This window comes from Sinohyriopsis cumingii, chromosome 2, assembly GCF_028554795.1.
Source record: "Sinohyriopsis cumingii isolate HCF-2022 chromosome 2, ASM2855479v2, whole genome shotgun sequence".
Taxonomy (NCBI): Eukaryota; Metazoa; Mollusca; class Bivalvia; order Unionida; family Unionidae; genus Sinohyriopsis; species Sinohyriopsis cumingii.
The window spans coordinates 60,307,211-60,433,174 of record NC_142962.1 but is presented as its reverse complement, the minus strand read 5'-3'; the positions used below and the strand labels follow the sequence as shown (position 1 = coordinate 60,433,174).

General features: G+C 34.6%; 1 protein-coding gene across 1 annotated transcript; it reads right to left on the bottom strand.

The window, feature by feature from the left end:
• Nucleotides 1–4,357: 4,357 nt before the first annotated feature.
• On the bottom strand, nucleotides 4,358–55,640 carry LOC149804998 (adipocyte plasma membrane-associated protein-like). Its single transcript, XM_089946426.1, has 10 exons — nucleotides 55,507–55,640; nucleotides 51,748–51,861; nucleotides 49,698–49,796; nucleotides 40,028–40,143; nucleotides 39,356–39,448; nucleotides 32,980–33,096; nucleotides 26,880–27,051; nucleotides 20,409–20,543; nucleotides 17,828–18,020; nucleotides 4,358–13,602 (listed from the first exon to the last, which is right to left on the bottom strand). The coding sequence occupies exons 2-10, from the start codon at nucleotides 51,834–51,836 to the stop codon at nucleotides 13,387–13,389; spliced, it is 1,230 nt and encodes a 409-aa protein (XP_089802552.1). The 5' UTR covers nucleotides 51,837–51,861; nucleotides 55,507–55,640; the 3' UTR covers nucleotides 4,358–13,386.
• Nucleotides 55,641–125,964: the final 70,324 nt, after the last annotated feature.

The window sequence follows — 125,964 nt, the reverse complement described above, 5'->3', positions numbered from 1 at the left end:
ACCAGACAACTTGATGCATCTTTTTAACTTTCCAATCCTATTGCAAAAGAAATATTGAAGTTTCTGTAATGTATCACATGTTTTTGTTTTTTAACCCACACATTTAATTTGTATTTTATATTTTATCATAACTTGGGAATACAAAAATATATAATTATGAACTTTGGCTGTCTTCACTATTTATAGATTATAGTGCCTGTACTGTTGAATATTGTGGTCGAGACCGAAGAACTTTAATTTGTAGGCCCCATGTAGTTTGAACAAGAAGACAGTATCCCAAACTACCAACACTATAATTTATTTATTATATATCCCTTTTTATTAAATAATACATTTGCCATAAATTGTTTTTCACAAAATTAAAAGTAATACAAATATATTTGATGAGAAACATATTTGTATTCAGATTATTTTTCTTACTGAATCGTGCTTATACATAAAATGACTTTGTGTGATTTTACATACCACTGCATCATTATAGATTCCTATAACATCATGTTACATAGCAACAAACTTATTGGGTTTTATGTGTGCTTAACAGTACCTAACAAGTGCTTGACAATGTCCAATATTTTAAAAATGTACCAGATCATTGTATACAATGCATTTGCATCGGAAGTCTCCAGTTAGATATATAATAATGTATGGAACAATTAAACAAAAGCCATTAATTGTTTGATTATTCTCATCCTGTAATCTAAAAATTGTCCCCATGCAAGTATAATGCATTGTTTTACAGAACTGAAATCACTGTGAGAAACCCCAATATGTTGTATTTCAGATTAGCAAATGTGACCTATATTCATCCAATCAGAATTTAGAATAGAATTTATGCCCATAAATTGTACCAATTTAAAAAAAAAATGTATTTGTATGCATGCATGATTTAGTTTGTTTAGAATGAAAGAATAATTATGCAAAATAGAATAATTATGTAAAATACTTTATATCTTTCAGTTCAAAGCCAAATAAACATCTAGCATGGAGATGGAGGCTGACCAAATAACCCCTGAAGTTGCTGCTGAATCTTGAAGACTAGAACTTTTGTTATGTGGAAAGACTACAGTGGAAAAATCAAATATAATTTTGCATCTGCCCTAACTCATATTTACAGTATTATTGTTTACACTGTGGAAAGAAATATGTATACATTTTAGTATTTTAATACACTAATGTAATATGCAAATGATTTCCAGTAGGATATTTCAGTGCACAGTCACTGCCTTATCTGTAGAGGGCAGTTTATAAGTTATATAAAATCTTTGGTATCTTGATTTGGAATGATTGTACATGTAGTCTGTAATTTGCTTTATTCTTTTTTTGCAGAATATATTTACATATACTTTCCCCATTCCTTTCAGAATTACCAACTGCACTCGTGTATCTATTGTGATGTGTGACTGTGTGTATGGTTTCAGTATTATATCCCTTTGCCACTTTATGCAATTTTTGCATTATTTCACATGTATATTTTTAAGTTGTTTCTGCCATTACATTTGAGATAAAATAATTCTTTTCCTGTTGTTTTTAAGGCCATACAAAATTGCATTTTTGATCTCATGAGAGCATGAGAGATTTATATCCATGCTCATTGGTTCCTATGGAACATTTTGTTCTCTTCCTCTTCTCTGTTGTCATCAATCACTCTGGTAACTCTAGTAATAGGGCCCAGATGATGGCCAGTCAAATTCATGCAATGGCATAGTGCCCTGCATAAGGCATAACATAGCACATGCTGTGTATGTATGTATGTATGTATGTATGTATGTATGTATGTATGTATATGTGTGTGTGTGTGTATGTATGTGTGTATGTATGTATGTTTGTATGTATGTATGCATGCATGTGTATGTATGTGTGTATGCATGTGTGTATTTATGTATGTATGTATGTGTGTGTATGTATGTATGCATACATATGTATGTATGTATGTATGCATGTATGTATGTATGTATGTATGTATGTATGTATGTATGCATGTATATATGTGTAGGGTTTAACAGCAAAGAAACAAAACACTGGCAATATAGTGTCAAGTAACAGGTTGGAAACAATAAAAGGGTCAAAAATTGCTAAATCCTTCATGAAAATAAATCCTTCCAAATATAAAGTGAACATACTCCCATCATGACAAAAATTAGGGGGTAAAGAAGTTAAAATGTTTTATTTTATAAAGGTCAAGGTAAAATGTTAAGCCCTTAAAATGTAGAATAAAATTATAACATCCTGAGTTAAAGAACCAGCACCCAAATATCAGAAACTAGATTGTTTATGACTAAATAACTTGAACTAATATCAACAGAACCTGAGCAAACACTGCATATTAATTAAGTATATTTTGTGATGTCTCAGATGAGTTTGAAAATCAGCATTGTGACCTTTGCATCAAAGGTCAAAGGTCATGACTTTTGTTTGCAAACTATGATGGCCTGAGTACACACATGAATTCAAACTAATACCAAAGGATTCTGATCAGATTTTTCAAGTGAATATACTTCTGTAATGTCTTATAAGAGTTTGAAGAAAAAAAACATTTTTAAGTTTGAGGTAGGTAAAAAAACTGATTTATATTACACTTCATACAGCTTGTGAATGCCCAAAAATGAAAACATATTTAACCAACATCTCTGCTATTCCTTTCAGAAAATTTAAAAATATTGAATAGTGTAGTGATTGATATACAGTAGTTTGGTCTTCACCCACTTTCTGTATTTTCCCCCAAACTTATGACTGTTATTAAATTTATGCAAATCATAGATACATTCTTACATTGTTTGGAAGCAGGGCAGAGTTTTCTGTTGTGGTGACCATAGTGAATGTGAGATCAGCATCAATTTCCGTCAGGAACAACTAGACACCATAGGAAGTCTTCTAGTGAAATCGTCACTCTGACATGACTTTCTGTTCTGGAGTGTTAAGAATTTCAAGTTCTTCCATGGTAGCCATATTTAAGGTCACCTTGGCACCATTTTTATTCATTACTAACTAGACATTGTAAGAAGCCTTCTTTTGAAAACATGTTAATTAACTTTCCATTCATGAGAAGTAGTAATAAAAAGAGTTTCAAGATGGTTGCCTTGGCAGCCATAATGGATGTCCAACTGAAACTATTTTAATTTAGCACCAACTTGTCATCATAAAAAGTCTTCTGGTGATAACTCCAAGTCAATATGACTTTTAATTCAAGAACAAGGTTTTCAAGATGGCTGTTGTTATGGCCATCTTGGACACCACATCATCATTTTCATTTAGAACCATCTAAACATCATGTCTTAAGTGCCCCCCCCCCCCCGGCAGACCATTAAGATTTTCAAAATAACCACACTGACAGCTATATTAGATGTCCTGGCAGAACCATTTTCATTTGGGACCAACTAAACATCATAAAAAGTCTTTTGGTGAAAACCTATGCTGATATGACTTTCTGTTCATCTGGAGAATAGATGACAAGATTTTCAAGCTAGCTGCCATGGCAGCTATACTGAATGTGAGACTGACACCATTTTCATTTAGGAGTATGAGATCAGGACAGTTTTCATTTAGGACCAACTAGGTATCACATACAATCTTCATGTGAGATGACTTTCCATCTAAACAGAGTAGCAATAAAAAGATTTTCATGATGGCTTCTCTGGTGGATACATCAGATCAGCACCATTTTCATTTCAACTAGCAAGATTAAAAGTCTTTTGTGAAAACACAATCTTGATATGATCATTTGGTGGAGTAGCAAGAAGATTTTCAAGATGGCCACCTTTACAGGTCATACATAATATCCAAGCAGAATAATTTTCATATAGGAAAAATTAGACATCATAAGAAACTAATTTTTCCTAGCATAATATATTCTTCAAGAATACTTACTCATTCATAATTCCTAAGGGGAATTACTACAATACTACCTAGTAAATCCAGCTCTCCCAGATACTACTTTTAGCTAAAGGGAGCAAAAAGTTGACTGCCAGCCTATGTGGTCAGGCAGAGTGATCTCCCCTTAGATATAAATCTTGGTCGCCTAGCCTAAAAATACCAGAGTTACTACTTCTACTTGTGCCAAGAAACATCCTCTTGTCACAAGAGACCTTGCAAAAGCTAGAAGCTACTTTAAATCATATTTACCGAGCACTTAGTTGCATGCACATATGACTTCACAAGTTAGGTTTGGGCTACATTATTTATATGTGTGCATGTCTTTATGCTCATAAGAAACTCCTTATATATGTATAATTCCATATATGTATAACTTTGTCTTTTTGGGTATATACAGGGCTTTCCTTGTAGTGTGTACTGATGATGCCATTGGAAAAGTGATACCTATGTCTTGCATGTGCTTTGCAGGTGATACAAAAACAAACAATGTCAATTACATTTTTTATTACATATAATACTGTATAAAAAAGATTGAATAGTATGGTATTAAACAAGGCTTGAATATTATACTTTATGATATACTCATTGATTTCTCCATTAATTGAATTGTTGGAACTGGATAATATTTCTCCATACTTTACTGCATCCTATTGCATAACAATCTATCATGTTCACCGTAATGTGCACATGAACATTCAGTTCTATTATTTGCAAACAAAATTAACAGAAATAAAATGTTTTCTTCAAGTAGTGTTTCCTTATTTAAAAAAGATGTTTAATTGACAATGGGTATCTGTTTCGATTTCAAAAAATAAAGTGAAACCCTTCAAAACAAAATCTCTAGAGTGAAATTCTCGTAAGATCACAAATTTGATCTGGCCACAAATTTTCCCCAGTAAAGTGATACCCCTCTTCTATGAAGAATGAAACAACTTTCCAGTCTAAAACAGTGATTTTACAATTAAAAAAACCATAAAACTGTAAATCACTTCCGTCATGTAACTGTATTTTAGCTGCAAAATTCCAAAAGATGTTGATATTTATGTTTTAGATAAAGCCTGTGTTCATGTGTTAAATGAAACATGTACCTTACACATACTGAGCCAGATTATTTACAGTTACTAAAATGAAAACCTTAAACCTAAAATTAAATTTGATTCCAACATTTATTGCTTTTGAGGAGCTTCAGGTCACTTATTTTTGACGTTGCAAATGTCAATAATGCCCTAGTGCATCAGTGATGAAGTAGGAATGAACAACACAAAAAAATCCAACTTCTGGTGACATGTGCAGGTCTCTAATAGAAGCATCTATTGTAAAAGATAAATTCCTGTTTTTCTCCCATGTGTCGAACAGTGAGATGAAACAGATTTTAGAAACACTCCAAGATAAGTAAAAAAAACTGACTATGATGTTACTTTATCTGAATGGGAAGATATAAATTTGTTTTATCTCTGAGTGATAAAACACTCCTTATGTTTCAGTCTTTTGCAAAGAGAAGCCAAATGTATTCTGTCTGAATAATATAATGCCTTTAAAGCAAGCTATTGGCAAGCATCAGTGCCATTTAAATCCTAAATTCAAGATTGGAAGACCAAGAATATCATTAGCAAAAAGAATCAAACTATCGTAGAAATGAATGTAAATGACAAATTGAACACTTTAAATCTTGAACCATATTACAGACCATTGTGAAGTAACAATAATTCTCTAGAAAATCACTTAAAACAATTTGGCCAGAATACTGTCCAGTATTAGTGAAAATGACAGAATTATTTCACCACGAATGCTACGAGAATGGAAGAAGGAAAAGTCCTATTGGGCAGTCAGTGAGCTGGCACACATGCAAGAGCCCTATCAACCATGATGATAGAAGACCCTCATGTGGGGAAATAACAATTACATATGTGGATATCTACCTAACAGGGATTCCAATAGAAATCTCTCTAGATGCGACAGTAAAAAGACTCCTCAAAAAAATTCAAACTAAAAATAAAAGCAGCAAAAATAGCTACCAATGCAACCTATCCAACGGTACAGACTGGAGTGAGGATATTTTAGATACAAACAGAATTAACAAAACAGATAAAAACTTTTCTATAGCCATGGTTTCCAGTAGATGAGAAAAACACATGGAAGTAAGTTAGTAAGGAAACACAATTGCAGAAAACAAACAAAAAAGATGCATGTAAAGAAACCATAATCAGAAACAATATAATAAGAAAAGAAAAAACCTGCTGGAGACAGAAATGAACTGGCAGTCACTCAGGGAACCTGTCCAGCCAAAGCGAAATAATGCAATACCACTTGAACATGCCATCTTTAAGAAATCAATAACCTGAACAAAATTGCATGATATTCAACAGGTCAGAACAGGAATGAAAAAGAAATACCATTCACATCAGAGAACCAAGACAGTACAATAAAGACTAACAACAATGACAAAAAACAGAAATACACAAATACATATATATATCATACTATAACAAAGGACAAGAAAAAAAATAAAGAGAAACAAAAACAAACAGACCTTAAAGATGAAAGGTCAACGATGACTCTAAACTCAGATATAGGGATGAAAGGAAAGGAAACCTGAGAAGCAGGAAATAACTGAAGGAGTACAAACCTATTACAACTAATCTTTGAAAAACATGAAATATTCAGAAACACCAAAATGTAGAAAAATCTCATTAAAAATCCTTTTGCAAAATTGAAAATATAAAAGCCTTTTTTATTTGGAAATTCAATGCCAGCTATATATGGTAGAATGAACTCCTAGTTGACTATAAATAACCCTCATTATGTTGTGCAGTATCGCTCAGAACCCCCCCCACCAGCTAAATTGGTGGAATGGACTCCTAGGTAACCATAAATAACCCTTGTTATGTCATGCAGTATCAGTCAGAAAAAAAATCCACTTTGTGCCATATAAACGGACTTATGAGGTAGCAGGCTACTATTCCTAATATAATGTGATTGGGGAACATATTCGAAGGAGAAACCTGTAAGTAAAGATGGGTTTAATATAATATTGTATTAAACAAGTCTAATATTAATCTTTATTAAAAGAGGGTTTCATATTATATAGTAATGTATTGAAGAAGGATTTAATATGACTGTATTAAACATGGGTTTCATATTATACCGTAATGTAATGAAGAAGGATTTAATATAAGACTGTATTAAACATGGGTTTCATATTATACCGTAATGTAATGAAGAAGGATTTAATATAAGACTGTATTAAACATGGGTTTCATATTATACTGTATTACAGAAGTTTAATATTAATATGTATTAAGCAAGGATTTCATATCGTATCATACATGGATTTCATATTATACTGTATTTAATAAGGTTTGATACAATACTGTATTACACATAAGCAATTAAATATATTATTATATACATTGCAGAGGTTTCTTTAAGAGTTTTATATAATACTTCATGTATGTTGATTATAATAAAATTTTGATACAACAGCATGATTTTTTGGTTTAATGGCTGTTGCCATATCCAGAAGAAAAATGTTAAAGTTAATTAATCATTGCATATTTTTCTGTCTAAAAATATTACCACATTTTAGTCATGTTGTGAATATGTGATTTTTTGCTGTGACAAAAACTAGTCTTGTTTTCATGTCTATATAGTAGATCAAGTTGTGCAACAAAACTAGTCAGTCTATTAAAGTCTTGTTATCTTATTTTGAACGATGTGACAAAATGATAATGAACAGAGCTCCATCAACATTCAGTCACATGTACATATTTCTGCAAATTTTCTTTAAGTAAAAATATATGATGACCAATATGTCAGTTACGCATAACTGTTTTAGCTTAAATCCATTTCAAGACTCCATTTTGTCATACTCAAGCAGCTGTATGTATCTGAGTAAATGATACAAAACAGTGGTCCCCCTCATGAACGGTCCCCCTGACCAGAGGCCACCTGCTTTTATGGTCAGAAACCCTTGGCATCGATTACACAAACTGACTTAAAATTATTAACTTACTTTATTTATGCATTAAATAAGATTAGATTTTCAATATAATAAAGAAAAGAAAAATGTATTATATGAAGTCGATTGTGGTAAAAATGTATTATTCAAAGTTGACTTTAGAATACAAACTCATGTAAGCAATATGACAGTGATAGTGGTTTAACAGATCTCACCAGGCAAGAAGCTTGTGTATTTAATGATATTTAACCAAAGAGTCTGTATTAAATGACCACACGCAAAGTAAAACTTTGGCAGCCACATGTACAATTACTTGGGACAGAAGCTAAATCCTGGACATTTAGTGTGGCCTGATCAAGATATGAAAATTTTTTTCTTTCAGCATGTTGAATAATACTGGGCAAAGTGTTGAAATGTATACAGTTTGTAAAAATATATGTTTGAGAGGTAAAGATTTTTTTCTTCTTTTTTAGTTGTGTATATATAGAATTGGATTTGTTCTGGAGTCTATTTTATTCATTACAATTCATTCTAATAGATTGTTTTTAACTACTTACATATTTATTATACACAAGTCATTGTTTATACCCTATAGACTATTACTTTATCAAATATATTGACTAATTCATATTCAAGTTGGTAATGCTAGTATGCTGAATATACTATGCAATTGTGTTGTAAAACTTTTTGTATAGATCAGCTTAAACGTAAATATTTCATATTGTTTTGCATTCATAAAATGTTAGGCTTTCTCTAATTTAGTGTAGTAAGAGACAAGAACATAACTGTAGATGTGACATAAAGAGAGCACTTGCATAAAACTGCAAGAAGCCACTGTACGTAACAGTAACTCAGTTGTAATGTAACTAAGTGTAATGTACACATATAGTGTAAATGATTTTATTCTATGACAAAAAAAACCTTCTGTTTTCTAGCCACTTCCAACCCTGGAGAGTTAAGGCCAGGTTGAGAGACTGCAAAAGGGAGTTTGTACTAGCAAGAGTCCTGCCACAAGGGTGGACAAACCTGGGACATCCTAAGAACATCAGGACATGGCAGCCCCAGTCACATGAAGTACCATATAATTAACTATACAGTGAAGAAGCCATTGGAGGGCATACCTATATGCTGAATAAGAAATCAGGGGCATACATATAGTGAGAAAGCCATTAGAGGGCATACATATAGAGAGGGAGAAAGCCACTTGAGGGAAATCTAGAGTGAGGGAGCCATCAGAGGGAAAATAATTCAGTCAACGAAGTATCAGTGAATCATAAAGTGCTTTTAAGAACTTCAAGAAAAGTGAATGTTTTAACTGCAAAGTTCTTTTTAACAATTTTGTGCAATAATTATTTTAAAATTTATCATAATCATATAATTAAATCATCTTACAATTATGTGAGAAATGTATCTATGTTCTTCGTAAGCAGCATTCCAACCATCCATTCATCCAGTCTGTGACAACTGATGAGTTTGTGCTTAAAAGTACACATCAAGAAATGCCATCCCTCTAACATGACCAGTGGCCAGCATATTAGTGCAAAATCTAAAATGTATCCCTCAATTTACTAATATGTGTCCAGAACCAATATTTAATGGTAAGGTAATTAGTTTAATTATCGATGTCAGGTTTTTGTTACTGAAAGAAGAGTTGTCTAAAGTACATGTAACACTAAGGTGAATATTATCTATTAACATCGACATTTACAGGAAATCGGGTCAACAGTGTTGTGACAGAGTTTTGGACTTCACACAGCAGTTGAGTTCCCTCAATGAAGACTACAGACATAATTGTCATGATCATAACATGGTCAGCATAGGTAAATAGAGAATCTGCAGCCAAATACATAGAGAGAAATTAACCGTGAACAAAACAGAGTACCAGACAAAGACTGAAAAATTATGTGACAATACATGTATCACTTCCTTAATAAACAAGGCATTTCATCTACATTACAAAAGTTTCATCTCCATTATTGAATTGCAGTACTATACAATTAGCAATATAGGAATAAATCACTACAAAACCTGAAGATGTCATCACATAAATGGAGAATGAATACTTTAGAAGAAAAAGTAAAAGTTATTTGACTCAATGATAGTGGGGAAAGTTCATGAGTTCCTGCCAAAAAGACTCAAATAAACAACACCATAATAGATAAGGAGAATATATGGCAGCAGTGGGAAAATGGAGTAAATGGAAAGAGATTTATTCTAAATGCCAAGCAATATATTTACCAGAATTTTAGTGATGTTTTTGAATGGTTTTGCAATGTGCATGCCAACACTAATACCCACATGCATTTCATGCTTATGAGTAGGAACTATGAATGTATGTTAACTTGAAATAAGTCCGCTCTTAAGACATGAAGAACTTCTCAACAATAAATTTTACTTTTAAATGAAGTTAGTAAATGCTTTGAAGTTGTATGTAGCTTTATTACTACATAAATATACATACACATACCTATACATCTCACAAATACAGTACCCCTCTGGAAAGGCCACCTGCTGTATACAGCCACTTAATCTGTGCTGAAGTGGTTGGTACTGTACTTAACACTTAAACATGTTACTAGTGAGTTACAAACATGGAAAAACTGAACGATAGAAAAAATGAATTTTCTTCTAAAAATGCCCTTCTTGAATATACAAAAATATTCTACTTGAATATACAAATATACCTGAATATACAAACAATATACTTAAATATACAAACAACATACTTAAATATACACCGCTCCGGTGGCCTAGTGGTTAGAGCGTCCACCTCGGATGCGGGAGGTCGTGGGTTCGATCCCCGGCCAAGTCATACCAAAGACTTACAACAATGGTACTAACAGCTGCCTCGCTTGGCGCTCATTATTAAGAGGTTAGTGTTAGGACTGGTCGGCCCGGTGTCAGGATAATGTGACTGGGTGGGACATCATGTTACATGTCTGCGGCATGATGCCCCAGTGCTAGACATCACTATAAACTGCCACACTGCAGACATCGTAGCGATATGACTGAAAAATTGTTAAAGCTACGTTAAAAATCAAAATCACATCACAAACTTAAATATACAAACAACATACTTAAATATACAAACAATATACTTAAGATTGCTATAAACATATTTAGTACTAAACTTTCACTGCCAAAAGTATGTAATACATTGTAAAGTCAATAAATTGACATAGATGGTGTCTACAAGATGTTGCGGAGACTTTTTTGCAAGTTATGGAAACATTTTTTCAAAAAGCAAGTACGTTCCATAAAATCTGATAAACTTTGGCAATTGAAAGTGCTAGTCAATCACAGTGAGAAGATTGAGCAAAAAAATCAACACAATTCTGTTACTGATTGTCATTACATATTACATTGATAACTAAAGCATGTCAAAACTAAATAAAGTCAATATTACATGTTGCACAGACACTTTACCAAGGGTCTATTCTTGAACTGAAAGTTTACTTGCATCTTCCTCCCTTCATTCAAATAATGGGGGTGATTCTCCATCTTGGGTGTGGTAGGGTGTTAACGAAGTAATTAAATATGAAACTGTTCTGGGTGATAGCATAACATATACAACAGTCCCTGCTTTACATGCTAGATGTCTAGAAAATACATAGCATATACAACAGACCCTGCCTTACATGCTTGGTGTCCATAGTAAATATACAGCATATCCAACAGACCCTGCTTTACATGCTAGGTGTCTACAGTAAATATACAGCATATACAACAGACCCTGCTTTACAGGCTAGATGTATAGAAAATACATAGCATATACAACAGACCCTGCTTTACATGCTAGGTGTCTACAGTAAATATACAGCATATACAACAGACCCTGCTTTACATGCTAGATGTCTAGAAAATACATAGCATATACAACAAACCCTGCCTTACATGCTAGGTGTCTACAGTAAATATACAGCATATATAACAGACCCTGCTTTACATGCTAGATGTATAGAAAATACATAGCATATACAACAGACCCTGCCTTACATGCTAGGTGTCTACAGTAAATATACAGCATATACAACAGACCCTGCTTTACATGCTAAGTATCTACAGTAAATATACAGCATATACAACAGACCCTGCTTTACACACTAGATTGTCTATAGAAAATATATAGCATATAACAGAGAACCTGTTTTACATGCTAGGTGTCTAAAGAAAATACATAGCATATACAATAGTCATTACTTTACATGCTAGGTGTCTATATAGCATATATAATAGTAATTGCTAATAGTAATTTATATTATGAAGCATATGCCAAAGTAATTTATATTATGAAGCATATGCCAAAGTAATTTATATTATGAAGCATATGCCAAAGTAATTTATATTATGAAGCATATGCCAAAGTAATTGATATTATAAAGCATATGCCAAAGTAATTTATATTATAAAGCATATGCCAAAGTAATTTATATTATGAAGCATATGCCAAAGTAATTTATATTATGAAGCATATGCCAAAGTAATTTTTATTATGAAGCATATGCCAAAGTAATTTATATTATGAAGCATATGCCAAAGTAATTTATATTATGAAGCATATGCCAAAGTAATTTATATTATAAAGCATATGCCAAAGTAATTTATATTATGAAGCATATGCCAAAGTAAGGTGGATTGAAAAATATAAAGTAGCACCATCTTCACCTGAACTTTTTTGGGACTTGAAAAGGATGAGATGAGCAAGAGTTCGAATAAAAGAGTTCAGGTTATATTAAATATGCTTGTTCTAGGAACCTACAAATGTTCTCAATGAAATGATAATCTGAATGAATCAAGTCCAGATAACAAAGTTACACAGTACTGAATTTATGTATACATCTAAGAGCAGAATAGCACCATGTACCATATTTATTTAACCAATATAACTATATATGTGATCAGGTGAGATGTAATGGCTCAGTGGTTAAAACATCGAACTTATGCTTAAAGTGTTTGAGTTTGATTTCTACAACTGGATCAGTCTGGATTGCCAAACATATTCTAACAGGCATTAATGTGTTTCTAGTACCATATATACTTACTGAAGATCCTGATCTGCTGTAACATAATGACCATACAGATCATGGTCTAAGATTTTCTGTTTTACTGATTAATCCTTACAAACTGCAGATCCAGTTCTGTTGGCACATTATGCGACAGCAGATATGGGTCTGTGCAGTCTACAGTTGGACTTGTCTCATAAGCTAGTACACACAGTATTATTTTTTTTCTAATTTTTCCAATACTGGTAATATATCTACAAAATTAATCCATTCAGCCAATTTTCCAGAAAGCTTGGCTATAGAAAGGAAATTACAGCTTTAATTCATTTTCATCTAAATCACAGGGTTCTTGATAGAAAACTCAGACCAATAAAACCTATAAAGTGTCCAACCTAAAAGCATTAACCCTAATCAACACCTCAGCACAATACAACTATTGAATTTATACAATTATTGCTGGTGTTTAACTTTCTCAATACTGTGTTCCAATGGTATTTCTTGAAGACTTCAAGGGAGCCAAAGTTTGAGTTATATATCTTTGACTGGATGTTCTTGCTAATTCTTGATTCCCTGAAGATGCAATTTACTTATATATGGCAGTCCATACGAACCAAGGTACATCACTCCATCATGATCCTCCACTTCACTTACTGCTGGGATTTTGGCACCAGTTGAATCGTGTAAACTTCTGACTATTTCACCCTTGTCATTTAATTCTGCAATCAGTCCATACTTGGGAATAAATCTCATCAACACCTCTTGTGATAACAACTGAAATATAAACATATAATTATATGCAATGCGAATTCATAAAAATGTTTTTGTGAATAACTTGAGTAACAGAAATTAATCTGCATTGAAATATACGACAAAAAAACAAACAATTACACACTATATATACTCAAGTACATGATGACCTGACTCTATGTTAGCACACCCTTTCCTGTTTTAAGGCAACAAACAACTAATTTCCCTCTGACCCTCCTATAAGTTGGGGAGTACTTTGCAAATAAAATCCATCTGTACAGGGTGACTTGTCATTATTAAGTCTGAACTGCACTTGGGGAAAAACAGACAAACCAGATTCAAGTTCAGTTGTGTAGTTTGTATATTTCTTTGCAAGGTCTGTAACTATTAACACCAATACGCCATCATAAACACTAAATTTTCATTTCTCCGAAGAAACAACCTAATTTCAGTAATTTCTGATGCACTATGTACCCGTGACAAAGTACATGGTAACAGACAGTACATTAATGACAATGGGTCATTATTTATGTAAAAAATTAACAAAATATTATTCATGGATCACCAAAATGGAATAGGTGCCAGATGTGCATCATGAGCACTAGGAGTTAAAAAAAACCCACACATTTAACTGAATAAATGACTCTCCCTGGAACTGAGTAATTATCAGATTTATGGCTCAATCAAAGGATTGTCAATTGAGAAAACAATGCAGGTGCTGCCATTACAAGCCAAGAGATAAGGTCAGATGCACATTTGTTAAATTGCTCAAAAGATGCACCCCCAGTTGGCCAAATATAGAATTCTACATGGACACTGAACATACATCATATCTGCAGCTCTATCAAAGGAGTTTTCAACTGGGAAAACAAAGTTTGTGCTGCCTTTAGAAGCTAAGGGCTTATCACCTCATGTGCACTGGCTGACAACAATAGGAAACCTCTTGAGGTAATTACCTCAAACTTATGAAAAAGGCAAATATAAATCAAACCAAAACTTTTGATGTTATTATTTATATTACAAACACAAAACACATATGGGTTGTTAAGACTTGCAGGAAAGCTGGAAGATGCAGACTACAAGTAACCATTAATACATCTATAATTACTTTGATAGCTGGTACTACTGCTGAAGTCTCAACTAAAAAGCATGGAGTCCATGCATGAACAGCGCTTGCAAAATATACACAAAATAAAAAATATGACTTAAGTCAGTAAAGCATGAAATATGGATCACACTGACCTACTTTGGGATGAGGGTATGTACTCATCAAGATACATTCTCTCACCAAGTCTGATGGTTCCACATATAACTGTATGTAAACAATGTGCAAAAAAATAGGGGGCTAAATGCAAAAACTTAACCAAGACTATACGATTAATATAAATGTATTTACAAAGTTAGCCCCCTATCTAAGGGGTAGGTGCTAAGAAACCCACTCAATACTATTGCCCAAGACCTTGAAAGCAAGAATACATATATTGTATATATTTTTATGTGTGGAAAACTATGCTGGCTAAGTATTCTACTACCTAATGGAGAAAGTGACAATTTTTGACATTTTTGACCTACTTATAATAAAGGCCACCAAATATTTTCTTTCAAATTGACTGCATTATGTATTGATATTTTATGAATGCAAAACCCTTCTTCTTGTGATTCCGACACAATGATCACTGCTAATGCAGTAACTGTAACAGTAGTAGTACAGTTGGTTGCTGTTGTTGTAGTAGTCATTGTCTACTATAATCAAATTTTGTTACAAGAACCAAATTTTCAGCCATTTTGTCATTTAAAGTATGTGAAACTGTCCCCATAAAACTCAAATACAGAAGGACATGCATAATAATTATATCACTGTCATTGGCAGTTTCCTTTGTGTGCTTGTGTTTGAGAGAGAGAGAGAGAGAGAGAGAGAGAGAAGTACATGGATTGGGATGCAATATATTAACATAAGTGGGAGAGAACAGAAGTGTGACTTGGATTTTTAACATAGCTTTAACAATTTTTCAGTCATATAGCTACGATGTCTGCAATGTGGCAGTTTATAGTGATATCTAGCACTGGGGCATCATGCCAAAGAAATGTAGCATCATGTCCCACCCAGCCACCCAGTCACATTATCCTGACACCAGGCCAACCAGTCCTAACACTAACCTTTTTATGCTGAGCGCCAAGCGAGGCAGCTGTTAGTACCATTTTTGTAAGTCTTTGATATGACTCAGCTGGGGATCGAACCCACGACCTCCCCAGGTGGATGCTCTAACCACTAAGCCACTGGAGCAGTTTACTGACTGGGAAGAAATTAACAAATACAACACACAAAAGAAATATGAAATATAAAAATGCGAAGAGACCTAAATGAGTAAAAGTGAACAAAGTCTACAGAAATGAAGGACAATACAGTAGTCCCCCTCTTATAAGGTCACCCCTATTGCAGCAGGGAAGTGGCCTTATAATGAGGGTGGCCTTTCTAGAGGGGGATGACAAATGCAAACAGTAAATACATATGAAGAAATTCACAAGTACATTTAATTCTAAAACATTTAATTATTTCATTAAAAAAATCACATGCATGTTGTGAAATAAATGTAAAACAAACTGTTTCATCATTTTCAAAAGAATGTTATGAATAACCATTGATATAGTTTTAAAACTGTCTTTATAATTATGTTACAGATCACATCATATGTCACTTTGTTGGTAACAGTCTAAAAAACAAACCAGTCTCGTCACAATTAAAAATATCCTTGCTGTCATATCCCCAGCATATATAGTTTAGTCTTTTGTTCCAATCTTCGACAACTTCATTATTAACATCAGTTGATTCTCCACTAAGGACAGAACACTTAATATTGTGTTGTACTTGAAATCTGTGCAACCATCCGTTACTTGCAGTAAAGTCGTCATATCCCAATTCAACTGACAAAATTGTTGCTTTTTCATGTCATTCAAATCAGGATACAAACATCTCCTGGCTCAAACAATCTTCCTTTCTCCATCCATTTCACCTTCCCACTTCTGCCGAATTGTTTCCTTATCTTTCACAATATTGTTTTTCCGAGACTGTCCAACATTAGTTTTCTGCAAGGATCCTTGACCCCCCCCCACTGCTCAGTCAGTTGAATTACTTTCACTTTCTCTTCTAAACTGAGAATGTTTCTTTCCCTCGATGACATGTTGATCTTTTTGCAGTAAGTTATTCATGTTGCTAACTACAATACTGATAAAACAATATTTTATGCATCTAAACAAATTGCTGTGTGTTTTTAAAGGAAGTGATCTTGTCATGTGATTCGTCCGTCACAGTCTGTTACCCTATTGTTTTTATACCCTATTGTTTTTATACATTTTTTTACACTAAGTGAGAGAAGCCAAAACAGCTTTGATATGTACCAGTAACATCACACTATTAAACCATTTTCCTGCTCTACATCGATACTGCTACTTTTCAGCTGTTACTACTGTTCAATAATTGTAATCTTAACAATTATCAGAGCGACTAAACCGGACATCTTATGATAACACAGCAGGATGGCTAATTGGACTACATGTACTTAGCCTTTTGTATGGATTAAAATTTGAGTCTTTCTCAGCTTTATGGAATAAATGTGCCTTCCCATGAGGTGTAAATGATATAATATTAACTGTAGTGGTACATGTACTTTAGTCAAGACTTCTTTCAGTAATGAAAATCTGACATCTGGAAACAGAAATCGGATTACTTAACACACGTTATGAATAAAATACTGGCTCTGGATACATATAAATAAAATGCAGCCGCTTGTGAGGGGTAAATTTTATATTATTGCACTAATATGCTGGCCGCTGGTCATATTAGCTGGGTGGCCTTTCGTGAGGGGTACTTTTGAACACAAACTCATCTGTGCCAACGAATTCTGGCCGTAAGGAGCAGATGGCCACTGGTCCGGGAGGGGGGGTCAAGAGGGGGACTACTGTATTTTGATCCTTATACCAGACTTGGATCATGGCTTTTTTTTGTGATTCTAGGAAGCAATAATCTCCCTGGATCAGTGCCTAGTGCCAGGAAAAGATGCAGTAATAATAGGTACTGTGTTACTGCTTTAAACAAATCAGATGTGTTCCAGCTAAGCAGATTCAGGACAATAGCATTCTACTGTATTCTACTGAAATGAATGTTGTTGTAAGGAGTTTAATAAACTCAGTGGTCCATACAAAACATAAATAAATCTGGGCTTGTGAGATATTTATTCCACTTAATAAATACCTTAGTGACTAGTTTCCTCAACCATGGTCTTGGGGCAGAAAAATCTACCAAAGAAAACTTATCCTTTCTTCTTATTCCTGCAAATCCAACCCAGTAGCCACCTGAACTGCTGCGGCGAATGTTATCTGGGAGACCTGGCAGATTGTCTGCAAAAACTTCCACCTGACCAGCATTTGGTCCTAGAAGATTATACCTGGAACAAACAGTAGATGGTTTTTGAACATTATTTTATTGTGTGTGTGGGTGTGGGTGTGATTGGGATTTTTAATGTAGCTTTAAAAAAATTACAATCATATCGCTATCATGTCTACAGTGTGGCATTGTGACATGTAGCATGATGTCCCACCCAGTCACATTATCCTGACACCTGGCAGACCAGTCATAACACTAACCTCTTAATGCTGAGTACCAAACGAGGCAGCTGTTAGTACTATTTTTATATGTAAAGAAAAACTTTTCCAAACATGTGCATGTATGAAATATTTCATTATTGTCAACGAAACTGTCTTTCAACTGTGCACATCATTTATAAGATTTGGCTGATATTTGAAGAATGGTTCAAACATTATGTATGCATTATTATTGTTTGATCGTAACTACAAGCAAATACAAGGGAGTGATTATAGCCTGATGGACAGATGATGACTTCCCATAAGATCTGATTCATATATATAACAAAATAAGGACAATCAAACTGTTATTTTACAACTGTACCAGAACAATAATCAATATGAAGAAATGGAATTTCCCATATTTACATAATACATACTTAAAACAATCCGTTTTCAATATTAAATGCAAGTTCAAAAAGCCTCCAGTTATATCAGCATAAAAAACATAAAGTTTAAGCACCAGCATCTGTTATTGGTGAGTCATGAAAAAGTATACACTCACTGGGACTGGTGTTTGTATGGGTAACAGCTATAATACTACATGTACTTTAATCAGATCATTTAATTTCAGCTTATCTAACCTGTCAATCATCCAATCCACCCAACACCAGCTTAAGGTGGTGTGATGCCCATGAGCAAATTCAAAAAGCACCTCCCTTATATAGTTATCACCAAGTCACTATTTTATTTCACTGCCTTGCAAAGCCCTGGAGCTTCCTGCACCTTTAATCTGGCCATGCCTCCATAAACCACTTGTTCATCTCCACAGGGCATCAAACTTCATATGTTTCCATGCTTATAGTGTTAATGGTACAGTGCAGTCATAGGGCATGTGGATCTAACAAACGTGTTGCAAGAGCTATTTCCCATTCACAACTTTGAGGTAAATTCTATGGATCACAGAATTAGCCTGGATGCTGTAGAATTCATTTTTACCCATGTGTTATCAGAGCTGATGCAAATGTCATGAGTTCAGTTTTATGTGCTTAAACAAAGTCATGAAAACAGCTGCCAACCGTCAAGACTTGCAATGAATGAAAAGAGGGATAAAAATTAGTGAATTTTGAACACAATTAGTTAAAAATTATACTGTGACGCTAGCTCCATCCATTGTGATGGTCAGTAATACATTATATGAAAATCCTGAAATAAAACTAAAACATTATTTACATTGATTACAAGTACATATTTATTTGCAGCCAAATTTACTGATATACACCAACTTCACACTATTTGTTATGATATGATACTGCGACAGACTTGAACTTCCTCAATGGGGCTATGGCAAATTTGTTTTCAAAACTGTTTAATCTTGGTGACTAAACTTGTTGCAAATTTTCAGCACCTAAGGAGGCACAAAGTTTGTCTTGTTTTTCCTTACAATAGGTTATGTTCAACAAGAAAACTCACAAACAATGCTTCAGCACTGGTAGCTTGCAGGACTTGAGTAGGTGGCTTAAAGTACTCAAAAGCTGAAATCTGCTGGGTGCTCTGCATTTGTCAATATTTACGTGCTTTTTGCAAGCTGTGTGCTTTCACCCATCATTGTGTCGCATGCCCACAGGGGCTCTAACTGTTGTTTACATTTTATTTGTCATACATGTACTATATAATATTATTATGTATCACATGTATGACAGGGAAATTGTAAGCAATGATATGATCTTCTGTGCACATTCCCAATTCAAATATTCATGGCATAACACTGTACGAAAAGCATAATGTACATCGATGTCTGATGGCAGAATGCAAGGCCAATTTTTGGCATACTCCAATCTATATTTCACTTTTTGTGGAATACATACCTTCTTCAATGGAGGTGAAAACATTTTAACTGTTGTGCAGCTTAATTTTGGAATGGTATTAATCCATAAGATGAAACTTTGAATGATTAACAATTAGTGGTGTCAGCACATTTGCATGTAAAGAATATAGAATTCTAGCAAATTTACATTATGTAAACCATTCACAGAATAAAATAATGAACTCATTGGTGAGAAAAATACTAAATTAATGAGTTACCACAGAGACAGTCTTGGGTTAACAATATATGTCTTCTGTTTGGTACAGTCTCACAGCAGACAAATAATTTAACCCATTGACTGCAATTTCCATTTTTGCATGAAACCCCAACACTGGTTCTATTAATCTCATTTTCTGATGATGCTGGTGAGATAACAAAATCTTACTTCATGATTCTAGCCTTGGTTGTCTCACAGATTAGGATGGCATCTCCGTTTCTTGTTAACTGGATTCCATTGGCAAATGCAAAGCCACTGGCCAACTCTGTAGTGATGTTAGTTTTTGGATTATAAGATAAGAGCCTGAAAACACAAAAATGGTTTACTGTAGTATCACCAATTTTCATGGATTTTGTTGTTACCCTGAGCCATACATTTAAAGACCAAACATTTAGCCACATATGATGAAGAAGCCCCGCCCTCTCCATTATCTTACTTTATTTAAATTCCTAGACTCTAGATTAACAAAGCTATTTGAGGCATCAACATCATTAGTGTAATCTGGTAATACATTTTTAGCTTTTACATATAATTTTTAATTTAAACCTTTGTAAATATAATTATATAGCATTTTATAGTGTCTCAATGCACTTGAATCTATACAGTATCCGGTAGCTATAATTTCCACTCACTGATTTAAATCAATATGTTGAGACAAGTATGGAATGAGAGCAAAAATCAATATTTTGTGAGACAAGTATGGATTGAGAGCAAAAATCAGTATGTTGAGACAAGTATGGGTTGAGAGCAAAAATCAATATGTTGTGAGACAAGTATGGATTGAGAGCAAAAATCAATATTTTGTGAGACAAGTATGGATTGAGAGCAAAAATCAGTATGTTGAGACAAGTATGGGTTGAGAGCAAAAATCAATATGTTGAGACAAGTATGTACTGGCAGCAAAAATCAATGTTGTGAGACAAATATGGATTGAAAAAAATGAACACGTTGTGAGACAAGTATGGACTGAGAGCAGCAAAAACCAATGTGTTGTGAGACAAGGATTGAGAGCAAGAATCAATATATTGTGAGACAAGTATGGCTTGAGAGCAAAAATCAATATGTTGAGACAAGTATGGATTGGCAGCAAAAATCAATGTTGTGAGAAAAGTAAGGATTGAAAAAAAAATCTATGTGTTGTGAGACAAGTATGGATTGAGAGCAGCAAAAACCAATGTGTTATGAGACAAGGATGGATTGAGAGAAAAATAAACATGTTGTGAGTGTGAGACAAGTATGGATTGAGAACAAAATTCAATATGTTGTGAGACAAGTATGGATTAAGAGCAAAAATTGTTGTGAGACAAGTATCGATTGAGAGCAAAAATCAATGTTGTCAGACAAGTGTAACAGTCACGAGTTTTATTGTCTTTACTGAAATTGATGAAAGTTCATGAAACACTATAGTCACTGACATTTAAGACCACCAGAATTGCTACATTACACAACTGATTTTTGTTATTCAGCAAGTGCATTTTTCAAATAGGAGGAAAATTAATTACTGATAAAAATATAATGGTTGCTGGAACTATCAGCAGATTACAGTACATACAATGTGTACATATATGTCTGACCTACTGACGATTTCGAAGGACGCATTTGCTTATTTGACATGACAAAGAGAAGTTTGAAGGATTTGGGATGTTTGGGGACATCATATTTGATTACCAGAGATGATATTCAATAGATGTCATCGATCCTTGTATAAAATACTGGGCTTCATTTGATCTATCACATGTAGCTTTCGTAGGTTGTTGCCATTGCTGTTTATAATTCACTAATCATGCACAAGATAGGTCAAGTATAGTACACCCGTATGGAGAGTGAAATGAGTTAACAAATTACAGTTCAGCAATGGATTTTGGATAAATTTTCAATAAAGTATTTTTTTCTGATGATGATTTCAACAAATATATCTTCTGGGTTGGAAATAATCATTATTTTTGCATAGATTTAAAGTCTCAAGACTAGTTAGGATCTTTCAACAATTATCCACCTTCTCCAACACTTATTCAACAGTATTCCAACTTTCAATGGTTTTCCAGCAAATTTCCAACTATACGGTATTTAAGGCTCAGGAAATTTTGAATCAGGACCCAGAATGCCATAATGTCGGTGTGCAAGCATGGAGGCAAGAGATCATCCAAAGCCCAAATTCATTGGGTATGACAGCAATATGTAACATCTAGGTTTAAGAGTCAATATAGCAAGACATGGGTGTTTACTTTAATTTTTTATTTTAGTTACTTACATAATTTATTTAATATTTATCTTGCAATTAATTTTAATGCATTAACAATTTTGTTAGTTAAAGATGCACATAGCTAATGCTGTAATTTCAGTATATAAAGACCTTAAATTTCTCTTATTATTCTAAAATAACAATTTCTTCACTTCCAATATTTCACCTAGGATCCATTTTCATGAGTTTGAGCTATTTATATATGTGAAAGTTAGTTCCTGTTTTTTGAGAATATTTGTTTGCAAGTCCCACTTGTATAAAAGTAAGAGTTCGCCTTGATGTCAGGATACACTGCAGTTAGAAAACTTTGTTTGGGCTATCATTGGTGACATTTTCTCACCACACATCACCCTGTTCTAATTAATCATGTGTGGTTATTGAATGTGTCCAACTTCTCTTCACATACCACACTTCTGCTAATAATAATTGTGTATGACCATTGAATGAGCTTATTTCCTCTTCACATACTACGATTTTACAGGAATACATTATGTGATTATTGGATGAAAATAATTATCTCCTCATATCACACCTATTCAATTCTATAAATGTGTGTTGTTGTTGTTGTTGTGGGGTTTAATGCCATTTTTCAGCACACGATAGGCTATACATGGCGGCCAGTATTAATGGTGGAGGAAAACCCGGGAAAACCCCGGAAAGAACCACCGACCCACGAGAAGCTACTGGCAAGCTTTCTCACATACCCACATTGGCTGAATCCTAGACTCGAACTGCCACAGACAGAGGTGAGATGGCAGTGATCCGTAACGGAGAGCACTTTAGACCACTCAGGGCCCCTATAGATGTGTGATCATTGAATATATATATTTATCTTCAAATATCACACTTTCTTAGACTGAAACTCTCGATCGTATGAACTTACATGCGTTCGTCGGGCAAACATAATCTCCTTACCCCACTACATCCTATTTCAAGTAGTTGTCAGTTAGGACGCTGTCTATGGGACACAACTCTTTCTGTCGAGACAGTTAAAGGACAAGTTGTCTCCTTTGATCTACTGCAGGTCCTGTTGACTCAAGGTTAACAACATTATCTACTAGAATCCTAAGTGATAAAAGTTGTTTTCTGCCCAGGATTATGTATTATATGAATAAAGACAATCTTCTCCTTAGTACACACACCCCCCAATCCTTTTTTTCACAGCCAGTAAGCAATAATAAGCTGAGTAGGAGTCAAATTACACAGATATAGGAAGTTGGCAATATTTTCCTTTGTATATCAGTGACTACAAGGAAGGATAATGGTCAACCATGTGAGAAGGATACCAGACATGATGCCAAAGTTTGCATCTTCATCATTGTGACATGTTTCCATGAATACAGGTGATTGCTGAATATTCAGCTTATTGCTGTATAATGTATTTGAATCTTGCGTCTTGAAAAATATGTTTAATATGCATACTTTTACAATCCTGATGTTCATTTGGATTAAACATGCATGGATTGTCTTCAATCTTGCCATGACTCTGTCATGCTTTTAATCAAGTTTATTGCCTAAGGTGTCTTTAGTCAATAAGGTATCAGACGTGTCTATGGTTGTCAGTGGTGTCTATGGATGTCATATAAAAAAGTGATAGAGAAATAAAGAGAAATAAAGTACCTAACAGCCAAAAATCATTACCCAAGTATGGATTGAGAGCAAAAATCAATATGTTGTGAGACAAGAATGGATTGAGAGCGAAAATCAATGTTGTGAGACAAGTATAAATTGAGAGCAAAAATCGATATGTTGTGAGACAATTATGGATCGAGAGCAAAAATCAATACGTTGTGAGACAAGTATGGAATCAAAAGCATAAATCAATATGTTGTGAGATTGAGATGGAGTATGGATTCAGAGCATAAAGGAAAAAAAAACTAGTCACACAATAATGTTACTGAAGATGAAAAACAGAATATTAAATGCTACTAGTAATGAAAAATTTAATTTAATTTAATTTAATAATTGTTCAACTTGATCTTTCATTCAAGTGAAACTGTTGCAGAAAAATTTAAATCCTTCTGAAAGCATATTTTATTTCATCCATGCATGTTTAATCCAAATGAACATCAAGATTGTAAAATAGTAGAACTACTTGTTTTCTTCAAAAGGCCTGGGAGTCAATACAAAAATCATTGTTAAGAGATGTAAACATATGTAAAAATAATTTTTGTATACATGCATCTGGAGATTTATACAGAGGAAATAACCTAACCAGGTTTCTGTAATGGATGTTAGGATATTTTCTAGGAGACCGGGAATCGAGTCTCAGACCTTTATACATGGGAATAAATAAACCATTTGAGAGCAATAGGTTAATGCTGACAGAATTCAAGATTCTGATTCTTTTTGTTGCGATAATTGCCCACATTCAGCCCATGTGGACCACTGTGAAAATCCCCCAATGGTGTTCATTATGAGAAATTATTAATTCATGGCAAGACTGAAGGTCATTATGCAATGAAAACTGACTGCACAGCTATATATATATATATTGTAATCTCATTTAAGCAGATTCTTGTGTTATTCCTAGTGATCTTTTCCATATGTGGGTCTGGTTAAAATTTTCCTCATAATGTCAGAATGATGCTTTCTCAAAAATTGGAAGAGGCAATTTCATTGACTGATGACACCGGGTGATACAACTGTGATGGTAAGATGACATGCACATGGACATATTTCACTGGTTGTCTGTAACACACTCTCACATTATTAGTCGTCTTAAATTATATTTTGGAGGGTTTCAACATTATTTTGGTTTGAAAGATTGCCAAAGATACATTATGTTATTTTGAGACTGGGAGAAATGTCTTTTAATTTCAGTTTTTCTTAACGGCCTTTTATTAATAAAAGAGATAAATAAAGAATTTGGTCAAACCCTTATAAGATGATGATTTAGAAACACTAAAAAGTCTGGTTGAAAGAGACTACACATACTTAGGACATTAAAAATTGAAAACAATCCAAATTTCTTACTTTTATAATTAAAAAGCAACTGCAATCTAATAAAAAGCACTTACATGAATAATAGGAAAAAAAATCGGACGTGAATTTTGTTTGGTTTTCAAAAGCATACTCATTTAACTAGACCCTATCTAACTTAACTAAGGTCAGTCAAATATATATCATCATGCTGACCATATTATTTCGCACTGCACATAAATTACACTAAAAATGAGTCATTAATTGTATTTGAATGAGAAAGATAGCAAAGCATGCAACTTACAGTACTTTCCTTAACAGCTGAGAGTGGGGTGATTTACCCAACTACTTTAACTTTACACTTGCCTATTTTTAAAAAGTACTGCTTTAAGAAATATTTGAATGAAATTCACACAAAAAATAAGCCATAAAGATGCCAGAAGAGACTATGCAGTGGTTTTTGAAAACCCTAAAATTGTTTTGCACCCTACCACCCCCCTGAACCACTGTATCTCCATTGGGGGATGTTCCCCCAACACTCCTGACTTTTTTTGGCAAGTCACCCTCCAGGATTATCTGGGGATTTTTATGTTTACACGTGACAGACACATGTCTGAGAGTGAAAGACATGCTGGGATATACATATGGTACAGATTCCACACAGCTGTGTTCAGGTATCAAGTCTAATGACTATATATAACTTGGCACTTGCACATACAATATAAATAAAAAGTGGGAGACTGCAGTCCAAAATGAGGAACTTACTGGCAAAGTGGGACAAGGTGACAATTTCACTAGATTACTGTAGTGCCTACAGGCTTGAAAAGGGAATACAGTGAATCTTCTTCAAACAGGCCAGTCTGTAACCCTGCTCTCAATTCAGACACAAATGAATGGCCTGAAAAGGGCAATACAGGGAATCTTCTTCAAACAGGCCAGTCAGACACAAATGAATGGCACCTCTGCCTAACTTCCAATCTGACATGCCACATATTTTGGTCTCAATATGGTAATTCTAATAATCAACCTCTGTATAACAGCCACCTCAAAAATTATCTCATTGTGTGTGTGTGTTTTGCATTTTTTATCAAAGCTTGAACAATTTTAGTCATATCATTATTATGTCTGTAGTGTCAGATTATAGTGATGTCTAACAATGGGGCATCATGCTGCATACATGAAGCATGATGTCCCACCCAGTTACATTATCCTGACACCAAGTTGACCTGTCATAGCACTAACCTCTTAATGCTGAGCGCCAAGTGAGGCAGCTGCTAGTACCATTTATATAAGTGTTTTGTATGACTCAGCCAGGGTTTGAACATGCAACCTCCCACATCCAAGGCCAACACTCTAACCATTTAGGCCACCAGAATGGTTGTATCTGGTTTAAGGATGATGTATATGTTTACATTTATGTATACTGCACATAATTATATTTTGGATCTAAAGAATTTCTTATCCTTTATTCTGACCTCCCTGAGGTTTCTCCCTCCATGACAAGATATCTGTTATGTCTCCTGTCCCATTTAGTGCTGGAATCTGTTATGTAGATCAGTCCATCAGGCATGATGTATAGGTCATTCAGGAATCTCGGAACCTTCCCATTGATAGGGGCAGAGGATGGCCATAGCAAATGGACATCACCTGTAAGAGTCACAGAATTTTTATCATTTTAAAAATAAAGGATCATGAATGGTTCAGGAAGTTCTTAGTTTTGCTGACACATGAGGAACACTGTTGAAATTCACAGCAAAACATGGTTTCATACATACTTTTCCATGCATTAAAGCACCTTGTGTGGTTGATTTAATGACACCTTAAATATATTACCAGCTATATCATGCATAGAAATGGAAGCTAAATGCCTTTTCCAAGGACACATTGAGGCTACCAACCCGGGCTAGACTGGGTAGGTGAGGAACTGGAGACCCTTGGATTATGAGTCTGATATTCTATGAAATGATCTACATCAGCCCCCCAGCACCAAATGTATCTGAAATTTTCAAGCTATGTATAATCATAACATTTTGTCTGTTGATCCTGTGACACTATCTACAATAAGCATGTGGTCAGCAACAAAAGACTCAAGCCCATCTGGCTGATATCTAAAAGTCAACATCATTTAGCCAAGAAATATGAGCTATCAGGATGCTTTCAGTCCAAATTTCTTCAAACTGTCGAATTTTATTTTTTGAAATGTGATCTACTATCTTTAGCTGTATTTAAAGGCAGAGTAGTATGATCTGTATTAAGTTAAAAGACATTTAAACCAGGCTATCTTCCTATAAATTTGGTCCAATTCTGTCATTCATTTTTTTCATTTTACACTTTTTCTTTATTTGGTAATTGCAGTCAAAATGTCTGCAGATCTGCATAATCATTACTAACTTTCAAGGCCGATGTAAAAGAACAGTTCCAATCCAATTCAATAAAATTCTGTGTTAAATTTGTTTCCATCTTTAGTAATGGAGGCAATATTTGATGGCAAATATGACAGTATTTGTACATAGCTGAAAGATCTTCATGCAAAGCCATCATTCTGTTAATTCATTCGGCCCCAATCCCACATGTAGGCATGATGAGGCTGTACCCGACTTCCAAGCTCTGCAGCAACAAGGTCATTTAACATACACCAAAGTGGGTGGTATTACAAAAATGCAGACATATATAGCTCTACAATGATACCAAATAATCTGGCCGTTCTAGCTGCACTACAAAATACAGAGGGAAAAATCTAATTTTTTGGACCTGCTTTTCCCACCCAAATTTCGCTTGTGCTCGAAATCTGATTTTGTGTCCAGATTTTAGGGCTTTTGGCCTCAGACCGGTCTGAACTGCACACAGACAGGTGAACCTTTGCAAAAACTATGATAAGGTAGGCATTTGGAATAAAAAGAACTCCAACTTTTACCCTTTTGTTCATGCGCAAGCAAATAACCAATGGAAAACGATGTTTCTATTACAACTAGGCATTAGTCTAATGGAAAATCTGTTGAAAGTCTATGTATTATGATGCATTCAGAAATAGCGCCCAAAAATTTCTTTCCTACTCGCATTTCAGGCAAAAACGACAAAAAATTCCAGGGCCGAATGAGTTAAACAGTTTTAAATTAAGTCCAGTGGTGATCCAAATAGGTTCCAATATAGAATGTGTTGATGTGCCTGTAGTCATGAATGTGCTAATGTGCCTATGGCCTAGAATGTAGCAATGTGTTGACAGTCTTGATGTAACACAATAATATAATCCAAAAGGTCCTTAAATGACTTCACATTAATTCCAAAATTCCTGTGAATAATGATTTGAATGAATAAATCCACCCAAGTTAAAAAGTGAACACAACAATAGGACTGATTACTTTTTGGATGTTAAGCTAAGGATGAGTAATATTCAAGTAAACAATACTGATATAAATGGCTAAGACACAATAACAAAGCCAGGTAGCAGGTCAGTTTCCTTTCCAAAACATTCAAAGTTGTCAAAGTTTAGGAATTCAAATTGAGAAGAAAAAAAACCCTCATATTCCAGACTCAAATTCAACTAAACATTTTTAATTCTATCAATAATGATCTGATTATTTAATCTATAATCATAGAAAAATATTAGCTATGCATTATGCTTTTTTACATAAACAGTAAATGTCATTAGTCAGGTTGACCATTAACTGGATGAAGATCAGTTGCAAAATACAGATATACATATATACAATCATAGAGAAAAGACAAGATACAATACAAATTAAATATACATAAAAACAGTGACTTATTTTGCCCAAATATGCAGAGAAAGAAAAGCTGAAACCATCATGTTTAAAATTAAAATCTTCAACCCACCCCATTCAGCTTTCAGGCCGCTGAATGCTTTCAAAAGAGCACAATATCATCTCCTTTTTCTGTTCAATGTAAAACAGTCTAAACATAGCATTTTTGCTTTCTGATCAAATTTTGTGCCAAATGAATGATTATGTCTGCAAGCGCATTTGAAACCATGGAATTATGTTCAAAATTCAGAGTCAATGTTTCAAGTTCTATGGATATGTAGGCTGGTCAATAACAAAAGAAAACAAATTTATTTTGTATCTCATCCTGCAAAAGCAGGAATAAAGGACTAATGCTTTGAAATCTGTCACATGTTTTTGGTAGTAACTTATTTTCCTATAGATGGAATGTCAGTCTAGGTTTGTTGAGCCAAGAATGACTGGGAATTGAAAGTTTCCTATAGATGGGATGCCAGTTCAAGTTGGTATGGATGGGTATTACTGGGTATTCAAGGTTACCTATAGATGGGATGTCAGTCCCAAGTTTGTATGGATGGGTATTACTGGGTATTCTGGGTTACCTATATATGGGATGCCAGTCCAAGTATGTATGGATGGGTATTACTGGTTATTCAAGGTTACCTATAGATGAGATGCCAGTCCAAGTATGTATGCATGGGTATTACTGGGTATTCAAGGTTACCTATAGATGAGATGCCAGTCCAAGTATGTATGGATGGGTATTACAGGGTATTCTGGGTTACCTGTATATGAGATGCCAGTCCAAGTTTGTATGGATGGGTATTACTGGGTATTCAAGGTTATCTATAGATGAGATGCCAGTCCAAGTTTGTATGGATGGGTATTACTGGGTATTCTGGGTTATCTATATATGAGATGCCAGTCCAAGTTTGTATGGATGGGTATTACTGGGTATTCAAGGTTATCTAAGGATGTGATGCCAGTCCAAGTTTGTATGGATGGGTTTTACTGGGTATTCAAGGTTATCTATAGATGGGATGCCAGTCCAAGAATGTATGGATGGGTATTACTGGGTATTCAAGGTTACCTATAGATGAGATGCCAGTCCAAGTTTGTATGGATGGGTTTTACTGGGTATTCAAGGTTATCTATAGATGTGATGCCAGTCCAAATTTGTATAGATGGGTATTAATGGGTATTCAAGGTTATCTATACATGGGATGCCAGTCCAAGTATGTATGGATGGGTATTACTGGTTATTCTAGGTTATCTATAGATGAGATGCCAGTCCAAGTATGTATGAATGGGTATTACTGGGTATTCAAGGTTATCTATATATGAGATGCCAGTCCAAGTTTGTATGGATGGGTATTACTGGGTATTCAAGGTTATCTATAGATGAGATGCCAGTCCAAGTTTGTATGGATGGGTATTACTGGGTATTTAAGGTTACCTATAGATGGGATGCCAGTCCAAGTTTGTATGGATGGGTATTACTGGGTATTCAAGGTTATCTATAGATGTGAAGCCAGTCCAAGTTTGTATGGATGGGTATTCTGGGTTACCTATTTATGAGATGCCAGTCCAAGTTTGTATGGATGGGTTTTACTGGGTATTCAAGGTTACCTATAGATGGGATGCCAGTCCAAGTATGTATGGATGGGTATTAGTGGCTATTCAAGGTTATCTGTAGATGAGTTGCCAGTAAAAGTTAGTATGGATGTGTTTTACTGGGTATTCTGGGTTACCTATATATGTTATGCCAGTCCAAGTTTGTATGGATGGGTATTACAGGTTACCTATAGATGGGATGCCAGTTCAAGTCTGTATGGCCAGAAAAGACTGGGAATTTAAGGTTTCCTGTAAATGGGATGTCAATCCAAGTCTGTATGGCCAACAATGACTGGGAATTTAAGGTTTCCTGTAGATGGGATTTCAATCCAAGTCTGTATGGCCATCAATGACTGGGAATTTAAGGTTTCCTGTAAATGGGATGCCAGTCCAAGTCTGTATGGCCAACAATGACTGGGAATTTAAGGTTTCCTGCAGATGGGATGACAGTCCAAGTCTGTATGGCCAACAATGACTGGGAATTTAAGGTTTCCTGTAGATGGGATGCCAGTCCAAGTCTGTATGGCCAACAATGACTGGGAATTTAAGGTTTCCTGTAGATGGGATGCCAGTCCAAGTCTGTATGGCCAACAATGACTGGGAATTTAAGGTTTCCTGTAGATGGGATTTCAATCCAAGTCTGTATGGCCATCAATGACTGGGAATTTAAGGTTTCCTGTAGATGGGATGTCAATCCTAGTCCGTATGGCCATCAATGACTGGGAATTTAAGGTTTCCTGTAGATGGGATTTCAATCCAAGTCTGTATGGTCATCAATGACTGGGAATTTAAGGTTTCCTGTAGATGGGATGTCAATCCTAGTCTGTATGGCCATCAATGACTGGGAATTTAAGGTTTCCTGTAAATGGGATGCCAGTCCAAGTCTGTATGGCCAACAATGACTGGGAATTTAAGGTTTCCTGTAGATGGGATGCCAGTCCAAGTCTGTATGGCCAACAATGACTGGGAATTTAAGGTTTCCTGTAGATGGGATGCCAGTCCAAGTCTGTATGGCCAACAATGACTGGGAATTTAAGGTTTCCTGTAGATGGGATGCCAGTCCAAGTCTGTATGGCCAACAATGACTGGGAATTTAAGGTTTCCTGTAGATGGGATTTCAATCCAAGTCTGTATGGTCATCAATGACTGGGAATTTAAGGTTTCCTGTAGATGGGATGTCAATCCTAGTCTGTATGGCCATCAATGACTGGGAATTTAAGGTTTCCTGTAGATGGGATGTCAATCCATCATAGGATTAATCCCTTACCTGAAGCTGATGACCATACAAATTTGGGTCAATGTTGGAAATGGGAAATAAATGTTTTGATCAGCATAACAATACATTAGTTTGTTACAATGAGCTTCCTAATGCTCTGACATTAAATTACCAGGTTGAATTAATAAAGGGCATTAATATTGCTGATATGCGGCAAGCAAGAGTCTCTCATACTTATATTTAAACATGATCCATTACTTGCCCTGGTTTGTTGTAAGTCAAAGTTGCATCTGTTCATTGTTTCATGAATTATTTAATGTTGCTGACTGTAACTCTGAAGTACATTCAGTTTTTATTCTTCGTGAAACCTATGTGTGACATTTAGATACTGACCCATAGAAGCACTAAGCTGGATCATGACAAAAATAATACTGCAAAATCTTCTGCTTAAAACTGCAGACTTCTTCATTACCACATAGTGAAGTGCATTTTAGCAAAGACTGGACCCTATGCATCTGAGTTAACTGTACACAGTCATTCCTTCTATTAATGTAAATCTGGACAAGCTAAAGTAAATAACTGTTGCCACATTGACTTTAATCTGGATAATTTAGAATAAATACCTGTTGTCATAATGGCTTTAAAATCAGACAATATAAAATAAAGACAATACAAAATGAATACCTGTTGTCATATTGGCTTTAAATAAAGACAATATAAAATAAATACTTGTCATAATGGCTTTAAAAAAGACAATATAAAACAAATACCTGTTGTCAAGACAATACAAAATAAACACTTCTTGTCATCATGGCATTAAATGAAGACAATATAAAATAAATACCTGTTGTCATAATGGTTTCAAACATAGACAATATAAAATAAAGACTATAAAATAAATACCTGTTGACATAATGACTTTAAATAAAGACAGTATAAAAAAAGACAATATAAAAAAAATACCCATCATCATAATGGCTTTAAATATGGATAATATAAAATAAATACCTGTTGCCACATTGACTTTAAATAATCCTAGGTAAGAATCTACAACTATCAAGTAGCCCTCATGGTCTAGCTTCATTCCCAAAGGTCGACCACAGGTTGGTTCATCTTCAAATCTACCTGAGAAAAAAAATAACCAAATGTGAAGTGCATAAAGACAAGAACAACATTCTGGCAAACAATTCTGCAACCAAATGTGACATAATCGAAAGTGGTAACAACTGCAAGTTGAAGTCTTTATTTAAAATCACCAAAACACAGCCATTGATGTCTACAGTAGTACAGCCAGATTCCAGCAGAAGGGATATAAATCAAATACAATTGTAAGAAAACAATCTGTGGCATCAGAAGTTGCTGATGCCTAAAATACAGGTCACAGGAACCTACTTTTGATCAGGGTGTTACTCACCAAGACACATCTACACACATAAATTTGTGCGACCCTGATGCCAAGTGTTTGGAAAACTGACTTGACTGTAAAACTTAATCAAAGTTATTTATACATGAAATACAGATGACACTGACCAACTTTTGTTATCAGGGATTCACACCCAGACACAACTTATAAGACCTCTAATCCAGTAGTGCAAAAGAAACTGAACCAAAGACTCTCTTCCCAAAGCAATACAGAAGGACAGATAGATGAATGCCTGGGCATGGCAACACTATTATGTCTGTCCCATATTCATGATGAGCCTCAAACCACAGACACAAAATTAATAAAATATTACTTTTTCAGAAACAAATTTGAACAAAATGTACAGAAAATTTACAGCTTTAGAGCAAAAAACCCAAACACAAGTACCATTAATAAACAGCATTTCACACATCTGCCTCATATTTAATATTCCTGTATGATGAAATTAGCAATACATCATACGTCTCCCTCATATTTAATATTTCTGTATGATGGCAATAGTTGCACATCATACATCTGCCGCACATTTAACATTTCTCTAGGATGGCACAAGTGACAACACATCATACACCTGCCTCACATTTAACATTTCTCTAGGATGGCAAAAGCGACAACACATCATACATCTGCATCACATTTAACATTTCTCTAGGATGGCACAAGTAACAGCACATCATACATCTGCCTCACATTTAACATTTCTCTAGGATGGCACAAGTAACAGCACATCATACATCTGCCTCACATTTAACATTTCTCTAGGATGGCACAAGTAACAGCACATCATACATCTGCCTCAAATTTAACATTTTTCTAGGATGGCACAAGTAACAGCACATCATACACCTTCCTCACATTTAACATTTCTCTAGGATGGCACAAGAAACAACACATCATACATCTGCCTCACATTTAACATTTCTCTAGGATGGCACAAGTAACAGCACATCATACACCTGCCTCACATTTAGCATTTCTCTAGGATGGCACAAGTAACAACACATCATACACCTTCCTCACATTTAACATTTCTCTAGAATGGCACAAGTGACAACACATCATACACCTTCCTCACATTTAACATTTCTCTAGAATGGCACAAGTGACAACACATCATACATCTGCCTCACATTTAACATTTCTCTAGGATGGCACAAGTAACAGCACATCATACACCTGCCTCACATTTAACATTTCTCTAAGATGACACAAGTAATAACACATCATACACCTGCCTCACATTTAGCATTTCTCTAGGATGACACAAGTAATAACACATCATACATCTGCCTCACATTTAACATTTCTCTAGAATGGCACAAGTGACAACACATCATACATCTGCCTCACATTTAACATTTCTCTAGGATGACACAAGTAATAACACATCATACACCTGCCTCACATTTAGCATTTCTCTAGGATGACACAAGTAATAACACATCATACATCTGCCTCACATTTAACATTTCTCTAGAATGGCACAAGTAACAGCACATCATACACCTGCCTCACATTTAACATTTCTCTAAGATGGCACAAGTGACAACACATCATACATCTGCCTCACATTTAGCATTTCCCTAGGATGGCACAGGTAACAACACATCATACACCTGCCTCACATTTAACATTTCTCTAGGATGGCACAAGTAGCACATCATATATCGTATTTACCACATGTTTTCGGACACCGTTTTTTTGTGGAAATTATAATATTTAAATGCCTTGTAAGTTTTTGGACATTGCTCTGACATAATTTTTTCTATAATTTATGTTTTTGGACACAATCTAGGAAGATCTGTTGCTTCGTTTTATTGTAAAAATTCACTTAATTTAAGTGATACAAAATTCGCTTCATTTGGTAGCCAATTATTTATTGTGATCATGAACTTCCATGAACTAATATAATTTAAATTTTTTAATCGTATGTATATATTTATGTATGTATGTATGTATGGAGATAGATAGATAAACAATGTTATATTAAGCCATACACAATAAGGAGCAATATCAAAGAATGAAAAGAAATATGATTTAATGCTGTAATATATTTAAATATATTATTCAATATCAAGTAGCTTGTCCATAGCCTTTTGTAGGTCCTCGGGCGAAAAGCTCTCAAATTCTGTATCACTATCATCATCCATATTGTTTAATTGTTTGTCATTTCTGATCAGTGCGTTTTCACTTCCGCTCAGATTGACACTCATGCCGCACACCTTGAAAGATTTAATTATCATTGTGCGCTTTTCCTTCAATGTGTCCATGGCATTTACAACCCAGTGCAATACAGTCTGTTTGCAGCTGTCTTGATCCGTCCATTGCTCCTTTCATTAGATGATATTAATGCATTCGTAGCATCCCTGATGTATTCCATCCAGCTGCGGCGGAGGTAGCTCTGGACAAGTTTATTAATGCTCATATCAAGAGGGTGCAATTTAGATGTGCAGCCTCCAGGTATTATTGCTGGCACAACGTTTCCGCACCGCAACTGTTTCTTCACGTCATCAGTGATGTGAGCCCGGAACGAGTCCATAACTAATAGTGATTGCTCTCTTCTGGTGAATGGCAAATAAATTTCTTCAATCCATCGCAGCATTAGCGTTTTGTCCATCCATGCTTTCTCTTGAACTGCGATAATCCACCCTTTTTAGTGCCTTCAGATCTAGCTGTCTCCTTCCCTTGAAAATAATCATTGGAGGTAATACATCGCCAGAACCTGCAATGGTTAAAACGACAGTAATGTGTCTCTTTTCCGCGCCAGTTATACAAATCAGAACGCTGTTGAGACAAGCTCCTTGGCATATATACATATTCCTTCAACACTGACTGGAATTTGTAAGTCACGCTCAGAGAGCATCCATTGAGCTATCTTATCATCCATAGCTTGTCATATGAAATGGGTCGTCCACACTTAGGCAAATGTCCGTTCAAGTTCAGATCGGCAGAAAAGTCAATTTTCATCCAGGTACTCACCATGGATTTCGGAATCTTGAATTTTTCTGCTCTAGGTCTAATTCCCAGACATTTTGCATTGTTAACGATATCCTGCTTTTGCTTTAATGTATAATGTTTATAGTGACCACGTACAGAACCGGGTAGAGCACTCTCGGGTTCAAGATAATCAGACTCGTCATCTAGAGCAGCTTTCTTCGTAGGCAGTTCTTTTTGTGATGCATCCTCAGAATCATTAATTCGAAGTCGCTTCTGTGGACGGCCTACTGGCCTCTTTGGAGACGATTTCGGCAAGGGAGAGTCCCTCCACGAACTAGGCAGTGTCTCCTCGCTTGCTGCATAATGTATGATAAACTTATCCATCAAAATTATTACAGTACTAACAATATTATGTTTCACAACGACAGCCTTCCAGTATATAAAATTTTGATAGTGGTGGGTATTTTATTTATACTTTATATTTTTATATTTTAATAGCTTGATTGGCTAACAAAAATATGATTGGTTGTCAGTGTAGACATTATTACACACGAAACCACTTCAAACTGGTGTGACAGTTATGGCTTTGATTAGAAACCATGACCTCTGCTTTATATCATTAAACAATACATCGGAGAGTCGGTATGGATTAGTAAAATTCATTGGCATTGTGCAACAAAACAAACCCCTTATCCCTGAGGCATTATTTACCAACGTTTAAACATAGTTATTGTTCTATTGGTAGTAAACCTCTTTGTAGACAATAAATATTGATTGTGGGTGCTAAATGTTCGGTACATCGTGTGCTCTTTTAAAGAAATCCAGATGGTTGAATTTATTTCCGAACACACATGTCATAGAAATCCCACAAGTTTTATTATTAACAATCATCACCTAAACACCTTGAAATCTCCAACATACTGGTACATCAAAACAATCTTTGAGCAGTCGATTTTTTGGAGTCAGCAAGCTCTACTCATTTTGAAGCTACCCTCGGCTAGGTGGGGAGAAAAAAAGGAGAGAACCACAACAAATAGACCACCTTTATTTTGTTTTAAAAATACCAACATATTAATCATGCCAACTCGTATATTGCAACTTGCTTGTTATTTTTACCCTTCCTATGCGTGCATACAACACCCACCCCATATGAAGCCTCTCACCTTTGGTGCTCTAAGATTAGCCATCATACATGTACCAGTATTTCTACTCTCGATACTAAAATGTTTCTGTCATAAATATCTTAAAAATTATAATTCCAAAATCTTTTTATTTAGTTTGCATTAATATCTTAATTACACAGAAATTAAGCTTGCGCACGTTGGTAACATAGATTTTAATGATCACCGATTAGCAGAGGGTTAAACTGCGGATTGCAAGATTATATAGTAATATGGCGGTTCTTTTGGAAAATACGCACACAATCGTGGCTCTAATATATGTATGGCTGTGTTTTCTGGTGGATGGACATGTATCGCATAGACAAAATAGGCAAGTAATGCCTGTTTTTCATTCATTATCCTTTCCGTGGTGCTTGACAAAATACTTGTTTTACTTCATGGCAGCACGTCATCATGTGAGCTAATGGTAACTTTGTTACAGACATGGGGGGGGGGAATAAATCTATCTTCAACTGTATGTTTTTGGACACCTAATTAAAGAATTTGATATGTATTCGGATGATAAAAAAAGTAATTATTTGTTCTAGTCTGAAAACATACGGTAAATACGGTATCTGCCACACATTTAACATTTCTCTATGATGGCACTAGTAGCACATCATACATCTGCCTCACATTTAATATTCATCTATGAAGGAACTATTAGGCATGTTTTATTCTTCAGATTATTAATCAGTGGGTCTCGGTGATTTGGGTCCATTGTCAAGGTATGCAGTCTTAAACCACACTTACTCTGCAGAAACTCTTCTTTAATTGTCAGAATTATCAAGATCATTCCCTCTAATCTGTAGACCACAAAGTTCATGTTTCATTGTTACATTAAATGCAAATTATCCACAAGGTTTGGTAAAAAACCTCAATCTGCAACAAAATCTATTTTTCTTTGAGCCATAATTATGACCAACTAACTAAAAAATGAAAAGACCACTGTTATTCGTAAAGTGCAAGCCATCCACAAAGTTTGGTCAGGGGCAATACTCAAGAATAAAAGTTATTCTGCACAACCCATTTTTCTTTCAGCCATGACGACATTTTGACCTCCAAAATCAACAGGCCTCTTCCATTCCTTAAGTGAAAGCCATCCATAAAATCTGAGCAAGGATCTTACTATCGAACAAGTTATTCTGCAAAACCTGTTTTTCTCTGAGATATAATGACTTTTTGACCCTACAATGGTCTCTTCAACACTTTATTTGCAAAGACTCCACAAAATTTAATCATGGAGTAATGATCCAGAACTTAAACTATTATACAGATACCATGTTTCTTCTTTTGGTCAGTAACCATCACCTTCACCTTTTGACCCAGAAATCAACAGACTTTTTCTCATACCAAATGCAAGCCATCCACCAAGTTTGTAGAGGTCTTCCATGAAGAACAAATGTTGCTGTGTGAAAACCATGTTTTTTTATTCAGTCACAGTGATCATGACCTTTGACCATTTTTACCCCAACCTTTGACCACTTTTACCCCAACACTGATAGGTTTCTTCTTAGCCCAAGTGCAAGGCATCTACAAAGATTGATCCTAATATGGGATGTGGAACAAATGTTATTATGCAGAAACTATTTTGCTCTTTCTGTCACAATGACATTGACTTTTGACCTCTTGACTCTGTTATCAATATGTTTATTTCTTACCACAATTAAAAACCATACACAAAGTCTGGTAACTGGATGGTAGAGAACTCAGATTATTGTATGGAAATTAAACTGATAACAGATGGACAAAAAAAAACATAATATGCTTTAGAGCAAATTATAAAAAACCCAAATGATTTGTCACAAAATATATTCCGTGATTTAACTGAACAAGGCTTTTACATCTTATACATCTTACTCACCACAAGGATCTTTCCCCAGCTTTGCTACAGTCCTAACGGTTCCTTTATGAATGTCCACAATCTTTCCATCTGCTGTTCCAGTGTACAAATGATCTGTGCAAAATAATAATATTATTTTAAAAAAATGGTATGTAACCTAACCTTAAACAACAACAACAACAATGCATTGCTGTATTCCATACCATCACTACTAGGTTTTTTTCTCAGAAAAATAATGATTCCTTACTCCAAAATATCTATTTGAGCAAGTAAACTATTAAACTACTACTATGTCAATCTGAGCATTGTTTTACAACATGTTTCAAGAAAAGGTAATGCTCGCTGAAACTTTTACTAGGAAGTAAACTTATGCAAGTGACAATTTCTTACATAACTTAAGTTCAACAGCAGCTGCAGATGATCCATTTTCAGGGTTGAAAACAAGTTGAGACAGTACCTCCATATTTATCCTTTAGTACCAAGTAGCTACCGGTAATGACAAGCAGCAAAGGATGGCTTCTGCAATCATAATTTTGGGGGAGGGTATTCGGAAACAACAAATTTTGAGGGAAATAATTGATCAACAAATGATGCAGCCTGATTTATTTTCATGTTTTTAAAAGGTCATGGTCTATTATTGGCCCTTGCTGACTTTTTAAAAAAATCCATGTGAAAACAACAAAAATGATCTACCTCCATCAACCACAAGGGATTCTGGTCCCAGTACTTTATTCTCATACAAACGGACTGCCTTCTGCAAATGATCATTGGGGGCCAATGGTCCTTCAAAGCTAGGGGGCTCAGGCATGCTGAAAGTAAAATACCATACGCATTAGTACAGGAAAATTCTTCTGAATCTTTAAATAAACCTTTTTTCTTACTAACCTGGTCCCATAGTAAAGAATCTTCATAAACAATAGAAAGCTGGATTGTACACTGAGCCTTCACATATATGAAAAACTTTAATCAAAGCCCTCCCAAAAGTAATAAACCTTATTACCTTGACCACAATTTAAACAAGGGGCAAATGCATGCATCACAGAATGAACTGACACACTGATTCACAATGGTTCATCCCAATAAGAACAGAAATACCAAATGATTAAGGAATTGAAAGCAACAAAAAAAAACTTTATCAAAACCTTAATGCAAATCTTCTACGACAGTTACTATTACAAGGTCACAGGGGAAAGTGAAATTGTCACAGAACAAACTGTCTTTGCTTCATAACGGTTCATCCCAATACGAATAGAATACATCAAAAGATTTAGAAAATATATGCAACTGAAAAATGAAGCTAATCATAATCAATAGTATTGAAGCTACTAACTCTAACGGGGCCACGAGTGGCAGAGTGGTCTAAAGCATTCTCCATTATGGATCACTGTCATCTCACCTCTGTCTGCGTGGGTTCGAGTCTAGGATTCAGCCAATGTGGGTATGTGAGAAAGCTTGCCAGTAGCTTCTCGTGGGTCGGTGGTTCTTCCCAGGGTTTTCCCGGGTTTTTCCTCCACTATTAATACTGACCGCCATGCATAGCCTATTGTGTGCTGAAAATGGCATTAAACCCAACAACAACAACTAACTCTACAACTGGAAAAGTTACTGCTATGTCTCGGTTTCCAATAAAACGGGTTTAACAGAAATCATCATTCTGACATGAGTTTGCCAAATACTATGTCCCACTTGCATATCAACACAATTATGTATGTCGTATCAACAAACAAGTGATGCTTACTTTTATTCTTATGTTCATTCTTAATTAAAATAAAAGACAGTGCAATCTCCCACAATGGTTATCTCCCTTAGATACATTTCATGTCCAATGAGGCCCTGATTTAGTTTTGTAATGAAAATTCTTATCTTTATACTTTACACACCCCAAAAAGCCAATTTTTATGAATTTAGAAGTCTGGAAGGAATAATAGGTCTGTTAAAACAAACAACCTTTTTATATGACCATGTTGCATCTTCCTAATCTATATATACATGGAAGCAGTAAAACAAATGGTCCAGTGAGAATAATGGTTTTATCTATTTTTGTAGTTCCAGAACCCTGAATTCCTTCAAAATTTTGTACAAAACAATGATGATAAACATTTGTTTTCCTCATGAAGTATTTGCATCTTCTTTTTCTCTTCATCTCTAATATTTGTCACCTATTACCAGCCTAACCAACTGGTTTATTGTTTTCTAGTATGTTTATTACATTGACAAACTTTCATACTGGCATAAAAGTATGTTTCTCACTATCTGTGTCCATATTAAAAAAATAGCTTTTCACAATATTCTACGAAAACAGAGTTTGATTTTCCAAAATTTCATCATGTAATTTGTATCTCTTCTCAAAGACAAATATTTTCTTCAGAGACAACTGTAATTTAATTCAGAGGCAAATAGATGAAGATATCAATCTATATCTGCCACACTGGCACAAAAGTCTATCTCCATTTCTTTTTTAATAACCTGACAGCCTTTCACAGATTTGAGCAAACTAATTGCTTGGATTCTTTAACCTATTTATAAAAACTGCCTGGCTTTTGAATCCGACATATTGACACCTTTGAGTTACACTGTCAACATTACTGGAGTATGGAGTACAAGCAAGATGAGAAATGTCTGCACAGTGATTCACACAATACAGTACAGCTCATGATTTTTTAAAAACCCACATCATGATGGGGGTGGAGAGAGTAAAAAGTATTAAGAATCACCCGCAGCCTGATGGAGTTGCCGTGATGGCTTGTGGATAATAGCTCTGCACATTATGCTTCTCAAGAAGTAGTCGCATATGATCAATGCAGTGGTTTCAATAAAATGGGCATGGTTGACTGTGTATAATCTCTGCATATATACTCTATGAGGTTAACAAGAGTGAGATAGGCACCAATTTATTTACATTGTTATCTCTTTTGGGAGAACTTTCCTTACTTTCTGATACTGAAAAAATGTAATAATATAGCTGATAATAAACATTTCCAAGTTCTAATGAAGCAAATATAATAGACATAATGCCAAATAAAATTTTAGATAATATTAACAGGATGAAAATGCCTTACAAACTGTATTAATACTACATTTTGCATAATGAATCTTGTTATTTGTTCCTCTGTACTACATTACCAGAATGTACAGATGAATTTATTTAATTATTTCTGTTGCAGTTCACACAATATACTTTGTTAATTATTATATTAAAGGCAGTGACATTCCACTAAATGAAGTGAAAAGAATGATAATGAAAGAGTGTGTGATTTGGATTTTTAACATCACTTCAAAAAAAGTTTGGTCATATCACTATGATGTCTGCAGTCTGACAGTTTATAGTGATGTCTAGAACTGGAGCATCATGCTGTAGACATGTAGCATCATGTCCCACCCAGTCACATTATCCCGACACCAGCCTGACCCATCCTAACACTAACCCCTTAATGCTGAGCGAGGCAGCTGTTAGTACAATTTTTATAAGTCTTTGGTATGACTAGGCCATGGTTTGAACATGCGACCTTCTGCATCTGAGGCAGACACTCTAACCACTAGGCCATTAGCTGTGTGATAATGAACGATAAACATCAACAAATTTTATAACAAAACTGCATTCATGATAGACTGAAGTGAAACAAAATTGCACAAGCTCGGATCATTACCCCATGCATGAGTTCTCACTGGCGTAATGTACGATTTCTTCTGATATCCATTCACAGGATTATAGTGAGGTTCTCATGGTCAGTGCATGAACATACAAAAACAAAAATCATTCCTAAGACTAATTGAAAATGTACTGTTCCGGCAATATAAAGATGATGACAAAGTCAAGTTCATTCTCAAACTGAATTTCTATATGTCATGAAGAAAAGAAGAAGCATTTACAGACCTAATAATTGATAATCTGGGTCACTACATAAAATGTATGCTAGTCCCAGGTGTGTGTGTGTAAGTTAAGATTTTGCATCTTCACTTTAAATTATACTGCACTATTTTTATTAACTTTTTTCAAAGAATACAAACAAAAAAAATCATTCTTGATAAGTGTAGTTTTTCAAGATAAATGCCCATGTGCAAACTAATAACCTAGTTCAACAAAAGCCATCAACCTGGTTTGTTTTCTTTGCAATAGACATGTTAATTTCACGTGTGAACTGATAACACTGGTCAACAGTGAAATCATTACTGACTTGAAAAGGCCCTAATCTGTAGTATTTTGGTGTGCCGAACACGAATATAACCGTGAAAAATTTGTATTGGCTCTCGTTTTGAAGATATTCATATACCTCATTTTCTATGTTTCACTGTGTAAATTTCTCCAGTAGGACTGCAGAAACATCCGGAATAATGATGTAACATTGCATAATACCATCATGCTCACATCATCCACAGTTGATTGCATCATTTTCTGATGCAATGCAATACTAATGCCATGCGGCTGCTGAAGTAAGTTGACGTCAGCAGTGTACTATACATGTGTAGGCCTATTATACTAATGCCAGGCGGCTGCTGAAGCTGACGTAAGCAGTGTACTATATAAAGCCCAATCAGATAGGTTCAGCATTTAAAATATTTTAGACGTTGTGCGAGACAGTTCAAGCTACTGTTACATAAAACTTATTATTTTATCCATTTACGTACAATAAAGAACAGTAATGCCTCGAAAGTGTGTTAATACCGCGGACAATTTTTGCTATATTTGTGGGGAAGTGACATTTGCCAACCAGAAGAAAAGTATCAATTCTCAAGTGAAGAAGGCATATCATCTTTACTTCGGATGCAAGGTTGGTGACCAAGACAAGCCTTGGGCTCCGCATATATGCTGTGCTACATGTACAACACAGCTTTCACAGTGGTTGAATTGCAAAAGGTCATCAATGCCGTTTGCAGTCCCAATGGTGTGGAGAGAGCCAAGCAACCACCTAAATGACTGTTACTTCTGCTTGGTTCCTCCTCTTTCCGGCGGAATAACGAAGCGAAAGAAGTCGAGAATAGTCTACCCAAACATTCTGTCTGCATTGAGACCAGTTCCACATGGTGAGGGACTTCCTATTCCAGAACCTCCAGCAGAATATTCTCTTGATTCATCTGACGAAGACAAAGGTGAGTCGACCTGTTCTTCTCCTGGTCCATCAGCATGCAGTGATCCAGATTTTCACTGTGGTGCATCATCAACCCCACACAGAATAACACAGGAAGAACTAAATGACCTGATTCGTGATTTGGACTTATCAAAGAACAAGGCAGAATTGCTAGGATCAAGACTCCAACAATGGAATCTTCTAGAAGAAGATGTCACAATTACTGCATATCGAAAGCGCCACCAGCAATTGGAGCCTTTCTTCAGAAAGGAAAGTAATCTGATATTCTGTTCCGATATTGAGGGCCTCATGAATGCTTTAAAAATCACTCATGACCCACAAGAATGGAGACTATTTGTGGACTCTTCGAAACTGAGTCTCAAGGCTGTGCTTTTGCACAATGGAAACATTCTTCCATCTATTCCAGTAGCGTATGCTGTCCACATGAAAGAGACATACGATAACTTAAGGCAGCTACTGAATTCCATTGAGTATAACAAGTACAGCTGGCACCTCTGTGGTGATTTGAAGGTAGTTGCCCTTTTAATGGGACTGCAGCAAGGATATACAAAATACATGTGTTTCTTATGCGAGTGGGATAGCCGAGCAAGGGAAATGCACTACATGAGGAAGGAATGGACTCACAGGCAGAATGTAGCCATTGGAGAGAAGAATATCCAACACCCAGCTCTGGTTGAGGCTCAGAAAATCTTGCTACCACCCCTTCACATCAAACTAGGTTTGATGAAGAACTTCGTGAAAGCCATTGACCGGACTTTGCCAGCATTCCGATACCTGCATGAAAAATTCCCTCGACTCAGCGAAGCAAAGATTAAAGAGGGAGTTTTTGTGGGTCCTCAGATTCGAGAGCTTTTCAAAGATGACCGGTTCAACAACTTGCTGGAAGGTGACGCGAAACAAGCATGGAATGCTTTTCGCCTAGTTTCTACAAACTTCCTCGGAAATGTTAGGGCAGAAAACTATAAGGAACTAGTAGAAGACATGTTGATGAAGTATAAGAAACTTGGCTGCAATATGTCTCTAAAGATTCACTTCCTTCATTCCCATTTGGATTTCTTTCCTAGCAACTGTGGTATTGTTAGTGATGAACACGGCGAACGTTTTCATCAAGATATCGCAACAATGGAACAAAGATACCAGGGAAAATGGTCCACTACAATGCTGGCTGACTACTGCTGGACACTCCTCAGAGATGCTCCCGAACAGCTGTACAAGAGACAGGCGAAGAAATCTAAGATGTAGTCAATGACTTGATTTTTTATAGGTAGGCTATTACAGTTGACCTTTTACTATTGGAATGCATTTCGTTATGTAAACATTAATTTCTTGCAGATTACAAAAAAACTAGAGCCAATTTTGCAATTTGACTGTCATATTCGTGTTCAGCACATAAAAATTGATAAGAATTGACTAATTTTATTTCAGTAACATGACTTTTGTAAAAATTTGTTGTCCAGTGTAACCTAAGCATAACAGCAGCTTTTCTGCAGGTTTGTTTTCTTTGCCGTTGCAATGACAATAAACAACAATCTTGGGGTAAAGTGAACAGTGATCAGTGTTCTTTTTACTGCATGAGTATTTTAGTGAATCAAACTGTATACCCCAAACACTACTCCAATGTTTGATTCTTGTAAAGAAAAACCAGTGACAGGAAGAACTTGGAAACTAATCAAAACAGCAGGTATAAAATTTTCATTTGTTGCGAGGAGACTCTTGCAGGATTCGTTTTGACTTATTCACATCTAATTAGTTGGCTGTATCCTGATTGTGCAATGACGAAACCTGCATCACAAAAGACTTGTTTCACAGTGACATTGTTCATATATTAAGTGCTAAATACAGTCAGTCCCTTTGACATCTGTATAGGAACTGGTAGCAGCAGTACACAGTACTGTAAATCTTTAATGGTTTGATGGTCATCAGCAGTATGCCAAATCACATGTGTACATTTGTAAGGTGTAGCAGTGTGTCAATATCTATCTGGTACTGGCTGATATGGTATATGACAGCTGTCCATGTGATACCAAGTTAACGGTCATTGAGAATTCAAACAATTTTACAAGCAGTCAGATTGTCTATAAAACTTGACAGTATCCAGTTTAGCTGGATGATTTATCAGAAACTAGTGTCATATTCTCTCCACTTGAAACTAGTGTTATATTCTCTCCACTTGAAACAAGTGTTATATTCTCTCCACTCAAAACTATTGTAATATTCTCTCCACTCAAAACTAGTGTTATATTCTCTCCATTTAAAATGTGATATTTCTCTCCATTTGAAACGTGTTATATTCTCTCCACTCGAAATAGATCTAGCGATTTCTTTCGATTTTGTTATGTCGAAATTGACGATTCTGCAGGATGCTGTAAAAACCACTAAACAAATCTGAGATAAATGTAGAGATCAAACTTCTTTTTATCAAATGTGTCATGGTATTACATACAAAACATGATAAATAATATCCATAAAATTGTTTCCACTCAGGTCGATTCATTGTTGTACCAAACTGTATATGTCAGTGATTTAAATACTCAGTGAAAATAGAACTTTATCACTTTATGGGTAAAGGATATGATAAAGAAAATAGCATTACTTTTATTGATAGGTCCTTTTTGTGTAAAGTTATTACATCATGTTAGAGAAATGTAAATTTAACATGCATCATTTTATCTACAGAGAGGGTAGGGGAAAGATAGCAATAAAAAACATCCAATTTTTGTGTACAGAGAATTTTACAGGTACATATAACCATTAAGGAGAGAGAAATTAGGAATCAATCCCCTGTCTTCCACTTTACTCACATTGAGTACAGAGGACAACCCTCATCTTTTTTATCTCTCATAAAATATGGAATCCAAATCACAACTGTGTTATCATAATAACTGCATTTAACATTAGAAAACAAAATTTTGTACATGCTTTGGTAATAGTTTAAGTAATCCTTGACTGCCAAGCTTTCTACAGTTAATGGTCTAATCGTTCACAACAAGAAAAAAATAAATTTCTGCTGTCAAAGTTTTTCATGATTCTGATGATGCTTTCAAGAATTTTTCACCAATGTTAGTTTTATAAATAACGCTAAAATGACTATTAAAGCTAACTAAAATGTACTTTTTCAATGCATCTCAAGTTTGATATTTACAGCCAATCTTCTAAATTAAAATATAAAAATTTGTTCATTTGTAAATCTACACATACATATACTGAAATCTGGAAATGTTCGTAAGTGGTAAGAAAATTAATACTGTACTAGACATTATATCCTCAAGGGAGAACAAGAACGAAAGAATATTCCTGCCAGTGGGTGCAAACTCTGTGTTCCAAAGTCAAGTATGTGTGTTTGTTTGTGTCACATTAACTAGCTGAAAATCAGTATACCACATACAGAAACACACCAAATACTACTGAAAGAAATTAATTTGCACATATCTTTCTTTTTTGTTGTGTTGGAAGAGCCAAACACCCTAACAGTCACAAACAGGAAACTGCATATTTTAATATCTGCATCAAAATAATTTTAAGAATTAGATCCATGTTATAGTTAGGTTACTGACAAATCTTTTCCAATAATTTATAATTTGTCCATGATGATAAAAATTTTGTTTTTATATTTTCCATAACAAAGACATGCAATTAATTGGATACATGGGGATATCCATGCAACATTCCTTCAATCTGGTGGAAATTATATTCTCTGAACATCTAAGATTTGACAAATTTTTATAATATTATTCATTACAATAATACAATGAGGACAGATTAATTAAGAACAATCATCAAAATTATGTTGTTCATGAAAGGACTATAACTGGAGCTGGCAAGTACAACGTGCCAAGTCAGATGGCTTTGTGTGATGGAAATACACCTTTCCCATGCTGAAATTAACATCTTCAAATGCATATATTTTACGACAGTATTGACAATTGTCAATGCATTGATTTCTGCAAAATATCTACTGGAGTAAAGCCTTTATTGGGTAGAGACCATTCAATTTTCTAAGGTGTGTGTGAGGGGTAATGCTTGAAATCATGTCTTGCTCTGACACTATGCAGTTTCTTTTTTAAACTGAAACAAATTTATCTTGTGATGAATGAAAGAAAATATATCCCCATCAGAAAGAATGATATTGCAAAATCAATTAAATGGCCAGTACCTTACAGTACAAATGTAGTCAGAACTGAACTCGTTCATAGTTGTGTACATGTATATCCAGCCTTGTGACTGGGCCATTACATGATTTACACTTAAGTTTAAATTCAGTGTTTTCTGGGATTTTTAAAATTAATTTTGTTAAATAGCTGCCATCTGGAATTGAAATGTACATACCCTCAGAGGATTTTTTTTCATGTTCAAACAGGGGAATAAATTTACACTGTACAAGAGAAGCTCAACAATGTGTGCTTCTCGTCAAGTCAATGCATACATCTGTTAAGATTTCTTTGAATATAGTAAGAGCATAAACTCACTGCAAAAGAACTTGATCAACCTTTTCTAAATGTACTGAGTATACAAGACTTTTTAAATATTTTTTCAGCGTCCAAAAATATGATCAAAATAAAGATCACTGATTCCTGAAATGGTATCGGATCGCAAATCACTCTTGATGTCTCAGTCTATACATGGGTGGTCTTCATTCATTGGCTGTTCAAATGTAAATTAGTAATGTTGATGAGCCCCTCCACAGTGCAATTGCCAATGACATTCCTGATGAGGTCTGGTGGTGATTTCTAGGTATATATCACTATATCATTGAGAGAAAGTGGAGTGTATTAAGTTCCTCACCATGACTGATGTTTGGTGTTTAAAAAAAATCATGTGAGCTGTACTGTATTTATCTAAACAATGCCTTCCTCATGAAGTAAAACTTAGTTTGCAAAGACTGAGCAGCCATTGTAGTCATTGGATACTTAAGGCAGAGAGAAACCATTGTTTGCTTAGAAAAAACCTGGCTGCTGACAATGAAAGGCAGACAACCACTACATACAGGAAATTTATATAGGAAATCTACCAGGAGACATCAGAATGGCCACTGTGAACAAATGACTGCTGAGTAAAAGTGACCATTAGTTTGACTGTAATTTTAAAAAAATCAGGATGGCTGGCACATCTGCAAAGATTCCTCTGCAAGCTAGCAACACATCTTGGTATCAATATGGCTATTCTTATACTGATCAAGCTGCTTCATACTAGTCACCTCAATACAAGACTGAATTGTTGGTGTTCCAAGTGAGACTAGATTAAAAAAGTTTTCATATATATATATATATATATTCTACCTGAATGCAACTGGTTCTATTGGTGATGGCAGCAGCCAAATGATGAGTGGAAGTGTGACTATGCAGGAAACAAAGCTGACACAGAGTGCTCTTTTCCAGCTGAAAATACAAACAAAATATGTTTACCCATTTTCTACATTCCCCAAATGTATGCCTCATGGCCAAGTCCCTAAGAGTGAGGATCTGATAAAAAGGCTTATGCTAGCTACATATGTGTAATTTCTCTTTCATATTCTGTATATGGTTTAAGGAGTGGGGATCTTGACAGTTTTCAAGTACTAACAAATGAACCAAATCTGGGGGGGAGGGTTGTTATAAGTGTATATGTGGTTACTGGGCAGGACTCTTGTTGGTATCCAGTTATAACCCTGAGGTTAAGTCCCTGTGGGTAAGGAAATACATACAGGCTCATGTCATCTGCATTTAACAACATATCAATACATCTTTCTGTATGTGTGTGAGAGACAGACCCTGACTGGAAAGAGCTATATCTGGAACCTTCAACTGGATGTGCGATATTATGAAGTGAATACTTAAATATACGGAAATAATAGTATTGTTACAAGCCAGGGTCTTTACTTGACCGAGCGGTATCAAACCCTCACGCGATTTCTGCTAGAAGTCATAAGTTTACCCCAAATTTCCAAAGACTTCCATACAACTTCAGTTGTAAATTAGAAAGCCTGACATGTCCATTCTATACATAAATTTTACTCTAATCATTTCAAGACCACAGATCTCACAACCTGCCAAATATCCACCAACCGCACAGCCTTTCTTCATTAGGTTTCCGTACTGCCAGCAGTCCTCGCCATAGAAACTATGCAACTGTCCCTTTACACAGGGAACTATTTTAACTATGCCATCTTAGGCCAGTCAAACTATGGTTTCCAGGCACTTTTCGACAGTATAACTGCACTACATTTGCCACCATGGCGACATAAATGGTATCTGCAGAGTCCCTTCTTTTAGATTTCATTGTGTAATTTACCGGTTTCCTACCATAAATACTGCCATTGCAGTCACACCACCAATGTACACCACTAGATTTTAGTAGGGACTTTATTATTCCATGGACACTCATTTGGTTTGGACCTGAATCCACTACTAGTGAACCATGGCATCATGGAAACTCACTAACACTTTACTCTATGACATTTGCTCCTAGTAACTGGCTAATTATTTCGGGCAAAGGAATATCTCTTTTGCACCGAATTCCAATAATCAGACAAGTAATCATAAAAATCTAAGAATTATTTAAAACGGGGCACTATCACCAAATGCACATACTCCAAATTTATTACAGCATCATACAGATTTGAGAATTTTTAATTTGTATTCTATGGAGATTTGAGCCAAGTTCATTAGGTAAATGCACCCATAATATGCCAACCCACATGACCATGCACACCTCCATAAAATGGATGCTGCAAAATCACTGACACAGGCATTCATATGGAGCAGACACACCTGCTTATCAACACAGTAAGTAATTTTCATCTGAGTACACAGTCATACCCGCTTCCTAAATCATGGTATTTAGAGGTTATTATAGTGAGTTACACTTATAAACCATACAGAGATCTATCCCTGGATTCTACAACAAGATGCATGATAATATGGAATGAAGTTTTAAATAAGGAGAAAAAGTATTATCATACAGGTTTGAGACTTTTTAACTCATACTCTATGCATGGTGATGCATGCCATAACCTGCAGACACTGGTTCAAATCTCAGCAATGTCTGATTTACAAATTTTCTAATAAAGAAAACAATGCATAATCCTATTTACACTTGAATGTTACTTTGCCAAGATGTTTATCTAATACTTTAATGGATGAACAAATAAAAAACAACTGATATATTCAGATTTCTGATGATCAACATCCAGTTCCTTCCAGTATGTGCCAGGCAAAACTTTAATCTGTTGGTCATGTCCAGCAAATTCAATGATCTTGGGATACCTGATACTTATGAGTGTCGTCTATCTATAAATAATGTGACAATGAGGTATTAATACACAACCAAATGCTAAAATATAAGGATTACTTCATTGACTTTGTTGGCCCCTTTGGACTATCATGTGCAGCAAATTGAACTGTCTGCACAGGATGTCTTTTACGCACGCCTTCAGACATTTTGCAAACTTCTCTAAAACCACTTCTGCAATGGAAACAAGAAAGTTATGTTATACAATTCCTACCAACAAACTACAGCAAACGGAAAGCATAAATATTTTCATGTCACATCTACTTTTCAAACATTATTTATTATAAAGATGAAGTCACAACAAATATAAAGTACAGTGCTCTCTGATTATAACAGTAGATAGCAGCAATAAAATCATATCACATTTAAAGTGGGGCAGAAACATGGTGTGAGTATACTATATACAAATCCACAAGAAACTGAATCTAACTTGCAGTCTGCAAATGACAGAAATATCCCAATAATTAATATCACCACCCCTCCCCTTAGCTCTGCAATACAGACATGGACCCAAATTCTATAACCGTGTATAACCTTTGATCATATCCCAAAGTTTTGAAGTCTTCATTTTAACAGTAGCATTGTGGAACAATAATGATCCACCTTGCATTGGTAGCAAAATTATTTGTATCATGTATTTTATTATAAGGCAATATACTCCATGGCAACCATGGAAAGTATAATGATTTAACAAGTACATGTGGGCAGTGGAACATTCAAATTCAATTATGCACCAGAATGACTGAATTTTGGACATTTTACAATGAAACATCTCATCTTGCCCCAAAAAAGAAAAAAGAATTAGCTTTCAAGGGTTTAGTTAGACCTACTTAAAATAAGCTTCTAATGCTTTGGACCCCCCATTCCCAGGTACTTTGGATGACATTAAGCAAATCCAATAGTAGGCAGCCATGTTTGTTAATCCAATTATGATTATACCACAAGGAGTATCACACAATATTGAATTAGTGATCTTGGAAACCATCAAAGCAATGCTGACTGGAAAAGAGATTAATAGTTGTTACAAATGTTAAAAAAGAAATGAAGTAGACATAATCTGCTACAATTTTATCAAACAAAAATTAACTAGTAGAAATCGACACGAATATACATGAAGAAACACTATGAAAAAACTGCAATAATTTATTTTCCTTCAAACAATAACCAAACAATGGAAATCTTTACCACAAATATTAATCATGTATGGTGCTGACTCTTCAACATTTGTTTTTAGTATGGTCACAAAAAAAGTCTTTTGCAAAGGTTGATGCTGCACACTGCATAGTCCTACAATGTAAGACCTCGACCCTGATATTCGTGTTTTGGATGTTGAGGTTTTACTGCCTAAATAATGGCACTGTGCGGAGTGTTTTGATGTTGACTAACATTGTGATGAAAGTCAAATTTTCAGGAATATCTCACACACTTGGCAGCCCATAACACTTTTCTACAAATTAAAGTAATAATGATTTAGTCAGACTTTACTTACTCTGATGTCTTTTCTTCTAATAAATTCAAATTCTCACACAAGCAAATGTGTCCGTTTTCAAGTTTCGTTGGCCTACATTTCAGGTGGCTGAAAACCCATACAGAAATTTCTCATGGATTCTGTATGGAATACTTCAGGAATCCATATGGAAGAGATATGGACTGAAAAACTTATGGAATCAGACAATTTATTCTATATCAATTCCATAAGTACTTCAAAGCAAGTGAAAATTCCATATGGAATAAAGTTGCAACTTTAATCCATAAGCACTTTTTTCCATATGGAAAGCAGGCTCATGTATTATAGCATCATGGAAAATACTCTCTGAAGAATTAATAACTTAAACTATCTGATTCAAATAGAAATACTGGTGAGAGAGTACAAGTATATATCAGTTTAGCTGATGTGGAAGGATGAATATATAATATATAATATGGTGTTTGTTTTTGTAATCATATTATTATATATGTTTTTTATCTTATAGGTGTTGTCTAATGTTGTAAAGCGCTTAAGCTTCTAAAGATTAGGCACTATACAAAGTCCTCATTATTATTATCATTAAGTCCCATATCTCTTGCTTTGGATGTTATATAACTACAACATCTGTATATATTTTTTTCATGCACACCTAATATCACTTTGGTTAATAAAGTCCTGTTTAATTCATATCCATTATTAATTTCAAACCACTGAAATGTGTGAAAAATTACTGAAACTTCAGTAAAATACTAAATAATGATCAAAATTTTAGTGAAATCTCACAAACATTTTAGTCAAATTTTTTTGAAACCTCACCATTATTTCAGTGAAATTTTAGTGAGATCTCACCACAATTTCAATGAAAGTTTTGGTCAAAATAGTGAAATCTCACCAAACTTTTCAGTGAAATGAAAAAGACTTAAGTCATGCCATCATGGATTAGATGCTGTATGCAAGAAAGAAAATGAGGACAAGGAAAACCTAAATCTTATTTGATAATGTCTTTCAAAATAATCCATGTTAAAAATTATTGTGAATATTTATCACTGATTCCCAATAATGTCTTAAGTGTGTGTGTGTCTGTGACTTGGATTTTTAACTTAGTTTTAACAATTTTCCAGTCATATTGCTACGATGTCTGCAGTGTGACAGTTTATAGTGATGTCTAGCACTGGGGCATCATACCGCAAACATGTAGCATGATGTCCCACCCAGTCACATTATCGTGACACCAGGCTGACCAGTTCTAACACTAACATCTTAATGCTGTGCGCCAAGCGAGGCAGCTGTTAGTACCATTTTTGTAAGTCTCTGGTATGACTCGGCCTGGGAATCCATCACATTTCCATATGGATACACTAAAAGTAAAATCCATAAGAACGGTTCAGCTATAGAATAAAAATGTCCATATGGATATTTCTGTAAAAATACATATGGATTCCATATCCAATCCATGTGGAAAATTTCGTATGGGCAGTGATGGAAGCTGGAAATGATCAAATTGGGTTAAGTTGAAGTTACTTCTTTAATGAAAGAAATAAAAAAATATTAGTACTGAAAAATTTAAGTGTTTAGTTAGCTTCTTTTTGTTCAAGATTCTTATCATCCTTTTAACAGATTTTGGTATTTCTGGCTTCCTTTGCATTCCAGCCAATAGGGGCTGCCAAGCTGAGATATTCCTGAAAATCTGACTTAATGTTCTGATGTTAATCGACACTGGAACATGCTACATAATACCAGTATTTGCGCAGTAAGACCTCGGCAACACCCAAAACATAAATATCTGGGTTGATGTGTTATGCACATTGTAGGACTACACACTGCAGTGTCATTATGAGGTAGCATGATCAAGAACCACATGCATTTTTATTTATTATATTGTTTAGCTCTCACAATTTTATATATATATATTGTTACAGTAATTTTGTATTATAGTAGACAGTTTATAACACGCATTCAGGTTTCTACTAAATCCCGAATCAGCTTCCCATTATAAATATCGGGGTTGACATATCACATAATGGGGCTACTAAATCCCCCAATAATGCACATAATTGTATGTGAATGTTTTCTTGAATTTTTATTTTCAGCATGGGATTTTTTAAATGTAGTGAGCAAGTCAACTACTCCCTTGCAGATTTCACACATTTTAAACAGCAACGTCAATTACAAATTCTTTACTGAACAAGACAAATGCGTCCTGTCGATCACGAGACCGTGAACTTTGGGTGCCCTTTACGGAGGATAATTTATGATCATATTGACAGCATATACAATAATAATTTGGCAACGTGACAATCAAATCTATGCAAACTGATATATTTTAAATTCCAAGAGAACACTGCACAAACCTTCCTTATTATAGACTTTGCTTTAGTTTTGTAGAAAATGTACAGACAGGGAACATGTACAGCTTCGATGTTACCAGCACTTTTCATACGACGCAGAAATAGCCGAAGATCTTAGAATGTTGTGTTAGACTATTCGAACCACTTCGGCTATATCATGCAATTGGAATATCCTCGGCATTATCCATCACATGCTTTGTAAATATTATTCGACACGCATATGAACTCAGAATTATATTTCCGATATAGTCTCAATTTTTGTTTCTCATTGCTGAACTTTAAATCAATACCAAGAATGCCTAAATCAACAGGGGTTCGTTACACAGAAAATTTGGGGTATCCTTCCTTGAATCAAGGGATGGGGGTTCTAACCTGTAACAATATAGCACTATTGTTACAGGTTAGAACCCTCATCCCTTGATTCAAGGACGGATACTCCAGATTTTCTTTGTAACGAACCCCTGTGCCTAAATCTAACTCTTGAATCACACTAAAGTATACATTTATTTGGTAAAGTAAAACTTAGAACAACAAAAAAAACGTGCTCACAATGCAATCTTTCTTGAAGTTTGGATGCATTGTTAGCCCGACAATGTAAGACAGCACATGTTGGATTTGTTAAGTGCCTGACGCCCAAAACATCATGGTCTTACCAGTAGGACTAGATGCACTGTATATTCATATTATGTTCCAATAAGTAATAAAATCTAAATGCGTCATTGACAGCTTGTTCCCCTCCCCCCTTTTTTATAATCCATTGATGCAGTTTAAACATCTTCACAATTAAAAATGCCCTTCCCACAATAACATTTTTTAATCAAAATTCATAAATATTTATATTTATCATAATTGGTATGATTGGAATAATTGCAGATAGTGTATTTCATGTACTGAAAATAAAACTCTTCTCAGATAAGGGTCCTTTAAAAAAAATATGAACATTTACTACAGTAAGTGTAAATCGTACACCCCGTTATTTTTGGGTAGGAACATAAATGTTATTTATCACATCTGCTTTCATTCCAAGGCTATGCCGGTAACAAATATGGACATTTTGGATAAAAAAAGTACTCGCAGATATGCACATCATGTAGATGTGTTCAACTATCTATAGTCAAAAGTAGCAACTGTTACAGGAAGGAAAAATCTTACAGGAGAGATACATTTTGTTACAGGAAGGACAGTTTAGACATTTCATTCAGCTTTCATAAAATTATTCAAATACAAATTCAGCCAATGTGTATCATTATGAAATTCTTTATATTTATATTGATATTTCTGTATTACTATTCTGAAATGTTAACTTGTTTTATACAATTACAGTATGGTATTTTAAAAAACTGTTACAGGATGGACAGATTGTTATGGGAATGATTTAACATATCAATATAGATTGCCATTCTGTAAATTAGTTCATATTGTAAAGTTTATTATTAGTATACATATTTCTACTGATTAAAAGGATGTAGGGTGAAAATTACAAATGTGCCATCACAGGGGAAAACAGCATTTACATTGTCTCTAACCAATGTAAGCCTAGATCACCCAAAACACCTTGACAATACTCTTGTAAGATCCCATATATGATATATCCATGCAGCATATAAACTGTTTTTGCAAGTTTTATTTTAATTTTAATACATTTATGGACTGCCATATTTCATTGTCAAATTCATGATGTGATGATGAACCATTCTATTAGTTGGGGTTCATGTCTAATGGCCAAAATATCTTCATAATTGTACCAGCATTTATCTTTAATTTTTCTTGGCCAAAACAAAGGAATCTTTTTTTTCTCTCGTCCTGGTGCATGCACTCAACACAGAGATTTTCCTCCTCAACATCCTCAACATAGCCTGGATAACCTCTTTTACAGTATTTAACAATGACATATTTACTAGAACTGCCAACTCTTATGATTTTGGCATAATTGTTACAAAAATTACCATTAAAATATGGACTTACAGCATAAAAGCAAAAACGACAGAAAAATTACCATTGATGAAAAGTCCAGAAAAAAATTTCATTTCATTTGGATCTGGGTTTCATATTCAGAGTAGTGAAATTGGTCAGGGAACCAGACTAACTTTACAGCAATACATCAGACTCTTTAAACTGCACCTGTTTTGTCATGTGAAGCATCTGCATCATCAAACTGTTTATCATATAATTTATTTTAAATGGCATCCAAGCAAGTAATGCATGTTCAAGACGAAAGGGAAAATAAGCCTCTTGAAAAGTGTAAATAATCAGCACAGGAAAAATAAAAAGGAATTTTTAGATTCTTGTGAATAAAAGCTGGAAGGGACACAATTATGTTTACTGGACATCACGTACCAGTTTGAGTATGACTTTTGGCAGGGAATATGATTGCCGTCATCATGTGTAATGGAAAAAGTATTTCCAGGAATTACGTCAAGTTGAGAGACAGCAACAACCTATTGAGCTGCATAGGGTTTGGAACTAAAATCTGTGCACTGTACTAGTGGTAAACAAAGTCTACGTGTACTTTACAAACTTTTCAGTTGAACATAATATTTATCGTCGCTGCACGTTGAACTTTTAATTACGTTTTCCAGCTTTACAATAGCAGTTTATGATATTCTGTTAAACCTTACTGAAAACTGGTAAAACTTATGGGTAAAAATCAACTGCCTTACTGAGACAGACTCATCAGGGTTGGCAGGTTTGATTTACCCACATATAAAGCAGGTTCAGTTATATGTTTCCATGTACCTACATTCTTACTGATCTTTCCTTCCACTTTCTTGCCTGTAATTTCCATCACATTATCACCTATCTGAGCCTCTTCCATCTTTCCATCACCTATCTTTCTATCCTCCATCCTTTGTTCACATGCTTTATCCTCCTCCATCTTTTTTTCTTCCTCTGTCTTAACTCTTCATCTTTTCAGTCCCCATCTGACTATTCTTCTCCATCTTTATTTCATCCACCTGAACCTCTAATCTTGTTTCAGCTATTTTACTCTGTCATCTTCTTTTCACATATCTTACCAGCCTCCATCCATCTTTGCATTACCTGTCATACTTTCCTCCTTTTCTTCACCTGTATTACCCTCCATCTTTTCTTCACCTGTATTACCCTCTTCCTTCTTTTCTTCACCTGTATCACTATCCTCCATTTTTTCTTCAACCACCTTTACCTTTTCCAGCTGGTTTATACATGTCTTGGTATCTTCTACCTTTTCTTTCATTTTGCCATCCTCCATATTTTCTTCACCTTTATTACACTCCACTTCACTTTCTTCAATTTTCATACATTTCTTTATCTGTTTTGCTTCTGGCTTAGTATCTTTCACTTTTTCTTCACCTGTCTTGTTTTTCTTGAACGTTTTTTCACCCATCTTACCTTTTTCCATCTTTTCATCATTTACTTTCCTTTCCTCTATCTTTTCATCATCTGTCTGACAGTCCTCCAGCATTTCTTGATCTATCTTGTCAATCTTTTCTTCCAGATAAGACATTTCTTCCATAGTCTTATCCTCCTTGAACTTTTCTTCACCCATCTTACCTTGCTTCACATTTTCTGCCTTATTTCCTCTTATTCTCCCTATATTCCTCCTCATGCTTTGTTTCCATGTCTGTTTTTACATGTAATGGGCAAAACAGGAATGAAATTATTGGGAATCCAATGTTCCTTTCTCAGTTCGTTATTTCTTGTACTGGTCCATTGTATATAAGTTGGATGTGATGACCGATAATATGTTTTTGGCATGATTAGTCTATTCAGATCCTTTCTAACATTAGGATTTCCTAACTTAGGATAAAATGAATGGATTGGTGTTTTCAGAACATTTGCTAGTGCATGCAACTGCCAAATGCCCATATAAGACTTGTCAGTTATTACTGATAAAACCTCCTCCTGAAAAATATTTCTCACACCTGTAGTATCTAATGGCATTCACAGAAAATGCATTGTTCAAAACAAGTTCACCACTATTAGTACTTGCATTTCTGTTGTCTTCTCCACTCTCCCATATGCATAAACACTTGCAGTAGAGGGAAGACACTTTCCATCTTCTCTAACCTGACAAGGATATAGAATCCTTTTATCAGGAACATCTTCAGGTATCACACCTAAAGCATCAACATCTACTTCCGTGTTGTACTGTGTAATATTTACTGAACCTGGATTAATCTGAAAGTCACTGAGATGTTTTGAAATTTCATTGCATTTCGTTTTCAAAGTTTTGAAGCTTCAACACACTTTCATTTTTCTCAAACATTTTTCATAATCAATCTCAGCTGATTTTGGCTCTTTTGGTTCTTTCTTGCTGTTATTTGTTTCATTTATTTCACTTCATCCCTTTTGTTTGCAGTATTTGCATTTAATTAGACTTCTTGGTACCTTTTTCATCAGTGAATATAAACATATTCAGTTCATGGCCAATGCATTCATTTCTGTCTTTAAAATTCAGCTGACTGTATAAAAATTACACCTGGAGAATGTGTAATGACTTGGTGGAGTTTCATTGTGCCCTTGATTGTTTTTAACGTAGCTTTGTCTACCGACATAATTTCTTCTTCTGTGATTACTTTGCAGTCTGTCTCACTATCTCTCATGCTGTCCACAAATATTTCTGCTGATGTTATATCATGTCCATATTTAACTTTTCTGTCTGCATTTCTTTTCAAGGCACCACCAACAGCCACCACGTATTCCTTTCCCATGACCAGCCTCAGAGAAATTCCAAGAAGAGTGACAAAAACCAAGCTTGTGCAATTCTTTTAAAAGCCTAAAAACGTTTGCTTTTTGTCTGTACTGTGCTGTTGGGTCATCACTGAAAATTGCAATGGTATTTACAGACATGATTTTTCTCTATTTTAAAGCAGAATTCCGCTTTTCTCCTGACTTGAATCTGATTTTTCTTGATATAGTCCATAGTTACATAGTTTGTCAACTGCTTGGTACAGAATGATAACATTATGTTTGTTGTAGAAACAGAACGATGGTACCTCTAAAAGTGATCCAATTAAAATCAGATCTTCGCTGTCCTAAGTGAAGATATGACAGTGACCACATAGGGATCACATTCTAGTGACCTATGTTATTACCATATGTGAAGTGTCAAATTTTGAATTACAGAAATTTTAAAGTTGAATGCATTTAGCAATTAAAGTCTTATCACAGTTAAGCAAGAGAAGTCTTTGTGAAAGGTCACTTTGAACTTTCATCGTTCATCTCCCCCCATGTCAGTGTAAACTTCAAAGGAACAATATTTCCAACCCAGTAAAATTGACTGGGGTATCTTAAAACGGTCTTTAGAAGTAAATATTTGAGCTACCAACCAGAATAAAGGGTCCAGGAAGTTCATGAAGGGGAGAACCTAGAGTTCAGGAAGGATGAACTAGGAGACGTTGATATACGGTCAAAGTGAATAAAGGGACATTGCGCTCTTTTACCTCTTGTTATGATGATGTAATAAATCCAAATTGGAAACACCTGTTAAGTTCTACATATGTAATCTAACTTGAATTTGAATTACCGTTTTAATTTGTCCTGATTAAATTTGTTATTTTCTTGTCAAAGGAGGCTCGTATTGTTTATTTCTTCCCAGTATTCTCGCTCAGTTCTCTGTTGAATTCCATTCTTCTTTCACTCCCGCCAGGCTATAATAACAAGGGAGGTCATCCTCTGGATAACGCACCCAAACCCAATTAACCACCCCTCTTTATAAGAGGGCGACATTACATCATAATTGCTAATTTTTACAGCCATTAAGATGAAGTCTTATATTGCCATGTTTGGAGACTGACCAGTGTGTCTGAAGAGCATCAATGTTTGACAAACACTTTGATTCACTTTCCCATTTTTGAAAGCTGCATCTCCTTTGGCTAATTCAAAGGTCACCAGAACATGATACCTAAGCAGTTGTCAGATCATCACATAGGAAAGCAGAGATCTGATTTTATGATTTCCGCCAAAAGTTTCTTGTATTGCCCATATGTTTTCCCTGAATATATTAAACAAAATTTACTTGTTTGTTGTTGATAAATATCTGCACCATTGCCAGTTAAGTTTTCTCCGGACAATGGTATCATTCCAGTTAAGGACACTAAACAAAACATGCAATAAATCAAGCACACGTATGATCTTAACAATTCATACAGTCATAATTTTTTATGTAAACATGGCCAAGAAAACCAAAAGAAACACCCTTTTTGATACTACACCTAATTTTTCCCAGGTACCAACTTTGGCAAATGAAAATACATCAGACTTTATTGTCAGAGATGGTGTAAAGGAAGTAAAGGTACCTTGACTGCAGGTCTTTGACATCAATACAGTTCATGACAACCACAAATGGTAACCTTTCATGAGGCCACCATCTTCTGTAATGAAAAGTTACCTTATTACATATACAAGAGCTGGCTCCTTGTAAGTGAAAAATGGCATCAGTGTGCTAGTTAAAAGTTCAGTGCAAAAATAGATATATTATTAGGAGAGGGAACTCTTTAAGGCAGGGCATTAAAAAAAGAGAGAACACTATTATATATAAAGAAATGGTAAAACTGTTCACTTTTATATACAGCAATTTTCGTATTGTTACACAATACCAATAGAATTAGCACAGATGAAACGTTTCATTCGAACAATTCACAATTTACAAACTTTAAGCATGCCAAGGATTTTACAGTATCCATGAATTTACTGTTGTCACATTTTCAGATATAATCACTTAAGTTACATTTGCCTGTGAAAATCTTGATCACAGTTAAACATGTTATAGAAGAGCAATCAATTCAATCACATAACATTTTTTAGAATGCAATGAAACACTGATTATTCAACTTTTAATCACATTTCACTAAAATATCACAAATATATATTTCAGTGTATGTATTACACATAATGAAAGTAAAAACTGTACATTAGTGACTGGATGTATTTTTACATTTTCAAAAAAATGCAGATTCTTCTTGCAGACAGCACTATTATGACTCTTCTGACATTGGATTTTTATTCAAATGAGAAATTCCACTTTTAAAAATACTTGGAAGATTTACTTCCCTTAGGTAATGTTCCTATCAGTATATTGAAAACATAGATTGGAGGGTTATGATACAACTCCACAGTTTCTTATTTTGTACAGAAGTGAATTTATGAATAAACGGTTAATTCAGACATTTGAACAGTACAAAATGTTACTAATTATAACCCAAGAATACTTATGTTTGCATCAATTTTATTTAAGTTTTCAATATTTCCCAGAGGCTGTAGATATCAAACTCGGTATTACTACCACATGTTAAATGTGAAACTATTTGTTTATAGCAAACACCTGGTTTTAAAAAAAAATCACAAATGTGTATCAAAAATGTTTGAGATAAAATTATAAAAGTTTAGCCAGTCATATTTTCTTCCAGTTTTGACAACAGAAAGGCAAATTCAGGAACTTAAATCTCCATATGAATGCATTTGTTTGCTTCGCAGATTAAGGACAGGGAAGAGATAAAGAAATTCCGCAACTAGTGAATCAATTGCAATATCACAAATTGAATTTTGAACTGATACATCATAATTTATGACTTAAATACAATAAAACCACAAGCCAAACAGAGACTTTTATTTCAGCTCACAAGAGATGAAAAGGATACTCAAATCTGGCACTTTTCCATTGCAAAGATTAAGCAGGTGACAAGCATGCAAGTAAATACTATTCTGTAAACTCGGGTATGACTAAGATTATAACTCAGAGATAATGCCACTAATGTATGGTGCTTTTTGCTATCATAAACAGATTGCTTTAATCTTTTTATAAGACTATTCTAAACCTTTCTGTGTTTGTCACTATTTGAGGAATTACTGTGGTTATTTCCTTATAAATGCATTTCTATAGTTTCAAGTACATGTACTAGCATCAATTATCCAAGGGAGAAAACTACTACAATTTTTAGTCAGTTAATAGCATTTAACATGCCTCCCTTTCTTCACATAAGTTTTAGCTTGAAAGAACAGTGAATATCCTTTTGAGACTAATTTTTGTAACATATTATTATTATTATTATTAGTGATGTAAGCTATATTTGGTAAAAGAGAAATTACTTTCTGATGTAAAAGCTGATGAAGTAATTGTAGAGTAATATTCATTATTTTGCTACTGATTAAATTATAATTACTTGTAATTAAAAATAATATGATTGCCAAATACTGCTGATTGCTTCAAAATAGGTAATTAATAACAGATCACCCCAGTAATAACCCATATACTAAACATACATTATACATTTCTACTGGGTTCTGCACATATTCAAAATTTACAAATTATAAAAAGTATCCGTCTGGCTATGCAGTATATCTCTATGCCCCACTTTCCTATTCTGCTTATACTGTTACTCCCTCATTACAATGCTATCAGTGGAAACCAGAGAATGTGACTCTTTATAGTGAGACTGCCTAATGTGAGACTATTTCTGGGTGGTGTTGTACTAAGCCGATTTTTCCCCAAAACGTGCCCTTTGTTTCTGCTGCAAAATTTACTTTTTATTTCTTTCAAAACAGCTCTTATGTGTTCAAATTAATTTCAAAATTTTTACTACCACAAGTGGCATAAACATGTGCACAAAGATTAGGCTTGTTGTGTAGCTGTTCTCCAATGATTATCACCATAAGGTAATGCATGAAGCAGGTCTTTGTTTATTGAACAGACCACTCACAGCAGTGTGTGTACTCACTAGCCAAATATAAATGAATAAAGGGCCACTTTTGTCTATCCTTATTTGTATTTTGATTAGTGTTCATTCATCTTCAAAGCAACATTTAATGAAGGATAGAAAGGCACTGAATATGCCTATCAGAAAAACAGTGGGGCTCCTTTTGATAGTTGTCAAGTAATAATTATTACAATCATGTAGCTCAGACATGTCCTACCTGCCTCCTGTGTGTCATATGTGGCCCAATCCTTGACAGTGTGCAGCCAGTGGCCATGTAGGAAGACCTTTTAAAAATACATTTTCATATTTAATTATTAAACTGTTCTTGTTCATGCAACTGGTGACCTAAAATATTTTTTGGTTTGTTTTTGGCCTCCAGCCAAAAAAGGATGGATGCCCAGGACGTAAATGAAAATCAAATAAGTAATACTTCATTCTCAAAAGAACAAAATCTTATACCAAATGCTACTTACTGGTTATAGCATTCTTTTTAAAATCACACCTAATTAACTAGTAAATACACTGATCCTGCCCTTCATAATAAAATCAGGAGCTTATTCAATTTTTGTAATATGTTACCTATTTTCGTAGTAAGGTTTGATCAAACAGCTCAAGTAAAAATGAATTACCTTCTAAAGAAAGCAACCTAATGTCATGAAACATTGCTGTCTATAATTGAAAATGTCCCAATTTAGGATGTGATGTCATATTTTTAAAAATGATGTCACAAACATATTGACACCATTTTCTTTATCCCATATGTTGATGTGGTAAAATGGCAGATGTTTCCATTTTCAGAGAGTGATTACACAATTTTTTGCAAAATTATAAAAATCATTTACACCAATAAAAATTGACTGTCTTGCTGTTTATGACCCTAAAGCACTGCTCATTTTAAATCTGTGACACATGAAATTTTTAGGGATGGTATATGTTTAAGATGATAAAAAAGGCAGTCCAAGGACGACTCTATAATAAAGAAATAATGGTTCATTCTGCGGCAGTGAATGAGACAAGACATGTTAATGTCTGAGAAGGAGAAAGCTGACATCTCATACAAAAGTCCAGAGGAAATTCTAAGGAATTGGACATACACATGGTTTGTGCCTGTGGGTGCCCAGGTTGCTTAATAAGGAACAAACTGTTTATGGTAAAGATCTGCAGAGATTTATTACACAGGTAAAAAGCAGAATGTTATAAATTTCCTAAATATGATTAGTGTATGTTCTACAACCTGCATAAAACTTGAACCTGAGAGTAAAGAACAAAGCAGTGTATGAAAGCACACAAGTTCGACATTGCCTATAAAAGTGTCTTTCTAAATCTTCTGGAAAAGTTATATGCATTATGTGTTCAGCATACAAGGAATCATTCGGATCCAAATGGTAGCAGAGAACACCTCAGTGAATGGGCTATACTATGCAATCTACATAAAGCTACCCACAAAAAGTACCCATATCAACTTGGTGTGCCTTTATTTTGCCTGAGCATAACACATACACACAAGTATGCAATGCAGAACTTACAAAATCTTTGGCAATCATCTATGATACAATCCAAATTTAGCTCGTTGCAACTTCTGGATGGAAAAACCATTATGAAAGCAAAGAAGAACTAAGGGATGCAATCACCGGGTTACTATGAAAGTTTTTATCAAAGTTCATTAAGATGAAAAGAAGATATTTTGAGAAGGATTATTAAAAATTACAGGGTTTGTTGCAGAACATTTTAATCAACTACATGTATTGTATGTAGATGTAAGATTTTTATTTTGGTCACGTAACCATAGCTATAACTATCATGCCCACCCACCTGGAGATGCTATTATTCCCTGCTTACTGATAATCACATTCCTACCCCACTTAGTTCCAGCTCGTGCCCACCCACCTGGAGATGCTTTTATTCCCTGCTTACTGATAACCACATTCCATCCACTATTTCTTATCCCACTCAGTTCCTACTCATGACCTCCCAGCTGGAGATGAGTATATTCCTTGCTTACTGATAATCACATTCCTACCCCACATAGTTCCTACTTATGCCCACCCACCTGGAGATGCCTTTATTCCTTGCTTACTGATAATTACGTTCCTACCCCACTTAGTTCCTACTTATGCCCACCCACCTGGAGATGCCTTTATTTCTTGCTTACTGATAATCACATTCCTACCCCACTTAGTTCCTACTTATGCCCACCCACCTGGAGATGCCTTTATTTCTTGCTTACTGATAATTACGTTCCTACCCTACATAGTTCCTACTTATGCCCACCCACCTGGAGATGCCTTTATTTCTTGCTTACTGATAATCACATTCCTACCCCACTTAGTTCCTACTTATGCCCACCCACCTGGAGATACCTTTATTCCTTGCTTACTGATAATTACGTTCCTACCCCACATAGTTCCTTCTTATGCCCACCCACTTGGATGTATTTGTTTCCCCTTGCTTAACCATATTCCATCCACAATTTCCAAACCCACTTAGTTCCTACTCATGTCCGTCCACCTGGATGTGTTTTTATTCCCTGCTTACTATTAACCGCATTCCATCCAAGATTTACTACTACAATTAGTTCCCACGAAGGTTTGTATGAAATTCCCAGAACTGTCCTCGATACATTCTATATTAAATTTCTCTACTTGATTTAAAGGTTAAAATCTCCATGATACTCTTAAAGTTTCACTCTGAACATAAATAAATTATTGACTAATTTTTCTAAACTTTTTGGGTTTGTTTCTTTCTGTTACTTAGTTTATGACCATAAATTGGTAACATTATGGATGTTTCATGTGTGCGGAATAAATTGTTAAAAAGATGCATGATCACATCGATGGATTAAGTCGCATCTGTTGCCTTCTTCTCCACGAGAATTCATGAGAAAATCAACTTGTCTGATGCAAGATGGCTGATTCTTTGTTTCAGAAAGATCTGCACATGAGTAAAATAAAAAAGTAACCAGAAAAAGCACAGATGACACAGGACTAAAGAAAGCTTTCCACTTACTGTTCTTTAAGGTCCGTGAACTGTCTCTCAAGATCCATCATGTCATCAAGACATTCATTTCATCTTTGTTGACATTCTTCTTCATCCAGATCAGAAAACCAAATTAAGAAAAGTAAATATATTTGGTTTGGTACTAGTCTGCACTGATTTTATAGTTGTTACTGATACTAAAAAAAAAATATGAAGACATGACAAACAACAATCCATCTAAGGAAATGATAGGATTCCTACCCCAATCCACAAATTTATATACTTTTTTATTGCATCTTTGACAAAAAACATGAAAATTTATTCCAATAATAAATACATGAATACATGGTACTTCATTATTCAGTCCTAAAGATCATCAGTATAATTAGTGTATCAGTTTTTCTTTATGCTTACATATCAGTACATCAATTCAATCAAGACTCAGTTACACTACAAGTGGGGTTTCAGTTTTCTTTCAACAAAAGAAGCAGTAGGTAACTTCGAAAGTGTTACTTTTGAAGGAAAACACAGGATGGAGATGAAGAAAATAATTCAAAATTTGTATCCACAAGGATGCTATAACCTGTGCAATCCTGGAAGAAGTTTACATGCAGAAAAAGTCCATTTTAATTAGAATAAAATGACAACAGAAAGACTACAATAATATTCATTCATTACTTATAACTAACATGTGGCTGGGCTAAGTTCAACTTCACCGCTGCTTTGGTGCTTAGACTGCCTTCACTAAGTGATGTTATTAATACCTCTCTCTCATCCGGGGAATTCCCATCATTTTTCAAAACTGCCATTGTAAAGCGTCTGCTGAAGAAACCAACACTCGACCATAACGATTTAAAGAACTTCTGCCCAGTTTCTAATCTCCCATTTGTATAAAAAATCTTAGAAAAGGTTGTTCTATCCCATCTTGTTCCTCATCTGAATTCAAACAGACTTTTTAGCAATGTACAATCTGCATATCGCCCTTGCCACAGTACTGAAACTACACTTCTAAAAGTAGTTAATGACATTCTCGCTGCTTTGGATGGCAGAAAGATTACAGTCCTCACCCTCCTTGACTTGTCTGCAGCATTTGACACAACAGACCATGATATATTACTTCACCTTCTCCAGCATGTATTTGGCATTCATGATACAGCCTTACTGTGGTTCAAGTCCTACTTGGTCAACAGGACACAAATTGTGTCCACAACTGGAATACACTCCAGCCCAGTTGCTCTATGTTGTGGTGTTCCACAGGGGTTTGTTCTTGGACCTGTTCTCTTCATTCTATACACTCAGCCACTCTCAAGTGTCATAGATCATCATCCAGTGTGTCACCAATTGTACGCTGACAACACGCAAATATACAAATCTAGCCACCCAGCTGAAGTTGATGCTACCATCCAAGGTATAGAGAGGTGCATTTCTGATGTGAAATCATGGATGACATGTAACAAGCTGCAGATGAATGATGATAAAACTGAGGCCATTCTGATCACAACACAAAGACTGTATCATCCACATCCTTTACCTCAAACAATAATATCAGCAACACCAACATTAAATTCACATAGTCGGTATGAAACCTAGGTATTACTCTGGACAGTACTCTCACATTGCACCAACATGTTGTGAACATATGCAAGGCTGCATACTTTAAGCTGAGACACATCAGCTCCATTCACAAATATCTTTCAGCTGATGCCACTAAAACATGTGGTCATTAGTACCTTCAAGACTGGACTATTGTAATTCAATTCTGTCTGGTTCATCTCAATATCTACTTCCGAAGCTTCAGAAAGTTCAAAACACAGCTGTTCAGATCATCATTAGAGTACCATGATCAGAGCACACCTCCCCACTGCTCTGTAACCTAGATTGGCTATCCATTCAATTCAGAATCAAACACAAAATTTGTTCTCTGTGAAACGTTTCACTGACGGACTCTAGTCCAACATACCTATCCGACATCACCCATGTGTACACAGTGCCAGCAGATACTTATGCTCCTCTTCTGACAATTATATACTCATTATTCCCACTATGAAAAGGAAGTCATATGAACAAAGTTCTTTTGCATACCAGGGCCCAGCAACATGGAATGAATTGCCCACTGAACTTAGACACAAATGCACAGTGATCCCATTCAAGAGTGCTCTTAAAACTAGCCTATTATGTTGCCTACCTTAAATATTTTCAGGATGTTTTTTGTTTTCTAATTTCATGGTGTTTGTTTTTTGTAATCATATCATTATGTATGTTTTGTTATAGGTGTTGTCTAATGTTGTAAAGTGTTTAGAGCTTCTAAAGATTAGACGCTATACAAAGTCCTCATTATTATTGTTATTATTATTATTATATGCAAAAAAATGTCCACAATGATTGAGAATATATATATTCTCAGCCATCATGGAATTTTTTTTGTATATAATGTAGCCCAGCCACATCTCAATTATAAGTAATAAATATATATATATCTTTACATCCAACTTGCTGAATGATACCAAACCATACCCTGGTGCAAATAATATGTATGGGGGGGGGGGCACACTACAGAGAGATATTATGTATTTATGAGACTTGGACATGTGTAAGGTGGAGCTGTTTGCATTTGCAACATGCACAATGAAAGGAATGTTGGCATACTTTTATGTCAGGTAAAAAAAAACAACATATTTCCTACTACACTATTTTTGGGGTGGGTTAACCATGGGGGAAAAAAAAGTGGTAAGGTTGGCAATGAGATAAGGGAAAAAGTGCTAAGGTTGGCAATGAGAAAAAAGGACAGTCTTCCATCCAGAAACACACATATTTTTTGTGCCTTAAATTCATGCACTGTTGCTGAAATTTCTTAGCTTGTTGTACTTGTAGAAACTGTAAATCATCAAAGACCACTGCTAACCAAAATTATTGCTCCTAAGTGCTCAAAAAATCAGCCTGAATTAGTGTAAACTACACTTTTTAGCAGTTATTGCTATAGGAAATTTTTTTTATCTCCCATATTAGTCAATACCAGCTTCTGAAAGTGTAATGAATGAATTACAACATATATAAAAGTACAAAAAGTTACCAGCTCTTTTCTTACAATTTACTTTTGAAATCCAGGAAGAGAAATGACCAAGTGGAGCAAGCAGTTTTTTAATAGGCCAACATATGAAGTAAGGCCAATCTGCATACTCTATAACTCAAATTACATTCATTAATCATACACCAATATAAAGGGAAGTAAAAGGTCTTTTAAAAATGCCTAAGATATACAATGTCTTCTTGAAAAATTTGCAGTAATTTTTTAATGAACATAACATTATAAACTATTTTGAAATATTTGCATTGAAATAGTGGTCTTCATGCTTTTAAGACGATAATATATTCCTCAAAATAAATTAATGACTGATAGTTCTATATTTTGACTCGACAACTTTAAAATGTCATTTGAAAAGTAGTCTATTCCAAAAATCTAAGTTAATACAATTTTCATTTTTATTATAATTAATACGAGGCCCACAAAATTAGTAATTGTCATTTAGAACTGTATTTAATTAAATCACAAGAATTTGAAAAGACAGTGTCATTTTTTTTCCTTATAAATTTTATCTACCACTATTATTTTTCTAACACTATAGGTACACAGTATCATACTATGTTACCCTGCAATAAGAAAGAATTGTATTACTCAGATTCATCGTGTAAATGTACACAAAACACTGTAGAGTACAGATGGCATTTGAAACAGCTAACATTATGTGAGAAATCTGTTGCTTGAAAACTACTAATACACTATAGCTGGTCAACTTGTCTGGACATAAAATGATTTTAAAAATTTGTTCAGAGTGACTAGTGGAAAATTTTCATTGTGTGATGATACAGGAATTTATATCCCACAAGATTCAGTAAAAATTTATTACAAATTTCTATTTCTAATGGAGCACTTGGTGCATAAAGTATATGTCAATGTGTTAATGTGTTAATGTAGGTGTATTTACTCAATTTAAATTAAATATTAATTGTTGCTATAAAAGATATTCAAATCTGATTGTTGATTCCTCTACACCTTTAACACCATCAAAAATCTTCCAGATGAAAAATGGTGACTGCTATGGACTTTTCAAACATGGCCAAATGCTAAACTTGCTCAAAGATAGAACATGTCAAGTTTATCAAAAATAACAGGGTAGATGGAATTGTTTTCAACAAACTCTACTTTAAATATGACATCACAGCGACATTAATCCAGTTTGTACTATCTTTTGTTTTCTTGTCATGAAATCTTTGCATTTCCATTTCTGCCATTTTGATTCCCTAGCCATGCAAAATGGCACCTAACAACAGTGTTCTATCCAGAAAATTATGAATGTATATCTCATTTTGTGTATAGGGATATCCTAATAAATCACATTCTGTTAGGCATGTCAACTGTACAATACCAAATTCATGGTTTTTCTCATTTTTCTTCAATTGAAACAACTTTGAAATCTTCAACCATCTTTGTTTGTTCTTATATAAACAAATTGATTAGCAATAAATAGATGCATAACCAAATGGATACACAAACCAGTAGAAACAGAGAATGACTTTCATTTTAGATGGGCTGAAATCAATCATTTAGTTATTGTTCAAATTAAAAGCAAATCATTAATATTTAATTTCATATGGCCAACAGCAAAGACATACAATGCAATGTCAGTGCATCTTCTACTGCCATTTTGCTTCCCTTATAAACCTTAAAACTTCTCCACCACATCGCAAGAACAAACTTAAAGACCTAATAATGTTTTCTACCTTAAATATTTTCAGCATGTTTTTTTATGTATTCTAATTTCATGGTGTTTGTGTTTGTAATCATACCATTATATATGTTTTTCATCTTGTAAGTGTTGTCTAATGTTGTAAAGTGCTTAGAGCTTCTAAAGATTAGGTGCTATACAAAGTCCTCATTATTAATGTTATTATTATATATTCAAGATAAAAACCTTGATTTAGCCATTGATAAGGATATTTACTTCATCAGTATGATACATAGATTATACTGGAAATTAATTGCAACATTAGCACGAAATACAAAATAAAACAGGAAGTATATATATATCGGAAGACAGAATAGTGAAATTGAACTGCAATCATGTATTATTAAATAGAAATGAAGTTATTTCTGACAGACAATATTGTGATTTTTTACAAATATTTTGTATGGTGTCCCCAAAATTGACATCTTGAAAGAGTATTTCCAGACATTGACATTAAAGATACAATATCAGTTAAGGAATTAAATTTTCATAGCATGTGTGGCCATGACTTTTAGGTACAAATACTTTTTGCAAAGGAGGTGCTTGTGCCAAAGACAGTTGACAAACCAATTTTAATTAGTATGGTCAAATATTGAAATATTGTTTTTGTAGTGGAGATAATGATAGATAGATAACAATATTATATCAAAGCGAAAACTGTTACACATTGTGATTCATTTTCCCATTATTAAAATTAAATGTGTGCCTAACAGAATATGACTTTGTGTTGATGTCAAAACAAAGTGTTCGTGAAATGTATTTAGAAATATGAAATTGTTTATTAATGAATGGCTTTTTAACTTGAATGATAACCAAAAAGTTGATTTCTGCCCATGTAAAATGACAGTCATACCATGATTACACTTGTTTGTGTATCCATTTGGTTATGCATCTCGTTACTGATGATCTATTTGTTAATGAAATAATAACGATGATGGTTGAAGATTTCAATGTTTCATTTGAAGACAAAAGGGAAAAATTCATGAATTCGAAATCTTGCTCTGAAAATCCTGTAGTAAATTGATTTTGGATGTGTTTGCCTTCAAGACTGATTACTTTAGTAATGGGTGTCATTTTTCAGAATTTGATTATACTAAATGCCCGTACATGGCCTCAGGGGGTCCTACTATAACAAAATGTGATGTCTTAAGATATCCTTATGCAAAAAATGAGACATGCCTTCATAATTTTCTGGTGCATAGATTTGGAATCAGAATGGTGGGCAAGATCAAATTATAGATTAATTTGTAAGTTATCATTTCAACTAATTCCAACAACTTTTATTACATTTGCTTTATGAGAAGGGTGCCAAAAAGGTTATTTCAATAAAGATGGTACTTTGGGGTCTTTGCACTTGTCTGAAATTGATAACTCCAACTTTTTTTCTTTTAATTTTACATGAACTATAAATTATTATGTTTCTTTAACAAGTCTTGTTTAGGTTATCTCAATGTACTGCCTCATTAAATGCACCTCCTGTAAACTAGATACTCCGGGAGGAGTTTATTCCAGCATTAAATGAATTCTAACCAACAGGGGACGCATCATTCCCATGTATCAATGTCTTGAGTCAACATCTTTTTCAAGTATCAATATGGGCACAGATATCTAGTTCATGTCCCACAGGCCATAATGTTAATATTTAGCCAAATTGATATGCATTAGTGGTACAATTGGCAAATCACACTTACCTCTTCTGAATGATTGTTTCAATAGAAATTCTTTAAACGATGATAATTATATGCTCGTTGCCCCCCTTTTGATAAATATTCCCTTGTATGTGGTCACTATAAAAATCCAGCCCGATAAAATCAACCCATTTACATCCACTGTACATTTGCACCAACAAAGATAAAATAGAAATGGTTTTAAGTTAGGTTTCTTCCTCAAAATTGGGTTAATTTTCTTCGGTAATTATTTTTAGGCAATCAGCGATTCTCATTCCTTTACATATGGTATTTAATGTACCACCACACATATGCTGGCTATATAGCTCATACCATTAATTATCAACTGACTGACCCAAAATAAAATTACACTTTCATACTAATTATTCACGGCCAACTGCACTTGTCCTTGAAACCGTTTTGAAGATATCGAGGAATTTCTTTTAATTTGGGAACTTGACAAAATCATTAAATCATTACATTTTCCACAAAAGAATGAAAGTTTCCCTCCAAAACTACATAACATATCCCAAAAATTATTTTTTCACTGTGTGATATTTAGTGCATACCCTCAGCTCAGTTAATCTGAGCACACACTGTAACATGGCTCCAAGTGAATATAAAATGTTATAAATTGTTTTCTTTTGGCAAAACATTACTCAGTGTCATTAATTGTGCGCATATAAAATCATTATTTTTGCAGTTCTTCTTTAATAGTGCGATGCCTGGCGAATGTTAATATGAAAGATGTGGCACCCATTCTATTGCATGCAGATTGATAGTACTGACAAATAAGAGCAAAGACGAGCATGCCGACAAAGTCTCGCAAACTGTTGTGTTTTGTAAAGAAAAGACTAAGAGATACAGCATTAGACAGATCAGTAAGCACCCTTTAATAATTAACATCTCAGTATACAGAAATATAGCGTTACACAGCAAGCTGCATAATCCATTCAATAATATCTCAGTATATATATTAAAATATAGGATTTATTAATTTGTCCCAGGGTCCAATCATTACAAATGTCTTGATACTGTGCTTGATCCAATCATTACAAATGTCTTGATACTGTGCATGATCCTGCATAAATTAAAAGAATGGCTCAATTGCCTATCAAAGCATGTACGGTGAAAGACTTGGTGGAAAATGCTCAACGACAAATCAAATGTCACGTCGGTAAATTAATCTTCGTGTTCTCAAGAAGAAGCAGATTCTGTTTCATATCAAAGGGCAGAATTCAGTTTCCATGCCCTGATCCAGCAGTAGGAAGTTCACACTTCTGATCATGTTGATATGGTTATTAGGGCCAGTCAACGTACAGATGACTTCAGTTTTTTTCTGGGTCTTTCAATCATTCTCAGCACAGCAGTATATGCTTCTTATACACCTCCTGAACAAACGCGATACGCCCATACTTTTTGTACGGGTATGATCCTAGTAGCAAGTAGGATGGTAAGTTTTATCGTTGACCCATATGGCATCCCACAATAGCCACTCTTTCTGATCCTCATTCAAGTACTGCTCAAATACTTTTCGTATGTGTATGATCCTAGTAGCAAGTAGGATGGTTAGTTTTATTGTTGACCCGTATGGCATCCCGCAATAGCCACTCTGTTTGATTCTCACTGAAGTACTGCTCAAATACTTTTCGTATGTGTATGATCCTAGTAGCAAGTAGGATGGTTAGTTTTATTGTTGGCCCGTATGGCATCCCGCAATAGCCACTCTGTTTGATTCTCACTGAAGTACTGCTCAAATACTTTTCGTATGTGTATGATCCTAGTAGCAAGTAGGATGGTAAGTTTTATCATTGACCCGTATGGCATCCCGCAATAGCCACTCTTTCTGATCCTCACTGAAGTACTGCTCAAATGGTTCATGGCACCTGTCACACATCTGTAATAAAATAATACTAGTGAGTGTAATTTTCTGCATGTGAAAATTTGTATTACACTGACTTTGCTAAATTTTTTATAAAAATCAAAGATAGCTGGATCAGTGACAGACATAATGTATAACATATCAAGCAATGAAAAGATTAAATGATAGTATCATGTAATTGTAAATATGACCATCCATTCAGAAGGTATAGAGATAAGATTTTTTTTCCACATGGAGTAGTGGCGATAACTTGATTAGTACCAATACATTTGTAAGTTGCACCATTTTCATTTAGGACCAACTATACCATGGGATGAATTATGTGTGTTCAAAGTTTCATGGCAATCTTTGAGTTAGGAGGAGTTGCAATAACAAACATGCACAACAGTCTATCCTACAAGATTTTCTGGTCTGTGATGACAAGAGATAAAAATAAACAATGCTAGGAGAATTAGTAAAAGGGGGGAGGGGGAAAGAAGTCTAGCATTATAGATAAAGTTATTCTACAGGTATAATTACAGGTATAATTACAGGTACTCAGTGACCATGATTCTTCTCAATTACAACGTGGAACCATTCCAAAACTGATCAACATAAAGCTGTTTGCCAAACTTAGTTAAAATCTAACAATCTTTGGTAAAGAATGATGCAGAATGCAAATCAGGAGAACAGGCAGTTAAGGTCCATAATTCTTCTATGTGATGATAGGAAATACTGAAAATTAAATTCAAGATATCATCAATATAAAGTTGCATGCTAAATTTGAGAAAATAAAACGATACATATAGTCATCATTCAAATCATTAAAGTTTCTAATTTCTGTAGACTTTTGTCTTTGTTTGCTTAAAAATAAATATACACAGGCCTAGAATTCACCATACATTTCTCTGTTGCCAGAAGGACTAGTAGCTTCAGAAATTTACTAGTCCTGCCAAATATTCACTAGTCCTTCTTCATTAGCTGACCGGTGACAACTGAAGTTAAGTAGATTACAGTCTACGGTAAATATGAAAGTACTGGTCTGCCAGGATATTAACTAGCTTCAGACTAGCAGACCAGTTTTAATCCATGAGAGATGACTGGCAATAAAAAAAGAAAAAATCAGCATAAGCCTAAAATATCTAACCTCGCCATAATCTTCATAGCAAATAGGATGGAAATTTTTGTTGTTGATCTGTATGGCATCCTGCAATTGCCACTCATCTTGATTATCATTCCAGTACTGCTCAAATGGCTCATGGCACATCTCACATAGCTGTAATATAATAATATGAGTGAGTGTAACGGTAGAAAAAAAACTGGACCTGGCTTTATAATGTTAATCTTATAATGTAATCTTTTGCATAGCTAAGTTAACTAAACTTTGTGCTACACTGACTACACATCTGACCTTCATAAATTCTTGCATAATGATAGGCATACTGATTTAAACAGATCAAACACAATCATTAATAAATAATATATAAATGGAAACTCTAATCTGATATGGATAACATTCTTGAAATATTTGAGTATGAAAATTCAAACTAAATCAAGCCTTTAAGATTCTAATTTGTGTTTCTAACCTAAATCCGAATGGAAATGTCAACTGTTTAAGCTGGAAGTTTCATGACCAATAAACGTTGTGAGTATTGATAACTTCTTTTTTACAATCTGCCACATAGTTCAAGTCAATTTAATATAAATAAATCAATATCAGAGTTCTTGAGGCTATAATACAAGTAAAGCTGTAATACATATATCATACACAAACCTAAAAATGCAGCATTCCCTCCCCAAACCAATTTTAAGCCAATTTAGGTGTAACTTGCTAAGACTGAGAATTTTAAATAACCTTCAAACTATTTACTTTTATTTATATACAAAATTCTTAAAAATGGTAAACTTACATCATTTTTACTATTCCCTGAGGCACGAGGACACTTGATAACCGAGACACCCTTTGGTACCTTAAACAGAGTTTGTGCAGGGGCTTGGTTAGCTGCCAGCATCTTCTCAAAGATTTCGCTGCGAGCTGAAAAGAAAACAGTGTGCATTGATGTAAATAACAATCAGGATTCAAATTTCTCATCAAAACTAAAGCTATTGCAAAGGGACCCACTTACTACAATTTGCATGGCATGGGCTTAAAGAGCGGAGTTGTGCTGCAAAATCAAAGAAGGGGTTATGCTGGAAAATCAAAGAAAATGGGCATTTAGAGGCCATAACTCATCTAAATGATCAACTGGAATCTTGGGAATCCAACTCATTCCAGGTCTCATCAATGGTGCATGATACTTCAAATCACACATTCTTTACAAAAGTTATTATGCAGGTATAATTACAGGTATAATTACAGGTACTCAGTGACCATGATTCTTCTCAATTACAATATCGAACCATTCAAAAGCTGATCAACATAAAACTGTATGCCAAACTTAGTTAAAATCTAACAATCTTTGGTAAAGTAATGATGCAGAATGCAAATCAGGAGAACAGGCAGTTAAGGTCCATAATTCTTCTATGCGATGATAGGAAATACTGAAAATTAAATTCACTCAAGATCTCATCAATATAAAGTTGCATACTAAATTTTTTGATATCCAACAATCAAGGAAAAGTAATGCTGCAGAAAACAATGCCGGTATGGCAGGCAGTCAGAGGACATAACTAAATGATGATACAGAACACTGTAAATAATCAAAGTACTGGAAACACTGAGAGTTTGAAGGGTTCAAGCAATACTATATAACATCAGTACAGATGGTAGAACATATATCCTGAGATATTGCAACTCGTATTGATTTATACTATTTATGTTGTTATTCTTACGTCATTAGAGAATTTATATTAACTTTTGAAACATTTGAGGAATTATTTTCTGAAGACTTCCTTTTAAAAGCATTTTCAACTCTTTTTATCAAGAGGTAACTATTTTATATCCTTTACTTAAATTTCATCTGCTTCCTTTGATATAATACTGATCAAAAAGTCAGGGGATCTATACTTTGTTAATAATTTTAGCAAGACAATAATATTTGCAACTATTCAATACAAATTATATTTGGCAGAAAAGAATAAATATTATGCCACTGGCAGTGATCTACTTAATACCCTCCAACCCCAAAACCAAGGCTTTATCATAAAGCAGCTACATGCCAAATTTGGTTAAAATCCAACAATCCTTTCTAAAGTTATGATGCTAAAAAGGAAGTCAGAAGAAGAGGAAATAAGGGGCCTTAACTCTTCTAAATGATAATGTGATATGCTGGAAATGAAACTCATTTCAGTCCTCATCAACATAAGACTGCATCCTATTTTTTTATATAAAGAAGTCCAACAATAAAGTACTGCTAGAAACTAAATAAGGAAGGCAGAACAAAACTTTATTTTGATAATGAATTCCTGTGCAAGGTACTGGATGAATAGGAAAATTGTTGGTTTTTGGTTTGCTTCTAAAATCGTTAAAAAAAATTATGCCAAGGAAATTTAGTGCTGTTCCCAAGGACAAACTAAAAGAATGAGGATGTTTATTTATTCTGACCAATTTGTTTACTCACCTGTCCCTTCCATATTTCCTACTCCTTCAGATTGACACCACTCCTGTAGAACATGAAAAGTTACACATTATTTCATGAAGATGAATACATTTTGTATTTTGTATCTGTCACTCACATAGTCAGAAAAGAACATTCAATTTTGAATATTTAACACTGAAGAGATCAATATATCTGATTCGCTTTTGAGAAAATTCTTGGAATAAATAAAGAAGAAAAGATCAAAGTACTGAGGATACTGATGACTTGAGATGTTCAGGTAATATTACAATCAAATTCGATCAAAGGGATGAACATAACATTTACGATTTTGATGAAGATGTTCCTTTTGAAGATCAGAAGCAAGTACCAAGATCAGAATTAGAAATGTTTTAAATCTTTTCTCCTCATTAACTCTTAACAGATCAACTGATTAAAAGTATCATAAAATATTTCAAGAAAAAATATTTAAGCAATAACCTTTGACTAACAGTTCTACTTAAATGATTCTGTATTTTGAAATACTACAATTAAGCAGCAAACTATGTTAAGAGGGGAAATCCACAGATTCCACAGGATTAAAATTTGAGTTTTATCCCTTAGCTTGAAGCACTAAATACAAATAAAGCTTTAATATTACAAAATATGCCTACTTGAGATGCAAACATAAATGGTACCCTGTTAGCACGGGTTTTAGAAAATATACTTTAGGGTACTCGGATTACTCCAAGTTTAGGTAACACTGTAGCAAAATTCTAAACTGCATCAGTGAAAGTGCAATAATAATTTACTAAAGTTTTATTTAAGTCCAGCAAATGATGTTGAATTTACATGACTTTTAAATTCTTAATTACTTATTATAACTTTGCTTATAATAATGCCATTGATGTCCAAAAATTATATCTTTATCATACAAACTTCTAAATGCTAGCAAGGCAAAAATATAGTCATCAAAGTCATTAAATAAATCTTACTTGCAATCCCATGTAACAGTTTTGGAATGGTTTGACTTTCTTGTTCTTGTTCTCTTGAAAATGCCAGTCCTGGTGTTTTCGATACTTCTCTGATTCATTCTGGGCAAATCGTATACCACAGGATGAGCACTGGTTACCAATATATAGTTGTTCTATAACTCCCTTATGATATCTGTAATAAAACAGTTAACAATGTGAATTTATCAGGTGACTTGGAAGAGTGAGGTACTACCATAAATACTCACTTATAAGTTGAGTCCAACTGCAAACTGCACAGATGCAGATCTGCCATCACATAATGCACCAGAAGATCTGGGTCTGTGCAATTTGTGAGGAGTAATTAGTAGAACGAACAATATGGACCCTGATCTGCAGGAGCATTATGCTATGACAGAGCAGGATCTTTGTTGTCTGCAGATTGGTTTGACTTACAAATGAGTATATACAGTACATTTCAGCAGATTAAACTTGGGAGCCAAACTATTATAGATCACAAAATGAAGCTCCTATAGTATTATGGAAATGAAGCCATTGGAAATTATTACGTGTAACTTGCATAAGTAATAAAACTCATTTCTGATTTTGCCATGTCTAATTATACCAACTTTGACCCTTCATCTGTCCCATTTTTCAAGTTCTCAAAAGCTCAAAAAGTGCATTAATTCTTAAGTTTCGTAAGTTTAAAGGTAATAATGTCCACAATACTTACGAAAATGTAAAGTGAAGAGATTGTCCATATGAAAAAGAACCTCATTCATTGTTTTGCACTAGCAGCTTTTCTTTTAATAATAACATTAAAATTCATGCTGTGCTTACTTTTTTAACTTGGCCACATTCAGGTCTGTCATGTCTGGAACTTCAAGAACATTTTCTTTCTCCTGAAAGTAAGAAAATAAAATTATAAAATCAAACTTCAAAAAGAGCTACGGGTGTATTATAGCCAACAGGTGTATTGAAACCAATATTGGAGCCATCAGATGCATATATAAATATTCATGCCATATTTGCAATAAATATAAAAAGAACTGATGCCCTTGGGACTGCCACAATAGCTGGAGGAAATGATTAACTCAACTGATCCCTTTTCAGCATTGGAGTAAAACAGTCTCAGGAAAGAAAAATATCATAAAGTTGCTGTAGAATAGGATGTGACAAGATATAACCACAAGGATGGACAGACATGGATCCCTCTAACTAGATAGTCTGACACAGGTAACACTAATTGAAACAGGCATAGACAACACTAACTGAGACATACATGGACAACACTAATTGAAACAGACATGGACAATACTAATTGAGACAGATAGATGCAGGTAACAGTATATGTCTTCACCAAAGAATATAATATGGACATAAAAAATAGTTTATCAATACCTCTAGAGGCGACTCTAAAATTATAGGACAGACATCAAAATACTGTTTTTCATAACCTTCAGAGTTGCCTCTCCAATGCTAATTATCTAATAATGTTAAACCAAAAATTTCAAACCTTCACATACCATTTTTTTCGTTTAAAAGAAATTGGTACTTTACTAATAAACTTATAAAAAACAATTAAGAAAACCAATATTTTGTGCTCTACATAGATCTTGTAATGCACAGAACATTACCTTTCTAACAGTGCTTTTTACTTATAAACTCACCATTTGTTTAGTGACAGTGATGCTTAGTTCCTCCTTCATCTCTGTCTTTGTTGACATCTCCGTCTTCACAGGTTCTTTACTGGAGGTAGAGGTCAGAATACCCACTGCTACAAGTTTGCTGAACAAGTTGGATACATCAACAGTGGGTTGGGCAGGGATGGGATTGACAGCTGAAAGAAGAATGATAAATCATATTTTATGGGTTCATGATAACTGGATGCATTTTATCACCATTTCAGAAGGATCAATACATTTCCAGGTTATCACCCATGTACCAAGTCTATAGGGAAAGGGTTGAACCCCAGGGTTCATGACAGCTGTATGCCTAAATTTAAGGTATCTTTTACCTCTGCATTTCTATGTATAACGTCTATAGGGAAAGGGTTGAGCCCCAGGGTTCGTGTCAGCTGTATGCATAAATTTAAGGTATCTTTTACCTCTACATTTCTGTGTATAACGTCTATAGAGAAAGGGTTGAACCTCAGGGTCCATGACAGCTGTATGCCTAAATTTAAGGTATCTTTTACCTCTACCTTTCTATGTATAATGTTTATAGGGAAAGGGTTGAGCCCCAGGGTCCATGACAGCTGTATGCCTAAATTTAAGGTATCTTTTACCTCTACCTTTCTATGTATAATGTCTACAGGGAAAGGGATGAGCCCCAGGGTCCATGACAGCTGTATGCCTAAATTTAAGGTATCTTTTACCTCTACATATCTATGTATAACGTCTATAGGGAAAGGGTTGAACAACCGGGTCCATGTCAGCTGTATGCATACATTTAAGTGTATCTTTTACCTCTTTCAGTGACCTTGGACCTAACAGACCCCAAATCAGGGTGTTTCTGTTTATACCTATGGTCTGAGTAACACAATCGCAGCAAAAGAAAGCTAAAATAAACCATTTCATCTCAAACTCAATAGAGACACATAGCAACAGACATTACTATTACTTAGTTCCTCCCCACCCCCAACCTTTAGTTTGGGGATAATAAAGGAGTACAGTGTCTGTCATGTTGTTTAAATATTAGTTATCTAATCTGTAATAATTGATTATGAAATTATGCCATTTATAATACCAATGTATATCACACAGTGCATAAATATTGCCTTCATGTCCATTGTTATCTCACAGGTAGAATCCATGATTTGGGCCCATTTCTTATGCCATTAGTGAAATAATTTAATGTTTTGGTCATTGTTGTTTGCAGAACTGAAATGTTTCACCTTTATTTAAAAAGACCTGTGAAATAATCACTCATTAAAGATAACTTATTCTTTTATCAACAATTTCTTACATCCTGCTGAAAGGTGTCTTTGTTAATAAGGTATTTAAAATAAGCAAGTTGCTGGTGATTAAGTGACTAATTGACTTACCAGGTGGCACCAATACTGGTAAAGAAGCCTGGGGTGATAACTGTGGCCATATTTGTTGCAGTGGTGATGTTGTGAGTCTTGGACCCAGACCCAAAAAACTAGGTTGTACTGATCTGGGACCTATGAGGGACAGTGAACCCTGCATAGCAGGACCCATTGCTGCTGATGTTTGAGGCATGACATGTGGTCCTCGAAGGTTGCCTGGTCCTGGTTGTAAACAGGGATAGTATTGAGGTAACATGCTGTTTGGTGCAAGTGGTCCTTGAGCATGGAACATTCCTTGAGGTATATGTGGCCCAAGATGTGGCTGAATACTGTCCAGACTGGGTGGCCTAAATTGTGGGCCATTTAGAGGCTGTGACCCTGGAGGTCTCATCAAATATGATCCATTCCTACCAAATGTGCCAGGATTTTGAGGTGGTGAACCCCTTCTCTGCTGCCTATCTGCCATCCCACCATGTGACTGTGGTAAACCATTTCTGCAGAGCATGCCATGGGATGGGTGATTTCCATTTCTTTCAAATGGTGGACTCTTCCTGCCTGGCATATAATATGGTCCATATGGTAGGACACCTCTTTCTCCAGGTTTTTCTTGCACTGGTGCTCTCCTGACATCATGTGAACTCGTTCTATAACTGGGCAAATCATCAAATCCCCTTCTATCATCAAATAGGACCTGTTTTGCTCCAGGCCAAACCATCAAATCTTCACATGGATCCATTTTCTCTGGTTGTCCTCTTTGAGCAGGTGGCAGATCAAGAAGAAATCCTCTCTTGCTAGGCATTCGTGGATCTCTCTCATTGAGGTCATGAAGTGATCCCCTCGGATCAGTACCTCTCTCATAAAAGTCCAAGCATTGGTGGAGGCTCTTGCCAGGAGGGAATCCCATTTCCTCCAAGTGTCTGTTTGGTTGAAGATCAGGCCAATCTCTAACACCAAAGGATCCATGTCTGCCTAAGTTTCTATCGACAACTGGCAGGAAATTTTGAGCCCCATGCAGAATGAAAGAGGCATCTTTTTTGGGCACTATTCCATCTTGAAAATCTGTGGTACTCATGTGTGATCTATTTTCTTTGTCCAGAGCCTCCTGATGCTGCTGGTTTTTCAATTTTATATCATAAGAATAATCCTCTGAATGACTTTCCTTAAACTTGTCACATCTTTTGCTGTTTGAGCTCTGCAACAGGAGACTGTCGATTTTGTCAGCATCACTGGTGGAGCGGTGTGTGTGCCAATTTCTGTAGTCTTGGTCCTCCCTTCCAAACAGGTCACTGCAACACAAATTTATAATTCAAAGGCTTTTCAAACATGATTATGCCAATTATTCTCTTAGTACATTCATTGCAACATCAAAACTATGTGATACAAATTTCTATACATTTGATAAAGAAATTCTTGGTTCCCCCTCCAAATAAATGGATCACTTCCTTTTTATAATATATTGGATTTTTGCACCAAAAAATTCTGAACTTTAAATGGTTTAATTTATGATGATATCTAGCATAACAAAATCTACTAAGCAAGCCATGCTATTGTAATTACTTTTAAAACAAAGGAAAGGAGGAAACAAACACTATTTCATGACTGTGTCAGTACCCCCTTAAATGATGTATTCTTCAGAAATCATCTCTGACATTTTTGAGCAATAGGTTTTTGAAATTAGTTACTATGTCAGCCATATTGAATGTAAGATCAGCACTGTTTTCATTTAGGCCAAACTAGACACTCTTAGAAGTCTTTTGGTGACATCCCTTGAAAGTATGAGAATCCAGCATCATTTAACATATTTTTAAGATATCTTCGTGAAATGGATTTAATAAAAAATCAATGTTTGTTTGTGCTATAATGCTCATAAGCCAGTACAAATAAAACCGGAGTTGAGATATTTAACTAAATCAATGTCAGAATGCCGACAATCAACAATGATATAGATTAAAAATTTTATATACAAGTCACTGTAGTTCAGAAAAGAAGAATGCAAGCAGTAATGTCTGTCATCATGGTCAAGTAACTAGGTTTGGTTTTCAATCTCGCTTACAAAGTAACAGACATTTCAATTAGGAACAATCACAAACATGCCAGATGTATTTTAGCAAAAATCCAATGCCAATGCCATCATTCTTTGAAGAAGGGTAGCAATACAAAATGAACAAGAATAGCCACAAGATTTCTTGCAAACACAGGATAGCTCAGGTTGGCTGCGTCATGGATAATGGCACTCCTTCTGGATGTTAATTACATCAGTACCACTTTCATTTAGAAGTTATATTTAAGTGCTTTGGTGATATCATCAGGACAGGAAGAGCAACGATAACAAGAATTTTAAGATGGTTGCAATGACTGGAACTGGGGCACCATTTTTATTTAGGACCAACTACACCTAGCAATGAAACTGTATGCAAAGTTGCAGAATTTTTCTCCACGTACTTTATGAAAAGTAACAATTGACAATCAACAGCCAAAAATCTCAGTTCAAGATACATGTATATAGTATGAAATGGCCATATCACTAATTTCATGTATCACAACTCAGCAATAACCTAATTCCCTACTATGGTAACATTTATCAATATATTACCTTACATCATCCAAAATATTGGACACAATATTGGCTCCTTTCATGGAGATGGTAGGTATCTCAAGTTTAATTTTTTTGAATGGGGTCTCATCTTCTCTTGCATGTGAGTCTAAGTCATCCAGTTCTCTCTTCATGAGTATTCTGCCAACATGACTAGCATTGGGCTGCTGACCACTGATATCCATTAGCGGATCTGTACTGTATGGCACTGACTCTGGAGTATTAATTGTTAGTACACCATCTTGTTTGGTTGGTCTATGTTTATCTCTAGCCACATGTGGATCTCGTGCCATTCTGCAATCCATGTTTATAGGCTGACCAGTCTGTGAGGTAGTTAGGGTGAGAGAAACTGGTGGTGGTCCTGCTTCTTCAAGTCGAATCATGCTAATCTGTGGCTGACAAGACTGAAAATTATAAAAGCAATAATTTAAGTATACTATGTCTATTACGTACATTTATATTGGTCTATTTTTACAACCATAATAAAATGCAATATGGTATACCTTTTTTGGCATAAAAATCACATATGTCTTAACATACAACAATATGGTATAACTTATTTGACATAATAATGACATATGCCTTAGCATACAACAATATGGTATACCTTAACTGACACAATAATCACATGTCTTAGTATACAACAATATAGTATACCTTATTTGACATAATAGCCACATGTCTCAGCATACAACAATATGTTATACCATATTAGACATAATAATTATATATACCTTAGCACACAACAATATGGTTTACATTATTTGACATAATAATTGCATATGCCTTAGCATACAACAATATGGTATACCTTAATTGACACAATAATCACATGACTCTCAGCATACAACAATATGGTATACCTTATTTGTCATAATAATCACATATGTCTTAGTATACAATAATATGGTATACCTTATTTGACATAATAATCACATGTCTCAGCATACAACAATATGGTATACCTTATTTCACATAATAATCACATATGTCTTAGCATACAATAATATGGTATACCTTATCTGACATAATAATCACATGTCTCAGCATACAACAATATGGTATACCTTATTTCACATAATAATCACATATGTCTTAGCATACAATAATATGGTATACCTTATTTCACATAATAATCACATGTCTTAGCATACAACTTCCATACTAAGGCATGCCTTACGAGTGGAAAACCTGCTTAAAGCATCATGATTTTCTTGGAACTTACACCATACTGTCCTTAAATTAATTACAGGATCCAACTTTGTTAAATAATCCACATTATCAGAAAGAATTATATGTTCAATTCCAGTCATATTTTAGAGCCCACCACAAATTCAAGCACTTTTCAAGACTGTCAGCTATCCGCAATATGCATTTCAGACAGCATACTGTCATTATCTTAGCAACCACTGTTCTTTGAGAACTATTGTCTTTAAATGTCATTTAAAGTTCTCCGTCAGTTCTTCAGCATAAACCTAACACTTTATGAAATATCTTAAGGTGGGAAAATTTACAAAGGACGTTTTACATTTATATTACTATCCACAAAATGCTATATTGACTTGGTTCAGGAATGTGAGATAAATAATCCTTCATTATCCATCAGTGTAAGTTTGGAAGTTTCCACCCTTGACATCATCATTGTCTGTCAGACATTCTGTGTCTGATGCAAAATTCTGACTCTTTGGTGGAATCTTTTTCAAATGGATATGAAGGATTCTAATGATCTTTTCTAGTGCAAATAGCAAAAATTTAATGCAAGAGGATATTTATTTGTAGCACTATGCAGTGGCATACCATATTTTTCTTCAGCTTTTGTTTGGCAGCTATCAACTCTAGGTCAATTGTCTGTTGTTTCAATTTCAGCAACTCTTGATGCTTGGCAATAATCTCATTCCTCATTTTGTCCTCCTGCTGTTTTAAACTGTCATCCTCCTCCTCATCAACCTCCTTCACCTTGGCCTCTGCCAGCTAAAAGCAACATGAGAAAAATATCTTAGAGACCTACAGTAACTGTGGAAAGTAGTTTTCACATTGATATACTTCCTACACCTGGTATCAAACAGATTTTTCAATTGCAATGTCACAAAATTTGAAAATTTGATTTCTACTTGTTCAACATCTATTAATTCCAAACACAAATAGTATCATAGAGTAAGTCTAGACAATGTTGACGATTAGGGTAGGTAAAGAAAAAAAACAGATATTGAAGCAGGTACAGAAAGATCACCATTTTCATTTAGGACAATCTAGATACATCGTATGGAGTCTTTTGGTGAAAACCCAATATCAATATAAGTATCCATTCTTCTCGAGTAACAATATTTTCAAGACAGCCATACTGGATGTCAGATCTACTTCACTTTCATTTAGGACCAATTAAATACAAGAAGAGCTCTTGTAATGAAAACTCAGTGTTGATATAACTTTTCATTTAGGATGAGTGGCCATAACAATATTTTAAAGATGGTTGTCATATTAGATGTCAGACTGTGACCATTTTTATTTGGGACCAATTAAGAAGTCTTTATGCAAAACTCCATGCTGATCTGACCATTCCATCCAGGCAATGTAGTAATAAGATTTTCAAGATGACTGCCATTGCAGCCATATTGGATAACAGATCAAACCCATATTCATTTAAGACAAAGTAGAGATTTTAAGAAGTCTTTTAGTTAAAACCACATGCTGCTCTGTTCCAGAGGAATAGCAATAACAAGATTTTCAGGCTGGCCAAAAGAGAAAATGCACATACACAAAACTTCCTATGTTTATAAACCCCCAGCATGTGTGGGGAAGCACATAAAGTGACGTGTTTCACCATGAAAGTTGTCTTTAATAACACCTGATGTGTAGCAAATTCTCTTTTTACTCATTTATTTGCAAGTGGGCACATATTTCAAACAGTTCCAGTTAGCTACAAATGTCCAAAACGAAGTGGAGCAATGATGCTAGGAAAGCTAAGATGGGCTCTATCATGAATATTAATAGGATTTGGTTTGTTTGGGGTTTTAAAACACATCAACACAAACAGGGCATTTAGTGCTGAGGTAATTGAATAAAAAAACTTTGCCCAAATAAACACGACAGTAGCCAAGTCATGCTAATAAAATCACAAAATTTGAACCTGCACTCTTTTGGTTGCCAGTCCCATTCATTAACCAATGAGCCTTTGCAGCTCCTTAATAATACAAAGTTAATGCAAAATGCACAAGCAATAAATGAGTGATAAAACAGTGGGATACATTGTGACATTTATCCTCATAACAATCAAGCCTCAAACACATAATACAAAGGCATCAGCTGAGAAAATATAAATGTCACGGTATGCATTCTTAAAATAAAATTCCTTATTAGAGTACCATGACCATGACCTCAAAATCTAAAGGTTTCTTTTTAACCTTAAGTGCAAGCCATCTGATCTTTTGGACAAGAAACTTGTTCTAGCCAAATACTTTTGTGCAAAAGTAGTTTTACTTTATGTCAAAATGACCATGACCTTTGACACCAAAATATTAATCTTCCTTACCACAAGTGCAAGCCCTCCAAACTTTAGTTAATGTATGTCATCCTGAACTAAGGTCATTATGCAAACACTTTTTATATGTGACCTTTCTGTGACCTTGACCTTTAATATTTTGATCCCAAAATCAACAGGCTTCTTTCTGAACCAAAGGTAAGCCATCTACAGATCTGGTTAAGAACAAGAACATTTTCATTGCAGAAACAGTTTTATAGCCAGTCACCCTAAAATAAATATGTTTCTTCTTTACTCTAAGAGTAAGCCGTCCACAACATTTTGTCCATGACTATGATTTAGAACAAAGTTATCATACAGAATATTTCACTCTTTCATTTACAATGACCCTGATCTTTGACCCCATAATCAATTAGGCTTTTCTTATATCGATTGAACATGTAGATATCTTAAACAAAATGAATTGTACAGACATGAAAAACATAACAGCTGGACAGATGATAATGTGTGATCCACCTTTGGGCAGGTTAATGAATGCTCTTTAATAAGTTTGTTTTGCTAAGTTAATTCTGGCCAGAAATACATTAATCATGTATCCATTTAACCTGGATTTGCATCAAACATCAATTCATTCCAAAAAAGTTCAGTTAGGTAGCTTCAAATCCCTACATGTGAGCAACTAAAAAGAAGTTTTTTTTAAAAATAACCTACGTATAGAAGAATTTAAGAGGAAAAGCAGGGCCATAACTCTTGTAAAATGAAAAAGTCATGGAGTGCTAAAAAGTCATGGAGTACAAAAAAGTCAGACTTGTTGAAGGTCTTATCAATGTAAAGTTACATGCTAAATTTACGAACTAAGTTAGGATGATGGACCATCAAAGGCCTTTAAGTGATATAATGGAATGCATGGAATCAAGTTAATTCAAGGTCTCATCAAGAAACAAATGAGTGCAAAATTTGGCTGAAACCATGGTAAATTATGAATTGTGGGCCTTTAACCCCTCTACATGATATAAAAAAACTGTTAAGGTCATCAGGGTATAACAATAAATGGCATTATGGGTAAAATTCAGTGCATTCAAGGTCTCATTAATATAAAGCAGAATACAAGTGATGTTAAAATCCAACCATTCTCAAGAATGATATTTTTCCCAGAAACCAAATTCAATCATGGACAGGTGGAAAGTCAGTATGATTTCTAAATCCAACCATTCCCAGAAAGGTTGTCTTCCAGAAACCAAACTGATCAAACTGACCAAACTGACCATGTGTGGATGAAAGGTCAGTAAGATGTCAGATTAAATCTGTAATGTTGCATGCATTTGTTTATTGATAGACCTTGAATTCATTTGATTCCAAGCATTCCATTATAGGCTGACTTTATTGATGCTACTTGATGTAAATATACCTGTTGCTTTGACTGAAGAAATCTTGGGTCAGCATAACTGCTACCCTGTTCTGGTGGTGTTGCTTTTATTGGCCATGCGGGATCCAAGTGGCTGTTTATATGCACATCTATATTATACAACTTGCTGTTGGGAAAAACACCAACCCATGTTCGTCGCACTTTATACAAAGATGCACGTGCCTTTTCATCCACCTACAAAGACAAAAGAAAGTTACCTTGCAAAATTGTATCAAAAGCTTTTTGTAATGGTAGCCTGGTACCTCAGGCCTCCCATGATGCATTGTACATGAGACCAGGCACACACCAGTGAATGGCTAATACCAGTGGAGAAATTCAAGAAGGCAAACGCAATGTTAAAACATCAAACACCTGTTTAGTTTTTCTTTTTTTAATATGACATATCCCAAAGAGAAACCTTACTAATGATATTACTGCAAAGCAACATTTTTAATCAATATGCAGTACCTCTTTGACATAGCTCTAACACAAGTAAAATGCTTTTGATAACAGAGCTGTTCACTGATTTTAACAACTGAGCATTAAATACCAAAATTAAAATTGCAACATTTTTGTATCACCACTGCCATCTTGAATTTTAAATTTATCCACAATGATCAGCCATGCCTGGCCTTGTGTGCAAAACACCAAGGGAGGACAAGTTACCAGACTGTTTGTTATGGAAGTGTTTTGCTTTGTATTGCTATTTTGGATTGCTTTCTATCAATGAAAAATGCTGAATGTTTGACCTCATCAAAACTATGAGGTATATGGATGCAATTTTTTTAAACCTCATGAACTTGAACTCTTACATAAGGGCACAGCCTCCATGCTGGCACATGAATAGACCTCTTCACACCTTATTTGCAAGTTCCCCAAACTTTGGTCATGGCAAATGGTCTAGAACTAAATGTCATATTGGGAAAACCAAATTTATTCCACTTGTATGTGACCTTGACCTTCAATCTTTTGACACAACATCAGCAGGCTCTATCCATACCACAAGTGTAATCCATACACAACGTTTGGTAGCTGTGTGTGGAGCGAAACATCAAGAATTTGTGTATCAACTAAAGTTGTAACAGACATAATGTAACACCTTATTGCTGATCTATTAAAAAGTCTTAAAAAAGCTGCCAATGTAGCTTCTAGAAAAGTGATTCATTCTGCATGGAATATTTTATCAAGTAATCAAGCAGTCTGAGTCAAATAACCTTTGCAACAATTATGGTCATGGTAGATTATCAAATGTAGTTTTCTATTCACTAAATATTTGTTTAGAAATGTCAATCACAAATCAAATAGATATATTTATAAAAAGCATAAATGTTCCTTCAGAAATGTCAATCATCTGAGAAACACAGTTTGACAACAAAATATTCTGTCTTTGTGTTGTTAAAGTTAGTGAAGTGTGACAAAATTACCCAATGTTGGTCAGATAATTTATGATGCAATGATACCAACAGATTGCATTTACTCTCATAATATTAACACTTTGACACTTAGAATACCGTGACAATAAAGAGTATGTCGATATTGACCATAAGAGTACATTGACAATAAAGGGTATGTTGATACTGACAATAAAAAGTATATTGACAATAAAGTGTATGTTGATATTGACAATAAGACAATAAAGAGTATGTTCATACTGACAATAAGAGTATATCAACAATAAAGAGTATGTTGACAATAACAGTATATTGACAATAACATTACACTGACAATAACAACATATTCGCTTGTTCATTATTCATCTCTTGCTGGCCATGTCAGCTTGAAGACTCGTCTTCTGCCTCCATAACCTAATGAAATGAGCTTCCCTGCAGTCCATATACCCCTTGTTCTAAATCCGCTGATGTCCTGTTTTCCACTGGGTTATAAATATTACCTAAAATTTCCCATAATGCATAAAAAAACTTTACATTCTTCAGAAGATCAAAGAATATGTCTTGTGATTCGACTACTTATTTCCTTTCTCCTCATTTTTCAACCAGATTTTTTAATGGATAATTCTTTTCAAATATCAAGAGACAGATTTTTGAATTTCTGACTTGCAGTGGTAATTTATTCAATCAATTTAAGCTTTTTTAAAATCATTCTACCATCTCATAAACTGAGAGAATTTGTGATAGTTTTAATGGCATATCAAGTTGATAGGAATGGGGGAAACCCTCCAAGTAATTTAGACAGAGTAGAGATAATAAAACATTTGCCCAGGAAAAGCAGTCAATGGGTAATATAAAGATATGAATGTTAAATAATGACACTGCCTCAATATATGAGGAATCAACATCAAAATTAAACAACAAAGAACAGAATATAACATTTCATAGGAGCAAGCATTTCTCCAACATTTTATACAAAGCAAACTCAATAGATTTCTGCAACATTTTATTCAAAACCCATGAAAAACAATCATAATGTATCACAAATCAATTTTTATACATCAGTTTGAAAAGCACTGAATATGCAAAGGTCAGAGAGAAAGAGAGAATGGGAAGAGCATGTACATATACAAATGAATATGCACAAACTGATCTATGTAATTGCTTGGTTTGAATTGATAACATTGCCTAATCTATGTAATCATTTGGTATGACTTGATAACATTGCCTACTCTATGTAATTGCTTGATATGACTTAATAACATAGCTGAATCTTCTATGTAATTGCTTGATATAACTTAATAACATAGCTGAATCTTCTATGTAATTGCTTGATATGACTTAATAACATAGCTGAATCTTCTATGTAATTGCTTGATATGACTTAATAACATAGCTGAATCTTCTATGTAATTGCTTGCTATGACTTAATAACATAGCTGAATCTCTTCTATGTAATTGCTTGATATGAGTTGATAACATTGCCTAATCTATGTAATCACTTAATATGACTTGATAACATAGCCTAATCTATGCAATTGCTTTATGTGACTTGATAACATAGCTTAATCTATGTAATTGCTTGATGTGACTTGATAACATAGCTTAATCTATGTAATTGCTTGATGTGACTTGATAACATAGCTTAATCTATGTAATTGCTTGACATGACTTGATGAATAATAGCTGTATACCCCTAAGAAAAATACAATTCCTTATGTTTTATTTGCCTTAGCTATATTTATCCTAACCTTTTCAAAGACTGAGGTAAAGGTATGAACTATATTCTTCATTAATGAAGACTTGTATGATGACTGGGGGAGGTCCTTCACGATTGAGTCAATCAGGTAAATCGCTGGTAACTTTTCATTTGGTTTGACCTGGCAATGAGAAAAATGATATTAAGAAATATGTTGAGAAATACTTGTGTTTAACATCATCCAACTTCATATTGTAAAAACTTCATATTACACCAGCTATCAATTATGTTGATGTTTCCTCTAGTTGCAGAAAGTAAAAGCAAAGAAAATTAGAATGGTTAAAATATATGAAGAAAATTAGAATGGTTAAAGTATACAAAGACAAGTGCACAATGCTCTTTACAACAACTGAACTGTTTATGAACTAGACAAAATTAAGTAGATATATGTTGTTAATTATTTCAAGTTCCAAATGAACTAAGTAAAAAAATAATCATAGAAATATAATTTTTTTACTTATAAGCATTAACAGTTTCACGGATATAAAATGTATCACCACAAAAAAATAATTAAATAATGATGAACAGTATGTATTATGTTACCTACAAAGTATTCCTTCTTTAAAGCAAAGACGTACAAAATTATATGAAATGACATGGCATATCCACACCAATATCTTTACGTGGCACAATCCCTATTCCTCGTGCAGACCATGATCCAGCTCTAACCCCAAATCTGCAACATTATATGTAATGTGTCCTACACAAACAACTTGAAATTTAACCTTAGACTTCATCCTACGGACCCAACAATAGTACAACCAGTATATCTGGTGGAAGCCAGTATACCTGGTGGAAGATTAACCCTGGAAACTGCTGTTAAACTTTCTCACATACACATGCCATCCAAGTTGAAAATTTAACCTACATGGATATCAGTGATCATTAAAGACTAACTTGACCAACTGTTCAAGTAAAGTTGTGATACGATAAAATTTTAAGACCATGGTGGCAATACTGGTTGTCAGATCAGCACCATGTTTATTTACGATCATCTAGGCATCATTAAAAAATGTTTTAGTGTACACCCCACGTTGATATGACCATCCATGTAGTAGATGATACTTTGAAAACTACATGCTATGGAATCAAATTGGACAACAAATTGGCACCATTTTCATTTAGGATCAATTAGACGTCGTAAGAAGTATCTTAGTGAAAATCCCAAGCTGATGTCCATCCACGTGATTGTAAGGGTCATAACATGAGTTTCAATATGGCTGCCTTGACGTCCATATTGGACTTCAGATCTGTACTATTATCATTTAAGATAAACTAGACATCATAAGAGGTATTTCAGGAGAGTAGCGATAACAAGATTTTCAAGACTGCATGTCTTATAATTAATTCTCTTAAAAGCTTGATCACGCATACAAGTTGCATGAACATGGGTAATGATTAATAGTTTTGAGGTACTCATGTACGGGTCGTCTATAGTAAAAGTCACACAGGTCATGTATGTGCATTTACTCATTGTAAATTAAATGTAAATAGTTGTTTTAAAATTTAATACTAATTTTATTTAACAAAAAAAAAAACATTCAGTCCTGATTATTGAATGATCTGAACTTTATCTGTTAGCAAGAAACTTCCTGAAGAAATGTATCGATTGCTATGGATTTTTACAATGATCGCCGGGCATTATATGGGTAAAGAAAAGGGCATGTCGAGTCACGATATAACGTAGTGTGCATTTGTGTATCAACATGATTAGCTTTCAGTGTGACATCACAACGCGCAACAATTAATCCTGATTGTGCTGGATCACACCTTTAGGTTTGTCTCGTCCAAAAAAGTCCGCGTACATTAATATTAATTTTTCCATATGCATTTTCCAGGGCATGTAAATAATGAACATACCAAGGAATATGGATATGTGAGAATCTGAATAAAGTGAATAATTTTTAATATGACTATTAATATAGTTCTTCGGACAACTTCATAGTCGACTGTGTAGGTGAAGGAAAACATTGAGAAATATATTCATGATATGTGTTCCTTGGATTGTAAGTCCGTCCTATCGGGGGGAGCGGGGTTGTTCCGTTATATCATGAGTTCTGGCTTTTTGGGACGAGAGGGGCTGGGGTTTAAAAAAAATTGACACTCAATCTGATCGTTATAGAAGTATCAGTGAAATTGGCCTTGTTCGCTAATTAAAAAATGAATGCTTCCTTACAGGTGCTATTGAATGGAGACACAAGCACACTCTGAAAACATTTTTATTATATTAATTTGATGAAGTATTTAGAAATGAAAAATATTAAGGGTTTTAATAGATGTGCTATTTAATGGATGAATATATCTTGCGACATCGATACGATCACAAAAAATACTAATAATCCCCTAAATACGTGTATCAATTATAAAACCACTTCTTATCTTCGCTATCTCTTAACGGGAAACAAATGCCCCACAAGGTATCCAGTGACAGGCCAGCGTCATAAATGGCTCTTGGGTAATTCAAAGAAATATTTAGGTGTTAAAAATTCCGATTGCAATTGAAAGGGTCCGAAGTGTATTCTACAAGTGACAATGGCGGCATCCCCATCTTCGAGAAAAAGGATGAATGTCTTTAAAAGGGTTGTTAATGAATAAAACATTGGATTTTCCAGTTATGCGTCAGTGCAATATAAAAGCTTAGCAATTATGTACATGGAGTAGACCATGCGGGTCGTAAATTGTTGCGTAGACATTAAAAGTTTGCAGAATTATCTATTCAAAATTCTTTGAAAATGTAAACGGTCGCTTGTAAAATTTGTGTTTAACTTATTCACTGATTGAAAAAATATTACTTTTAAGGAGAAAAAAAAATTAATTGTGCATATTTAAAACGGGATGTTACTCAAACTGTGATTTTGTTTTGTTTATCTATATATGACACTGACAAATCGGACCGATTGACCTCCTGAGAAAGTGTGGACATAATTTAATGAAACTGTAGGATGTCAGCAGATACGTGGCTCATAAAATCAGTATGTCATATTCATCGGAAGTAAATCCTTTAAATTATTTCGACCAAATATATTACTATGGGATCACAATTGGGGGGGGGGGGGGGTCGAGGGACTGAGTAGTCTAAAGCGCTCGTCTTTACCGGTCATTACCATCTCATCTCTGTTAATTTGGGATCGGCCAATGTGGGTATGTGAGTAAGCTTGCCAATAGCTTCCCGTGGGTTAGAGATTTTCTTTTTGACCGGAGTTTTTCCCGGATTCTTCCTCCACTGATTATGCCGACAGTCACATAGCCTATCAAGTGCTGAAATATATCGTTAAAACCACAACAATTGTGAGTGATCTCCATTGGAACCATTGAGTCGAGAGATATGTGCATGAAGGCAAATTTTAATTAAGGCATATTAAGACAAATCGTTCTCTTGCTTACAAAATATGAATGAATAAGCCCTCAGAAGTCCAGTTTAGAATATGCATGAAAAGTATTGGAATCCTATGCCAATGTATTATTTGATGACATTGTTACATACCAAAATAATCCATATTTCATGCATGTCAAATCTTAAAACAAGACCTTCAACCAATGCTTCAAACTGGAAAACAGATTAATATATAGTTTTTTATTTTTTCTTAAAACAAGGGCTTTACAGATGTAAGCACAACTCTCAACTTCAATTTGACAAAATTGAAGAGATGTAGTAGAACCAGGATGAATATGCCAAACCAATACGTTATCATGAAAATTATAATCTTTTTTCCCCCACCACAGAACATCGATATCTGTATATAAAAAAGCACTTACTAAGGTCATCGACAGTGCATTAAAATCATTTTGATTCAGCACCAAAGTAATGTACAAGTCCGTGAAGTCATAAATCTTAAATAAACATTATATGTTATATTAATATTTAATGCTAACACAGGTTTCGCCAAAGTATGTTAATCAGATACGTGTGTTGCAATTACATTACTTCATAGGACAATTATGGTGGTGGGGGGGGGGGGCTGATAGCATCTCTTTATTTCATTTTTTTATACTACACAGCCAATAGCAGCTTATTGTAGTCAGTTTAAATAGGCTATCCAATATATTGGCGATAAGTATACAGCAATTTGTTTATCACCGCAATTACTATTTATTTTAATGTAATGGATAGAATTACACGTTTTTTTTTCTTCAGCGCAAGAAAAGTTTTAATAACAAAATTGCTGTTTTCCTCATTCCCAAAATGAAGGGTAGGTGGGTAGGTTCTTTAAAGAAAAGTGTCATCACCCTTTGCACCAATGACACGCCTACACAACCTACATCATTAGTTCTTTATGGTAAACGTCATCCAGGTCACGCAGAGGCATTAATTCAAATTAATTTAAATTGTGATGTGTGATTTGGATTTTTAACGTAGCTTTAGCAATTTTTCAGTCATATCGCTACGATGTCTACAGTGTGGCAGTTTAAAGTGATGTCTAGCACTGGGGCATCATGCCGCAGACATCTAGCATGATCTCCCACTCAGTCACATTATCATGACACCAGGCCGACCAGTCCTAACATTAACCTCTTAGTGCTGAGCGCCAAGCGAGGCAGCTGTTAGTACCATTTTTGTAAGTCTTTGGTATGACTCGGCCGGGCATCGAACCTACGACCTCCCGCAACCGAGACGGACGCTCTAACGACTGGGCCACCAGAGCGGTTTAATTTAAATTGCAACTATGGTTCTGAAACTGCCATAATAATTCGCACACCATCACGTTTATGTTCTCGCACACACCCGTACAATTGAAAAACAAAATGCATTAAAGATATAATACAATTGCACAAAGCATAGTTAGCGTGGAATGAATTGCCCACTGAACTTAGACACATTCAAGAGGGCTCTCAAAACTCACTTATTTCGACTGCAAGAACATACTTAAAGACCTAATGTTTTCTACCCGAAATATTCTCAGCATGTTTTTTATTATGTTTTTCTAATTTCATGGTGTTTGTTTTTGTAATAATATTATTATATGTTTTTTTATCTATCGGTGTTGTCTAATGTTGTAAAGCGCTTAGAGCTTCTAAAGATTAGGCGCTGTACAAAGTCCTCATTATTATTATGATTATTATTTCATTCATCAATGGTGGGGGGGGGGAAGAACACTGTCAAGTTGCTGGCGTTTCGAATATAACGAGGGTTTCTTTAGTAGCGTGATTGACATATTTGCATGTACTCTAAAATATACTAAAATATATTCAAATACACTAAAATATGCTCAAATGTACATATTAAATGTATCTTTGGAGTTTTTTTTTTATTTAAGTTTTTCTAAATGGGTGATTGATAAATATACATACTGCAAGCTTCCACTTTGTTATTGATTGTTGACGTGATTTGTATTCACTCTAATAATAATTTTAGCACATGAAATGGACTGAACATTTTGTCCGTAAACCTTTCGTTCCATTTCCCCTGTTGATGTTGGTTCTTTTTTTTTTGTTGCTTTGAAAGCATGAAATGTAATAAATAATTTAGTGGGTAGTTTGATTAGTTTATAGTAATTTAAATTACTGAAACCATCAATTAAATTCAACAATATTTACATCTTACGAACGTTTTCATTGAGTCTTCTTTCTTTTGATCACGTAATGTTATAATATCATTAAAATATTATAAATTTTAAAAATTACATATGAATGAACATATGGTCTTATTTCTGAGTAGACGTCTAAGAAAATAAATTGACTTCACAATATTTTGGACATTTGTTCATTTTCTACTTAATGACATATTTATATAGTTAATTGGATAATTGGAATAAGAGTTGGTTGCCCGGATGAATACCTGAACTTCTTATAAGATGCTTTTGTAATGATTAGTAGAGTATTCTCAGTGAAAGCTTAATTTCTACTAATTATCGAAAAGTGCTTTTAGTGACACCCAAATTTCCTGTTTGTAAGTCATTAAAATTAATGGTGGAAATTTGGTATTACTATCATATAGTGTCGTGTGCCGAGTATGCTCTGGGCCGATTTGAGTAGGCCGAATTAATTATGGTCTGAGTAATTCCTGAATCTTATAAAATATGTAACTATGATACAGTTAAGTACATACGCGTAACAATAAAGCTCTAATGTCAGTGTGTAATTAAATCAATTGAGAAACATAAAGATTCTAATAATTATTAACATGCAGAAAAATACAAAATAGCACTAAACAGTGAAGTCATTTAACACGGATTCATCTACAGGTTTAAACTATGTTTCATTTGAGAACTAGATCTAACGTCACACAATCAGTAAGATGCTGCTTTGTAAATAACACAATATAAATATACTTTTAATATTAAAGACGACGTTTTTTTATCTTATTTGAGTATATGAGTGTATCTGAGCAAAATGACGCACCCGTACTAAATTGCTTCAAGAACGAAAGTCTATCATAACAAGTAACAAGGTAGTACAATGCGTGCTACTTTTTTATTTGCCCGCGACATTCAATCTAATTTGTACTCGATCACATTTGGGTTGACATAAGCTAGAATTGGTTTTGCCGTAAATATTTCCAGAAACGTAAATAATGACTTTCCAAATGAATATGGATATATAAGGCGCTAAATAAAGTTAAGTACTGCCAATTAAAAGTATATATAATCAAATCATAACAAATGGCACCCGTTAATGAAATAGTCAGTTCTGAATGCCAACACGACATGTATGACTTTTACAATAGTCAGAATCAGTATGAAAATGAATAAACCACCTCCGTGTTACATTGAAAGAAAAAAACACTCCGTGTTACATAGATAGATTACCAAAAACAAAAATAGAAAGTAACATCGGGTCTCAGTAGATAGTTATTACAAAAAGTAACCTTTATAGAAAAAATGAAATACAATTTTATAAATACCTTCTGAATATGTGCTTCAATGATGCAAACGATCTCTGGTGCGTATTGTACATGGTCTTCAGCCAGCATGGTCAAAAACTTTATCTGCGGTTTATTATATTCATTCAGGTCTTCTAAAGCTTTTGCATAGTCTGCAGTTGCCTCTTCTAGTGTCGCCATGTCTGTTGCTATATGACAGTGTCCTCTGCGAAATTCGCAAAATGCAAACAGTAAATCCGTTTTAGTATATGATACTTTCAATTTCTTTTTTCTGCAAGCTTTCTTTGACCCGTGGATCACAATGCACTTTAACTAAAGGTTGCATGTTAAATAGTCAAGTACCTGACGTCATTGCACACTTGATTGGTTGATAGGCGCCGGACATACAAGTTATCCAATCAGCGTAACTGGGTTCCTGACCCTTCAGGTAGCTACCGGTATCTTAAATAGGGGAAGTCTAATTTATTTTAGTGATTCATTATCCTGAATATAAAGGCTATATAAATATTACAATACACTGTCTTTGGTAATATGAAAGATGTTTCGTGCTCACGTTCGTTCATAAAGTCTCAACAAAAATTAAATTTAGAATGCCAATTTTCAAATTATGTATGATGAAAACAAGTCGTTAATTTCTTACACAGAATATTCATACTGGACTAACAGAGTAACAAATATTTCCCTCTGACATGCAAAATCAAGTATTTATATGTCGCACTACTAACAACATTCCCTTTACTTCACCTTGCTAGATTTGTTCCTTTCCATGCATCAAATGCCAGTAAAAGAGAAATACATTGTCATGGTGCGGAGGATAGAGATATGTTTTGTCTTTCAAAAATAAATCCCTTAAATTTTACCAAAGTGTAACTACTATGCAATGAAGAATGTTCTGCTAGATGAATACATTCTAAAAATATTTCAGCTTTAGGGGTAGTTTATTTAAAAACATTGGTTTGCACATATAGATTTGTTTACATTCAGCTGGATTGTACATGTTGTCACTCTGCAAATAATGCGTGTGTATCCACCCAAAGAATTACTTTTCACCAATACCATTAGTAGGTGGCAGTAATACCAAGTCCATAAGCCTTTAGCGATGTTTAAATTTTTGAGTGGGAAACTCTTTTATCAGACTATATTTATAAACCATAAGCCTGCATTGACTTTTAATGTCCATGTGACTTGACAAGGTTATACCAGAGTGTCTATACATTGCAGTGTTCTTCCCCTTCCCATGGAATGCAACTGTACCGTCGCTAATTATGTGCAAAGAAACTTATCTACCATCATATATCGTACGCAGTGGGAGTTTCTTGCATTCTTTCTCGCCTAATTCATACGCTATGATGTAGCGGACTTATCCACAGTGTGTATCGCCGATGTTGACATAAAACATTTACGTATTGTTCTTTAACACGAAGATGTATAAACAAACCGTGTTTAAACATGTTATCATTGGAATTAACAAAAATCACAAACGAGAGAGAGAGAGAGAGAGATAACAGGAATTCATGCACGAAACGGGGTACGTTGCAAAGTAGCAAAGACTTTTATATCGAGATTAACGATATAATATTGTGAAGTAAGTAAATAAATAAATATATAAATAAAAAATAAAAAATACATAAGCATACATACATACATACATACATACATACATACATACATACATACATACATACATACATACATACATACATACATACATACATGCATACATACATACATTGTTAATGCAAATTACAATAGTATTGCTAGCAAGGGTTACACAAGTATCCTTACGGACAATTAATTACTCTGACGAAATTAATACGCAAATATTTATGTCAGTGCAAACGTTCATAAAATGATCCCAAAACTATTCAAGGTAACAAACAGGTCACAGCAACACAAGTGTATTCCATTATTTTTAGCATTAGATTACCTTTGAAACAATTATAAATACTAGAACTGACCAATTATACTTTTATTTTTGTATATTATTTATCTACATTAAATCAGTATATAGTTATTGATTGTTAAACTTCCTCTTTAATGGGGAATCATTTGTCAAAAAGCTTTCAGCTTCTACTGAATCGCAATATATATTATAGTTTTGTAAATCGTACATGAAAAATGTTTTCTTGAATAAATTCTGTTTCAACAAATTATTGCGGCATACAATATTTTACCATATGGACATCAATGTTTGTTTATCAATAATGAAACAAGGTGGAAAACAATGAATTAACACACCTCACTCAAAGAAATAAACCCGTTGTTTCAACTTGGGCTATCAAATACAATGGTAATTTATTTTCAAAGCAAGTCGACCCCGGAAGTCGAGTCTGAATTCTTTTAAGTATGTCTATTTTTTTTTTTTTTAATTTCAATACAAAGTAAGCTGTAATGAGAGGAACCTATCTCGCTTTTTTTAACCGGTATTCACCTGAACTGGAAGAAAAATAATTGAACAATTGGGACTCTGTAAGTGACACTTTGAACATACATTCAGTGAAAGCTATTATGCAACTGAGTAGATTTTGTGACTGACATGATTACAGGAAGTTCAATGCTAATTAAATTGTAGGGCTAATTGGCACTGAGAACATACGCTAATGGATCAAAAGAGCCGAGTTATAAATGTGACTACTGCCACTACAAGATAACGGCTTTACGATAGCACAAAAACTAAGGAATTATTAATTCTGAATTAGACCTGGATTTCGAAAAAGGCAAGTATAAATGTATACATTAAAAAACAGAATTTCAAACACAGTGGACAACAAAACACAAAATACAATACCAATACGACTTTTTTGGACTAGTAAACACCCGAGAGTAAAAAATAAAACATTGACTGACAAATTTCAATCTGTGGCAAAATATGTTTATTTTAAGATTTTAAATTAGTCAAATCCTAATAAACGTAGATATTAGTACGACGAATTCCGCAATGAAACAGACAAACGCAGTGCATACCATAATCTATATGCATTTCCTATATTGCACATTAGATTGATACAATTCTGTTCTTCAAAGATTTGACGTTAGAAAGAAAGGCGTGAAAAAAATACTAAACGCTTTTTAGTTTTAACCGTATTAGAGAAACTTTGTCAAATGCAATTATAAACATATGATTTGAGGGTATCAGTAACATACGCTTCTTATCAATGTCTACCCAACGAGAAAGAAAATACAACATCAAAGTTCTCGATGCCGGTACCAATGGTTTTACAAACAGTATGCATACACTTACACACACAGCACAACAATGAATAAAAACTAATTAAATGTGATTCAAATGGTTCAGTCAATTAATTGGACCGATCCGGTGACCTAGTGGTTAGAGCGTCCGCCTCAGATGCGGGAGGTCGAGGGTTCGAACCCCGGCAAAGTCATACCAAAGAATTAGGAAAATGGCACTAACAGCTGTGACTGGGTGTGACATGATGCCACATGTCTGCGACGTGATGTCCCCGTGTCACACTGTAGACATCGTGGCGATATGACTGAAAAATTGTTAAAGCTACCGTTGCAATCGAAATCACACACACACACACACACACACACACACACACACAAACACACACACACACACAGAGTCAATTATATTTAAATCCCTTAGTCATCCTAATTTATTTTTTTGTGTGTTGTTTTCTTCAGTTAACACAGGGTTGCCAGATAATGTTTCAATCGTAAGAGTGAAAGCGAGTGTGTATTGGAATGGATCTGTAAGAACTGAACATTTGGAACAGTCTAGGAAAAAAAGTATTTTGCATTCTCCATTTCACCGCAGGAGCAGTACTTATAATTAGATATATATTCGTACATAAACCATAATTTAAATTACTGCAATTTGTTCTTAACCTAGCATGCATGATCTCTGACTTTTTTTTTGTTTATCGCGATTTCTCAAAAACAATATTTGTAATAAATTTAAGTTTCGAATGACTTTATATCCTGTAATTAATACCTTTATTAATCATTTTACTTATTCAGCATCGATATTTTTATCTAAAAGATGTCAAAAAACTTACGTCTTAAAACTAAATCTTGTCATGAACATCCCGTGACCCAAAACAGTACTTTATAAGTTAATTGATGGCATCGTATTCAATAAATGTGCATTTTAATTTTGCAAATGCATGCTGCATTGGGGTATGAAATAAAATGCTTTAGCTTCCATCTTAAAAACAACAACACACTAATTACTGTTAATAACTTGTTCTGCTTTAACTATTTATTCTTGATCATTGAAGTTTGCATATTGAACAAATTTGATGAGATGACGTCTCTAGAGGACTACACGTCAATGTTCAGAATAAGTCACTGTGACATATTTTACCCAATTGCTATTATTATTATTATTTTATTATTACTATTATTATTATTATTATTATTATTAATGTTTGCTTTCACATCTCTGTCAACCAGCACAGTTTTACAGCCACTATACCGCTCCGGGGGCCTAGCGGTTAGAGCGTCCGCCATGGATGCAGGAGGTTGCGGGTTGGAACCCCGGCCGAATCATAACAACGACTTACAAAAATGGTACTAGCCACTGCCTCAATTGGCGCTAAGTATGAAGAGTTAGTGTTAGGACTAGTCGGCCTGGTGTCATGATAATGTGACTGGATGGGACATGATGATATGTGTCCAGTGCTAGACATGACTATAAACTGCCACAATGCAGACATCGTAGCGATATGACTAAAAAGGTGACGTTAGAATTTTTCAATACCTTAGGTATACAGAGCACATTATTTGTGTTTTCATTTTTATGTCATTTGTTAATACACTGTTATCATAACACCTTTGGAATCTAATGTACAATTAACAAATGCAAAACAAATTGTGTAAAACAGCATTCTCTTTCCTTTCATGTATTTGTGTCCACAGGATTGTAAACACTATACAGGTACCGTCCTAAATAGCAACGTCTATGTTTATTGTTTACAAATTTGGGTAGGTAGGGTGGTTGATTCCTAAAACAAAAGAGAAAATTACTGTAATGTAAAACATTTTGAATACTGTAATACAAAATAGATTAGTACTTCACATGTGAATACCAGTAAATAAATGTCACAGAAGCTTTAAAAAAATTCATCCCGAACGCCAAATCTTGGATCATCTGTTCAGGGCCGAGTTGCCTTTGACCCTGACATCCCTGTTTAGGTATTTTGACTTTTATATTGGGTCACAGTCAGCGCCGATTGCTTTAGAAGAGTCTGAATTAGTGGTGCCAGCATCGGGTAGCAGTCTGGTTCCCTGTTTCATATGCTCCCTGAGTTGTACTCCGCTATCCGTATAATGGAGAGCAACACAAGGAGCACACAAAGCATAAAACCAGACTTCATAATGTAGCCAGGGCCGTAGAGAGCGATCACGGGCCCTGGGATAAGAAACACCCTGGATTATCCTAGTTCCTGTTCAAACAAAATGTTTCTTTTATAAAATAAAAAAGTGCTGTTTGGCCTGGGACCCCTTACGGGCCCGGGCCCCGGGGATATGTCCCAGGTTGCTTCCCCTTGTCGACCCTGAATGTAGCCGCTCTCTAGCGGACTAGCAAATATTAATGTATTTACTTGGAGCCATACCTGCATGAAATCGATAAAAAGATATTAGTTCTCACTAAATGCGAGGATAATGTTCGCTATGTCTTTAACCCACCCAAACGCAAAACGAAATATCAGCGTTAATGAATTTTTACATCATACTCGCCGTTTGAATTGCTAGACACATTACTTGATAAATCGGGAGCCACAGTAGACAGATCACAATTAGTTTTACTAAACTAATTATGTAAGATTATCATTAAAAATTGGGATTTATTAAAATTGTCATGTAAAGAAAGTGTTAAATCGCTACACAAAACCAAACCCACACTTGTTTATAAAAGGACTAAAAATCTTAAAGATTTCCTAATTAATTCTAAATTAGAAAAAAACATCATATAAAAAGGATCATCAACTTAATGTAATAGACCTAGATGTTCCCGCTGTTCTTTTATTAATGAAAATACTTCTTTCAATAGTAATAATACGAAAGAAACTTTTAATCTGTGTTGTGATACTAATTGTGCAACATCAAATGTTATTTATTTGATCACATGCAAAAATTTAACATCCAATATATTGTACAAACCAGTCAACAAATATCTAAACGTATGAACCAACATAGATCAGGCATAAAATTTATATTTATATCGATCAGTCATTCTCATCTCATGTTGCCGCACATTTTAACAAGAGTTCCCATACTTTGCAAGATTTCTTTTTTCAACCTATTGTTATAGCTGATTCTGAGATGGAACGTCTACTAAAGAAATCCTATTAGATTCACCGTCTTAATACGGTATATCCAAAAGGTCTAAATTCCGAAACACTATACGAGATCCATTAATCATTTTAGTTATTTATTTTATTGTTTTTAATTTTGTTTAATTATGTCCCCTTTTTACAATTAGTTAAGAATATTTTTATATTATTTTAATTTACAGAATAACCTAACTATTGAAAGTATAAACTAATATCATAAACATAAATTAACTAATTCTTAAACATGAAAGTGCATTTCTAAATTAATTCTCAATACATTATGATTAATTATTTATAAAATACTTGATTATAAGTATTATGCACACCAAAATATTTTACTATACAAATTGAGTTCTGATGAAATATTGTACATTTATCAATAATATATCAAGATATAATATATAATTTTTTTATTTTAATTTTTTATCTTCATATTCATTTATTTTATTTTAGTTTATTTATTTATTATATCTTTTTTAAATGTGCATTATGCATAATAAAAAAAAAATAATAAAACTGTTTATCTCTGTTTATTGATAAATTTAAACAAAAATAGTTTTACTAAATATTCTCTGCATTTGTTTCTCAGTACCGAACTTTCCATCGTGTCCAAATGATAACAAATCATATCTAATTCTAAAGTACCTTCAAATGATGAACTCACGGTGAAGTTATTATCATACGTTATCCGGCATTTTTGGGGATGGGTGGGTGGGGTGGGGATGGGTGGGTGGGGATGGAGAGGATGGACTATAGACAAAGCACCGTACATTGTGTCACAGATTTCAATGCCTCATTATTCAATGTGCAATGTCGCTGAAATATACACACACACAACCACACCATAATGCTCAAATTATATATATATAAAAAAAAACAATTACCTTTAAATCAATACCAAGAATCCCTAAATCTATTTCTTGTATCACCACCAAAATGAGAGCGGAAAAAAATAAATCGTCTTTGGAGGTATTTTAGATTAACATATGATTTATTATGATTTGGACACATTGGAAATTTCAGTACAGAGAAAAAATACGTAAAGGCTATATAGAAAATTAACTGGGTTCAGTAGTCTGGTACCCTTGCAGGGTTCACACGAAGTGTGGAACATCATATGTAATACAGTATGTTATAATAATTCGTTCACAATGACAGGTACAATATAGTTTGCTCAGTTTTACCATATTTGGAAAACTGAATAAATAGACAAAATTAATTTAATATTTATTGATTAGATTCAATATTTAGAAAATAAATTACTAGGTTGTTTAACGGCAGGTGCTGGTTTTTATACGATTATCACTTGATGAATGGTTAACAAAGCGGAAGTACCGGTACCGTAATGACTACGGCAAAATAATACCTTTTCCTTTCAACTTTAGCAGGCGCAGATCCAGGAATGTCGATATCAGGCGAGGGTAGTCTGCCACAAAAATGTTAAAAACACAGCATCTTTCATAAACATTCTCCCGGGTATTCAATAAGTTGGTCAGGTTTAGAAGGAGAATTTAATGAACGCATTCTAATGATTTCAGCGTATTGTTCCATGTCCTTTACAGTGTGTATTCTATCTTATTGCAGTAAGGGATCTTTAACTAAATTGTACTTCAGATTGGTCACGTGAGCACATTTGCTCAGATTAAATTAAATATTAATAGTTGACCTAACATTTTTTAATAATTGTTATTTAAGTTATATGTAATCCAACTCTAGAAAATTACACCCATTACTGAAATAGCCGGTACCGAATTTCTACATGACTTATTTGACTTGTACTTGAAGCGGATATTAACAATCATAAACAGATGCACTGAACATAGAGACACATACAAAGATTTTTAAAAAATGTTTATTAAATGACCGTTGACAAAGGTGTACGTGTGATTTGGATTTTTAACGTAGCTTTAACAATGTTTCAGTCATATCTGCAGTGAGGCAGTTTATAGTGATGTCTAGCACTCGTGCATCATGCCACAGACATGTAACATCATGCCCCACCCAGTCGCATTATCCTGACACCCGGCTGACCAGTCCTAACACTAATATCTTAATTCTGAGCGTATAGCTATAAGTCTTGGTATGACTCGGCCGGGGTTTGAACCTACGACCTCCCACGTCCGAGGCAGATGCTCTAACAACTAGGCCACCAGAACGGTTCCATTGAATAAGGACATTATGTCCACATTACTAATATACAAATCGTGGACCGATAGGTCGATTTTTGGGTAGTCTGAGTTTGTTATGGGGTGAGAACGTTCGTAAGCCAACTTTGCTATGAACCGAGTAGGCCCAGAATCGTCAAGGTGATAAGAAAATAGAAAAGGGAGATAATTTCAGTTTCATACATCATTTAGCGGGAAGATACATTGTTATGTATAATTGATTTAATTATATCTGATCTAATATATATCTATTTCAATTTAATTGTTTGTTTGTCAGTGTTTATTTTTTAAATATTTTTCATTACATGTTATTGTAATGTAAATTTATTAACTAGAGATGATACCTTTTCCAGAAAATAGTTTGACCTTGACTGATCGTTTTGTGAACACCAGGTGTTGACCCTGAACCTGACCTTGATTCAAAATTAATAGCAACCACGTAAATAAGTTCTATTTTTTATTTTTAAAATGATTGGTTGCTGTTGAAGTCATGATGTGACTACGTGGTATTAGATGTAAACAATTTTGTATATTTTTTTTCTCAGAGGAAAATGATTGGTTTTCGTCAGGACCACACTGGGTGTACGTGATTTTTAACAAGTAAATAATTTTGACGAGGTTCTGGAACATGATCACGCGACACCCCTTTTGCCTTTCAGGATACGATATAACCTTTGTTTTGGAGACATATTCTTAGTTTTGGAATATGACTTTACACTGGAAAGCGTCTGTGTCCAGTTTTCGAGTTGCATGTTAACTTTTTTTCTCCAGATTATTTGGGAACAAAAGGATTAATTCGTGTGCTCAAATGAAATTCCCGACCAAAGACAGCTCTTATAAAAATTTATTTGGATTTCCAAAACCGGAGTGATATTTCTTGTTTCTACAAGGAATTGTAGACTTCAACACTACAGGTTACAGCACAGGTCATCGTCTTCCATCTTGGATTCTTCGCCAGGACTCGAACTTGAAACTTGAAATCATTAGAACATTTTGTTATTAGGACTTCTAAAATTTTATTCGTGGATAATTCGTGGATTATTTTAAAACCGTAAGTTCATATTTTTTTTCATTTTTACAGAATATATCCAGGGAAATAAATTATTATATTTTTCAAAGCTTGTTGTTTTCACCCTTTCTTGTGTTACTGTTTATTCGATCCTAAACACTTAACAACATTTTCTTACTACAGTTTATCGTTAAGAAGATGACAGCGTTAGTGACCTACCCCATGACAGACAGGTTAGAAATTATAAACTGATGAATTAGACGAGTATGTTTTGTGCATTTTGTATATTCTTGATGCGATTCGCTTTTATAACAGATGGGTGGGGTTACAAACGAACATCGGTAATCGAATGATATATGTTGTCAAATTGGCTACAGACAGAAAATGTTACTTCGCAGAAATATGTGGGGTGGCAGTCTACTGTTTTCCATTCATTTCCTCAAAAAAATGGAGGTCATTTCGTAAATGGGATGTTTCGTACCCATTATTTCTACATATGATACTGTATTGTCCCCTACATTTAACAGAAAAGAATTTCGAATGCTTATCTTTCTGGCGTTAAAGCTATATTATACTTTATATATGACGATTTTTGTGTGGGTACTAGCTTCAGTGATTAAGATGAAATGCCTTACAACTTGGCATCCAACATGGGTATGTGTTTTCGTGCTCACATTTTGACGATATTTTTTTTATACTAGAATTGTATCTTTCTCAATGTTGAAAGTGTATACAAGGGAATTCTCGTGTGCCAAACCAAAATTCACGTCGTTTTTGTTTAATTGCTTCGAAATGTTGCAGATATTGTTGATATTATGTAAACATGGGTATATCATCGCCATTATATGGTTTTGACGCACTGTTATTGTATTTTTTCTTCTTCAGAATTATATTCATTATTCAGACTGTTGAGTGGAAGTCATCCCAGTAATACAGAAACATAAACATTATTTTTCTCAAAATTTGTTTATTCATTTTTTTAAAGTTACATTCTTGAGCGAGATGTTCTTTGGGTAAAATATTATCAATACCTTTGAGGAAAATATTTTGTGCGAATGTTTTTTTTTTTTTTTATATTGAAATAGGTTCAGGCTTTATTTGTTTGTTTCAGGTTTCTCCACTGGGTATGAATCTAAACTGTATCCCAAATTCCAAAGCATGAATACCCAGTTGAGGTCCTCACTGTCCTGCACGAATCCACACAATTTTTGTGCCTTCTGTTTCTTCCGGTGGTCTAGCGGTTAGAGCGTCCACCTCGGATGCGGGAGATCGTGGGTTCGATCCCCGGCCGAGTCATACCAAAGCCTTATAAAAATGGTACTAGCAGCTACCTCGCTTGGCGCTCAGCATTAAGAGGTTAGTGTTAGGACTGGTCGGCCTGGAGTCAGGATAATGTGACTGGGTGGGAGATCATGCTAGATGTCTGCGGCATGATGCCCCAGTGCTAGACATCATTATAAACTGCCACACTGCAGACATCGTAGCGATATGATTGAAAAACTGTTCAAGCTACGTTAAAAATACAAATCACACACACAGACACTCTTCCGGTGGAACTGCAAAAGGGAACTGACATAATGACAGCGACAGATGTTAATAAATAAATTATCAGCTTGTGGATAAAAAAATGTTGACCTCTTGACTACTGCATTATTTATCCAGATCATTAGTCCTATATGTAACATCATGCAAAGGAAAGATGCAAATGTATTTCAGACACATGCTACTGTTTTGCGGTTTGGTCAAATAAACATCACTTTTTCGTCATTGATAACTGGATCTTACATTTATGTTCATTTCAGCAAGGCTCACAATAGATGAAAATTATTCATTCCATAAAATATTATGACCCTAATATGTCCCAAGATTAACATCAATCTATTTCGAACTGTTGCAGTCACAAGATTTTTTCGTATATATCATCGAATGTCCAATTAAAGATATGAAATAAGTCACTCAAGTTTGTGACAGCAAAGTAATTCACTCAAATTTATGACAGCAATGTCATTTATTGAAAAACAAATTAATGAGGTCTACACTATTACAAAGTTTTATGGTATTCCAACATCAAAATTGCATGGGTAGCTATGATGCCAGTAATATATAATAATCAAACATCAAACCCAATTAAAATAATGTGTTATGATTCTATTGTCTTACAAAGTAACAGAAAAGAGCGAAAACTAATACGTTTCGTAAAATTCAACAAATAATTTATTTTCCTAGAATACAACGTGAAAATGTAAAATAAATACAGCATTGAGAATTAAATGCCAAATAATCCTAGAATTACTGACACAAGTCCTAAAGAATAAAAATCTGAATGAACTTAAACGCTATTCCAAAATAAATTCAACGCTGGAAGTGTCGATGTACCTGTGATGTCCTAATTAGTAATGATCTGTCAATAGCCGTTTGTTGAATCACAATAATAATATCCAAGAATAAATCCTTGCTTGAATTATACTATAAACCCAAGTCTCTCTTTCTTTCCAATAATATTATTTTAGATAAGCAATTTTAATGTCAGTGAAAAAAATCGAATAAATAAATTCCAGCCAAAATGAAGTACTGGCACAACAATAGGACTGATTATCTGTTTCATGTGTTATTGTTTTCATATGTTATTGCACGAATACATAATTTTTCCAATACACAAGATTTTATACTTCTCTACCTGAACTAGGCCACAATTACCATTTTCTAAAAACAAAACTATTACCTAATGGAAAATTTCTCACTAGAAGAAGATCAAATGTTTACAAGATAAAATCTTGGTTATAATTAGAAGGTCTGGTGCTGAGACGTTTCCTTCGTTGCCTTGCTCATTTCCTCACATTGTATTTTCTTGGACTGCAAATGCATTCTTTTGGGACCGCTCCGGTGGCTTAGTGGTTAGATCGTCCGCCATGGATGCGGCAGGTCGCGGGTTTTAATCCCGGCCGAGTCATACCAAGGCTTTATAAAATTGGTACTAAAAGCTGCCTCGCTTGGCGCTCAGCTTTAGGAGGTTAGTGTTAGGACTGGTCGGCCTGGTGTCAGGATAATGCGACTGGGTGGGACATCATTCTACATGTCTGCGGCATGATGCCCCACGCAAGTGGATGGGTACCCTTTACCCGCGGACCTGAGTTAGAATCTCCATAGAGTACAAATTGAAAATTCTCTAACATGTATTATAGTATTGTTTGTATTAAAATATTAATTCTGCCTACTGTTATCAAGCATTCTTCTATAGAATGTAGGGATAACACTTTCCGTTCTGTCTGGTGTATATTTATAATTGTCTATAATTAATTATACATACATTAATTTCTTTCATAGGAATCCGGAATGACTATGTAGATACATGAGAATTAATTACTAGGTCGTCATGCGAGTATGTCTGCGACACACGAGTGTATAGAACACCGATTGAGTAACATCATTTTTGGTCATTATATATATATATATATATATATATATATATATATATATATATATATATATATATATAACACGTATTTTATTTAAATACAAAATTCTCGTTAAAAATTCAACACAAATATAATTTCAATTATGATTTTATCCATTTTTCTGACACGTGATCAAGTAGCTATTTTATGAAGTATAATAAAGTCATTTTTTTATTATCATCGTAAAGCGTATCTCGTAAGCACTTGTTTGACTCGGATCAATGCATACGGAAACAAAAATTCAAACATCAAATTCTATGATTAGTCTGGTTCCCTGCTTAGGTGGCAGGGTCCAGTTTCGTTAAATTGTCCCTTGGCAAATTTCTTAACTTAGGTGGCAGGGTCCAGTTTCGTAATTTGGCCCCTGGCAAATTTCTTAACTTAAGGCTATGGTGTGACTTTTTCAGCTATTATTGTTTACTATTTATAGATATGGATATATTTGTGAACTAGGTGTTTTGGGCTTGTGTTGTTCTTGAAATTGATGTCAGTCATGTACACCTTCCATAGTTGCTCTGCAGTATGTTGATAGTGAAATACCAATAGTTGGCTAGGAAGAAGAGCTAGCCTCCCATAGCAGTAGACACGTGGGTTCAAGGCAAGCCGAGTATCTCAAAAACGGCTTGGATGACAACTATTCTGAATTGCATCAAACTATTTAGTAGACAATGTTTTTCAAAAGTTTCATCCAGGGAAAGGGCTTGCGTTTGCACTGTGAGTACTACATGCTGTCAAAAATGGCATTTGGATGTGAAAAATGCAGGTATAAAATAGGGGTTGGGGTGCATAAACCTCTTCTGCTATGAACTGCCATTGACTTCTCTGGTCAAGTGAATACTATTCTTATGCTCTGTTTTAATATAGGTATCTAAAAATATGGACCTTTTTGACCTCACTTGTGTATTTGATTTTTTATGATTTTTTATACTAGGTCACTGATTGCGGCATTAAATTTGTACATAAAAACTGGACCCTGCCCCCTTAAGGCTATGGTGTGACTTTTTCAGCTATTATTGTTTACTATTTATAGATATGAATATATTTGTGAACTAGGTGTTTCGGGCTTGTGTTATTCTTGAAATTGATGTCAGGCATGTACACCTTCCATAGTTGCTCTGCAGTATGTTTATAGTGAAATACTAATTGTCGGCTACGAAGAAGAGCTAGCCTCCCATAGCAGTAGACACGTGTATCTCAAAAACGGCTTGGATGACAACTATTCTGAATTGCATCAAACTATTTAGTAGACAATGTTTTTCAAAATTTTCATCCAGGGAAAGAGCTGCGTTTGCACTGTGAGCACCACATGCTGTCAAAAATGGCCTTTGGATGTGAAAAAGGCATGTATAAAATAGGGGTTGGGGTGCATAAACTTCTTCTGCTATGAACTGCCATTGACTTCTCTGGTCAAGTGACTACTATTCTTATGCTTTGTTTTAATATAGGTATCTAAAAATATGGACCTTTTTGACCTCACTTGTGTATTTGATTTTTTTATGATTTTTTATACTAGGTCGCTGATTGCGGTATTAAATTTGTACATAAAAACTGGTTCCTGCCCCCTTAGTATGCTCCCTGCGTTGCACTCCGCTATACTATTAGTATTAGCGGAGTGCAACTCAGGGAGCATACTAAGCAGGGAACCAGACTAATCCTATGATATCAATTCACCACGAGAGTCAGACGACACCCGCTATCGGTTCTTTTTTTTTTTTTTTTTTTTCTTCTTCAGAGATTGCGAGTAGGTAGTAGCTCTATTTTTATAGATCTATCCAGCCCTCCCCTCCCCCACCCCAACTAGTTCTGTAATATTAACGAAACTGACCTACATGACGCCCCATGATGCTCTCCCTCAGAAATATTTAAACGGTTTAAGTCTCACTCAAGAAACATATATTAAATTTATTTTTCTAAAATACAATACATACGGAAAAGACGATTCACTGAAAGCAAAAACACAAACAAGACAGGTTTAGTAGGAGACTCGATTTTGTTCAGTCTGTTCATGAAAACGTGATATTTTCCTTTCATTTTACAGTATCCAAACAGTAGGCCTACCGAGTTTCAGAAAGTTTAAAAGTTTCAGAAAGTCTCTACTTAGGACTCTGAAATGCGTGAAATACTATCTCTGAGCCTCTCGATTTTAACGATTTTACCACGCCCCCCACCCCTCTCCCTAGCAGTTCGACATTCTTATTCATCAGTCATACGCTAGCTACGTCCATGATGATAATTACAACAGTAAATAAGAGCCTGTGAATATTGTATTAACCATATACAGTCGGTTTAAAGATGCATACTAATGTACGACTTGGTCTGTTTGTTACTGCAGGTAAATCATGCAGAATCAGGATTTTGTTAAATGAAATTGCAGGCTATCTATGTATTCCTTCAATATAGAAGTAGCATTCAGTTTTTGAAGGATCGATTGCCTGGACGGTTTAGATTATTATTTACTAAATCATTCCATATTTTTAACACGTGGATATGCGTTCGAATCCCCGTGAGGGCACCCTTTTATTAATTTATTCGAAATCGACTTTTGAAGTATCAATATGCATTTTTAAAATAATCTTTTTTCTCTCGTTTTTAATGTAATTTTAAAAAAAAAATTTGTTGGGGGGAAATGCATGTTATTTTAATGTCATAAAAACATTCTGGATTTCAATTACAAAATAATATATAGAGGATCTCAAACGGTTAATTATTTAATATTGAATTTTTTAAACGAGTTGAATAATGCCCATCTTTTGCGAGCCTTGGCGAGCAATAGCTGGACATTATTCAACGAGTTTCATAAATTTAATATTAAATCATTTACATTTGAGATTCTTTTTATCGCATAACTTTTATTTCAGTAGAAATTATTCAAATAGAAAGAAGACCGACCAAATTCGTTCAGTCTAACGTTGCGCATTTCATTTGTTGTGCATAAAAAAGTCCCCAAAAAAGTTGAACTATTATTAACGTTTAGATTATACTATTAACGTTTAAAAGTCGATTATAATTTTCTTGCAATCTATAAGTCAAAGAACATGCATCCTTCGAAACAAACATAACATTTTACACAGACAAAATCATTTTCAACAAAATGTCCAATGCTCGTGATGTCACACTGTTCTGATGCAGTACCGGTTAAGATGCAGTAGACGGTACATGCTTAAGTACTTTAACATGTCTTTTTTCACAACTAAATATTACATTGTTGTAATATTCATTTGAAAGAAGGTTTCCTGGATGCAGATATTCCCATATTTACAGGAATGCATTTGTGACCGGATATTTGCAGTATCCGACTTGGAGCAGCAGACCTCAGAATATGTAAACAAATTTCATTTTGAGTTGGAGCTGCGTCATATATTTACCGCGTAAATATGCAATGGTTGGAAAAACTTCTGTCATTTTAGAGACTGGTTTTATGTCCACGTTCTTCCGTGAACAGAGATGAGTTTATTTACCTATGTATGTTAACATTTAAACCACACTTGTATATAGGGTGACTTCCATACTTCAGGTTTACCGCCCTTCTACAACCCCAACTTAATCGATTCGCTAGGAACTGCGCAATATCCTTATTAGTTTTACTTGTTGTTGTTGTTCTTGTCTTGGAGTTTCAGCCATTTTTCATGTTATGATATGTTATGCATGACATAACAAGCCCTATGCGGTGGTAAATCGTCCATATTCAGACAGAGGAGACCATTTCCCCTCCCCCCAATTTATTTTGTGAATCGAATCCAAAAATAGCGGCCAGAATGTTCATTCACAACAAAACAGTACAGAAGGCGGGGTTACAAGTTTTTTTTTTCTTCACGATCGCAGCCAGTCAGTAAAAGAATAATGCACAATAATTTCATGGGTTATTTGGACCAATTAGAATCACATAAAAATATGAAACTGCACACACTATAGGCAAAGTGTACCGGCTATGTGATGATCTAGCGATACGACAAAAAAAAAAAAAAAAAAAAAAGCCTTGCGATATAACTCTTTTTAGACCTCATATGCTGTGTCTGTTTCTGAGGTGACCGCCCCTTCACTGGCGGCGCATCATATGCACGCGCATACAAGAAATTTTGATACAATTTTAAAACTGCACTCCGGTATTCGTAAAAGCGAAAATGCCAGATGTTTTGTCATGATATTGCCTCAGATGAAAGTCTCAGATATGCATCGGCATTTATTGTGTATTATACATTTTAAAACAATCACATCGACTGAGAATTTAACATATAACCCTTTTTTTTTAATTGAACGATGTTAAAAAGCTAACAATGGTATGCATTTTACCACTATAATGAAGCTGTTATTCAACTGTGCCAATAAATAATTTAAACTGATATCAATATGCATAGGTATGCCTTTTCTCCCTATAAATGTACACTTTTTATTACAGTTATCATTGAACTATCGGCGGACAGTACAGAGAAACCGTGATCAATTGGCAGTGTTTATGTTTTGACCAAATATAGACAGTTCAAAACATAAATTCTTTGTGTCACTGATTTTACTTATTCTAATATCTGTCCGATTATCCCTTTGGTCTAAGGTGTAGTTACTGTAATAAGAAACATAAGGTGGAATTGTTGGTCGTGGGTTCGAACTGGATTGAAATTTTAAAAATACAGTTCTTAATTTTACTTAAGGAAAAACGTAAACCCTTCAGATATCGCCAATTTAGTACAGGTTACCTGTACATGTACAACATTTTAATGGATTTCCAAAAATGGCTTCCTTAACATGGAATTAAGTTATATTGTGTTTAGCTAGCTAACATTCTTTTAATCTTTTTAATTCTGACAAGTACAAAAAGTTTGTTAGGAGTAGTCAGGTTTCCAAAAAGCAAGCATGATCCCTCATTAAAGTTTTTGCTACATTTAAACTCGTATTCTGTGTCATTTATTAAAAATCCCATAAAAAGTAAAGCTGATATGGAGCGGAAACCAAATATATAGTCTATTTAACCTTTGATCACAAAATATCATGTTCACCTTGAAAAGACAAGACTGGATGCGGCATTCTGAATATAGTCTCACTATTGTGCAAATTTGTGCCATGTAATTTCAAAATCCCTCAAGACGTAAGGAACATATGGACCGGACACGAAATATATTGTATTTGACCTCTAAATATTACGTTGACGTTGAACCGACGAGTCTGAAAGTTGCGCTCTGCAAATCGTCTCAGTATGGTGAACATTTCAAGCCAAAAACAAAATGTCTTCCCATTCTTTGCCCAATGTTAAGAAATGTTTCTTTGAAACACAAAATACTGAATGAACTTGTCACAGTATTTTAAAAACAGCATTATCCCGAATAGCTAATCCACGAAAACTTAAACACAAACTAAGTATGCAGACTTTATCAGAGCTGTATATATTTGGTCTATCTTGGAATATGCCAGTGTAGTCTGGGACGGATGCTCGTTTAGCGATTCAGAAAAATTGGAAAAATTCCAGCTCGAAACGGCAAAAATAGTCACAGGACTTCCAAAAGTACACTAGTAGGCAATCTCTCTACTTTGCAACTGGAGGGGAAAGTCTGCAGTTTAGAAGACAAAGACAATAATTACTAATACTCTACAACATTAAAACGAGCCAAACTCCAGACCATATCATTGAATTACTCTCCTCTCCCGTGCCCGAACAAACAAATTATAACCTTTGACGTTCAAGCAATATGACCATTTGCAATTTCAGGGTAAACAATACCAAATCATCTTTTATACCCTTAACAGTTCCTTTGTGCAACAATATCGAAAGGATATATATATATATATATATATATATATATATATATATATATATATATATATATATATATAAAATAAACAACACCAACACGTATAATGTATGTATGTTTGTTGTTTATTTTTTATTTTTTAATTTACATTTTTTATTTTATAATTTATCAAGAAAACCTTGACAACGCCATGGCATCAACATATGATCCACGAATTAGAAATAGAACGACTTATTTAAAAACGACAATGGAAAAATTAGCAGAGAAACAGATGAAAAATGGATTATATGCACGCTTTCTTGAAAATTGTCTGGATGAAAATCTTGTGCCAAAGGGATTGCGTTTAAAATTAAAAGTTCATATTGGGAGTGATACAGCATCAAAGAAGTTTCAAGAATCTATTGAGTCCCTATTGCAAAAAGTATCTTTGGAAATATGTGAGACTGAAAGAAGAACATCAGAGGAGAGTGATCAAGATAGGCAAGGAACTAGAAGAACATAGAGATGAACTAAAAACTTTGATAAAAGGAAATACTGGCATTTTTGATGAAGAACTTTTAAAAAAAACTGAATCTAAAAAAGGCGAACTATTATCAAGTCAGCTTAAAAAAGTTACAGAATTTACAGAGAGAGAAAAACAATTTTCCTGGACAAAGAGAAAAATCAGCATAAAAAATAAATAGAGAAAAATCAAAAAGAGATAATCAACAAGCAGAGGAAATTAACTTCATCAATGTAAAAAAGAAACGTGCAGTAACTAAGAATCACACACGGAATAACCAACAACCAAGACATGAAAAGGAAATGGAACAAGCATCACCAAGAGCAAGAATTACCTATCAACCAAATCACATTGAAAAAAATAATAGACACATTCGAAACAATTGCAAAAATGATCAAGCAAAAAACTTAACAGTCCCAGGCACACAAAAGGCGACCTATGCAGATGCAGTAAAAAATGGGACGAAGAAAACTACACAAGAATCCAACAGAACCGTTATAGCAACAATACAAAGTCTAATGGAAAAGCTCAACGATCTGTTGAAAACTACAGAAACAGAAGAAAGAATAGGAGATTCATTAGAATACAAAACAAGAACAGATGCTGGAAAGAAAAGAAAAGAAAAAAGGAAACCGAAAGAGGAAAAGAAACTGTGTTAAACCTTTCTAAACGAATTCTAACTAATAGTGATTACATTCCTCTAGTTAAGGGATTATCATATTGTCCGAGAACCAAAGTGCATGATAATATTAATTTAGCAGAAGCATTTTTCAAATACACAAGATCGTTAAAATTAAAAGAACTTTTCTCACAATCATGTACATCTTCACAATATGAAAATAGTTTTCATCTACAAAATAAACATTATTATATATTAGTGTGTTGAAATTAGTACCATAAAATCTATCTATCCAACTTGCCTGTCTTTGTTTGTATTTACATGTGTATTCTCGTCGAATTAAATTTAGTTTCCTATATTTGTCATATAAATTGTGTTTGTTAATTAAGTTTAACACATCATTTTGAAAAAGTTTATCATTTACTGTTAAGTCATTTGTCCTATCTATTTCATCACCTATCCAGTTACCCCCCCCCCCCATTAGATTTTCCATTGAAAGATTTAGCAAATAAGTAAACATATTTTCAATTAAAACTTGTTGGTTTTTTTTTCCTTCTGTTCGCTGGGAAATACACATCAATTATATGCCATTGGTATATCTTAATGTGTAATAGGCATCTCTTTAAAAATTCTCCTAAATCGATTTGTTCCAAACTTAAACCTTGTTTATTTTTTTATTATTGTAACCACCACCCTCTCTAGTATCTTCATTAATATAATCATTACAGATAACAACTGAGTTTTCCAAAAGATATTTTAATTCTGGTGTTATCCCATTATGAGTTTCTTGTAGCAAAATCACATCAAAGTTCATTTCTTCGGTTAGTTTTTCTACTTTTTCTTTATCTATCTTATTGCTATTGATGGTCACACTTCGGAAGTTTATTCCCTCCATTTGTGCTTCACCCTACCAGATGCCGCATCACAAAAAATGTAAAACTATTTAAAAATGTATATTAGTTATCTATAGTTGAAATATTGCATTTTTGGAAAGGCTTTGAACTATTTCCAGAGCCTCTTTGGATTTCTGAATTTCCTCCTCCGTTATCTCTTCAATTTCTGTTCCCAGTTCAGAGTCACATTCCAAATTTGTAGAGTTCTCTGTAGTTTCCAAATCCATTTCCGAGTTCTTTTCGTCGTCTGTTTCGTTGTCCGTTGCCATATTGCCATATTGTCATTTGATATTGAGTCAGTGTTGGTGTCATTGTTAATGTAGTTTTACGTTTCGTCTGCTTGTTTGTTCTTTTTTCTTTTCCTAGTTAGGATTGTGGCCCTAACAGGGGGCAGGCCTATAACTGTCTGTTGAGTTTTGTTACTGACAATATCATCCTCACTCTCATCCCCGTCTAGGGACGAGCTTTGGGAGGAGTTTGTGAATTTTCTTTTCTTTGGTGCCGGTGTCCATATGAGCGGTTTTATCCCTATCCGATAGACCGGACTCTCTTCTATTTGATTACCTTCCATTTCTGTCACAGATGATAAAAACTTTATTTTTGTTTTTTATTTTACCTCGAAAAACGCATTTCTTTTTTTATCATCGGCCATACAGGCGGTCCTCTGTCATACTCTAGATAAGAAATATCGATCAATAATGAATCTATGATGCTAGCCTACGATACTTTACGTAAACATGCTGCAACATAGTGCTGATATCTGGTAGTGTAGGCCAGGCGTGTATACATTGGAAGATGACGCTGTGTTTAACCTTTTGCAGTCCCTTTTTTGGAAGTAAAATATTGATTTTTGTGTTGCCTAAAAACTACTGGAACATTTTTTTTTTCGTTTTTTATTTATTGAGAAAAAATGCGTTTTTTTACGTTTTTTATTTTAATTTCAACGTTTTTAACATCTATGATTTCTGTAGGCGACCCCGAGTGGCCGAGTGCTCTAAAGCGCTCTCCGTTACGGATCACTACCATCTCTCCTCTGTCTGCGTGGGTTCGAGTCTCGGATTCAGCCAATGTGGGTATGTGAGAAACCTTGCCAGTAGCTTCTCGTGGGTCGGTGGTTCTTTCCGGGTTCTTCCTCCACCATTAATCCTGGCCACCACATATAGCCTATAGTGTGTTGAAAAATGGAGTTAAACCCTACAACAATTACAACAACAACAACAACGTTCCATTTCTGTAGGGGGCCCCCGAGTGGCCGAGTGGTCTAAAGCGCTCTCCGTTACGGATCACTGCCATCTCAACTCTGTCTGCGTGGGTTCGAGTCTCGGATTCGGCTAATGTGGTTATGTGAGAAAGCTTGCCAGTAGCTTCTCACGGGTCAGTGATTCTTTCCGGGGTTTTCCCGGTTTCTTCCTCCACCATTAATACTGTCCGCCATGTATAGCCAGCATATCGTGTTATAAAAAATGGCGTTAAACCCTACAACAACAACTATTTCTGTAGTTTCTTTATCCGCCTCAACATGGAGGAGAAAGTAGTTTTTTTTTATTTATAGCTAAAATATCTCCCTCTTTTTCAATGGACACTGTTTTGCATGTTTTCCTGGTGGTAGCGAAGTCCTCCCATTCAATGTATTTCGCTCCCAGGACCCACCGTTATGTCACTCACTTGTGTTTGGACACTGTTTGCGTCTGTGGAGTCTATATTTGACTGTGTTGTTATTTCATATGTCCCATAATGGGCGGGGATTTGGTCATTGATAGCCTCGTTCTGGGCTTCCTTATTATTCTTGGCCTCATTGTGGGCTACTTGATGATTCATAGAATCATTTTGGGCTTCGTTTTCTATAAATGCCGGAGCACTTTTCTTTTGGTGTCGGTCCCTGTACTAAAGCCGCAGCTGCGGCATATGTTCCAGTGATAAAGGGTTCCTTAACTATGTTGCTCTGCTCACATCAGTGTGTGCAAAAAATGCTATACGGTAATTTCACACAGAGAACATCGTCATCAGTTAGCGCTACCTATTGAAACTTAGCAACTATGTTTCAGTGCTTGCCTGCAGGTCTTACGATACTGCCCACTTGGGTCTTTTTTTAAGCACGAGACATCCATTGATGTGAGAACAATGCACAGTCCGTAAAAAAGTTTTTATTTTTTTTATTTTTTATAAACTGGACTGGGTAGCAATTATTACATAATTATGACACACAAGAAACAGTTTCCTTATATTAATTTAAAACTGACTTTAGAACGGTACGAAGCTTTATGCACTTAAAATGTTGGTGAATGAAAACCACCATGTGTATTTCGCACGAATATAGCAGCTTCCATTTAAAAATATTATAAAATGAACTAAACGCAAATCTGAAGCGGATGTAAAAAAAAAAAAAAAAAAAGCTTACTTTTGCACCCAGCAGCATATTCTCCGTTAAAGATCTGATCAAGGTTCATGACTTGATCATTTCTGAAACAAGGGCTCCGCGAAAGATGCAAGTACACTGTGTTGAGGTCTCTAAAACACGATATTGTTGGAACCACAATTTTTTAAAATCTTGGTCATTTTTAAAGATGATAATTTGGTAGGATTAAGTCAAAGGGGTGGGTGGGTGTCTGGATAGGTTTCTGCGTTGGAAGCAGCTTTTACAGAGGAACCGGTTCATTTAAGTTTATATGTTAGGGTCCAATACGATTCAGGTACATACTTAACGAGTGTTAATGTTTCATTAACCACGTAATCCCACACAATTCGAAACACACACACACACACACACACACACACACACACACACACTTCTTCCGTATTCAACACGGTCTCTCGTTCTCATTGTTCTTTATTATCGTAAATATCTGCTGCTTCATCTCTCTCTCTGACAAAAGTTAGCCACACAATATGAATTAAATATACATCTGTGTGTGTGTATATATATATTTTCAAGTCCTAACCATCATTATGACCTTAGAATATTTTGGAAATGAGATTCTTGACAATATTTTGACTTTTCCAATAGAAATGACCCATACCCAGGGCATTCTGTTGCATCCTAGGTCAGGTGACAGTTTTTATATAAATATATTGTAAACAAAGTCTTCATTCCTATATTAAGTTCGGGCTGTGGAATCATTTACTGTTATATTCAGATGTGATTTGAGAGTTATTAATTATTCAATTATTAATTAGAATTAAAGTGCTTATTTACTTTTTGTACTAAAACGCTTCTTGTGATTATTGAGGACTCATTCTAAGGCGTTCTAGACTATGTCATTAGTATACCAGGACATTAAAAGTTATTGGATCATAAGAACATTCAATATTATTGAAATCAGTCGGAACATTCTAAACTTTTGGACCTGTGATAAAGTATTTAGGATTATTGGTGATTTAAAACACAACACTGTAAGTTCCTCTTAAACTTACACTTGGTATTCCAGGAAAATAAGTGTTTGTTTAATTAAACTAGCTTGCTGGTTTTGCTTCTTTCATTTACATAGTTTACCACGATAGAGTTGTAACATAACTAGGGGATCGTCCGGGATCTGAATTTCTTTAAGACGTTTCAGATATATTAAAGCATTTCTGTAAAACTGAAAATAAATTTCTTTCCGAATTTTCGTTGTCCAAGGTAAAGCTCTTAATTTCACTCGAGAAATATTGAGTGAAACCATGAAACATTCACAGTTTCACCCATGTACTACCCAGGGAGGGATAGAGCCAATGAAAAGGGACGAGTTACTTAAGCTTGTCGGACATTTTTATATTTTTTAAGTAAAATCATTTTAACAAAGCAAGAAATAAAATATTTTTTGTTCAGTATTTGGTGGAAACATACATTTTGGATGATGGTTCTTTGGTTTGATTAGGAAATCTGTCCCTGGTTTTGATAGGAATTAGAGATTAAAAAAACAAAACAGACGGAATTGGAATTAACAAAACACTTCAACTTTAGACACAAATGACGAAATTTCACAATCAGAAAGAGGGCAAGGAGAGGCAAAGAGAGAGAGAGAGAGAGAGAGAGAGAGAGAGAGAGAGAGAGAGAGACGTCATTTAGAGTAATATAAGTAGACCTGGCAGGCGGAAAACGCTCCCCACTTTACAAGCAAGTTCAGGTTTTGATGTTACCAGAAATATTAGGTTAGTTCTCCATTTTCAAGAAAAAGAAGTTGTTGTTATTATCGGGTTAAATTGTTTAATTGTACTAGCTTGCTGGTTTGCTTCTTTGATTTACATAGTTGAACACGATAGAGTTTTAATAGAAATCAGGGGCTAGTCTTTTTCAGGATACGATAGGTCAGTGTAACTGCTGAAGGAAACACATGTGAAAACCACCAAAATAACTACAGACCCAAGTGAAGTTAATGGTAAGCTTTATCACGTACCCACATTGTCCAAGCCCGAGACCCGAACTCACGCAGATAGAAGTGAGATGGCACTTATCCGTAACGGAGTACGTTTTAGACCACTCCACCACTCGGGGCCCCAGAAAGGAGATGTACATACATGCCTTCCTCACTATGAGATTACTGAAAACTCGAAAGGTAAAAGAGAACATTATTTTATTATTACGAAGTGTTCTTATTTGCAAAGCTCGTTAAGTCTACACTGCATTGTTGGTATAAGTGATTATTCTGACGTCAAGAAATATATGTTGAAGGGTTAAGAGTTGGTACATGAGGCATATCTACAAAGGGATTGAAATTGTAGAAAGAAACTGAACGAACTCGTGTAGAATTTGAATATGAAAAATAACAACTCGTTGATAGGTGTGTTCAGTCAATGGGTTATAAGTTCTGCCAAATGTACCATACATCCATTATACCTGTATGCACGTCCGTGTTGGCGAATTTTATCAATCTTT

What these genes read in the sequence shown, in the direction of transcription:
- LOC149804998 (XM_089946426.1), bottom strand. Translation starts at nt 51,836, where the DNA reads ATGTCTGAAGGCGTGCGTAAAAGACATCCTGTGCAGACAGTTCAATTT. An exon ending in GAGGGAGAAACCTCAGGGAG is followed by an intron (nt 20,544 to 26,879) that starts GTCAGAATAAAG and finishes TTGTGTTTTCAG; the next exon opens with GCTCTTATCTTATAATCCAA. An exon ending in ACCAAGGCTAGAATCATGAA is followed by an intron (nt 18,021 to 20,408) that starts GTAAGATTTTGT and finishes TGTTTGTTCCAG; the next exon opens with GTATAATCTTCTAGGACCAA.